The 110,513-nt window shown below is 48.5% G+C and overlaps 4 protein-coding genes and 1 long non-coding RNA gene across 6 annotated transcripts; 1 reads left to right on the forward strand and 4 right to left on the reverse strand.

Moving 5' to 3' along the window:
• Positions 1-11,899: 11,899 nt before the first annotated feature.
• LOC108639984 lies at positions 11,900-16,128 on the reverse strand. Its single transcript, XR_001920864.2, has 4 exons — positions 16,029-16,128; positions 15,626-15,727; positions 15,296-15,446; positions 11,900-12,368 (listed from the first exon to the last, which is right to left on the reverse strand). It is a non-coding gene; the product is annotated as an uncharacterized LOC108639984 (long non-coding RNA).
• Positions 16,129-17,260: 1,132 nt separating this feature from the next.
• PLPP7 (phospholipid phosphatase 7 (inactive)) lies at positions 17,261-30,294 on the reverse strand. Its single transcript, XM_008919384.3, has 2 exons — positions 29,658-30,294; positions 17,261-18,121 (listed from the first exon to the last, which is right to left on the reverse strand). Exons 1-2 carry the CDS (start codon positions 30,106-30,108, stop codon positions 17,757-17,759), a joined length of 816 nt encoding a protein of 271 aa, XP_008917632.3. The 5' UTR covers positions 30,109-30,294; the 3' UTR covers positions 17,261-17,756.
• Positions 30,295-36,323: 6,029 nt separating this feature from the next.
• FAM78A (family with sequence similarity 78 member A) lies at positions 36,324-48,462 on the forward strand. The gene is made up of 2 exons (XM_008919386.3): positions 36,324-37,305; positions 44,717-48,462. Exons 1-2 carry the CDS (start codon positions 37,043-37,045, stop codon positions 45,243-45,245), a joined length of 792 nt encoding a protein of 263 aa, XP_008917634.2. The 5' UTR covers positions 36,324-37,042; the 3' UTR covers positions 45,246-48,462.
• Positions 48,463-55,485: 7,023 nt separating this feature from the next.
• Positions 55,486-96,777, reverse strand: NUP214 (nucleoporin 214). 2 transcript variants are annotated; one of them, XM_018074191.3, is made up of 36 exons: positions 96,673-96,777; positions 94,931-95,126; positions 94,115-94,266; positions 93,644-93,848; positions 93,089-93,159; positions 92,675-92,738; positions 91,896-91,999; positions 91,487-91,593; positions 90,807-90,873; positions 90,170-90,293; positions 88,179-88,340; positions 86,656-87,100; positions 85,104-85,279; positions 84,316-84,407; positions 83,906-83,995; positions 83,401-83,550; positions 82,995-83,153; positions 80,720-80,823; positions 79,994-80,173; positions 79,436-79,521; positions 79,248-79,331; positions 78,695-78,931; positions 77,828-77,992; positions 76,774-76,882; positions 73,532-73,607; positions 72,739-72,847; positions 71,653-71,755; positions 70,003-70,076; positions 66,453-68,207; positions 64,979-65,049; positions 64,313-64,466; positions 62,878-63,027; positions 60,862-61,033; positions 57,336-57,478; positions 56,393-56,417; positions 55,486-55,715 (listed from the first exon to the last, which is right to left on the reverse strand). In XM_018074191.3, the coding sequence occupies exons 1-36, from the start codon at positions 96,712-96,714 to the stop codon at positions 55,682-55,684; spliced, it is 6,237 nt and encodes a 2,078-aa protein (XP_017929680.1). In that variant the 5' UTR covers positions 96,715-96,777; the 3' UTR covers positions 55,486-55,681. The 2 variants fall into 2 exon arrangements, with proteins under 2 accessions (XP_017929680.1, XP_017929679.1); XM_018074190.3 differs by having other exon boundaries at positions 64,313-64,469.
• Positions 96,778-98,623: 1,846 nt separating this feature from the next.
• Positions 98,624-106,156, reverse strand: AIF1L (allograft inflammatory factor 1 like). The gene is made up of 4 exons (XM_008919387.2): positions 106,094-106,156; positions 103,056-103,097; positions 101,743-101,905; positions 98,624-100,103 (listed from the first exon to the last, which is right to left on the reverse strand). Exons 2-4 carry the CDS (start codon positions 103,087-103,089, stop codon positions 100,016-100,018), a joined length of 285 nt encoding a protein of 94 aa, XP_008917635.1. The 5' UTR covers positions 103,090-103,097; positions 106,094-106,156; the 3' UTR covers positions 98,624-100,015.
• Positions 106,157-110,513: the final 4,357 nt, after the last annotated feature.

Genomic DNA, 110,513 nt, shown 5'->3' on the forward strand with positions numbered 1-110,513 from the left:
CTGGAGCATCTCTCTGAGGGAGCTGGCCTGGCTAGTCTGGAGAAGACTCATTAGTGCATATAAGTATCTCAAAAAAGGGTGTCAGAGGATAGTGCTGGACTCTTTCCAGCAGTACCCGGTGTCAGGATGAGGAGCGATGGCCATAAACTAAAACACAGGGATACGGGGTTTTTTCACTTTCACTTCAATACCAGAAAGAACTTCTTTATGTTGAGGGTGGCAGAGCACTGGAACAGGCTGCCCAGGGAGGGCGTGGAGTCTCCTTCTCCGGAGACATTCAAAACCCACCTGGACGTGTTCCTGTGTCACCTGCTGCAGGTGACCCTGCGTGGGCAGGGAGGTTGGACCAGATGATCTCCAGAGGTCCCTTCCAACATTAATGACTCTGTGATTCTGTGAGCTCCTGTCAGAGACAGAGAGCTCCTGGAGCGGGGCCAGTGGAGGACATCGAGGATGACTGCGGGACTGGAGCATCTCTCATATGAGGAAAGGCTGAGGGAGCTGGGGCTGTTCAGCCTCAAGAAAAGACCACATTAATGTGTATAAACATCTCAATGGGGGTGCCAAGAAGATGGAGCCAGGCTCTGCTTTGTGATGCCAACCACACGGCCACGAGGCAATGGGCAGAAACATATGCCTAGGAAGCTCCACCTGAACATAAGGAAGAACTTCTTGACTGTGCAGTGACTGTGCTCAGGAACAGGTTGCCCAGAGAGGGTGTGTAATCTCCTCAATGGAGATATTCCACCCAACAGCCACCTTGCTCAGGCTCCACAGTGCTGGAGGAGACCCTGAGATCACTGTCAGGGTTTCCATAATGACATATAAGCCTATAGTTTTATAGGTGTCATATATATAGTTATATGTAGTCCCTACAACCACCCCAGCTTGAGGCACCTGGGGCTGTCTCCAGAGGGGTATCAGAGCCTTTTCCCTCATGTTTTGGTGACCCCAGTGAGAGTCATGGGGTGATGTCAGGGACATTGGGTGACAACAGGCCTGTGGGGATTTCTGTCCAGCCTGAGTGGGACCAGAAAACTCCAGCAAAGGCTGCCTGGTGTTCTCCCCTGCTTTCATGGGCAGCAGGTTCAAAGGAAGAGCTGCCCCTTGGAAGGACTTCAGTCCAGAAATATCTTTTAATTTGTTCTGTCATTAAAGATGATGGAAATTAATGTAGTAGAGCAAGGCAATCACTCCTCTTCCGAGACACTCTACAGAGCCATAAAATACCAGTAGCCTCACAGGCAAATACAATCCCTGCTCCAGATGAAAAGAGCTTCAGGTCAACACAATGGGAGCAGCAGTACTGGCAAGAAATTGGCACTAAAGATAGTGTTGTAAAAGTTGCTGCAAAGTGCAGTTCCTCTGCCCAGGGAATCTTTTATAGCTTGGAAGATGTGGTCTCCTTGGACACAAGGACAGAGCAGCCTCCCTTTAATTCTCCTTCCCTGTCCTGTAACACACACACACAGGTGTCTGTCAGTGTGACATTTGGTGACAAAAGGCCAGACAAAATGCAGGCACACACGCATTTCTTTCTTAGGGACTGTTCAACAGTTCACAAAAATGGTGCACACACACATATATATTTATATATGTGAGTGTGTGTATAATATATGAGACAAGCACCTGGGCAACTGCTGGCCTCATGTAAATGCACTCATTACCTTATTCATGGGTCACCAGTCATGTGCTGTCACCCCATGTCCTTGCCCACGAAGGGAAGGTGGCTTTAGAGGGATTTTGCAGCACATTTCCCTGGTGTAGGAAATGCTGCAGGTAGAAAAATTCCCACCTCTCTCCAGGTTACAAGAACAGTGTAAGGCCGGGCACCTGGATCACTGCTCATGAGAAATGTGTCTAATCTCAAACAGTCATCAAGAGTAAGGCAGAGGGACGAAATGCATGAACAGCTTTTTGGACCATATGTGGTGTTCCTACAGTTGATCTGCTCTGCTATTGAAGTTGCCAGGCACTGAGCTACCAAGAGATGCACCAGCGCTGCTGAAAACCATCATCTGGTTGTCAGATCCTCTCCCTTTCTAGATATCAAAGCATTACACTACTCCTGCCCCTTTGGTGTCTCATCTCATCTTTCCAGCAGTGTCTTTTTCTTGATTAGGGACAGGAGGCCAGTGCCCTCCACTTCTTTCCTTATAGGAGCCCACCCTCCTTCCTGACGTTACCAAACTCCCGCTCTCCCAGCTCACTGGGCACTCATTAGTCTGGTGCGTTTAGTTTTTCTTCCTTCATCAGTCAGACAAGTACACACAAATAGCTCTTCTACACTTGCTTCCTGCCCATACAAACCTCATTATCCTCCATGAGAGAAGTTAGAGGTCAGCCACTCTTCTGAAGGGTGCCTTTGGTTTGGACTCCTGCTTTTCTCCTCGCTCTGCAGGACCATGTGGGTAGAAGGGGAGAGCGAACCATCTTGTTCTGTGCTTTCTGTTTAACATCAAGCACCCAAAGGCATTAACACTGCCCTTGGGGAGGTCAGGAATGTGGGATCCCCTCACTTTCAGTGACTCACACAGCCACCTACAACCCCGCCATCAGCGGGTGACTCACACAGGTTTGTCCAGGTCAGCATTGTGCACACCTGCTGCTGTAATAAGCAGTTCTCCAAAGGTCTCCTGTGCATCTCCAAGGCAACAATCCAGGGCCAAGGGAATAGACACGCCAATTAAAGAAAAAATTAATGCAACCTGTTGTGGAGATCAAAAGGCCGAAGTAAACAAATGGCAGATGATTGTACATTCATTACCAGGTGTGTACACTGCAGTCCCCACGAGATCCTGGCTTTTCCACCTGTGCCCAGCAGTGCACCAGGGGCAAATCTATGGAGCTCTGCAAGTCTCCTGGCTCAGGACAGAATTGAGGCTTCCTTGCCTCTCCCTGTTTAAAGCTGGGCATGACCTGAATAGTGAGAGGACATAGGCGAGAGTGTGGCTCCTCTACATCCTGGTCCACTGCATTTTGGTCCGTGGGGACACTATCAGATCTTGGAATAAGGTGAGGAATTTCTGTGCTGCTCTTCAAAAGACCTGCACTGTCTTTCACCTCCCTGTTTATAAACCAAAATCACTGGTGTAAGATGAAAGCTGGTAGGATTAGACCCACAACAGAGTGCAAAGGAAGAGTGTCAACAGCAAGGAGAGATTTGTGCAGAGACTAAAGAACAGTTTTCAGCTGGATGAAGTTCAGTGCACAGCTCTATGCAGGATCTATTTTGGAAGGACTGCTCACCCATTCTGATTTTTTACCTGCTCCAGAGATCTTGGAAAATTATCCCTGGACAAGAGAGTCAAACTAAGGAAGAGTCCTGCTTTCTCTTCCCAGGACTAATTACAAGTGAGAGCAGAAATCCTGCTGTGCTCCTTCCACTAGTGAAAAATCCTATGAAATAGAAAATACCCATTGCAGAGGGCTTACAGCATCTACAGAAATGTCTTGTGGTATAAGGTCTCCTAGAAATAATAGAATTTCTATTACATGCTACAGCTTCTACAAAAATTTGCTCTGAATCCATTGGTCCCTGCCCATGCCTTGCATGACACAGGGTGATTTACAGCCTAAATGCTCCGGTGCCATTTTGCTATCACTCTGCTCAGCTGAAAAAGGCAGCCTGCACCACAGGACAGGGCCTTACTGCCCTCACAGTCGTTCACAAAACTCCACAAACCCTCTGGAGAAAGCAAAGTAATCCTGCTCTGTTCCCCATTTACCCGCACACATTTACCTTACCAGGTCAGGTCACAATCCTTCCAGCTTTCCATCTGCCTCAGACAACAACCAACATCAGCTGCTGCAGAAGAAACATGCAATGGCCAGTCGTGGAATAACCTGTTCACAGGAGAATATGTTTTCTAATCCCATGAGGTAGGAGCTGGTTTATGCCCTGAAGCATGAAAATCATTTCAAATTCAGTTGTGTCTAAATCAAGAATGCCTCATGCCTGCGCTGACTTCATTAGCTCATCTGAGCCAGCTACGGGGAAATTCAAGCCTCCAACTAAGTGAACAGGGCCTTAGGACCCAAAACCCAGTCAGCAAGAACATCAATCGAGTTGAGCTGTCATATCTGAGAGGTGAGAGAGAAGACATGAGTAGCTCTGGCAGTTCTCTGTAATCCCATGTATGAGGCTGTGTTATCCAAATATAAGGAAATGCTTTGAAAGCCAGACCTCCAACACAGTAAAGGGACATTGGGTCTGAAACATAAAAGACTTATTTTTCTCCTCTTATTTAAGATCTAATACCAATAAAGATGTTTCCATAAACTTGTTTCTTAAGAAGAATAGAAAGATATTGTGATGAGAGAAGAAGCTGGAGCCTCTCACCTCTCTAAGCTGAAAGAGAGTACAAAATACTGGGAATGGGAAAGGAGTTAGAAAACCCAGGAATCTTGTCCTTTACTCCAAACTGAGTTAATTGTGATCAGGGAAAGCAAAAACTGCAACCCTACACTCACTCTAACTCACACTAACTCATGGAATGGCCCCTCTGTGTATCTGTTTTAAGTATCTGGTGTGTTGTGACACAATTATGAGGGCTCTGCTTTCAGAGTCAGTTTGTAGAGTCTCATAGATTCCTCCCCCCAGCATCTCTTGAATAGCTGACCCATTCATAGGATATCCAGCCTATCTCTGGCCTAGAGATCGCTGAACCATTGTTTGCATGAAGATTTACCTTACAGGTGGGTGTGAAAACAAGTGCTTTTGTTCTGATGATCCCATTCTCACTCTAAACCAAATCTCACCATTCAGGCAGGACAAAGCCATTGACTCCAGTTCCTACTGTAGGAGACTGGGTACCCCCAGTTATGGTCCTATTTGCCATTTTTAACCCTTCCTGCCCAATTGCACAGGTGAGAGCAGATTCAAGTAGTTACTTATTGCTTCTTCTAGCTACTGGATCAGGTAGAGGCCGTTCCTTTTCCTTATTCCTTTGCAGCCCATGGGATTTGCAAGCTCTGTATGAAAACGAGATGCCACAGAAGTGTTTGTTTGCCAGGCTATTGTTTGTCCTTTTAAAGGCTGCAGACCCACTCCATTCTTCATGAGCAAATGCTGGCTGCCTGAACAACAAACCAAAATGCCTATTTAAGGCACTAAAAAAAGAAATCATTTAAACCAGAGCTGATTAAAAGGAAGAAACTATTCTTCCAGTGAGAAGTGAATTGCTTTCAGCTGGCTTGAGCACTGAGCTTTGCTTGCAACAAGAACCAAATACCAGTTGTCTGATATTGCAAGTATTTTGGAGGCACTTCATCAGCCATGACTTCAGTTTTTCCTTGTGCATAACTGCAAAACAAGTCTACTGCTTCGGCTCATCCTATGATTTTTCCTTTGGCTGTGCTGTTCAGAAACTAGCAGGGTTGTTCTTTGGGCAGCTTTTAAAGCCCAGCCTTTCTTACTACCTCCACTTGGAAGCCCTCACACAGCCTTAGTGCTTAAATAGCAAAAGGTTCAAGCAAAAAGTCAAGAAACACCACACATCTTTCTCACAATGTGCCACCTTGTGTTCTTCAAAAGACTCCAAAGACTGTTGGTGACATGCTGAGTTTTCAACACATTGAAAAAATAGGGAAAACAGGAAGATGGAGGTGCAAGTACTAAAGTTTTGCTGGGCAAAGACCTGTTTTTTTCAACGCAACACTCATTTCCAGAACACACAGAACAGCACTTCTAGAAGCACCTGCTTTTTTCAGTTAGCACCTCTTTTTGCTCTGTCAAAGCCCACATTTTTCAAAGAGTTTGGGAAAAACCCCCTAGACAAAAAAGGCATCCAGTTATTTGGTGTAGGGTCCTAGAAGGTGTATCTCAAAACCCAAGGAATATTTCTGAGAAAGGCAAAACATTCCTGTGTCAAGTCAACCTGTCTGACTCTTATGACAATTCATAGGCAGATCACTGGATTATACAAATATATCAAGCTTCTTTCACTCTAAATCTGAAGATCAGCAATTATCCCAAACAACATTAGAGACAAACCTCTGCAGAGCTGATCTGGATATTTTAGCAACAAACCCCACTTTCTCTTTAAAATGCCATTTCATTCCCTCTAGTACATTCATGAAAACTGCAGTAAACTTTGGGGACAAGCTCAGTCAAATATTTGAGGCTGCAGTTAGTCACAAGACCTGCACTGACAAAGGGGGATCCTCCCCAAAAATGGAAAACAAGGATAAGCAAATTCACACTTCTCCCAAATTTATTGAAGGTACCTTAAAGTAAGTGATTTTGCAATGCTGAAAATTCAGTCCAGATTTAAACTAACACATAATTTTGTTTCCTATCTTGAAGCCCTCATAACGACCATAGTTGTGGGCGGAATGTGAGTTCACAGACACGTTTGGGTTCACAGTTCCAACCTTTGACCACAACCATCCAATTCCTTCCTTCCCTGTGTTGTGAGACAGCTGTTGTTTCACAGTTCAAAAATATCTTGCTTCACCCTGCTAAAGAGAACTATCAGCTGCTTCTGAGTGCAGTGAAGCTGACGAGAAGAAGTGATTTTGGTAGAACTGCAACCCCTGCTGTAAGCAAGCCAGCTCTCCCTGTCCCTGCAGAGTGTGGCTCTGATCAGGGATGGGATGATCACAGCTCAGCCAGTGTGTGAATCCTGCACACTGCAGAGCAGGAATGGCAACTGCAATTAACAGGGGCTGCAGGATTCACTTCCAGAGCCCCCACACTAAGGCTGTTGTTTGGAACATCTCCAGAGCTGCCATATTCCCTTTTTTTGGGGGGGAACTAATGAAATAATGCTACTCTTTAGTGAGTGTTTTTTCCTCATAACTAGATTTGTCCCTTCCGTCTCACGAGATCACACCAAGTTCCTTTTGAGTTCAGTCTCCTCTTTAATTATTAACACAATCCCTAAATATTTCAGTGGGTGCTAACTACCTCTGCTCAGGAAAACACAGCGTTTGCTCCAGTGCTCCATCCACCTCGGGCCCCTCCATCCCTGTGTCCTGCCGGGGGCCCTTCGGGAACAGCCAGATGGAGCTTCTCAGGGGATGAGGGCACAGGGCACAGCTCCCGGGACACGCGGGGGTCGCAGGACCCGGGGCATCTCCATCCCGGGGGCTGCTCCGGGCCGCCCCCCCGGGGCCGCGATCCCGGGCGGCGGCGACATCCCGCCGCGTCCCACTAGATGGAGCGACAGACCCAGCCTGGAGCCGCCGCCGGGCGAGCCCCGCTCCCCCCCAGCCTCCCAGGTCCCAGCTGCGGGGTCCCCCGGTGCCCGGGGGGCTGCGAGGTTCGCCCCCACCCCAGCAGGAGCCAGTCCCGTCCCCGCATCTTCCCCCGGGAGCAAAAGGGCTGTGCCGGGGGAACAGCCCAGGGTGGGCTCGCACCTACCGCGGGTGCTCAGAGAGGCAGCCAAGGCATCGAGTAGATGCTTCGCCACGTGGGAGTGGGTTTTGCCCAGTGTTGTGAGCTGAAACTCTTCACTTGGCGCAGGGGGAGGAGAAGAGGTGATGGGAGAGCCCTGGGAAGGAAATGAACGAAGGAGAAGGGGATGAAAGGGAAACAGGGAGGGAATGGAATGGGGCCACGCTGATGAAGTAAATCCATGTTGCAGAGAAGTTCCCTTTTCTATCCACATGGCCCCATGATGGAGCACAGCAGGATGGAAACAACTGCCCTGTTTCAGGACGCAAAATGGAGCCAAGGTGCCACGGTAGCCCAGGGTACCAGTGGGGAGGTTAGAGCTGTCCCCTTCCCTGGCTCGACAGGAGACCAAGAGAGAAGGGCCAAGGATGAGGGAAAGGAAGGAGACTGGGAAGGGAAGAAACCATGGATGGAGCTGTCAGGGCTCTGGGAGATTCTCCAGGGCTCCAGCTCTACCTGTGAGCTGCAGGGCTGGAGAGGACACAGCCTACTTGGGAAGAAATGAGGAGGTCAGAGGATTTTGAGGCACTACTCCTAGTGCCAGAAAAGGAAGAATCAGAGCAGGAAGGAGGGAGGAAAGAAGAGGAAGAACTCAGTGCTCTATCTGCAGCCAGGACTGCCCCAGACCTGTAAGGCAGCTCCACTTTGCTATTTAAAACCTGTCCAGGGAGTGCTAATGAACCTGGCTAATGAGCACCAGCCTGGCTCACCCTCACCCCAAATCACCTTGCAGCTATGCAGAGCCCCTGGGGAAGGGGTTGTTTGTGTGATGTGGAGGGGATGTGGGTGTGCTACAGCCCACCTTGAGCAGGAGGAGACTTGGGCAGCTCTGGGGTGTACACCCCAGTGCCCAGGGACCCCCAGATGGCTGCTGCAGCCTGTGTGCTTCCCCTGGAGTAGCCCAATCCCAGATTGCATCATCACCACAGTTTTGCTGAATGTGCCATTCTTTCCCCTGCCCCAGCTTGTCTCCAAGGGACCTGAGCCTCCTCTGCTTCGCCCTTGCAATCCTGGGAAGAGGAGCATGGGCAAAGGCAAAGGCTGTGACCACAGAAGAGGTTCAGCAGAGACAGACGGAAACCTGGTGGCTGGCAGATCCCATCCTGTCCAAATAGACAGGGGGGCCAAGTGCCACCAGGGTCTGGACACACCTGATGTGTCCCAGCCCGGGGAGGGGCAGGTGGCAGTGATGATGCTACACTCCAGAAAGCCAAACTTCCCTGAGCTGCAGCCTGGACCAGGACTGATTTTAGGTACAAAAACCAGAGGATCTGGGACAAGGGTGTGATGTGTCTGACTTCAGCAGCACCAGCAGCCTCTCCTGTGCTGCAGGAGGTGCAGAGGCCTTGGGGTCTCTCCAGACTCCTCCACAACCCTCACAGCACTCCTGCCCAGCCCTGTGGGGTGTGGGGGCTGGCAGGAAGGAGCCCCTGTCCTTGCCCAGGGTGTGCATCTCACCTCACCACAGAGGAGAGCCAGGCAGTGCCAGGGCTGGCAGGCGCTGCAGTGGGAGCACAGCCAGGGGGTTATTAATAACCTGCTGAGTCAGGGGGGGCTCTTGGGTTTCAGGATCACAAGACACAGACGCCGAGCGGCTCAGATGGATCTCCCTCATTCCTACTTTTTACATTGACAGGAACAACTGCTAACCCAGCCTTGCTCTATCTGCAGGGCAGCCTGGCCCCATCCTGAAAGTCACTGCAAAGATACAGGATGAGGACTGGAGCTGCTACATCCCCAAAATACAAGAGCTGCCCTAAAGGAATTAAACAGAGGGCAGGGCTGAGACACACAGCGTTGATCAGCTGTGTTAGGAGATAGCAGCCATACCAGCCCTGTTCCCACCAGTATAAACAAACCACATCAGGGAGAGAAAAATGAGTACCACAGGCTTCCCATCCTGCTTCCCTGCAGAGTCCTCTCTGTAACCCCCAAAAATGCTGGGCCGGGCATGCTGCTCCTACCCAAAGGGATGGAGGCAAGGAGGTTGTGAGATGCAAAGAGAATTCGGAGAATCTTGCAGACACACACATTGTACTGTCTAATTCCAAGAGTTTTGCAGGAGGTGAAAAGCCTCAGGGCAGCTCTAGCAAGGGTGAGACAGGATCAGCTCTCCCAGCATTGTCCCATCCTGGCTGCCACAGGTCACCTGGGTTCCTCTTCAAGCTCTTGACATCATCATACAGACAGGCTGAGGTCTGCTCTGGGATGGCAACACCTTATGCACCACTATGGAAAAGTAGCCTGTGATGTGGAACAGATTAACTTTCAGATGCAGCAGCCCGTGGTAGCAGCGTGCATTGCAACCGAGCAGTTTCTGCAGCAAATACTGTGCAAGAGCAGCTGGAGTGGCAAAAGCCATCCCCAGGTCTGAGCCTGCCCCTCGGGGGTGCTGTCAGAGCAGTGGGGGGGCAGGGACCCCTCGCATGCACGTGAGCTCCCATCGCTCGCTGCTCTGTGTGCTGGGATCCAACTTCCCAGAGCTCTTTAGGGCCCTACAACACACAGGTGTGGGGTTGCTGCCCTGTGGTTTTGCCTGGCCCCACTCCCCTTTCCCCATCCTACCCATGGGAGTGCTGGAACACCCACTGGAAGGGAGAGCACCCCTGCTTTTGCTGGCAGTGTGCTCCAGGCTGGCAACATCTCCACCAGCTATTTTTTCACCCAGGACAGGACCAAAATTAGTCTGTCCCACCCCTCCCCAGCAGCTGTTACAGACATCACCCCGGCCACGCTGGTGTTCCCTGGCCCCTCTGCTGTCACAGTGCTCAAACCCCGGCGCCTGCAATTGCTGTTGCTGTAGCTGCCACTTGCAGTGGCTGAAATAAGTGAAGTGCTGAAGCTCTGCTGTGTCCCCAGAGAGGTCTCATTTGGTTGTATCAGGCTGTCTGAGCTGCTGAGCCCCGTTCATTTCAATTAGCCCGATAGCTCTCCAATCCTATTTACCTTTATGAATGTGTGAGCATCTCGCTGCTTCCCACAGCAGTGCAGATTAAAGGGTGAGTGAGGAATACATGCCATGTGATATCAGACAATACACCCATTTCGAGGCCGACCCACAGCAGTGTATTTCCTGCAGTGAGTAAACTGAGACACAGATAAAGCCGTATGGAAGGGACACCGAGCTGGGAGCAGCCTGCAGGGCTAACCCACAGATTAGCCACCAACCCAGTCTATGCCTTTTGGTTTTAAACAAAGCATTTTACCCTTCAGGCGATGCATCTTTTGGCAGATAAAAGATGCACTTCTTGGCAGAAAAGCCTGGAAAGGCTGTAGTCCCACAAGACTCCTTTTTGACTAGGTGCTCCCTCCCAGCAGGACCTGTCCTTAGGTCCATGTTCCTCACTTGGATTTTAACAATCATTTACCATCTCAACACATTCCAACACTTAAATAGGCTCCTTGAGAGGGAGAGATAAGGTATCAGCTTTCCTGTTCATCTTGCCAGTCTGTCTGCAGCAGATAAGCATGTTGGGCAGCAGGAAAAAGGTTATCTAGAAAGGAAGCTGAGCAACGGTTGCTGTTGTTGCAGGAGGCTTTGAAAAAAAGTCACCCCACCAGGAATCCCACAAGCCATACAAGCCCTTCCCGGCGGGACATGATTGATGGTTGGAGTCCAGCTGTGCCTTCCTCCCGGGGTGGGAGGCATCTTCCCATCCGGTGAGGGCAGAGCTGCCGAGGTCGTGCTCTCCCAGGGAAGGTCACACCAGAGGCAGGTGCCCAAAAACCTGTTGCTTTCCCTCTCTCCTGCCCTGCCCCTGCTCCGAGGAGCAGCAACTGCAGGGGTTTGGGTTGGTGTTCCTGCTGCCCCTTCAGCACATTTTGAATGCTTCTGGGCTGAGGAATCTGCAAGAGGGAACTTTTCTGCCCAAAGCTGAGGAACTGCTGTTCTGAGTTGTGCATGGGATCCCTGGAAATCAGCACTGATCTCTCACCCATCAGCAAGGAGCAACAATAGGAAAGAGTTTCTGAGAATTCCCAGCCTTTCTTAACCCAAGTATCACTTTGCTTTTGGGGATGGGAGAGGAGAAACAAGCCAATTTACCACCTAGTGAAAGATGTGCCTTTGTGATTTCATCTTCCCACCTGTACTTTGTTTGCTTGTTTGCAGATGTAGAAATTATCTCTGTCAGCTAGAAAAAACCCCAAACCAAACCACACCAAACAAACAAACAAACAAAACAAACAAAAAAACCCCAAAACAAAACAAAAAACCAACAAAACAAAACAAAACAAAAAAGAGAACAAAGAATAGAAAAAACAGCCATTTACAGTCAAATTCCCAGACCCTGCTTTCTTGTTATCACCCAGGGACAAAAGACCCCGGGTTACAGACCTGCTGGTTCAGGAAATGTTCTGAATCAGGGACTGCAGAACGATAACTGGAGCAAATCCTGCCAGGAAGTGCTCTGAATCCACTCAGCCACCTTCTCTTCCCTCTGGACGTGCCGCCTCCCTCCTGCCTTCCCACCCAAGACATCCTCACCGCATCCCTCCCCATGCTCCTCTATTTTGCTGATTCCCATTAATCTGTGTTTTATATAACCCCTGGCTTGTGCTGGACACAAAAGTGATGCATTACCATGCTATTAATACACAACCTAAGGTTTAGGATTTAGAGAACATAAAACTCCCTTTGCAGCCAGGGGATGCAATCCATGACAAACCAGCGCTGGCAGCTCCAAGGTGCAAATCCCAGTGGAGAGAGGGCATCAGCTCTGGGTGCAGTGGACCCACACCCAGATATCAGAGGCTGATTCCCTAATCACAACTGCTTTGAGTGTGTTTAAGTACTGCACAGCTCCTTGGCTGGAAGCAAACATCACCGAATGTCCAGGGCATTCTGGGCAAGTGTTTCGTGAACATCCATCACTGTAGCTCTCAGCTTCTGTTCCCACTGCTCTTATTTTAATTAATTTCTGCAGGTCCAACTTTCCAGCACTGATGGTCTTGCACAAGGCTGCTGGTCCTGGGAGAAGAGAGGAAGTGAGAGAGGGTCCCCTGGGCGAGGTTGTACTGAGGGGATGGGAACTCAGGGCGGGTTCTGGTGAGTGGAATCCAGCTGCACCTGTTTGAAATGCATTAGAAAAACCGGAGATATCCCTGTGCAAAGCCCACCCCATCCTTGGGAGAGGCTCAGAGGAACCACAGTGGAAAGGGAAGAGCACTGGCATTTCCAATGGCCCTGAGCCCACATGCTGGCCAGCAGCATTTGCCGCAGGGCTCCTACACGTGACCCCACTCACCCACTTGCTCTGGAGCCGCCTGGGTGCTCGAACCAATTTGTCCCAACACTGCAATTAGCAGTTCATCACGGCCAGGCTGTGAACAAAGCACTGTAATACCACCCAGCCTGCTAAGAACCAGGTATTTTCCAGGGGAAGCCCTGCTTTTGGGGGGGCTGGGGACCCCCCGGCCATTCAGCATCTTCTCCCTGCAGAGGGGCTTGCTTGGGCTCAGCTCAGCCTCGCTCAGGCTGCGAGAGGTTAATGGATTTCAAGCGACTCCTGTGATTAACTTTTCCTAAATCTCCAATTTTTTCGTGCTTTCTATTTTTATAAAAAAAAAAAAAAGGGAGGGAGGCGGTATTTACAAGGGATTTCACTCAAATAATGAAATAAATGTGATCAGCCGAGGGACCTTTAATCCGCTTTGACTCTTGCGTCCTGGGGAACGAAAGAGCACGAAGACCTTTGCTGCTCCGAGTCCCAGCGAGGCAGGGAGTGAAACAACCCCATCCCTGCCTGTCTGGAGGACAGAGCCCCAGCAACACCTTAAATCAAGCACTATATGCAGATATAGGCACATCAGCCAGGGACTCTGGGGTCAACACGAGAGAAAAACATTTGCAGCCAACGTGTCCATCCTGGGGTGAACTACAGCCACACCTGTGCTACCACAGGGAGACCTTGTGTAACAGCCTTCCTAATTCCCCCTGAATCCTCAAATCTGCCAACCTGCCCTCCCAGTCCATCCAACCCACACTGCCCCCCACATCAGCTGCCTCATCCTGGGAAGGACACGGATCCCAGGGACAGCACAGAGGACCCTCCATGACAGAGAGGGCAGCACAGCCCTGATGTGTGAAGGGGTTTGTCCCACCTTCCTTTCAGCACAACCCCAGCCACAAATGTACAAAACAGCTTGTTGGAAAAAAAACCCACCAGCTTAGGTTGAGGAGGGGAGAACTAAACCCCCCAGCCGTGATTCCCACATATGCCTGAAGATATAATCCAGATTTGCTACTTGCCCTGACCCTGGCACCCTTTTTTTTTTTTTTTATTTAATAAATTAAAATCTCTTTTTGCTGCTGAGCATAATCAGCATTAGGGTGAGGGGAGGAGGGGCCTTTCACTGTCTGCCAAAGAATCACAAACCAAATCACTGTCACCACAGCCTGGGACTCTCCCTGTGGCACTTTGGGAGTGCTGATGGCAGCAGCCCCCAACCCGTGGGGGTTGAGATCCCTTGGCTGATCACATTTATTTAATTATTGCCTCCTCTAAGGCACTTTCTTAATTAATCTGCTAGATGAACTGAAAGGCAGAAGATGCCATGGTCAGGGTTTGTTTGTTCCTCCTGGTTGGAAAGGTCTTGGCTTGGAAGGATCACTCCTCCCAGTCCTCATGCTGAGCCCTGCATAGCTGAATTTGGGGATCTAAAGGTTCAGGGAAAACACTCACATTCCTGGGCAATCCTGAGGGATTGCCAGTGTCCAGTGTCCTGCCCTGGCTCACCCAGGACAGATGGGGCCAAACCTCTGCGTGAGCATCAGCAGGAGCTCCAGGAGAGTGCAGAGCGAGGCATAAACATGCCTCAGCCACTGGCTTACATGTAACACATGCCTGCAAAACCCACTGGTGTTTTCTCAGAGCCACTGCTAAATCCAAGGTCAGTGGAGAGCAGAGCCAGGTGATGCTCCAGCACATTACACAGAAGGCCACATTCTGACAGTGCTGCTGGGGCTGAGACCCAGCCCTATCCCTCTGACACCTTCTGAGGGGGGAGAAAACCCTCCTCAGACCACAGAGCTTTATGGACAGGCAAGCTGCACCCATGCTCCTCCTCACAAGCAGCAACCAAGGGCTGAAAGGCAGATGGCATCCGCACAGTTCTAGAGCCCAAAGACCGGAGTGACTGTCCTTTCCCTCACACTGCTGTGCCCTTCTTGCCTCTGATCTGGCCCTGGATATCTGTGAGTGCAGCACTGGGCATGGAATCCCTCCCCACGCTGCCTCCTGGCTCCCCCAGCACAGCCCAAGGTCATGTCACTGGGACTGAAAGCTGAGGACAGTCACCGCAGGTTGTACCTTGTCAGTGGCAGAGCCGAGTTGTTCCATCACTGCTCCCCACATGCCCCTGCCCACACAGTTGTGTCCCAGAGGGGCTGGGCTGGGGGACTCCTGCCTCCCTCCTGGAGGTGATATGTAGCCCAGCCACAGCCTGTCCTGCTTATTGGGTGACAGGGACTGGCAGGGACAGGGGACACGGTGCCTGCCATCCCTCGCTGTTGCTATAGAGACAGAAGCTGCTTTTCTCCACAGAAACACTGGTTGTTTCTGAGTGGTACCTTCGGCATGGCAGCAGCTGGAGAGAGGGACATGGGATGGCTTGCCTTGCTGGGAGGGCAGCCATGGCCAAGGCAAGGCTCTGCCAGGTCTTTCCCAGTGCCTCTGTGCCCAGATCTACACTCACCTTGTGGGATCTCTCCCCAGACCCTCCCTGCAGCAAGAACGGAGCACTGGGATCCCCCACTCTGGGCACTGAAGTGCTGGGGGAGAAAAGGGACACAGGCTACAGGAAGGCTGAGGAGGAAAACTCCCCAGAGAAACTCTGTGTGGGAGAAAGTCTCATACTGTGAATCCCAACTTACCCCCCTGGATCACTGCAACTCACCTCTCTCTGCTCTCCTGCCTTGCTTTGCAACCACGTGCTGGGGTGAGACCAGCTCAGCTGATCTAACCCACCATGGCAGTTTCTCCAGGCCACGCTCTCCTGATTACACCAGCAAGGACCAGGATAACTCCTCCAAAGCCATGCTGCCATCCTGGATATACCAGGAGAAGATAACATAAGTGCAAGAAAACCCTAACCCAGCAACATGCCTGTAGATTCATCCAGCCTATTTGCAAAGGCTCAGTAAATCCTGGAAATACAAAGTCAGAGCTTCCCACAAAGCCATCAGGGCAAAGTCCTCCCCTGTTCCCTATCCCTTCAGGAACCCACCATCTCCAGCTACACATAGGTGCGTCACACACCATCAGAGCCCAGTGACGTGCCTCCATCCTTCCTGGGGGTGAGGATAAACTCTGCCAAGTGCAACAATGCCTGGAGGGAAGAAAAATCACCACAGCTCACTTCTTCACATAAATCTTCGCAGGAGAAGGATATTGGCAAGGAAAAGCCCTGAGGGAGGGAGGCACATCTCTGCTCCCACCCGCGGCAGCAGGAGGGGAGCTGGGCAGCACCCACCACCCCCTGCTGCTGCACCAACCTCCAGGGAGAGCCACTGAGACCCTGAGCTCTCCCCTTTCCTGAAAAAAACGCAGTGACAGCCCTTCCCAAGGGACAGCCCATCCGTGAGCTCCGTGGGAGGCTCGTCTTCAAAGGACATGGTCGCCTTCCTTACCACGCTTCTGCTCCAGCCTCGGAGCCGGCAGCGCGGGAAGTCGGCAGCTCCCAGGGCTCTGTGCTGACATCCCAGCTGGAGACGCATGCCAGGGATAGATTATCTGGTTTGCTTCTTTTCATATTAATCATCAAAGAGTAACAAATGTCAGCAGCTTGCAGCAGTCATTATCTGAATGTCTTCTTCTCACCAGCTCCTGTAGGAAGCTCCTCAACATGCAGGGAGAAATGACAGCGCCAGATCCAGCTGGTTGCTCCCTGGCCTTCCAAGCCAGGTGCATTTTGCTCACTTGGGATAGACAGGAGGGCAGGGATGACAGGATCCCTCCATTCTGCAGGATTTGTCCCATCAAGGAAGGTGCTGAGTCTGGTGGTTTCCATCACCTGCCAAACATCAAACTCTCTTCTAAAGACAGAGAAACCACAGAAAACTGGCACATTCTGTTCAAAACATGGGATTTTCTTATGACAGGCATGAGGCTGGATCCATTTCAGAGACACCCCGTTGAGCATGGCCATCACCTGGGTAAGGATCCACCAGGTTTCAAGGCAGACACTTGTCAATAATGGGAAGGAGCAGCACCATGCCTGGGCATCAAACTCTATAAGTGATCTCTGGTTCACAAACAACAATTAGCTCAGGTTTGCAATCAAGGAAGGTCAGGAGTGCTCTCCTCATTTCATACAGGGTAAGACACAGAAATGTTCAGAATTAACCCCAGTAGGAGGGTTACAGCCAAGCGAGCAGAGGCAGGCACGAGGGCAGCCCTGCCTCCCTGCCCTCAGCTCACTGACACTGCTGAGTGTACCAGAAACCAGAAACAGGCACTGCTGTACCAGGCTTACCTTGGAAATTCCCATCTACCACAGCATTTGGCATAATGATAAAATCATGGCTGTGAAGAGAAAGAAAAAGACCTTTTTCTGCACATCAAGACCTGCTTTGTAAAATGACCACGACAGCACAATGTCTATTCATCCATACCAGGATGAAAGTGGGCAACTTGCCTGTGTCCCTTACCAGACCAAAAACTCCCCCAGACCCTCACAGAGCAGATTTTCCTTTAGTGAGCACCCATCCAGGTCCACTCTACCCAGTGCAAACCCTGTGAGCCATCACTTGCACCCCCTCAGTCAGCAAGACTGTAGGACCTGCTCCTCACTGAGTGTGTATCTCAGAGCCACAGCAGGGTGGGTTTGTCCCTTCCCTCACGATAAGAACCAAACAGGGCAGGATTTTTATGATTATTTATTATCTGTAAAGGGCCAGCATTGCCTGTCCTGACTCTGTAGAAGACACAACTGCTGGGCTTACAAAAAGAAAAAAGCACAGTGGCCAAAATCATTTAGCCTCAAAAAAAGTTAATGAATGTGTTCTCAGGAAGCTCTCAGGCACTGCCCATCCTGAGGACATACCAAGGTGCCAGTGTGAACCACCTAAAGTAGGCAGACATGGAGCTCATTTCTCTCACCCGCAAAGCTTAATTAGCTTGCTGTCCAAACACAGCTTGAGAATATGGCCAAAACACAGGTATGGCCCTCGATTGCTAAAACCCAATCCATTGCAAGAAACTTTTTTTTTTTTTTAAAGTGGGGAAGCAACATTAAAAAACACCACTACTCATGGAAGTTACAACTACTTCCAACAAACAACATGTAGAAAATACTGGGAGGGAGACTCTCAAAGTATCTGCTAGTTTCCAGTGGAAAGGCGTCAAGTCCCCCACGTTCACCAGATGGATATCAACATCTGACACGTGTTGGAAGACATCCATATCAACTCCACCAGCCTGAACTGCAAGTAGCCAAAAACAAAGCCGGAGAGGACATCTGTGATGTGGTGCCGTCCGATCATGACACGGGAAAACCCCACACAGAAGGCCCAGAGGACCAGCAGGATGCGGAGGGGGATGGCCAAGACCAGGTGGTTGAGGAAGAACTTGGAGAGCATGGCCACTCTGCTGGCGTGCCCGGCTGGGAAGGCGTAGGTGTCCATGGTCAGGTAGTCCAACAAGCCAGGGTTGATGTCGTACGGGCCCCTCCGCTTGGCCAGCTTCTGCAAACCAGCCACAATCATGATGTCCAGCAGCAGGGCTACAGAATGAGAGAATAAGAGGGAATGGTCAGAGACAGAAGAAATCCAGGGCTATTTTCAAGGCAGAACCTCCAAGGTTCTGTTGTCTTTAAAGAAAAGGTTTGGGTTCGGTTCCGACCAGATGTCCACAGTTCAGCTGCACACAACCTCCCCCATCCTCAGTTACCACCCAGATGTTGGTTAACCCTCCCAGTTCACTCACAGAAAAGGCAATTACCAGTATCATCATCTGACAGAGGAGAAACCCAAACCGCAGAGCAAGCAATCCGCCTGGGGAGGAAGGGAGCAACTGGCAAAGCTAAAATTAAAACTCTTTTGGCCTTCAAACCACCACTCAGGGTGTTCCTCTTGCTGTCCTCCACCCCATGCTACAGGAACCTCATGTAGCAAGGCCCCTGCCTGGGGGCCTCTGTGCCAGGGTGACCAGGCTGCTGGAGGAAAAGTGCCCCACAGCACTTTCTGGCGTTGTCCCTTGTCCTCTCCCAAGCCCACCACATCCCCCTGCCCTGAGCCAGCCAGCAGAATGACACCACACTCACAGATTTCACTAAGAGCATTAGGAGCCAGTGAGCCAAGGGGAAAGCCATGCAATAAAGAAAAAAGGGCTCCTGCATTAGAAACAGCACCACTGCAAGTTGAAGCAGAGGGTGGGCAACGTCCTCCTGGATGTCCCCCACCCATCCCTTTCCCTTTGCTGAAGTGCCGAACACCCACTTCTTGTTTCAACTTGTCTTTTGCTCCCTGTGGCTTTCTCCCTGCAAGTCACCCCACACACTCCCTTCCCTGCACAAACGTGGTGGGGGAAACACCTCCCAGCCCCAGCAAACCCAAGCTTGTAGTGGCACAGGGACCATCCCTCCAGCTGCAGCTCTCAACACTAAAACACCTCTCTTCCCTAACAGCTTTGGGAGTGAAACCCATCAGCACTCGTCTCCATCCTCCTCCTCTTCATCCCACCTCCTTCTTCCCAGCCGACAGGTACTGTCATTTCTATTTCCTAGCATCAATTTTATTTTTCTTTAATCCCCTCATCTGCTTTTCCCCAACCCTCCTAATTAGTCAGAGTGCTGGTTTCAGCTCCTCGCAGCAGTGACAAGGACATACATGCCATCACAAGCACAGCCTGCTCCCCTGGCAGGAGCGTGAGGGGCCAGTTGCCTGATCCCCAGGCTGTGACAAAGACCATTCCTTGAGAGCTGACAAGGTTTCAGGAGGATGGATGGGAGTGCGGCGGCGGTGGGGATGGGAAATGAGACAGCACAGGGGAGGAAGGCAGCTCCTCCTGCCTGCTCAGCACCTGGCAGGAGCTGGGAAGTGAGGAGCTGTCACGATGGCTCTGCTCACCCACCTCCCACAACATCCCACCCCTGCGCACCAGCCCCTGGCACTGCTTTGGGAAGGGGCTGGTATTTATCCTGGCCAAACTCTCGCCTCATGGGAGACTACTTTTCTTCCTTGTCTGCAGGGCACCTTGCTTGGGGAAGTGGGACAGCAGGACCTCCCGCCCACCAGGTCATGCCCTGGGCTCTCAGAGCTGTGGAGGGCAGATGGAGCAGAGGAAGAGGTCTGGACACCAGCTCCTTGCTGGCACAGGCAGCAGTGGGAATCCAAGCTAAACACAACAAGAAGCAGGAGGCTGAAAGTTTCATAGGTGGCACCTGAAACAAGGTGGGGAGGCTGCAGGTGGCAAGGGGCTGCAAGGTCACACCTCCAAGCCCTGTATTGGTAGGGATGGGCTTAGGAGGACAAGGACAACAAGGGGCTGCTCAGATCCCACCAGGCATGACCAGCAGGAAGGGAGAGAGCAGGGGTAGGCCTGCAGCCCGTGGGGACCCCAGCACTCAGCAGAGCAGTTCTCTGCATTTTGCTGATTTTTTTTTTAAGGGCACCCTGAAGGATCCCAGTGTCTCCTCCATGGTGTTCAATACACCCACTACAGACCATTCCCCTCCAAACCCACCCGTGGATCAGCAGCACAGATGCTGTGTCCTTTAGCAACGTGTGGTGTTCACCATTGTCTGTCTGTATTTTGCACTGACAATATTTTTTTTACGGTCAAAGGTGATGTCAGGGCAACTCGAGGGATGCAGGCATGTGTGCACGGAGGTGTTCAGGGCATGGAGAACAAGCCAAAGAGCTGTTTTAATAATCCTTTCATTCAGAAGATGAATAAAATGGGCCTTCAGTACTGCTAGGTTTGATTTTCGTCAAATGATGCACAGAAAGCAAAAAGCCTCGTTTGCCCACATTTCAAGATCTGAAGGCACGACAGCACTAAAACCGGGGGTTAATTTGCCGTTAAAAGAAAAAAAACACAGCAAAGATCCCTCTGCCTGGTGCTTTTTCTGTCACTTCCCCCTGCACTTTCTGTTCCTTTCATGAAGCAACTTCTTTATGAAACAGCCCCAGCAGCCTGCCCTGCCCCAGCCCCTGCGGGTCCCACTGCCCTCACCCGGAGCTGGGTCCCCACGGTGCCCCTGCCCTCTCCTGCTCCTGCTGCTGCTGCTGGGCAAGAGCTGGCAGGGTGAATCAGCAGGCAGCACTGCTGCTGACGGTGCTGCCAAGGGCCCATCCTTCAGAAACAGATAAAGATGATACCATTGCCCAGCAGCCCCGGCCCTACTCCCTTGCAATCCCATGACCTACATACCCGCTTGGACCTCGTCTCGCTTGCTTTGTCCCCTTAATGCACATCAAATCCTCCCTCCTCAGGTGGGCACATCCGTGCCAGTGATAGGCAGGTAAGGGGTTAATTGATTACAGGTTCCCTCCACGACTCCAGCTGCAGATGGGTGTCTCTGCACAGGGGAAGGTGCCTGATGGCTACCAAAGCTTTGAACCCAAAGCCCCTGAGCCCACCTGCAAACCGGCACCGTCACCTTCAGCCTGCCCTTCCCTGGTCCCTCACACAGAGCTGTGCAAATCCTTCAGGCTGACCTGACTGAAGGCTGGAGGAAATACAGCCCCGGGAGAGCCCTGGGAAGGGAGCCTGCAGCTGATGTACCAGCCTGCACTTGCACAAGGCTGCTCTCTGGGGACCCACGGGGCTGCCAGAGGCGCAGCAGGGATGGCAGAGTGCCACCGGACCGAGGGCGAGATGAGAGGAGCAAGAAATTTTAATTTTAAGCATTTTTTTCCATCATGCCCTTTCTCCAGATCCAGGTAGCATTGGATTTAAACCAGAGGCATCACTGGATGTAAAATCCAGATAGGGCTGGATTTAAGAGCAAAGGAAGGATTAGCTCTTGCCCATCGTTCCTTTCACATTTTTCTGCAAAAGATCACGAATTTTCCCTTTGACCTGCTGTTAAGGGAAACAACCCTTCAGATTTCTACTGCAAAACCATGCAATCCCAAAATCCTCTATTAACATCTAAAACTTCCTTAAAGCCCAAAACCAAAGAGCAAGTCTTGTCTTGCCTGTGACAATTTGAGCATCAGAGATCACCTCGGTATTGAAAAAAAACCCGACATCTGGCATTGGATGCACAGTAAATGAGCTGAAAGTGAGCCCCCTGGGCAGGCATTTTATATCTATTAATAAGAAAAGGAAAACAGACATCTGCCTTGCTCCTACCACCAAATTTTAGGAGCACATTAGGAGCAGAGAGGTGAGTGGAGAGGAGCTCTGGGCAGGCAGGGCATGAGGACGAACCTGAACCATCACCAGCAGAACCAAACCAAACCCCAAAGCTTGTATGTAAGAGAAATCAAAACAGTTGGACATCTCCTGTCACCATAAGGTGCTTTCTGTCCCTGAGGTGCCACCTCTGCTGCTGTTCCTTATGGCTGAAAGAGGCTGAGGATGGTGTGAGCACCTTGGGGGCATTGCCTGCTCCAGGTCGGAGCCAGGCAGCGTCTCCAGGGACAGAGGCAGATTCCAGCTGAGGTGTTTATATAAACATGTTATCTAAACCACAGCTGAAAAACAACCTGGGTGCAGTGCTGGGGTCAGCGGGGGGAGGAAAAGAGGAGAAAGCCAAAAAAGCCCTTGGCCTTGTCTCCTGAAGCCGTGATTCACATGACTTCACACACATGGGGCTGCTCTCCAGGGTCCCAGCCTGTGAGGTTGGGATCAGCGACAGTCACAGGCTGGACTCGGCCTCCCAGGACTGTGGGTGAGCATGTGGGGAGAGGAAAATGGGGAGGTAAATGCCCAGGAATGAAGAGGGAGCCCATCCCGAGAGCTCAAGAGGCTCCCAGCATGGGAGCAGATGTGCATTAGGCAACCCCTCTGCCCAGCCCAGCACTGCCTTAAAGAAGAACCAAGCTGGTGATAACCCATTGCCTGCACCCCACCGTGCTGGAGGTGGCCACTACAGCTGCCAAGACCACATGTAGGGCAAAAACTGGCTTTGAAGGTCCTGTATTTCCCAGACTAGCCAACCTCACTCAGGAGTGAACTCTGGATAAATGTCACCATTCCCAGGAAGCAGTTTCTTTTGCTCCATAATTAGAATTCACAATTATTTATTTCGTTTTTCTTTTTACTTACATGCCCCCTCCCACTCCTTCTGAACTTCCCAAATCACCCGCAGGCATCAGGCTCCCTGACCTGGAAAATGAGCTGTTTGCAGCCTTGACTAGTTGACATTAATGAAAGATGTAGGTTTCAAAAGGATCTTCACCCTCTCTCCAGTGGAGTCAGTGGAGGAGGGTTGGAAGAGGTCCACTCCTCTGGAAGTGAACTCCTCTACTCCATTTTCTTCCCCAAACGTGGTCCTATGGTGTGTAAGAGCTGACAAAAGGCACAGATGGCACAACACATTGAAGAGCCAATGAATCAGGCACTGTGGTGTTTTGGGGGGGGTATTTTTTGGCTGAACAAGCAGCAGCGTGGGGTAAGTGGTCACAGGGAGGTGAAAAAATGGTGGAAAGCAGAATTGTGTAATTAATTAAAATAAAAACCCACAACAACTAAAAATAGACTCGCTATATTCTGGATGATTAGAAACAGCCCCGAGTGCAAACACAGGCTGCCTGGAGTTCTCCCCTTGGAAACACTGTGCCCTGGGAGCTGGGAAATTTGTACTCAGCATCAAATACCAAGCGGGGCCACCTCACTGGGGGTCTGCATGGGCTTGGATGAGATGCAGGTAAGAGGGGGACTGCAATGAAAAGGGCTCGTGCTGCTGGGGAAAAGGAGCTGAGCAGCCCCCAGGATGGCTCAGCTGCCTCCCAGAGGGGCTCTGACAGCTTGAAATGCCCCTGTACCCAACAGCAGCAGCACAGGTACCATCAGCACGTCACAGAGGTGCCACATGCACCAGCACAGCATGGGATGAACTGGGGAAAGAAAAGTGCTGATGACCAGCAGCATGACCCAGACCACAAAGGCTGGGCTCCTCCCTCGGACTCAGTGCTTCCTGGGCTTGTATTTACACCTCACTGCCTTCAATGAAGCAAATTGGCAAAAAAAAGAAAGGGGGCTCACCCTGTGGGGCTCAGAGGGTCTCCAACCATCAAACCTAACAGGGCATTGGACCTGGATCAGGTACATCTGCCAACATTCCTATATAGATGGAAACGGAGAGCAAGACCAGAACTCTGTTCCAGGTTAAGACATGGAGATTTCTTCACAAGGGGAGTAAAAGAGACAGTTCATCCGATTACCCCTCACCTACCCCATCCTCCACCACTCCTGGCCCAGAGCAGGAGACCCAATGGGCTCTCCCTGCCTGCTGCTCCTCCCAGCAACTCACCTCACTCCCCCACCTTCCTCTTCCCAGCCACTGCTCCTGTCAAGGCGTGTTAGAGGCAAACACACTCACCCATTTCCCGGGATCTCCCTTCGGGCCAGAGCCTGGCTCAGCTTCCCTGTCAGGGCTGGCTCTGCCTGCGTGAAACAGTTACTGTCCTCTCTGAGCTCCAGGCAGGGGCAATGGGAAGCTGTTCCCAGAGTGACAGACATAAGGATGACTCATTTCCCATGTTTATTCCCCCTCTTCCCATTCAACAACCCTCGCACTTCTCCTTCGCTCTGCATTCAGGCTCTGGAACGTTTCGCTGCTCGCTCTGCGTGAGGGTTTCATTCCAGCTCGCTGCAGATTCCCCAGGGGCTGCACACTGATGGCTGCAGGGCTCCAGCAGCCTGCCAGGACCTGAGCTCGTCGGTGCTGCCTGGTACCAAGGGGATGATCAGACCGTGGATCTGATGGAGACCCTGTGCAGGTCACTGGAAATTCCCCCCTGCCTGCTCCAGCCACAGTCAGATGGGTCCCAGCCTGTCACTGACTGTCCTTTATCCGAAGGGACACTGCAGCCTGCCCTGCAGCGAGCAGGATACGTTTCTGTAGAGGAAGCAGGGAGGGAGGGGGGCAGGGAAAGCTGGGAGAGCTGGGCATTGCTGCCTGTTCAGAGATGCCTGAGCTCATCAGCTGTGAGGGGATGAAGGCTGAGCACGGCACCTACCAAAGGACCAGGGACTTCAACAGCTGTATCCGGGCAGAACATCTAGAGGCAGATTAGCAGCCTGATGTGATGAAGAGGAATGTTTAATGCCAGGCTGGACCTGGATTAGGTGCTGGATGCAGAGAGTGGGTATCTGTGTCATTCTCTCTGCCTGGCACCCTCCATGGGTCAGTTGTGTTGGGTTACTTGGCATTTAAATGTTTCCACCTCTCTGGGCAGATGTGCTGCTGGCTTGCTGAGGTCTTCGTGGGCAGCAGAACAGAGGCTGAACCTCCTCCATGTGCCAGGTTGTACACGGAGGGACGTTTCCACAGGGCACCGGCTCCCGAGCTCCTCTCCCCTTCCCTGACAGAGCATCATCTGCCCTGCCCGGCTCAGAAAATCCCTGCTCTTACAGCAGAAAAAAGGAAAGGGGGAAAAAATAGACACATCTGGCCCCAAACCATCTCTGGGGCTCTCGGCTTTAGCAAGCTCTGCTGCATATGGACTGATCCATCTGCTGTGCAGCTCCCTGGCCCCGTCTGGGGCTGGGCTGCCCTGAGGCTCGACAGGATGAGCTTGTCTGTACTGCCTGAGCATTTCATCTGCCCAGTGACCTTTACCAGTAACGGGCTGTACTGTCTGGATTTCCATCACACAGCCTCCAAAGAGAAGCATGACAATACCTGAGATACGTCTGTATTGTTAGAGCAGGGTCAGTGAGCTCCCGAGGGGTTTGGTGAAGGCATTTCTTGCCTTCTTTCCTTCCTAATCCACCACTTTCCTGCCAATCTGGTCTGGCTTGGAAGCTGCTGCGGTGAGACCACAGAGTCCTGACCATATATATGTATTTATAAATATATATATATATTTTAAAGAAATATAGATATGGCTTGGGATAAAGTCACAGGTTTGCAGGGGACTGTGCCTTAGAATATCACAGCTTGGTTCCCAGTTGGAATGAAGTTCAGTCAGTATTCAGGGAGAAGGCTGGATAGAGCAAGAACTTCCTTCTTGCTGACCTCCAGGAATGGAGAAGTGGCCCTGGGCTCCCTCTCTCCCTCCTCCTATGGCATCCACCCATCCCCATTCTGACACACTGATACATCCACGCCCCGCGGCACTGCTTCACTTGATGGGATAAATGCTTAGTGACAGCACCAAAGAGCCATCCCGCCCCTTGGAAGCAGGATGCAGAGCCAGCTGGAGATGGCTGAGGACTGGCACCAATGTCACAGAGACAGCAGGTGAAGAGAAGACCAGGGCTTTCTCTTCTCCCAGTTTGGATACCTATTTCAGAGAGCCACGACCACAGCAGAACCAGTTACTGGCTGGTACTTCAAACTGAGCACAAACACGAATTTTACATGCAAGGGTTACCCAAGCAGACACCTCCCAACAGCAAAGGCACATGGCTGGACTGCAGATAACAGAACACAGTGGTGATCTGGCTCTAAACACAACAGCTTTGGGCAGGTGACCATGTTCCATCCCCACCGCAGTGAGAAGGTGCCTGGATCTGCAAAGACCATCAGTTTAACGAGATCAATCTGTTTAGCTTAATAAATAGGAGGTGAAGAAATGACTTGAGCACTATCCAAAATATTGAAAGGCGGAAAAGATGTTGGCTAAAAGAGCTGTTGAGCTGGAGAGACAAGGGTATGCAGTCGCAATGAAGGGAAGAGTCCAACTAAAAGTGCTTGTGAGAAGCCCTGCCACTGCAGTAATACAGAAATGGCTCTGACAAGTTCACCCTCGCTTGTAACTGTACATCAGATTGAGTGTTTGGGTTTTTTCCCTTAACAAATTGAACAGGAATAAATTAAGGGATGTGCTACAGCCTGTATTTTGCCGTGGGTTAGATCGATGATCCAAATGTTCTTTGCTGGTTTTGCAGTCAATGAATCACTAAATTTGGATCCACATCCTCACTGGATGGATCAGAACCAGAAACCGAGGTACTGCTGCCCCCAGGGTTTAATGGAGTTTATGTTTGGTCCTGAAGCAGACCTGGGATTTTTACTGAAAGTTTTATATCTGCTTTCCCCCTCAAAGGCCAATTGCAAGGTTCAAATAACTTTGTAAGCATCTCAGTTTTCATTAAATCCTTGTGACTTTTCAAAGTAAAGCTTGAATGGTTCTAAAAGTTTCAACACTGGCAGATAAATAAAATGAACCTTAAAACTGAGGGGTTTCCTGAATAATGATTTTCTCCATTTGGCCAGGGGGTGTGGACTTTCTCCCTGACTCTTGCACAGCCAGGGCTGGTGATGCTGAGACAGACTTCCTGAAAGCATATTCTGGCAGAGGGATTTTTACAATGGGCACAGATACCTGGCTTCTTCTATCTTTTCAGTAACAGGCTCTGAGTGTGTTTCTGTGGCTGTTTGGCATTTGCTGGAAAGGATTACGACGAGAAGGGGAAATCAATAAATTCCATCACAGATGACAAACACGGAGGGAAAACATTGCTCGGGGTTGCTAATCAACATCTGCAGTGGGGATGGATGGAGCATCCCAGGGTCAGACCCCCTCACCCGAAATGCTCCCACATGTGTTGGCAAAGCTCCTGCTGAGAGCTCCTCCTCCATCTGCAGTGGTGCTTTGCCAGGTTCCAGGTCCCACTTCAGCAGTCTCCTGTCTCCTCGCCTTGGAAGCCTGATTGCAAATCCTAAACAAGTGCTCTATGATGGGCTGGCTCCCTGCCCAGAGACTGCATCAGAAATTCTGCTTGATGTATCAAACCCTCAGCAAGCAGAGGGGAGGGAGGAGAGCCAGAGGGGGCAAGGAAGGGGTATCACAGACAACCCCGACTTCCCTCCTTCCCTCTTCTCAGGAGAGCAGGGAAGCACCAGGAGGTTCCCTTCCCTTTGACCTGTCCCTCTCCAGGAGGGCTTTTCACCACATCCTGATGGATTTGAACCACAGGAAACCAGCAGTGAGAGGGAGCAAGGAGATGCCAGATGCAGCAGTCATGCCATGCCCTTCCTGTGTACACAAGACCCCACTTCTCCTGGGACCTGTCGAGGTTCACCAGCCCCACACTTCCCAGCCAGGCTCTTTCCTCCACCAGCAGGGCAGGTATTACAGCAGCAGCTACTCAGATACTTGGAGCTTCTGACTGCAGTCTTAAATATCAGCCCAAAGCCACTCTCACAGCAGAGATCTGCTCTGTGGGGTGACACAAGTCCTGCTGTGCAAGCTCTGACAAGAGAAGATGAGGGCACCTTGGCCAGTCCCACTTGTCTGTGCCATCTATTCAGAGGAAGCAGTGGAGCTCTTTGGAGGCTGTCAGATCTATGGAACTAGTTCTTCACGCCATTTGACCATTTAATTTCACGGCAGGAAGAGAAGAGGGGTGGGTGTAGTGCATCTAGGGAAGGAAGCAAGACTTCAGAAACCCACTAAATTGTTCCCAGACACCACATTTGAGCTCAGGAGACCTGGAGATGCAGGCAGTGGTGCAGGGCTCTGCCAGCCACCACTCAATACTCAAAGTTCCAGCACAACCCCAAGGTGGCTTTGCATTTGGCCTCCTCATGTGGCAACAGAAGGGTGAGAAAACCTTCCTTGTTTTTAAGCCAAAGAGGGCATCAGCTCTTTATAAGGATCTCAGATATTCTGGAGTCAAAGAGGTCAGTATTCAGGCTCCAACACCATCAAAGGCTCTTGGGTCAAGAGACATCTGGAAACTGTGGTGGTGGTTGTTAGTCACCTACTATTTCATCCTCGTGCCCTTTTAAATGGATCTTCTCTCAGCGAGGGGTTGACCCCGCGCTCCGAGGAGCCCCTGGAAGAACTGCTGACGCTGGCGGGCTCCGCATCACGCTGGTGCTATTCTGGCTCCTTCCCTGCCATGGCCTCCCCCCATTAGATGTCACAGCACGAGGACAGTCTCCTCCAAAGGCAGAGGGGAGAAAAGGCAGCTACCACTGTGCTTTTCAAGGCAGTTCCGTGCAATCTTCACCCTCTCAGGAGGATGAACTTGTGAAAAGAAAAACAACCTGAGGCCACGTTGCAGAGCCTGTATCATGTCTCAGTCAGCTCCTGTGGACAGGACGTCCCTTTCCTGTGGTGCCTGTGAAATAAAGTGTCCCTACGTCGCCTCAAAACGCTCCCTGAGAAGAAGTGGTCTAAATATAATGTTTTTAGTTTCTCTTACCAAACAAAAGAGGGATTGTTGGGTTTTTTTGGGGAGGGTGGATCACAGCCAGATGAGAGGGTAATTAGTCACAAGGAAGAATAGGATAACTGGGCCCTGTGCCAAAGGCAGAAGAGCAAGAAGAGCAAGGTCCTCAGGTAGACATGGCCAGGGCAGGTTGGGGCTAGGATCCAAGGCAAGTCATGCCTAGAGCTCAGCCTGGTCACTGGTGGGACATCAGTCCACACGGATGGGTGGGATGGGCCCTGCTCAGAGAGAAGCCAAACCCTTTAACACATCCCAACCTTTAGAAACAGGGACACCGACCACCGCGCAAGGAAGAACTAGCGGGAGGGCCAGAGGGATCCCAGCCTGCCTACACGGCCTCTGGGTCAAATTAGCACATGGAAACGGGGACAGCAGCCAGAGAGGTACTCAGGGGAAGGAGGATGAAAGAACAAACTGCAGCAGGGAAGGAAACAGGACTCCATTACACAGCAGCTGAGACGTGGAGCCAAGGTCTGGTCAAGAAAGTGGTAAGGGGATGGAAGTCTTTTTTTTTCCCTCAAGAATATCCTCAGGAATTGATCCAAATATCAAAGACTAAAATCTGCATCTTTTCCTCACATACCAAACCACCAACGCAGATGACCACAGACTAAATAAAATACATCATTGCTGGTATCCACCTGCCCATCACAGACACTCCCCCTCGATCTGACTGGACAACCCTGCCCCACACAGGATCAGGGACCTGCCTCTACTCCATGGGTGTCACCAGCTACCAGGATTACTCCATCCCTCTTAGACAACTTCTTGCTACATCCATCACCTACAGTACCTGGGAATGAGATGGCCAAAACGTGCAGCATTAACCCTAAAGGTCAGTCCTTGCTGCCTGACCACATCGGATTCTGGGAGCAGCCAGAGGAGGAGTCCCAGTGCCACTGTCCCTTGTGACTAGGGCTGGGCTTTCCCAGCAGGGAGGGAGGTTTGCTACTCACCTAGCAGCAGGTTCATGAGGACCTCCTGGCCCGCCAGCGTGCTGCTCTTCACCAGGCAGATGAGTGTACCCGCAATCCAGGGGATCCCGTGCCCCGTTATCCCCAGAAGGTTGATCATGGAGCGGGCACCACCCCAGGAGGAGGCTCTGTTGGCACACACTCCCAGCCTCTTGGACATGCAGATATCGATGGCCAGCAGCGAGTTGAAGGCGATTCCCTTGAAGGAGGGGTTGAGCTGCATGCAATCCTCCTCGGGAAGCTGCTGCGACTGCCTCCGCTCCTTGGGGTTGGTGTTCTGGGCACCGGCTGCCCCGGCCTGGCCGCTCTGCTTTCTTCCCGAGCTCCTGCTCTCCTGGTTCCCCTTCAAGGGCTGATTCAGGGAGAGGAACTCAGCCCTGTTGAGGACATTGTTCCTGTCCCTTGCCCTGGACCGTGGCTGGGATGATGGCATTGCAGTCTCTCTTTAACGCAACCTGCTTTGCGAACAGCGGGAAGGAGAGAAATCCCTCTTCTCCCTGCAGAAAGCTTCCCCCACTCCCACCCTCACAAGCTGTGAATTTGGGAAGCTACAAAGGTTCCCCTCTGTTGCAGTTGCCCCCAGCACAGACTGCAGCTGTTAAATATAGAGTAAGGAATGCACATGGCTGTTTACTTCATGGGCCTAGCAAGCTTGGAAGGAAAATTAATGCCAGGCTTGGCAGCCACTCCAGTGCCAGGGAAAAAGGTTAAACAGCCAATAGATTGGAAGAAGAGGAGGGAAAAACGTTGTGCCAAAGGTTGGTTGCTTCTGGCCTGGTCTATTTAAATCTTCCAATTGCTTATTCTCCTGGGCTGCAAGGGAAACTGGGAAATGTAGTTTTTTGTGCTGCAATTCACATTTCAATAGCAGAGTCAGAGCTGGAGGAGATGACAGCATCCCCCTCCCCACAGCAGCCGGTGTTGCTCCCACGGGGGGCTGTGCTGCCTGGCTTTGCAACACCAAGGCTGAGTATTGCCTGGGGGCTTCCCCCCAAGGAGCTGTCCCCAGAATCTTCTTGATTAGTCTGTTCTGAACATCTCCCCCCCCCCCAGGCCTAGGGCACCCCAAACACCACCCTCCTCCCCCTAGCCCAGATACCTTTCAAGCCCCACTAGCCCCATCCTCCCTCCCCGCTCGGGGTGAGTCCCTGCAGCGACTTCATCACTCACCCTGTTCCCGGGCGAAGGAGAAGCATCACCTGCCTCCTGATTACAGGAGACACAGCGCCGCTAATGAATTCCCATCCTCCTGCCCCCGGCGCTGCGCGTGGCCTCGTTACCGCACGTGTCCCTGCCGTGTCACCCAGCACGCAGCCTGTGCCCAGAGCAGGTGACAGGCAGTGCCCGTGTCCCTGAGCTGCAGGTGTGATCAGCAGCACAGGTACCAGCCCCAGCAGCACGGGCAGCGCGGGACAGGGAGGAGGAAAGCTCATACCGGGCCCTGGGGAGTCCTCCAGCAGAGGACAGGGAATACCTGCTGTCCCTCCTGCCATGGCACGTTGTGCTCCATCACACTGCATGGCTGCTGTCAGCCTCCTGACTCCCCACCTCAGCTGGGGAGAACCCCTCTGAGACATCAAGGGATGGTCCTTGTGGGTGCCTTCCAACTCAGAATGTTCTGTGATTCTGTGATCTCCCACCTGCCGATCCCAGCACTGATCAGCCCCTGGGAACATCCCATCGGTGCTTGCAGCTCCAGTTTACAGATCTGAATGATCTTTCTACAGCCCCTGAACTGCAGTTGCACGGATCTAAGCTGGGAGAAGCCACCCAAAGGATGACAGCCCATGGCAGCAACCACTTGAGCCAGGACCACCGTGGCATCAACCCAGTTACCTTCCCTGGGCAATGGGCTGTCACAGCTCCACACCACTCACATGCTCCTTGAACAGGATTATTCCTATGCAAATAGGCTGGAAGTCCCCTGTGGATAGAGAATTGGAGAATATGAATATTACATTGAGGAGTAGAACAGCCACGTCTCGTGGTGCCTGCTACATTTGATTACACAAAAGTCCAGTTACAGAGGTCAGTGTTTGTACAGGTAATCCTGGGAACTGGACACTCAGGTATCTCAAAGTCTAGTCCAAAATGCACTTGAGAGCTTAAGTGCTAAAGGAAAGGTGGTTCTTGGCATCTGAAAAATAAGAAAAATTTTGCATTTTCTTCACACTTTTTACCCACAGTTCTCAAAATCCTATCAGTGAATTGTGCACCCAGGCTGTGCCCATCTGACCAACCGACTGACCAGAGGCAACAGCAATGTTTGGACAAGAAAGTGCTTAAGGTCCTGAGGAGCCCTCACTTCCAGGTTTTGTTCATATTTTCCTCCCTCAAAGGAAAATATTATACATACATCAATTTATTTCTGAATCATACCCTCCAGCAACCTACCCCTAGTCAAGGGAGGTGATGCTGCCCCTCTACTCCACCCTGGTGAGACCTTACCTGGAGCACTGTGTCCAGCTCTGGGGTCTCCAGCATAGGAAAGACACAGACCTGTTGGAATGAGTCCATGAAAGGCCATGGAAATGCTCTGAGGGCTGGAGCCCCTCTGCTATGGAGAGCTTAGCCCAAACCCTTCTGTGATTCTATGATCCCAGCTGGAGGAAGAACTCATCCCCTCCTCAGGCACCCCCACCCAGCCCATAAAACACAACCCTGCTCAGCTCAGGTACCACATGGGGCTGTGGCAGCCCTGGAGCTTGCACAGAAGGTGTCACATCACCAACACCCCCCAGCTCCCGTCTGATCACCGGCTGTGCAGCCGCATTCTCACGCTATCGGGGCAGTCAGCACCCTGTCCCTATCTGCCTGCCCTCATCCCACTGCCCAGCTCTCAGGCATGTGGAAAATCTCAGTCCACCTGACACCAGCAGAGGAGATAAATGTCATCATCACTGCTTTCACTTGCCTGTAGCCATCACCTCCCTGGATGGCCTCCCAGATTCTCCTGCTCCTTGCAGGGCTGCTGCAGTGTGGGGCTCTTTGCAAACATCAGTGGGCAGAGGATTAAAGGTGCTGGCAGCCAGGAGGCTGCAGAAATAGGGAGACTCCTGCCCAGTCTGGTGCTGGGGATGCTGAGCTACCACCAAGCATGTTCCTTGGGAGCTGTCATGGGTTAAAAAATACCTTGAAAGCTTTGAGAGTGAATTTAATCTGGTGCCTGTCTCTTCTGCTGACACTGATATGAGGGGGTTCCTCTGCCCGAGCCGCCCTGTGAGACTCCAACCCCACAGCCCAGCACGAGTCCCTGGCAGGAAAGGCACAGGGGAGGAAGGGCAGTGCGTGATGGACCCAGTGCCAGCAAATCCCTGTCAAAAGTAGAGTGGGAAAGGAAAGCTGTTTGGTCTCTCCTGCAGCCAGGTGGGCTGTCACAGCCTGTCCCAGCCAAAGAAAATGAGCTTGGGAAGGAAATGTCCCTGACCCTGCTGGGGCCACAACAAGCCCCGTCCTGCTGCGCTGCTCGCAAAACAGCCACAAACCCAGGGGTTTATAAATATCCCTGCTAAACCTGTAGACAGGATCCCTGCTCTGGTGGGGCTATTCCAGGCCTGACACATGATCCACGGGGGTCATCAAGCACCTGGGAGAATGCCCAGACAGACAAATCCGGCATGCTCCCTTCACCCATGCCCTGGCTGTGCTCCTCGCCATCCTGCCCACCCTCCCTGGCCCAGGGGCTGGGGGCTGCTGGCCACAATGCCCTGCACAGCTGTGGCCACACACAGTGTCAGTGGCCAGCAGGGCCATGCAAACCACGCTGGAATGTGGGTGGGGCAAGAGTGACAGCTCCAACCCCTTTCTCTGCAGTCCACTGGCAGCATTGGTGAATCTCAGCCACTGGCAGCAACTGGCCAAGAAGCAGCACTTGCAACCAAAGTGCTTCCAGCAAAACCGGTGTTCCTGGGTGGGATATTCTTCTAGGGACAAAAAGAAAAGCTTGGCCAAAATAAAATATAATACCCTGCAGTACTTACTGCACATGCAGTGGTGTGTCAGCAGTGCCAGAATGGTCTCTGGTGGGCGGCTTTTATTGCCATTACTCAGACAGTGCAGGGAGACCCTGTCCTTTAATAAACCCAGAAAACATGCTGGAAGGACGTGGAGACACTGTGCAGGCCATGATGCTGGGGGGAACCCCCACAGGAACGGAGCATGGCTGTGCTACAGTGAGACATGGACGGGTGCATCAAATGGGCAGCAAAAGGAAACACAACTCACAGCATCACCAGACACTCCTAATTTTTACTTACCACAGCTTGGCCTCGCATCTCCAGCAATCCCATCAGGGAGCACCACGTGCTCGGGCACAGGAACCCTTCTGCCCATGGCTTAATGCAGCCACTCTGGGGGGGGTGTGCTAATGCCTTAATCACTCACAGCAGCCTGATGGAGACAGGCAAGACCAAAACCCAACGAAAACTTCCAGCTGAAGATGAAAAGCTGATTTAATTAGAATGAGATAATGCAATTTCCTAGTTGACCAGAACACCAGAGACAGCCAAGTTGAAGCAAGACCTGGCTGAAGCTTGAGTGAAACTAAAGTCGCAGAATATGCAGTTTCACCAGATCCATTGATGCTCTGAGAAACTGTGACAAGCTTGTTTGAAAAGTGTGAAAGAGTCTTGGAGATGTCAAAGGATTTCAGCACCTTCTGGAGGCTGCTGGATATTTCATTCGGAAGATGCTAATTTCATTCTTTCTTGTACTACACAGTAGTAAGTTGCTCGTAGCTTGAGCAGGTTCTTAGTGTTTCTCTCTGTCACAGGGCTAGTGACTGTAATTGTGCCCTTCACAGAGACTGTGAAGTTTAAAATAAATACTTCCCCAGTGCTTTGAGAAGCGCATGCAGAAGAAAAACATAACAATATACTGTGTTTTTTTCCACCTGCTGTGGGTGGAAAGGAGCAAATTTGCCTCCCCTCATTCCGTGACATTCACTCGTCAGGATCACCCAGTAGCTCCAGTCTCTCCTGCCTGCCGAGGGCTAATCCAGCTGCTGAGTCTGCGGGGTGGGAAGAGCTAAAAGACATTAACTCGTGTCTGTGCTGCTGTACTGCACCACAAGCAGCACCAGCAAAGCAATTTTTACCTCTCTGTTCCCCAAGTTTCCTCTTTAGAAACAAGTGACAGAGGACACTCTCACCCAGCATTCAACTCAACCAGTTATTACCAAAACAGGAGAGCTGTATTCCATGAAAAGCTGGATGCATGCACCTCACCTGGTGTTCAGATCCTCAGATGGCCAGCAGGACCAGCCAGCAGTGGTGCTCCCAAAACCATCTGTAATAGAAGTTTACAACTTTCCACAGGCCGCTGCTGCCTCAGATTCTTCTTACTCCCTGTTCCAGCTACTCCTTAGTCCCGCTGCTGCTATGGAGAGCTTTGCATTTCTCACTGCTGGAACCACAGCCCATCCAGCCTAGGGCTACAGGTTCTGCAAATAAGGAGACCATTGCCTTTGGTGCCCTTGGGTTGGTACCAAACTTACCTGCAAATCTTCAGCCAGAAGAGGAACATATTGATCTGAAAACCCAAGAGAAAATATACTCTGTGTCCAAATTAGAACAAAATAATAATAAAGGGGGGCGGGGGGAGGAAGGGAAAGGCGTTTCTAAAAGAAAACAAAAAAACTACATTACCCACAATTCACGGACATGTGGGAGGAAATGCTGCCTTTTTTTTTTTTTTTGCAAAGGAGGTTTAGCCTTCAACAGCTGCAGTTTAAAAGCGAAATACAGGGGGAGGGATGGCACTGGGCGAAGGAGGGCGACAGGGGGGCGGGTCGGGGGGGCCCGCGGGGGGGGCCCCCCGCCCTTTGGGCCGCGGAGCCCAGGTGCGGCGGACCCTCCCGGCAGCGGGGCGGCATCTTCGGGGCACGCCCGGGGCACCGAGGGGCTGCGAGCGAGTTCCTGCAAAGTTTGACCCCGTCGCCTCCCTGATGCTTGCGGCGGCGAGCGGAGCGGGAGCCCCCCCGCAACCCCCGCGCTCCGCCGGCGAGGCTGAGACCCGCGGCCGGCGCTCCCCGGGTGCGCGAATGTATTGCGGGAGGAAGCCTGCGGCAGCCGGGAGGTGGAGGCACCGATCCTGCTCCGCTCACCTCCCCGGGCAGCTAAAAGCAAAAGAGGCGAAGGGGAGTAAAAAAAAAAAACCAAAAAACCAACCAAAACCAACCGCTCAGCGAAAGAGAAGGAGCTCCCCCCCCCCACCACCCCTCCCGCCCCCGCCGCCGCTCGCCCCCGCGCGCAGGGAGCCGGGGCTCGGCGGCGCGGCCGGGGCTCGGCGCTGCTCCCCGGGATGCTGTGACCCCTGCGGGCCCACGCGTGTCGGGGGCCCCGCCGCCCGCCCATAAGCCCCGCCGGCTGAGCCACCGCCGCGCGCCCGGGAGCAGCGCGGGAGGAGGAGGAGGAGGAGGAAGGTCGGACACCCCTGCGGAGAGCCGCTCGCGAGGAGGAGCAGGAGGAGGTAGGAGGAGGAGGAAGGGGAGCGGCGGGGCCGGCGCCCCTGGGCCGGTGCGTGTCGGGGGATGTCACGGCGGCGTTCCGCGGCGCTGAGCGGCGCGGAGCGGCGCGGCCCCGGCGGGCGCGGGGGAGGCTCCTCGCCGCCTGCCCCGCAGCGCTCCCGGAGCCGCCGGCCCCACCGGCACCGCGCTGCTGCCCTGCCCGCACGGCTATTTCTAAGAGAGAGAGAGAGAGAAAAAAAATTAATCCCCAAAGCCCTGACATCGCTGGCGGAGGAGCCTCCAAATTGGGAGATTTGGCGACTTTTCGCGTTTTTCCAGCCGTCGTTTCTTTTCTGTTATTATTGTAATTCTGTGCGAAAGGAAGTTATGAACAACTGCAAGTCAGGAAGTGGAAATCCACACCGGTTGTGACAAGCTGGGGCTAAAAACTATTTCATTATTTATATAGATGTGTCTATCAACATAATGCTTTTCATCCAAAGAATAAAGGGAAATACCGGCTAGTCCTATGTTTGACGGTGAATGACAGACCGCATCTGAGGAAAGGAAGGACTAAATATATCAGCTAAGAACACCACCGTTATTTATTGAACTCAAGAGACTTTTTTTAACCCAAAGACTGAGCAAGAGAATTAATGGGTCATTAAAAGGGGAAAAAAATTTTAAAGGCCCTTTTGCTTCTGAAGCGCAGCTAACCTCAAAAATAGGAGTAGTACTGGTAAGACAGATACTCAAATTAAGGCTTTACATGATGAATTTTCTATCCTATGGATATCAGTTTTGAGACTACAAACCCAGAAGATCTGTAATTGATCTAGCACCAGATAATTTCAATGCCTAATATTCCCAAGGATTGCTGGAGTACCCTAGGAGCCGCGTCGGACTGTACTCGGGGTATGCCATGGGCTGTATTCAGAGTATTAGCTGCAAATCCAAAGTTTTCCGGGAAAGTATTTCAGTGATTGAAGTCAAAGCCTCCATCGATCCCATTCCCACCAGCATTGACGAGTCCTCCAGCGTGGTCCTGCGCTACCGGACCCCTCACTTCCGAGCCTCAGCGCAAGTGTTGGTGCCCCCTCTTCCCAAGAAGGAGACCTGGATTGTGGGCTGGATCCAGGCTTGCAGCCACATGGAATTTTACAATCACTACGGAGAACAGGGGATGTAAGTATTTCCAAGAGCGCGTGCGGGTGCGTGTGCCTTGCGGGAAGGAAGAGCGGGAGGGCCATGGCCTGGATGGGGAGTAGTGGATTATACCCAAAAATTATAATCCAGATTTTAAAACCCAGCTCCTCTGAAATTTAACAGGACTTTCTTGTATGTTTAAAGTACAGGAGAGCTTGTCCCTGCCCTATTAAAGGAGTGGGTGTTCTTCTCTTCGAATGGGAATGTGCCTGCCCAAGCCCCAATCAAACCCTACTTGTTCTGGTAGGAACCCAAAAGCAACACTATTTCACAACAGCTTTTGGGTAGCAGTGGAGATCCTGAAACCCCAGGGCAGCCCTACCACGGCAGGCACTCCTGTTTTGATAGGTGTTTGACACGAGTGGTTCTCCCGACCACCAGCCCCTCTCACCTGCATCCCTCCCCATCCCAACACTGCGCATTGAGAAGCCCCAGGGAAAGCCGAGGGCTGACACTTGTGGCACAGAGCCGTCCCTGGCGTGCTGTGCTGCTGCTGCTGCAGAGAGCTGTGGCTGGGAGCTCAGTAGCCCACCACCTTTGGGAGCACATTTAACGTCACAGGAGGAATCCTGCTTGCTTTGCCCACGGTAGCAGGCAGCCCACGGGGAAAGCACACATTTAACCCATTGATAATTAAACCCTCTGCATCACCTTGGAGCAGGGTGAAAATTTCACGTTACCCTCTCCTTATGGGTAATGTGCAAATGGGAATATATAGGTGTATATGTGAGGTAGGGGGAATATAGGGGCTGTTTGCACACCAGAAAAAATCCCCGTGTTACTGGTCAGACAGTCATAGTGAGACAGGAATGAGTCAAATTAGAATGTCACCTCCCTGCTGAGAAAAGTCGTCTCTCCCCAGTCCCCCACCAGCTTGTTCTCCAAACATTGTTGCAGGCTTTGGCCCGCAATTAAGCCAGCCCCAGCACCTGAGCCCTAAATGCCCGCACAGAGCAGCAATTCTGCAACTCACGGTGCCGGGCAGCACGAGGTGCAGCCTCCTGGTGCAGCAGAAATCTGTCCGTCCAGGCGCGGGCACAGAACCCGAGCGCAGAGCTGGCAGATGGGGCAGTGGCTGCGGGCGCTGATGCTGCCCGGCCTCTGGGGGAAAGGGAGGAAGGACGAGAAGGTCAGGTCCGAGCAACCCGCCCGCCTGCTCATCCCGAGTGCCCTGAGTCAGGGGGATGCCGGCTCAGCCCCTGCAGGGTCAGTCCGGGTGGCTTAAACATCACCGAATGAGGAGGGCCGAGGGAGGAGGGGAGCACGGAGGGCTGCAGAGCAGGGCAATCTCGGACTTAAGGCAGCGCCTTCCCGATGGCCTGAACATCTGCACGCACACCCCGGCCCTCCTTCCCTCCCTGCTGCCTGTAAGCCCCGCCGAGGACACGGGTTCAGCATCTCAGCATCACGCGAATCAGGCGCTGTAAGATGTGGACCAGAGGGAAGGGCACGCCGAGGAGCAGCCGGAGGCGACAGGCTGCCCCCCTTCTGTCCCCACGTCCCCTCTCAGCTCAAGCAGAAAGTGCCTGGAGAAGCGAACTGGCACCTGGCAAACACCAGCAGTGCAGACCGGCTTATCTTGATTTTAAAAGTACTTACAGCAGGCCCGAAATCTGTAGGCTTTTTGGCTCCAACACCCTCTTTAGCAAGGACAATTTGTTGCTCAGATGTTCCCAATTCCAGGCCTTTGGGATTTGCATGTGTAATTCTCAGGCTCATTTAGAAATCCTGTCTTTACTGACCAGCTGCAAAGGAAAACAGAGAAGTCCACTGTATATAAATACAGCTCAGATGCACCAAAATAAAAAAGATTGGGCAGTGATGTGCCAGTGCTGCTGTGGGCTGCAAACCTCAGCCTGGCCTTTTATTTCCCTGCACCTGAGTTTCTCTGTGTTTAAAATGAGGCTTTGGTACGGTCTGCCCTTGCTGGAATGCTTTGGGACAAAAAAAAAAAGGGAGTATCTACCAGCTAAGTGCTGTAAACAGGTAGAATTAAAAACTGCAGCTATGTAGGAGAGCTATTAGCCAGAAAATCATGGAAACAAAGATTTTTCCCTAGGAGGTTCCTTGACATTTAACTGATACTAAAAAAGTTACCTGAACATAAGCAGGAATTGGTCTGCTCCTCCACTCTCCCTCTATAGACCCGTTGCCATCTGAAAGCTATAAATAAAGGCATTTGGGAGGAAAGGCCTCTTCCAATGCCATCAGAACATGCTCTTGGAAGACCTTTATAGAGAGAGAGACAGGACACAAACCTATGGGAAAGGATGGGCCAAGCCTTTAGCTGGTGTAACTCGATGTAATCCCACTGACCTCCACAGAGCTGCATCGATTTATGCCAACAGAGTATTTGTCCCAACTTTCCATGATGGAGAGAGGCTACTGCCACATGCATATTTTTAATCACTGTCGTGGCAGGCAAAGAGAAAACTCCAAATAATCAAAAATCAATTGGTCAAACAGAGCACCAATACTTACAGCAGGCTTTGGATTAATTTTTCACTTCTCTGCTGGGAAGTTGGTAGCTGTGCATAAGCTGGCCATTATACTGAGGATGGAAACAGCTGAGAAATACTGGAGCAGATGGAGCTGTGCATAATGCTGCTATAGGGATGGGAGCTACAGAGGGGATAATTTAGACACATGCGTTTAAAGTGGCACTGACAATTTTGGGGCTAAATGCAGCGTTTTTAGATGTAAAGGAAAAGAATTAAAGCTCAGATAACACATAAATGCTGGCATTGTTTTACTCAGTGTGACTCAGTAGATGCTGCTGGGTACATGAAAACCACCAGCATGAGGATGTGGATGTGCTCTCTCACCCTGCTCTCTGCAGAACTGGGACGAACTCCTGTTCACCCCATGGCTGCTGTTGCTGCTCCCCCCATGCAGGGTTTTACCCTGATCCTTAGGGAAGGTGCTGCTGTGCAGAGGGAAGGCATCAGGATCAGGCCAGAGCTCTGACCTGCAGCTCTGACCAGGTCCCTGCTGGCATCTCCTGGGGTGGGTGCTGGTTTCTGCACCTGGTGGGACCTGTGGCAGGGGCTGGGCCACGCTGGAATGGCATTATCAGCCCTGTTTCTCCATCTCCATGGAGATGTGCAAGAAGCGGTGCAGATGGGAGATATGCAAAAGAGAGAGAGAAATAAATTGGGGTTGGAATAATACGATCAGCCAAGAATCTGGAGAAGTTTCAGGGGGATGTTTCTCCCCTGGAGGACCGGATGGGGCACTTGCATCATTACATCATCACTTTGCCTTACCGGGCTTCTCTCTGGTGAGATTAAATCTTCCCTGCCCTGCAGCAGGGACACAATGAACTGGAGAAATCAACTTGTCAAGAGAATAAAACCCCAGTCCTCGGGAGGGAGGACACAGTCAAATTTCAGCAAAGGGAAAAAAGGGTATTCTTTCCATGGGAAGTGAAGGGAGGTCAGTTCACTGTGGGAATTCACCCCTCCAGGGGTTTAGAGGAAAAGGCTTTGCTGCCCTTGCGTGGCCCGACTCTCTCACCTGTGCTGTGAGCACCCACCTTAGCTTAAATAGCTTGTCCAGTCAGACTTGAGTCTTAGTCTGCTCAGCTAAACCAGCAGAAACTGATCCTTTTTTCCTAATGCCAGTTTTCTGCTAGTTTTACTCCCTGAACCAGCCATGCATCAGACATCGCTGCCAATTCAAGACACGAGGCAGGAACATGCAGCTGGAGGGTGGGGGGAAGAGGGACCACAGCAGCACAGCTTTGTCAGCCAGGGAACAACATCTGAAATTTCCTTCCTGTTCTTCACTCTGACTCTGCCTTGACTTGCCTGACGTGCTGCAGTAGCTGAGAGAGGCACTGTAAAGCACAATTTAAAATTAAGCACCTCTGGCTGTCAGGTTTTCTTTCTTTTATGAGTCCCCAGCGCAGGCCAGCGGTGGAGGGAGGCAGGTGGGAGCAGGGATGTGAAATACCTGAGACAGCGTTTCACTGCACCCACACGTGGCCCTGGTACCTGCAGGAGCAGGGGCTGCATCCCAGCGGGGCTGCTCTTGTTTGAGGAGCTGCTGGAGAGGAAAGAAAGTACCGGAGAACACAAGGTTATGCAAGTCCATCTGGCCTGTGACTAGTTAGGAGCTGGCTTTAAGGAACTGGAGCTGAGGATGCAATAGTGCCTGTCTGAAAAAGTTAACTGGATGTATCCACACTGCTGGATGCTCAGGGCTGGAGGCTGCTGTGCTGGGTTTGCTGTCACTGCCCAGGCCACTGCAGTGATTGCCCTGGTGGGTGGGTGCTGTGAGACAGATATCTGGGGGCTTGAGATGAGCTGGGGGCTTCATTCTGTGTGACAGAATAGGAAGAAAAGTGTCTGAAAGAGGACTAGGAGGCTTAAACCTACATAAAGCTGCTTGGCTGTCAGCAGCAGGGCTCCGGTTCTGACACAAGAAATAGCTCAAAGTTCCTTCTGGTAGCAAGAAGACATTTGTTAAGAGAGGATTCTTGGCAGCTCCAGTCACTGATGATGCCCAAACTGACTCTGAAGGTTTCAGAAAAGGTTTAAAGCTTTTTTCAGAAGCTAGCTTGTCAGTAGTACAAGCCAGAATCTACTGATGTTGGAGCTGATCAGCTATAGTGAACCCATGAAACCAGATAGCTTGGTTTCTTTTCATTCCTCTTCCCTGCTATTGTCAGCAAAGTGTTTACTGGGCACTTTCTGGTCTCTCCTTGGCTCGACACTACCAAAGAAAGATGCTGATGCAGCCAAAGATCATTCCACAGCATTCTTTCCAAAATCATCCAGTTGTTGGCATATTATTTAACATGGACACGCTCTGCAAGCAAAGGCTGCCAAGCCTGGCTGGCACACAGGCTCTGCTGTAGCACCAGGCAAGGGGCAACCACCGCCAGCAGCAACCACCGTGCAGCCTCTGCTCAGCTCCAGTCATGGGACCATCAGGAGGCCTCGTTTTTCTCCCCATTCCAAGCTGTGCAGATAAAGCGTGATGGTTTTGAAACCCTGGGGTTAACCACACACCAGAATTAGGCACAGTGTGCTCTGTGAAGAAACACAGTTTCTCCTTCCCCATTCCTGCCCCCGCCTTTCCCTAAGCTGGGTGCCCACCTGGGCCACCCCAGCCAAGCCCTGCCACGCTGCTCACTTGGCTTTGTGCTGGGGTTCTGCAGGCTCTGCCTCCAGCATCCTGCCAAGGCCCTGACACAGCTCCACCTTTTTACTCTTGTGTAAACACCAGGCAAATCCTAAGAAGGTCCTGCAATTCTGTACTGAGGTACTGGGAATGAAGATGGGGAGAAGCAGGTATTAGTGGACCAGCATTTTCTGAGCACCTTCTACCTGATTTTCCCACCATTCACCCACCAACCTCTGACCCAAGTAGGCTGGAGCAGCCCAGGAGGGTTATCAGCCTCTTGTAGCATCTCAGGTCCTGGTTTGGCACCTCTGTACCTGCAGACATGCTGTGGTTGCACCTTAGCACTGTGCCTGTCACAGAGTCAACCTCCAGGACACTGTCACATCCTCATCCCTGGGTGACAGCCAAGCTGAGTACCAGCCACTGTCTGAATGGAAAGTAATCCTAAACCAGCTGCTGAAAGGGAGAGAAAGAGCCCCCAGATGGGGTTTCGGAGCCGGGCTGTGCAGTGGGGAGGAGGTGGGGGCAGAGCACGACCTCCACTCATCTGCCTGCGAGGGCCGGGTCACAGAGCGTCCCCAGAGCCTTCCCCTGCTCAGCCCTGCCTGCAGAGCGTGGGGGTGGTGAGCCAGGACGGCTCTGCTTTGGAGAGCAGAGCATATCAACATCTCTGCAGTGGACAGGGGTCCTGGCAGGACTGCTCAGGGATCTCCTTTTGGCTGCCTTCACTAAAAATTTTCTTCCAGGGAAAGGACTCCCTCTGCCTGCTGGCGATGGGCTCTGGAGGAGAGGATTGCTGCAGCTGCGGTGCTGTAGCTGACAGCAGCCTGTAAATCTGTGCAGGGAGATGTCGTGCTTGCATAACCCCTGGTCCTGCGGCTCAGAGCAGCCCTGCAACCCCCAGTCCTGCTGCTCGGAGCATCCCTGCATCCCCCGGAGCACCCCACATCCTGCCTCGCACTTCCATCTCCCGGGTTCCTACCAGGCATCCGCCTGCGTGGCACAGGGGAGGTGTTTGCTAGGACCCCCCGCTCGCATGGAAAAAAGATAAACGAGATCTTTAAATCCCCCACGGTATCCTCTAGCCAGAGCCAGACACAGCTCACTGCTGAACGATCCAGCAGCTGCAAACATGGAGGCAATTCACGGTCATTAACTAATTAACAATCAGAACAGCCTTGTGAGACGGTCACATCAGCCCTGCCCAGAGCAGCTCATCCCAAAGCTGTGCAAGAGCCGGCCAGGCTGACACGTACCCCCCACCCACAACCCCCACTGCAACCAAAGGGCTATTTTAAGCTGCAGCACCAGATTTATGAAAGGCTTGGACAGTCACCCTGACCCTGACGAGCCTCAGCGTGTCCCCTCTGTCTCTTCCCGGGATAAATCATGTCCCAGCCCGCAGCAGGGACCCGCAGGACCCGGGGGGCTGGAGCACAGCCCAGAGTCCCACCCCAGAGCAGGGTCAGGTGCAAACACCACTTCTGCAGCCACCCAGCCCCTTCTGCCACCTCGGTGGCTGGGACACCACCCCTGGGTGGTGGGGAGGGCTCATTTGTGAGAAAGAGGGAGAAAGTACCTTAGAACCACCTCTGCCAGCCTGTTTTTGAAAAGAGTGTCCTTAAAACACCTGGTGTGCACTGAGCATGTGATCTGTGGTCGTGCTGTCTTAGTGCAAACGTCTGACCCTTCTTCTGAGACATTTACAGCAGTTTGCGCTTCTATTGGCAAATCTAATCTTAAAATTCAAATTGGAAGTTAATAAAAAACCCCACTCCAATTTGTGCATCAGCAGTTCAAGGTGACAGGGGACCATTTTCACTGACTTTCTTGTTAGAAAGACTGACCTTTCTGTTCCTCTCACCGATGACCAGCACAGGCAGTTTTACAAGCTGCTCGACCTCGGGGTCTCTGATTACTGTAACACCATCCCCAGCTGGGAGCCTGGTGTGCAGCCCTTGAGCTGGGTCCTTCCAAGGGCTGGAGAAGGATGGGTTACACTTCCAGCGCCAGGCAGACAGCAGGGAGGGACAGTGGCTCATCCAGAATGAAATTTAGGGAAGGAACGGATCAAGAGCAGCCCTGCTGAGAAGGATGGTTTTAATAGCAGGGATGAGCTCCTGCAGCAGGATGGCACGAAGGGCACAGATTCCAGTAAAAGCTAAAAAGGGAATGCATCCACAACTTCTTCCTAAAGTCCAGCATGCTTCTAAAGTAATTAATTAATGCACTATCCATAATTTGTTGTTGATTACGGCAGGTCGAGTTGGGAGCTTCCCGATCTACTGGACGGTAAAATCCAGGCCATCAGTGACTCAGACGGGGTGAACTATCCCTGGTACGGAAACACGACAGAAACCTGCACCATCGTGGGTCCCACCAAGAAGGAGTCCAAGTTCAACATCAGCATGAACGACAACTTCTACCCGAGCGTGACGTGGGCCGTGCCCGTCAGCGAGAGCAACGTGGCCAAGCTCACGAGCATCCACCGGGATCAGAGCTTCACCACCTGGCTGGTGGCCACCAACACGGCCACCAACGAGATGGTGACCCTGCAGACTATCAAATGGCGCATGAGGCTGGGCATCGAGGTCAACCCCAGCAGGCCCCTGGGGCAGCGTGCCAAGCTGCAGGAGCCCTCTGCCCAAGAGCAGCCCCAGGTCCTTAGCAAGAATGAGCCAATACCACCCAGTGCCCTTGTCAAACCCAATGCCAATGATGCTCAGGTACTCATGTGGAGGCCAAAGGATGGACCACCGCTCGTGGTGATACCTCCCAAACATCGGTAATACACACCTGGCGTCCCCGGCACCAAAAAAGGGAGAACACAAGAACCTGAAGCAAAACAATCACTTAGGTATTAGGATACACATGTATAATCTGAGCAAAATCAAAATGCACTTTTTATTCATTCAACAAATGCAACCATTCTACCTTCTCCCATTGGGACGGATTTCACTGTGCTAAAGCTAAAGAGGAGACCTTTGGACTGGGTCTGTCTCATCACTGGATTTCTAAGGGAAGAAACTAACACTGATGTCTACCCTATAGCTTTTTTTTTTTCCTTCCCTACTTCAGTTCCTGTTTGAATTTCAGTCTCATTAGCTTGTCCAGACTGCCCAGAACAATAAGAACATTTTATTTGGGATTTTAAGAAATTATTTTTTTTTCCTTTTTGGTTGAGAACGAAACAAGTTCCTGGAGCAAAAAGTTGACTATTTAAGATAAGGGATTTTTTTTTTTTTTTTAAAAGCAGTAAGGTTCTGAGTTGCAAATCCAAGTCATGCGGCCTTATGTAGACTTTGCTTTGCATTGCCAAACTTTTGCCTTAAAGCTATGTTTGAAAAAAAAAAACAAAACAAACAACAAAAACACCACCAGGCAGAATGTCCTTTCTACAGAATTTTGGAGAGAAAATTTTGAAGCCAGGAATAGGTTGTCAGTGTGGCACGGGTGATGGATGAAAAGGGCATGAAATTGGAAGAAGCGAGATAAAAAGAAAACCTTCCTGGTTTTAAAACCTGGAACAAGGAAGCATGGAAATAATCTCAGTTTCAAAGCAATGCAAATAACAAACCTGCTGTCAGCTGGCTCTGGAATGGGAGCTACCAGGCCATCTCCCTACTTTGCAGGAGGGGTAGGAAGCAGCTCATGCTGCTCACCCGTGGTGATCTCAGCCTCCCGTTAACATTTCAATATGGGATAACCTCACAGCTGGAATTGTGGCCCTGGGAGTCAGTATCAGTCAAGGGGTGGATGTCCCACTGTGTTTGTCTTCAGGACACACAGATGTTTGCCCAACTAGTCTACTTTCTCATAGATAAGAGCCAAGGGCTTGTGCACTGGCTGTTGTTGGGTGAAGCTCTGTCGCCCCGTTTTCCCATGAAATTCCAATGACGGTGCTGTACAAAGAGCAGGATATAAAAAGCATCCTTCTGAAGTCATTGGAGACTCATGGGTGTCAGCGAGGGCAGATCCTATCTACCAAGCCTACCCAGCAATATCCATAATTCAGGAACAGCCACATCTGAAAACTAAAGGCACCCATTCCCAGCAAACCCAGCAGAGACAGCTGTGGAAAACTCTTCCTCCTGTGATAACAAACCACATTGGGGTTAGTAGATAATTTTCTTCCCAGTGACCTCCCGACCTACCTGACTGTCAGGAATGGGGTACAGACAGGACCATGACACCATCCCTGTCTGGTCATGGCACAAACATCCACTGTAGCAAAGGGTGATGCACGAGAAGGTGCAGGCAGGGCAAGACCTGAGCCTTGGGTGTGGATCCTCAGTGAGGAAGGAGCATTTGGAGGAGGAGGTGGAACCTGTAGGGTTCAATGAGGACCAGATGGCTTCTGAGATAATCAGATGCACTTCTGCAGAGGAGGGTGGCACGGAGGAGCTGTTTGAATGGGAGGGACGTGGTTTGCAGGCAGAGGAAGTTCTGTGGTAAAGGTGGCATCTGGAAGCTGGGGCACAGGATGGGGAGCAGAGGATCTGCTCTGCTCCAGCACATGGCCCGAGGCAGACCACTTCCCTCTGCAGCTCCTTCCCCTAGAAAACATTTCTTCCTCATATTAACAACTTGCCTCAAGAGCTGAGACTGAGGAGAGCTCCGTGTGCCAGGTACAAGCCTGGCCCTGCTGAGCTGGTCTGAACAGGTCTCACAACCCCACACGCTGCTCAAAAGGCTCTCCCCTCGGAGGGGCACCAGTTAGCTGCTATTCCCATCTTTATCTTCCACACAGGACATTACCAGCAAGAAATTCTCCTTCCTCACTTCTCCACAGCCACACCACTGACTTTGGCAGCAGGTTCAACGTCACCCCCTGCCCAGGGAACACGCACCCAGATGTGTCCCCCACCAAGACAGCCTCCAACCAGCAAACAAGGATCCTGGGGCCCTGCAGCCATCCCCTCATCTCCAGGGGAGCCCACCCTCCTCCATCCACTGGCTTTCAGAGATGTTCAGCCACGGAGCTGCTCCCTTCCACAGGCAGATCTCCGAGGTGGGAAGTCCAGCATTACAAGCAGCTTGCAAATGACTGGACTGGATCAACCCCAAATCCATGAGCCAAAGGGTGCCTAGATCTAGGCTTTGGGACTATACAGGACGAAGCTAGAGAGACTTGGACTTGCACAGTCACTCTCTGTATTAAACTCCGTTCTTACCTGGATTCAGATCCAACTACATCTCTACTGGCACAGCCCTTTGGGACTTGTCTGTATTTTCTCCGAGGCAATACATGCAGAAGAGGACAAACTGTGAGCTGTGGGTGAATAGCTGATCACACTCACACGCACCTCAGCTGCCACTGAGGTGCTCTCCTGGGCAGTCCTGTGGGTGGGAGCAGAAGGGGGATTTGTGTTTGTCTCCAGGTGCTGAGTACTTACAGTTCTCACTGATGTCAGCATGGGTCAAAGGAATCGGGCCCAGTTGTCTTAATTAGCTGCATGAAGGAATTCCAAGGAAAGATTTCTTCTCAGTCACCAAAAACCACATTCAGGGAACACCTCTGTCCTTTTCCACTTAGCTTTGTGTTGGACTTTAGTCTCCCAGTGCATTAAGTAAATCTGGTTCCTCCTATTCCCTCTACCTGGTGGACTGGATGCATCCATGCAATTTGGTAGTAACCTCTTGGCTAATTTGTCCTGTTGCACTGAACGGACCCAGCTAAGCAGTAAACACAAAATTCAAATTTCACGTTGGGGTCGGCTTTGCATGGACTCCTCCCTTCCCAAAGAATGCCTTTATCCCGTGCCTAGGTCAAAACGTGCCCCTCCACCTCCATTTGCATCACCAGACATGGCACAGAAAGTGATGCTGCCTCTTGAGATTTCATGCGTTGTGATTCAAAGTGATGTTTTCCCAATGCTGCTTCGTTACAGAACTGATAGGGACAGATTGTCTATAAAAGGAAGGATGGCTGGAAGTAACAGGGCTCTAGACACCACTGTTGCTCCAGCTGGTTAATGGCCATGTGGTTAGAACAGGGATTGGCAGGGTCCCAGTGGGGACTTAAATATCTGGGGACCTGGGGCATCCTGCACTGAGCAAGGTGGTAAATGAGCAGAGGTAAATCAAGCTCCTTCTCTGGCAGCTTTTTGCAGAACAAGGAATACACAAAGGATACGCTGGGAAGGTGATGAGGCACCGACATGGGATACGGGTGTGTCTCTGCCTCACCCCTCCCATCAACGATGCTCAGCTCTTTACAGCCCCAAACCCCCACAGGAGCTGAGTGTGCAGCCTGACCATCCCTGTCAAAGCCCTGTCGTGGTGCAGGGTGGGAAGCAGGAGGGCTGAGACCCTCCCCTGCACCCACTGCCCAGCCAGGGACAGGCAGGGGCTGCCAAGCCTGGCCAAGGTGTCGAGCAGCATCACAGACCTCGTGGTTCTCCTTTCCTACCCTAGACACCGAGATGAGCATGGGAAGAGAGGGGCAGCCCCTCTGACAGTCAGTCAAGACCCTCAGCAGCCTTGGGGAGGGGTAGAGACCTGCAGAGCAAGTGTGGCAGAGAGCAAGGCTGGGCCCAGCAGTGGGGGGAAGGCGAGGGCTGCCCAAGCCCCGGCACCGCCGTCCCTCCTGCCCTGGCTCCTGGCGCAGCAATAAGAATCGTCCTTGGTCTTGCAGAGATACTGTGAAAACAAAACCAAGATGTACCGAGTCTGGACACTTAACAGAGATGTAAAAAAAAAAAAAAAAACAAACCCAAACCCCTGCTTTTATAACAGACGGAGAAATAAAGTGAAATTTTCAAACGCGTCTGCCTGGAGTCGTTTGGGCGGTGGTTGTTTTTAAACAAATGGCTCTGTGCTCACGTTTCAAGGCAGAGATAAACACCCTATTTACCAGGAGTGCCTTCTCTCTCCATATCAACTCTTAGGCCACAGCAGACAAAGCTTTCTGGTGAAAAACACCGACATCCTGCATTTTGCATTACCAGGCTGTTGCACATCTTGGGGCTGGTTGGTGCAGGCAGTGGCTGAACTTCTGCACAGTTCAGTTTCCTGACCCTGTTTGCTTATTTAGCAAAAGCCAGGTCAGATGTTCACTGTAAATACCACATCTGGAGAGAGCACAGCCCTGGGCAAAGGAGAGAGTAAAAGCTGCTGCAGCCCACGATTGGTTTTCAAAGACCACCTGTATTCATTCCATTATTCATTGCTTCCCTCAAAATTATCACGTTTAGCTTTTCTTTGCTTTCCAGCCATGAATTCTGGAGAGCAGGGGTTGCCTGGTCAAGCAGCCAGCACAGCTCCACTGCTGATCCCTTAAATCCACCCTGGCACCTTCCAGCTTTGTCCTCCAGCCCCTCCTACCACAGCCTGATCCCACTGCGGGTTCCTGTCCCACCATCTGTGCCCAGGGAAGGGACACAGTTTCTCCTTTTTACATTTTACCCAGGGGCTGGACCCTCACCTGTGGGGACCCCCCAGCAAGGTGCAGCTCACACGGGTGTCCCCCTTTGCTGCACCTCCCTGGGGTGAGTGAGAGCCTGTCCAGGCCTGTTACACCCCTCAAAGGTTCCAGCCAACCCTACCAGAGCCAGGCAGCAGTGAGATGTGGCACCACCACCCAAACCCACCGAGGTGTGTGCCCACATAATCCATGGAGAGCCACAGAGTCCATTTGGGAAGCTCCACCAGCACGTGGCAGTGACACAAACCCAAGTGCAGGAAGGGAAGGGAAGGAAGGAAACGTACTGGAGGAAAGGAATGTGCATGGATGGAGCCTGAGCAGGGGAGAGGACGGGCTCTGAGTGGGATTCCTTTCCAGAGTGGAAACTGTCCAGCCTCATCTGTTGATAGCAGGTTAAATTTAGATGTTCCACTTTTGGAGGGAGGGAGAGGTGGGGAGGGGACACCAGCCAAGTCACAGCTGCTTTGGAAGACACCCTGAAAAAGCCAAAAGCACCCGGTCACTCACTGTCTGCTCAGAGACTTGGGAACCTCCCCACACCAGGGATGAGGAGGATGGAGGGAAGCACATGGGCTGGTGAGCCCAGCACAGCCTGGGGGGTGCTGGAGCCCTGTTCTGGTGCTTCAGGTGACACCAACACCAATCCTTGACTGCAGCACATCTGTGAATGCTGAGGCTACAAATTAAAGGTTTTGTCCCTTGGCTTTGTGATTTTCTAACCTCAGTTTTAAGCAGACTGAGGCAGCGGTTACTTCGTTTGAAGAAATACCCTCTGACCCCCACAGTTCCTGCTTGAAACTTTGCAGGGAAGTCCCTTTGCTGATGCAAATCAGGTTTTGTTTCCTATTTCTCCTCTCTCACATCTTAAGCTGCTCATGTGCAGCAGCTGCAAATGCTCATTTTACTCCTTCATGTTTTAAAGCAAAAATATTTTTAGCAATGCCCTGAAGAGCTTGAAGCATCTATTAAAAATAAAATAAAAATACAGTGTCATGAGTTGACACATGATTATAACAGAGCTCCTCAAACAACCTGCACTGAGATTCCCAGGGCTGCCTTTAGTAACCTTTGTAAATTGGCCCCTGAAAAGCTGTCTGTTGGGCACAGTCCTGGCAAAAAGGATTTTGTTAAGAGGGTGGTAAGGGACTGGCACAGGTTGCCCAGAGAAGCTGTGATGCCACATCCCTGGAAGTGCCCAAGGTCAGGGTGGACAGGGCTTGGAGCAACCGGGGCTAGTGGAAGGTGTCTCTGCCCGTGGCAAGGGAGTGGAACTGGATGAGCTTTAAGGTCCCTTCCAACCTAAACCAGTCCCTGAATCTGTGAAGAAACACAAACATGGCAGAGCAGCACTGGAGAGCCAGGTCTGACTCTACCACGATTCATTACTTTGGGGCTGTCCCACCTTTCCCCAAGCTCTGCACCTGCAGCCTGAACCAGGAGCAGCTCCAGTACCCTTCTCCAGGAGAGGGTGGTGTAAGGGGGGGTCACAGGTCCCTTCCAGCACTGGGGTGGGTCTGTGAGGAGGCAGAGCTGCAACCCCAGGCCAGAGCAGCACCACAGTCCCAGGAGTGGAGCCACAGCACTTGAGCTTATCTCGGGCACAGGGACCGGTCGGAGTCCCAGTCCAGGCACTGGCAGCACAGAGTGTGCCTGCATGAGATAAGGGCAGGCAGGGGGAAGTCCTGGCTCTGCAGCAAGGGACAGACACATGTTTTAGAGAAGGAGCTTTGTGACCTTCTAGGAGTTGCAGAAAAAGGAGGGACGGGGGGATGGTGCAAGACAGGGAACGTGCTGAGCACAACCACAGGGCCCTTGGAGGGGGTGGATCCCACAGACACACATAGGTGTGCAGAGCTGAAAAAAGTGTGGACACATCCAAACTCAGTGATTCTATGACTCTTCCTCACCCAGGGCTAAGTTGGAAAAGACCTCGAAGATCATTGAGTCCAACCTTTGGCCAAACACCCCCCTGTGAACTAAACCAGAGCACTGAGTGCCTGTTCCCCGTGGCTGCAGGACCCCAGAGCCTCGTTGCTGCAAGAGGAAGGACAGGGATGGACTCACTGCTGACCCAGAGCTGCTCACCCCTGTGAGCCACAGCCGCCTCTTCCCAGCCCCTGGGGCTCCACACGACATTTATCTAGGAACAGAAACTCCCCTGGCACTCCCAGACACGCTCATGCCAAAGCCTCATGCAGGATTAGTTTTCCTTGTAAGCAATGCTGGAAGCAAAGCACAGGGGACACATGAAAACTAAGAAGGGATAAATAAAATGTGACTTCAGCCTCCGAGCCTGCAGTGTAGGGACACGTCCATGGCTGACAGGGAGAAGGGAGGCAATTCCACACCAAACTGCTGGAAAGGACAGAGACCAGTGTCCCTGGTTCCTGGGCAAAGGGGTGGCAGGAGAGGCAGAGCCACAACCTGCCTTCACCTTTCCATGGCCTCTGGAGCAAGGGGCTGAGATGTCCTGCAGCACTTTTCCAACCTCCCTGGTCTGTCACAGGGATCTTACTCATCCCTGACACTCACCCCACCTGTGAACACGCCACAGCAGCCACTGTTGAGGCTGAGAAGCCCATCCTGAGCAGGGTGATCATGTCAGGAACACATCTGGTTTCTCCCATGGAACTCACCAGGATTTTGGTCAGAGACACACCAGCTCTGCCCCCAGCACTGCTCAGGCAGGAAGGTGGTTGTGAGGGACAAGGCAAGCCCAGGGATACAGCCCAGCAGCACAGGATGAACTTCAGCCCTGTGATCCCTTCTCAGTCTGACAGCAGTGGGATGCCACTGGCATTTGTCCTCCAGTCTCCTCTGCATCACAGCACTGTGGCACAGAAGGGCCAAAGGAACGATGTCCTTCCCTTCCCAGGAGACAGAGCCAGATACAGCCAGGACCACTGGTACTCTGCAAGACACCCACATTCTGGAACACCAAGCATTATACAGTAAAAACCTTTAAGACATGAGATTAAATATTTTTCTCCTACCTCTCTGTGACAAAGGTACGCTTTCTTTGCTCCTTTTCCAGGAAAAGGCTCTTTTCTTTGTTGCTCTTTTAACCTTGGAGGAAGCAGAAATCCCTGGTCTGGTCTCCCCATGGGTTTGGGGAATCCTCTCTGCCCACCAGTGTGACACTATCCCTGGTGCTCTGCCATAGCAGCATCACCAGCACTCGGCTCTCCGCTGCCTCAAGGCCACAGTGTGGTCTCAGGGGAGGGGAAAATAAGTGTGTTCTTTCCTTAGAAATAATTAAGACTCCACCTTTGATAAAAGCCCAGGAAGATTTCTGCTCATACTGAAGTGGCAGGAAAAGAGGGGCACAACCACCTTAGCACAGACAAAGGGATAAGCTCCTTCAGAGCAGTGGTGGAGCAAGTGCTGTTAGTTACCAGAGGATTAACCAACATGGACAAACTACTGGAACCAAACTCTAAGCCTGGTTAGTCCTTGACTTCTTCTCCAAGACTGCCAAGACTGGGGCTTTCTACCTTAGCAGCTTTGCTCTTTGGTGGACATCTGTCCCAAAAGAGGGGGGGACAGAGGCCCCATGACCACAGGCCACTCAGCACAGATGTGACACAGCCCGTGACAGCTTCTGGCAACCACCAAACGAGCACCACGAGCACTTGCCAAGTCCTTGAGTCATCTAATGAAAATGCAGATTTTTCAAAGTCGACTTTGCTGGGGTTTGTGCATATTCCTGTAGGCTTGTGGTCACGATCAGCCTCTGCACTGCTCAGCTCCTCCAGCAGCTACTATGGAAACCGGGAGCAGCACCCGAATCTCAAGGGCAGATAGTTCAGAGGGTTGGGTTGTTTCAACCATTATTTGGGAAGCATTGCAAGAAAATGGGTCTGGAGTAATTCTAAAGGCACTTCACTTGCCAGGAGTTAAAACAGGTACCAAGCAGCAGAGCAGGGACAACCCCCAACTGCTCCCATCATTCCAAAAAAGAAACTTTAAATGGCTCAGCATGCCAACATCACATTCTTACCAAGCCAATCTTCTCCATAGCAAGAGGTTTCTGAGCTATCTGGGGGAGCACAGCTGATATGGCCTGGAGAGGAGGTGTCACATGCCACAGCCAGGGGAGATTAATGCAAAGAATTTAAGGTCAATGGTTTGGGCCAGCTGCTATTTATAAAGAGGAAGGAAAGCAGAACAACAGTTTCACCTCTAGGCCTTAAGAAATGTTGTCTAGTCAAGGAGAACACACCGGGAGGGGCACACTTCAATCCACCTTCAGCTTTTCTTCACCTACAACCAGCAAAGTTTGGAGCATTCTCTCCTCTGTTCCAGGGCTGTGGTCCCTGGATCACCAGCACTGACCCTCTCCCATCACCTGGGCTGGAAGGTCACACACAAATCCCAATAGTGCTGACTCTAACATGACCCACAGCACACCTGGGTCCATAAATCCAGGGCATATGGAAAAGCCTTGGGAGCCTATGGCCTTGCAAAGCCTCTCCACAGCTAAAAACAAGCCCTCTTTGTTCACTGAATTTCCCACATTTCTTCCTTCTTAAAGGGAACCTACCTAAGGTTGTTCCCAGGTGCAGAGATAGGAAAGTCACCTGCCACAGGTAGGACAGGAGTTAGGACAGACACTGACTTTTTAGGCTGACTTGAAAGAAGCGATTTCTTCAGGAACTGTTGACAAAAGTAGTTTGTAATGCTGGACATGAAAACAAAAAATTATCATCTATTTACAATTCCCAAAAGTGACCACAGGCCCACCAAACCAGAAAATGCCACCTGTTTCTGCTGAAAATAGAAGAAGCAGAGGTACCCCAAAACATCCTAACAGGACCAACAAGATAAACCCATCCAATCTGCAGGAACTCAGCTAACACATGAGATATTATTTCAAATACCTCATTCCAAAGAGCCACAGAACCTGATTACATCATTTGGAGGTTTCACGGAGGTCAAATGCATCAAACAGGGCATTCTTTAAAACATTTGCTCAGTACGTTCAAGTATAATAAACACAGGAGAATTTCACAAACAGTAGTGACTAAAGCCAAAAGCTACAGGGAAAAAGCACAAACTTATCCATGTTAGAAAAAAAAAAAATGTACCCAACAGTAGAATCCACGAGCCAAAGCCATGAGCTGCAAAATCACTGATGCCTCTGGATGGAGGTCAGGTGTGCACTTCCAGGGCCAGAAGTTTTCCCTATAACCCAAGTTCCATTTTTTTTGAGTTCTGTAAAATTTACAGAAAGGTAAAAATAGGAGAGCTTTTACTTCCCACCTCTTTGCTGAATGTTACTGCCATGGGAACGTGCTCTGCACGCTGCCAGCTTCTTCTCAGATAATTTCCTATTCCTCCACTAAGCCTCTGGCTCACACATGACTCAGTTTTAGCACTTCACTGAGATAAGCATGTGCCCCATCCTAGACTTAAAATTAGCAGGGTAAACCTCAGCCCCTTCTTAAGAGCCTGGGATAATCAGGCATTCTCTTAATGAAAAATGTGCTGGTTTATGTCAGGAACCAACTGGAGCTACTCCCTTGTGTAAGGCAAGGGATGAACAAGAGAAAAGCTGGAAACCCCAGAACACAGGGAGATAAACCCTTCCAACACAAATAACACCAAGGCAGATAAAATAGTTTAATATAGAGCGAGAACAAGTATTGCATAAAAATAAGCAAAATCTTTTCTTCTTTAAAAAAAAAAGGAAAAAAAAAAAAGAAGTCTGAGAACTCGTATTTAAAAGAAAAGCTGGTTGGATATTGATCACGTTGGTGACTCAAGAATGCAGGTTCTACAGGAGAGGTCAGCATGTTCCTAGCTTCTCCATCCACTAAATCCAGAGGAAGATCTGTGGAGCAAGGAAATGAAAAAAAGAAAACCAGGGCAATGAGTGCTAGAGCCTCCCTCAGGCAGCATTAATTCAGCAGATCTCTCAATCAAACCTCCAGTCTCCCTGGTACCAGAAGCTTTTTATGAGAACACACGAGTATTTCCAGCATCTTTTACCTGAGCCTGCAGCAACACACCCTAAGTAGATATAATTGTGCTTATTCTAGAGCCTGTCATCTGCAGAGATCCATGATCTCTCTGCTTGACAGGGAAACAAAGTTTAAGAAACTTGCTGGAAGGGATCCAGCCAGGCAGAGTGGATGACAGAGTTAACCTTTAGCTGTAAATCATCATCTCACTTCAGCCACAAAAGTACCAATTTATTTCATTCCTTGTTTCAATCTGATAAATGGAAGAGATTTTCAGATTCACACACACAGTCTGAGCACACACATAATGTCCCTGAGAGGTGGAGAAAGAACATGATCCAACTAGAAATTCTCTCTTATGAAACAGAAGAACCTCACTGGAAAGCACAGAGCCTGGACTTCAAGCTCTCTGCAGTGCCACCAAAATGGAAATCAGCACCAGTATTTCACTGTTATTTTCAGAGCTTGCTCTTGTAAACCATTAAACTTTTTCTTCTGATTCTATTTGTATTTTTATTGAAAAATTAGATACAAAAATGGTACTTACGTGTTAGGTGAACCAAAACCAAACCCTGAAAAATTAGAAAAATAGTTGTTAAAAGGGAAAAATGAACACATAAGATTTGTAGTAAATGCCCCCTCCCACACACAGACTGAAAAATATTTCTTTCCTGCCTTAGGCCAGGAAAAAAAAAAGATGGGCAAACAATAAAGTCAAATCTCCATCTAGAAGAGAAGTGACTTGTTTGGCTCCTAAGAGGGCTTGGCTTTCACTGCTCATCAGCCAGGCCATTCATTAGCAGCACTGCAGACAATGTGCCTGGTTTATTCAGCTCTCTGAGAGCAGCTTTCTGGAGATGGTGTGTGCTTAATGCACGTCCTTGGTGACAGGCAGCCACCAGTGAACGTGGCCTTCCACAGGCTCTGCTCTCAGCCCTGGGTAAATCACTGTGGCTTCACTGAATTGCAGCAGAAAAACACTTGGCTATTGGTGCTCCAGCTCAGTTTTGCAGTAGTACTTACACACAGATACCCATGTGCATGGTACTGAGGAGATATTAATTATTTCTCAATATTTTCCTTTGAGGAGAAAGAGTAACTCCGCAAAAAGGGATGAAAAGTAACAATCTGATAAGGTGTGCAGAAGAGGGAGGTATTGACATGCCACACAGCACATCAGTGATGGAATTAGGGGTTAAGGGCTAAGAAGGTGCTATACCCCACCCTGCAGCTCAGTTTTCCAGGACATGGTGCCTTATCTATAGCAGAGCCAGGATCAGGCAGATTTTTGGCAGGGAACTGATGAGTCACACCCAATTTCCAGGGATAACCAGAGACGTGGTGGTTGCTTAGGGTCATTATATTTTCACAGAATCACACAATGTGCTGAATTGGAAAGGACCCACAAGGGTCATAGAGTCCAACCCTTACCCTGCACAGGACCATGTGCCTGAGAGTATCACCCAAATGCTAATTTTAGCCTCTCCTACCTCCTCCACCTGTCCCAAAAGCTGAGAATCCACTGCTCTGTGTGCCAAAGCCGGTGCCCTGTTGTGACAGGGATCCAAACGTGGGGGTATTTTGGTTTGCCAGGGTGCCAAACGATGCTGTGTTGTTACTGGTACCACCAAACCTGCAGTTTTTAAAGAGAAAAGCTGTGTTTGCAAACACCTGCTCACTTACACTGGAAGTCTGTCCCCACACCAATGGTAACAGTGCACTCCTTAAGTGAGGATACATCAAAAGGTGAGACCAGTTGATATGAATAATTGGAAAAGGTCATTTTGGAAAGAGAGTTTCTGGTTTGGGAAAGATTACTGTACATAGAAATGTCTGTTCAGCTCCCATTCTTAACATACACCAGGCAGAAAGGCAAATATGTTCATGCTTACCCAGGGTATGTTTTTCAAGTGCTTGGGAAAGCCAACTCCAGCCATGAAATGGAATATTTTAATTCAACTCTGTGTGTAGTTTTCACCAAAAGTAGTGCATCATTTCGTTTCACAAACAGGGCAGCAAACACAGAATTAATATGAGCTGCTCATGTCTGGAGTACAAAGCAGAGCACAGATACAGAACCCACGCTCCAAATTTCAGGGTGTACCTTACTCACTGCCCATGAGACTATCTGCACATTTCTCAATTCCTTTTTTTTCCCCAGCCCATTTAGAACCACAAAGAGTTCCAGTGCTTCTCTGAAGATCTGCATCTACCTGGCACTTCTCCCCATCACCTCTGGATCACTTCCCTAACTGCCTTTGGGAACTGAGATAAAAAACAATTTTATATATGGAAATTTGTCTCCTTTCTCCACCCACACTGTCCAAGCAGGCAGTGCAGAGCTCCCAGCACGACACACTAATGAGACCACGATATGCATTATGGTTCTCTGCCCCCTCTACACTCCTCCTAATTCTGAATGTAAGAAATGCACTCAAAGAACGACCTTCAAGTTTAACTTAAACTGGGCAAAATGCAGACACAAGATTTCCAAATGCCATGCTCTGGTAAAGCTCTGCAAGTGCACAGCTCTACCAGCACTAACCCAGCACAGCCTCCCCTGAGCAGAGCTGGACCAGTCACAGTGTGCCAGCTTTGCAGAGCTGTGCCTCACACAAGCTCCTGTCATTTCTGACTTAAAATATGACCTGACAGCACGTTAACCCACCTCTCCATCCATCCACATCTAGTAGACTTAAAAAAACCCCAAAACACAAACCCACATCAAAAGCTATCTCTGCAGATAAAAGACAGCCCTTGCAGCAGTGTGACAAGCAAGTCACCTGGTAAAGGACATCACCTCTCCTCTCCCAGACACTGCCAAGTGCACACACTGCTCCCACAGACAGCATTAGATACCAGGGCAGTTCAGTGACTCTGCATCTCTGGCCCTGCTACCCATCCCCTGTGCCTCTGCTTTGGCTCTTGACCCCTGTACCTTGCAGGCAGCTTCAGCTTAGAGCCACAAATGTGGCTTTGAACAGAACAGGTTTTTTTAGGTCTTTTAAAAGAGAAGCAAGATAGGGTGATACTTCTAGAACAAGAGGCTTTGCAGTGCTCCATCTTCTCAGGACTATACCACAACTCACAAATCACATCTATCTGGTATAAGGCAGTGGAGGTGAAAACAGTGACAAGGAAAACTTGTGGTTCAAACTGCTCCTTTCAGCTGCAACTGAAACATGCCTGTTGGAAAGTATGATCAGGAAACAGCTTAAGCTACAGGCAGATTTTTTTTCCAAACATATAAAAGACACGAGATGCAGCCACTGCCTGGTAACAATTTAATCCAACCTATCTTGCCCAGGTCTTTTGTAAAGCTGATGTGCAAAACACAATTGAGAGGCACTTGAGGTTAGTTTATGAAAGCAAAACATTATTTGCTCACAAACAGTCAGAACTGCAGACTCTGAAGAAGTGTAGTGGTTTCTATTTTTGACACCCCAGTCATCTATTGAGTGATGGAGATTTTTCAGAATTGAAGCAGTATGAATCACATGTATTTCAGTCAGCAGGGTGTTCTCAGGAACTTGGAGCTAATACGGCACAATGTACTGGCAAGTAACTTCCTTGGAATTGGGATTTTTAAAGTTTCACTTCAGGAAAAAGGCAGAAAGGAAATCCTACACAGATGCTACATTATACTGCAGAATTAAACTATTGCTCAACATTTTGTGGTGAGATTTGGATTTTTGTAAAGCTGCCTGGGAATTCTGCACACTCTTCAAAAGTTTTAAAAATCAAAATCACATTCCTCAGGCAACTCTGAAAATATCAGACCGAGTCTGCACCTTTCTAGTAGAGAAAAAAATTGTCAAAACTTCCCACAAGTTCAGTCACTGAATTATCTTTCTTGAGTCTGCAGACTGCTTATGCAAGACCTCTGTTTCATCAACACGCTGCTTGTTCTGAATCCCATTTTATCTTTTAAGCTTCCAACGTTGTCAGGGAGCACATCCAGTTTCAGTACAAAATCCTGCAGCACAATGGCTGGATGTCAGAACTGAACAAGCCATCAGCTAAGTTAAGCTAAGTCATCCCTACAAGTGCATCTTCTTTGTGGAGATTTAATCCCACCCTTTCCAAAGGGACTCTCCAATTTGCTGCACGGGAGCTCTGGGCAGCAGAACCCACAGCTGGAGCCTCCCACAGCTCAGGGGTACCTGCCCTAAACCTCTCAGGGAATTAGCAAGTTACACTTTGGGGTGTTCTAATGTGTCTTACATAAAAGGCAGTTCCTCCTGAAACCAGACAGAGACAAACACTTGTGAAATATGTAAACACCAGCACTGGGAAGACATCCGGTTTCCTCTCCTCACTGGAAGTTTTTCCTCTTTTTAATTGGCTCTGTTCAGTCTGAGTTTAACTGCAGGGCGTGAGGGAGCACTGCTGGCTGGTAGCACAGTGTTCAAGAAGTGCACTTACTGGCAGTTGCAGAAGCTGCTCTGCAAGGTTTGAAATTCTGTATTTGCTGAACAAAGCCAGGAATAATGTACTGCCTGCTCTGGTGCCAAGCACAGGCTTAAGGGGTGCAGAACAGGTAAAAACAATCAGTGTGGGATAAACATAAAGCACTCTGGGAGCACAGGCTGTTACAAGTGCCTCATCCCAAAGGTGAGGGAGCAGCCTGAATTCTCATTAGTAGCTCTAGCCCAAATCTAACCAGTGGATAAGGTGGCTGGACAGAGTCACAGATAACAACATTTGTTATTTTCTTTGCTAGGCCTGGATTTGCACTCGTTAAGTGAAATACTCCTGCATTCCCTTAGACAATTGCAAGATGACATCTCTAAAGCTAAAGATTCAACACAGTAGCATCAGCATTAAAATGAGATCACACACATTATTTCCTTTGGGGTTAAAGCCTTATCTTTATGCCTTAATTGTTGTTTTAAAACAAACCAAGGACATTTTGAGCTGGCCAAACAATCACCGAATGTTTTCTTCCCGTTAATGCGGAGGTAACTGAGCATAATCTTGTCATGCAGGAATGTTGTTTTCCCCTGGTTGCCTTACCCAAATCCTCCAGCGCTGGCTGCTGCAGTACCCTCGCCGAACACTTTGCCTCCCGTTGAGCCCAGAGGGCTTGAAAAGGTTGGGGCTGAACCGAATGCTGGCACCCCTCCGAACCCAGGGGATCCCCCGAAAGTGGGAGGGCTGCCAAACACTGGAGCAGCACCGAAGCCACCTGAGCAAAACAGAGGCAAAAAAAAAAAGGAAAAAAAAAAAGGGGACAAGAACATCACATAAACAATAACACAGAAAGAGAAAGGAAAAACTAGGTTTCCAAGTAGATAATGGGGTTTTTCATCTTATTGTATGAACATCACATTATTTATAAAACTAACTGCAGGGTGTTTTGTTGCAAAAGAAACAGGTGAGAAGTGCCTGAATGCATGCAAGAAACTGCAACCAAATTAAATGAGCATCCACAAGAAAACCACATTCTGTGTCTCTTGTGCTACAGCTCAATCCTAGAGCTGCACAAGAAGGTGGTAATATATTGCACATGCTTGCACACTGTGAAGGAATCTCTACTTGCTTTATACAGAATAACTCCCAGTATCTTAACTGTGAGAGAGCAAGTGTGCAGAATAACCATGGTCCAGTACAAATACATACAAAAGGTCTTAGACTGATGCTTTTACTATTATTATTATTAAAAAAAAAAAAACGATATCCATTCTTCATCATACAACTCTTTACCATGGGAAAAAAAAATCTCATCTTATTTAGTTTTAAAGCTCTGCTCCTCAGCATTTAAACAGATGACTATCCAGAGGACTGCAAGTAGCAATGGGGAATGAGAAGTCTCCTGCAAGTAGCAATGGGGAATGAGAAGTCTCCTGCCAAGGTCAGGTGTATGAACACTTGCTGCTGTGATTTTATGCAGGGTTTTACCCCGGATCCTAATCTAAAACTCTGGAAGGACACACAAGTGTCCTGCAGACAGAACTTTTCTTGCAGGTGAGTGCTTAAGATGGAATAACTCCCCAGTGCAGTGAGCAAGTCTGCCCCATCTCTTAGGATGAGAGAGTAGATGCAAGCTTGGTTTTTAGGTGCTCCAGTGATGCAAAGATTCAGGAGGCAGGGTATTATCTAATCCCAGTTTAAGTGGTGGAAACTAAAATGCAAGGATTAAATGCCAGGTCAGTGGAACTGCACAATTCCCACAGAACTGTGCTCTGCTCTTGGCAATTTCTCTTCAGGGTTTAGCTGCCTTCTGCAGTCCTCAATGGGCTTGTACCCAGATTATTTTATTCTCTGTTCATCTGCTGATATGATTGGCCTGTTTCTAATTGACACTGTGGAACGTGAAGGACACCTGCTCTTTTGTCTGGTTAGGGATGAGGATGGGATACCACTGCACATTTTAATACCCAGGGTGAAATTCCAGTCCATGTCAAGGTAATGGATACTGTTTGGCTGTAAACACAAAAGGTCTGGAAAAAAAATAAATGCTAGGCCTGAATTATTTAAACACAGATCAGATATCTTGTTACCTCTGTCTCTAGGAAGTTATAGCACTTATCCCAGGGGCTGAAGCTTTGCTCAACATACACTCTCTTTTGCAATGCATTTAACATGTTTCTCTTTCTTTTTGCCACTATTTGTAAGTAGTGAAATGGGGATAAAAAGGGTTACAAAACCCAGAGTGAAGTTTGTAAGATAACATTCCAAGGAATTATCTAAAATAGCAAAAATTCTTTCAGTTCCATATTCTGTACTCTTCATTGTACAGAATATAGGATCAGAACTAAGTCACACAGTTCTCTGCTCTTAAATGGCAAAGGCAATTTTTGGAATTAACATTTGAGGATATAGTTTACTGGGGGCTTTCTTGCACAAGAGTGTAAATTTTTGCCTTGAACCCACCACTTACAGTTCCTTTCATAAGCCATTAGTTATTTTTATTTATTGTTCAGAGACAATGCTTGTATGTGCCCATGAGTCCAGTCTTTAGAGAGCCAAGTGGTAGAATTTTAAATATTTCCCAGACAAACTGTCACAGTGGGTGGATTCCCAAAGTACCTGCTTTGTTTGGACTGGAGAACCCGAAGCCTTGAGAGGCCACACTTCCACCACCGGAGCTGAAGGTGCCCGTGGGCTTCTGCTCTCCAAAAGATGAGCTGCCAAATCCAAAAGTCTTTGCTCCACTGTTTCCAAATAAGCTCGAAGAATCTGGGGAGATGAAGAACACTTGTCAACAGCCAATACTCATAACAGTCAATATTCTACACTGCACCTCATTAACTGAAGCAGCAGAAAGGAAAATGCCTTTTCCTTCCCCAACCCCCAAGCACACAATGAACATCACACAGAAAACAATGAAAATCACACTGAAAACAATGCAGAGAGAAGCCAAATTTTCCCCAGTTACAGGGCTTTGTAGTTCCACCAAGATCCATTCTGGATCTGATGGACCACTAACAACCCTTTATTGCTGCAATCTAGTAAATCACCACAATGGATGATTTGTTTAGATGCATCCTGTGCCCCAGTCAGTAAAAGACAATCCCTCAAGTGAGAAATCCCAGCAGCTACAGTCAGTCTCTCCAGGCAACACAAATATCAGCAAACCACAAATTAAAGATTCTCGGCTGTCTTGGCAATGGCCAGTATTTCTACACATTACTATCTGACAGGACCTTAAAGTAGGAGAAATAACTCATGTTTTCATCTTTCACAAGGCTAAATGCTAAATGCAAAACTGAGTTTTTGCATTTAGAGTCAGGACACAGAACAACCAAAGCCTTTCTCTGGTGAATCATCTGTTTTATTTCATCTCAAAACCCAGCACTGCAATAAATTATTAAATTGGCAAGGTTAGAAAACTGACCTCAATCATTAATCCCAATGGATCATTAAAGATGTAATAAAATAAATGAATTTACTCTCTCATGAGTTGAAGTGCTACTTTTAGCCACTTGCAGCTAAACCTACAGCTACCTGCTTAACCATAGGTCATAGCAAAGTTGGATAAAGTTATCTTGTATGTGCTGCACAAAGATGTTCATTTTTAGGGCAAGGTCGACAAAACTTCTATCCCTCACATATTTAACTTGGTTTCTCTTGATTCTTTAACAATTTTTACAGTCTTAGGGCAGATGAGAGATAATTAAAGCTTTCTAACTTCCAACTAAGTTGGAAACAGAAATTCAGTGATATTGATTTAGAGTATTCCATTTTAAGGAAGGATTTGGCCGAGAACTCCCTACAGAATATGGGTATTCTTCACACTTCCTGCATCTGCTTGTTTGTTTCAATGGCTTCTCTACTTGTTTTCCATAAACCTAAAAGAAAAATTCTGGATTACACATCACACATACTCTCAGTTACCCCCTCAAAGCCTTTTTTAAATTAACACAGAATTTACTCAAACACAACCAGCAGCAGAAAAGCAGATGGGATCACAAAAGCAGATGGAAATCACAGCACATTTTGTATTCTTGTTTTGCTCACTTACTCTGGGAAGCTGCAGATCCAAATCCTCCACTGGAGGAACCGAAGGGATTCTTATTGGCTGCATCCTGACTTGGCTTTCCTCCCAGACCACTGAAGAAGCCTCCACCTCTCCCACCACTGCCAGTTCCAAACAAGCCTCCACTGGAAGAAGATGGCTGCTAGAGAACAAAAAGGACAAAAAAGGGATTTAAGTGAAGTCAAAGCAGCACATGTTCCCAAGGCTGCTCTTTCTGTCTGGCTCTGGCCTATTCTGGATTTATGAAGGGGTTGACAAACCAGCAAGCAATCACCTTCCAACACGGAATGCCATGAAATTTTATTTAAGTTTGCCTTAAACTTCATCCATGGCATAGAATAACACCTTTGAGACTTGCCCTACATTGTTCACTTTCCACTTAGCATGGAATAAAGGCAGGTGACTTACTGCATCTGTGTCTTATCTTGCCTGTGATAAAATGTTTGTGCCTCCAAACCCCTCAGAAAACATTCATGCAGATGCTAGTTTGGTGCTCACTACAACAGCAAATGTCTTCACTACAGACTGGGACATGTTTTATTGAACACATCAAATTGTATTTTTTTTTAAATATATCAGTAATAGGGAACCCTGATCAAGTCCCCTACATGTAACAGTCCCTTGTTTCTACAAAAATCCATAAATACTTGCCTGGCCAAAGACAGTGCCTCCAGAATTAGCTGCTTGCCCAAACACAGAACCTGTGGTACTAGAACCAAAACCTAAGAAAAGAAAGAAAAACAAACCACCAGAACTATTAGTAGGGTATAAGACATTCAGGGAGGTGACACTAGTCCAGGACAGGGAAAAGACAGGTCTTCCATACCAAAATACAGGGATACAAATGATGCTACCAAACATATCCAGGCTGCACAAATACAAAGCATGTTCCAACACACAAATAATAAAATGCACTGAAAGTTTATTTGCAAGTCCTTCTCCTCCTCTTGTTGTCCAGCTTAAAAACAAACAGAAAATAAGAGGCCTTTTCACTTGTGGGAGTGTTGCTACCACCAAGAGAACTGGATTTCTGTGAACCTGGCTACAGTAGTGCTGCAAGTCCTGCACAAGCTCTGCAGCTTTCTGATTGCCCTTGTGTAAGGAGGATCTGAGCTTTGTTACCTGATGACTCCTGTTAAAGATAATGAAATGTTTTGAATAAAAAAAGAACTCCCCTTTCCATTTCCCAGTTCACTTAAATGTGCCTTTTGTAATAAAACTTGCATTTCTATAATTAGGAACACCTTTCTCGAGCAGAGTTCACTTCCCCCAATTTAACTATTCTCTGTTACTGTACTTAAAATGAACAAGCAGTTGCCTCCAGTGCCATAATTTTTAATTAAATGAGCCTAATTAGTTTTTCTTCCTTGCAAATACATGCTCTCTATTATGACTATGTACTTTTCACTTTTCCCTGGGAGGTCTCTGAAGATTGTACAGATGAACTTCTGTAAAAAAAACAACAATAAGCAGTGAGGAGAACAAAAGGACACTGAGGTTTGGTCTGTGTAGGTATTTGATTTAACTGTGTGGACAGGATGGTCGTGCTACTGTTATATTTAATTTTGAGATGTTTCCAAATGCAAAAGCAGATTTAGCGGATTATTCCTCACTAACTCATCACTTTGAGGGTTTAAAATTTTTTTGCCACCCCAGAAGACAACATGGTATTATACCTGTTTGTACATCCACTGTTGCATGTCCTCAGCAGCCCACTGAAGGAAGGGCTGCATCTGTATTCATTGCCTTGGTTATGGTCTCAGAGCTGCCTTTGCCTCTTCCACGTAACAATTTACAACACTTATATTTATTGTGCAAGAGGCAGGACAAGACGTCGTTCCAAATTAAATCAAGGTAAACTTGTAAGTATAAAATGAAGGCAGGATTGGATTGACAAGGCTGCACTCAAGAGAGGCCTGCTGATGAACAGTGAAGCAGAGCAAAAGCTTCTTTGGTCTCCAACATTAGTCTCCCCCTCACACACACATTGAAGCTTCTGTTCTTACTAACTGAAAAAAAACCAAACCAAAACAGAACAAAGAAGGAGAAAACCCACCAAAAAAATGAAAACCATCAGGTGCCACAGGGGAAAAAACCCACGTCACATCTCCCAGTTTGCTCTTACCTGAAGCCTGGCAGAAGCTGAATGCAGCAGACGACGTGGTGGTGGTGACAGCAGCGGTGCTCCCGAAGACAGATCCCCCCTGCCCAAAGCCAGTGCTCTGCCCAAACACAGGGGGGGTGCTTTGCCCAAAGAGCCCCCCTCCAGTGCTGGCAGATGGCTGTCCAAAGAAGGAGCTGGAGCTGTTGGTGCTAACCGGTACTCCAAAAACATTCACGGTGCTCGAGGCTGCCGTGGAAGCCGCCGGCTGGCCAAAGGCTGGCATTGTCCCAAACCCAGACTGGCTAAAGGTAAAGACACTTGCAGAACTGCTTGCAGGCTGCCCAAAGATGGGTGCTTGCCCAAAGGCTGGCTGACCAAAGCCCCCTGTCGTGGTGGTGCCAAAAGCAGAAGTACCAAAGCCCGAGCTGGCAGCCGGTGTGGTGGCGGTGGCAGTGGACAGGGTGCTGGTGGTGAGCTGCCCAAACGGAGAGGATGCTGTGGTACCTGCTGGGAGCTGTCCAAAAACCGGTGGTGTGGAAGGGGTGGCAGCTGTATCACCAGCAGCAGGCTGGCTAAATGCTGAGCCAGAAGAGCTGGAACTTGGAGGCTGAGAGAACACCGAGGAGCCTGCAGAAGTGGGGGCAAACACAGGGGCACCGACAGCCGGACTCTGCACAGCTGTAGTGACGTCAGAGGGAGCAGCCAGCACAGCCGTGGCTTCTGCAGGAGAGGCAACGTTTGCTGCAGAGGTGGGTGCTGAGACACTCTGATCTGGTGGGGCGGCTGCAGAGATGGCAGGAGGCACCGGTGCCTTCAAATCACTGGTGGAGGCAGGAGCAGCCACGGCTTCGGGGGGAGGCGGTGCCGCCGCGGTGCCGGAGCCCTCCAGGATGGTGTCCCCAGCTGTGGCCTGGGGTAAGGTGGGTTCTTTCACCGGCTCTGAGAGCTGTGCCTGTGGGGACTGTGCCACTGGAGGTGAAGACACAGCTGCTACAGCTTCGTTTTCAGATGTTTTTTCTGACACAGGTGGTAGTTTGGCATCCCCTGCAGACTTACTAGAAGCTGCAGCAGGGACGGCAGTTTGTGATGAACTGGAGAAACTTCCAAACGAGAGGGACGTTGAAGCAGAGAGAGTAGAAGGGGTAGAGGTGGATGTGGTCACACTGTTTGTTTGCTGAATACCAAATGAAAAGGTGGGTTTGTTGCCACTAGAGCCTCCAAGATTAAACACCCCAGAAGCCCCTGTGTGGGTTAACTGGACATTGCCAAAGAGATTGCCTGTGGCACTCGTGCTGATGGACACGGATGCCGTGCCAGCTGACGTGACTGACGTTGAAGCAGCTTCTCCAGCTTTTCCTAATGTCAGGGGAGCAGCAAAATTAAACCCAGAAGGTATTGTAGATACTTTAGTTGACTGAGTTCCTGCAACACTGGTAGATGGTGCTTTAGTGGTAGTCTTGGCATTATCATCTACTTGACCAACCCGTAGTCCTGAGAAGCTCCCCAGAGTTTCCCCAGCCAGATTACTCTGAAACAAGTGATCTCCTGGTTTAGATGGAGCAACATCCAACTTGCCAGAGGCTGTGGGGGGAGCAGAAGATGTTGTTGCAGCAGGTTTGTTTGACTGGGTGCCATCTGCTGAGGAGCTACTTCCCACTACGCCTCCAGGAGTACTTGCTGACTTGTGAGACCCAAAAGCAAAGGAGCCCTCGGGAACTGGGGCGAGTTTGGAACTCCCAGCAAACAAAAATGGCTGGGTAGAATCTTTAGCAGGGGCTGTTGGAGAGAGAGAAGAGGTTACAAATAGAGTTAGGGTATGCAAAGCTCATTTATCAGTCTTACAATACTAGTCCTCTTCAGCACTTCACAGATTGACAGTGCTCTTGCCTCAAAACTATAAAGCCTCTGACCATCAGGTAGCTGCCACTTTCATATGCAATCAGGAGACAACAGTAACATCTGAAGACTTTATAGCCAGGGTGGCAGTGAAAAACACTTTTACTGTCATGTCATAGCCTCCACTTAACCATCCCTGTCTTTGAGTACAGACAACTCCAGCCTTTGGCTCCTATTTGTTTTTCTACTGTTTGATAAAAATATAGAAGACCTGATTACTACAAACCATTTGCTATTGACATCACTTTCACCCTTTCTTACTTGGTTCAGCTAAACAATTCTTGACATTCAATACAGAACTGTTTAAACAGAGTTTAGGTCATAAAAATACTTTCTGAACACTTAAAGAGTCTTCTACAAATTCAGTTCTTTACAAATTCAGCTATTTAGAGACCACCAACCAGTTTCTACACAGTCTGTTTTCAGTTTTGAAAAACTAGAGAAAAGCTCTCAAATATAATTACCAAAGCAGCTCCACTTGTAACATACCCTGCTGTCCAACAGTGTGAAACTGCTGAAGTTTTAAGGGAGACTGGGTTAGTTTTATTTAATGTACTGTCATTTCATTTCTGAGCACCAAACACACAATTTCTGACTTGAAAACATTGCATTGGTACTTAGACCTTGGGCCAATTTGGACAAAGTATAGGAAATCTGCATGGAGATCAAATAACAAAGAGCAAAAGCTTCTTAGCTGAGCTGTTATTATCCTTCTGCTTTCCCCTATAAGTATATTAAGTATATTTAAGTAACTGACGCTCAATAACATCTCCTTTTTTCCTCCTGAGGCACTGAAATTCCTTCTGTTGTTGTTCCATCACCAGCTAATAGAGACAAAGGTGCTCCTACCATTTCACAGAGCAGTGTGAAGCATCTGCCCTCACACAACACTGTGGTTTGCAAGTCTGTCTCCTGCACCTCCCTCTCCTCCTTTATCTGTGTTATTTACCTAAGGTTTTATGTTAACTAAACCTTCACATTTTAAGCCCAGTTCGTTCTCTCTGCTTAACATCAACAGAGTATCAGTAGCACTACTGTGACTGTGATAGTCTGAGGACAGAAACAAGCCAAGATTTGTAAGAAAAGGTGATATCTCTTATCAGAGCAACCAGTAACATTGGGAGCAAGTTTTTGACCATATGACCTCTTTTGCAAGACCAGAATTAAGAGGCAGAAAACTTCAAGAATATTATAAAGCAGATATATTGGTCCCCTTTGTCTAGGTTGGGCAAATATGATCTACCTATGAAGTGGAAAGGCAGCCTATGTATTGTCACTTCAATTTTAGAAGCAACACAAAGCCATTCCAAGCATTTCCCTCTGATTACTAAGTGCTCATTTCACTGGATGACAGTTTTCTCTGTCAGTCCACCTCAGCAACTTTAAACCTACAGATTAGAGACAGCAGAGGAAATGACTACAGATGTCACCCTTTTTATAAACTAGTACCTCCTAAAAGTTCTTGGCAACAAATATTTTGCTTACTCTTAACTGAAAGGCAGGTGGCCCAGATCCCTGTGTCACGGGACAGAGCCCTGTATGTAGCCTGTGCATGTACTGTTACTGCAATTTTAGTACTACAACTGCAATGTAGAACAAGAACCACATGAATTAAGGAGAGTAAATATTCTCTTAGTAAGGAAGAGATGCTGTTGGCACACTCTCCCAAACTAACCTTGCGAGGAAGCGAGGCTGAGCGGCGTCGGTGAGGAAGCAGCTGATGTGACACCACTAAAATTAAACACAGGCCTAGGAGGAAAGAGGAGGAAGGCAAAGAATGACACTTAGCTCAAAGTGTTGAAACTCCCAACCATATGATTAAGACAACTCTGAGACTCAGATTTCCAGTACACACTTGCACGAGGCACACAGCAACAGTTTCTCCAACAACTCAACTGGAAGAGAGAAGCATGCACACAGACTGTGCTCCATTTGTTTCCTCTCTGACAAGCCTTCTAGAGGGTTAAAGCAAGTCAGAATTCAAAGTTCTTTTGACCACCCCTCACCCTCCCACGTTCCTTCCTCTCTGCTGTATATTTTTCCCCATGCAGCTTGGCCACTGAACACCATGCCCCAAAACTTATAGCTTTGGGGAGACTGGCAAGAGAGGAAACCACAGTGGCAACTAGAGTTTGAAACAGCTAAAAAGGGAAGAGTCAGTGCATGTACAAAAGGGAATAACACCCATCAAAAAGGAGATCACTCATAGCGAGACAGAAATGAAAAGTTACTGTTAACTATTTCACATTAAAAACATTCTGTCTTGCAAAAATACTGTGATCTTTCATAATGAGCACTGGGGTCTTACAGAGATCTTCATTCCCTGAGGCTTTTAAAGCTTTCTCTGATTCTCAAAGACCAGCTGCTGATATAGAAGTAAGGCTGTGGAACTAAGACATCACTGACAACAGCACTGTACTTAGCATATGGTTTACACACTGAGGCACTGCACATGGGACAAAGGCAGGGTTGTTTGCTTTTTGAATCTGAATTTCCATCACTCAAAAGGACTCTTTTAGCCCTCTGAAGAGCACAGCAAGGCACTTGGGTAACATCCTCTTGACAAACGTGCAGAGAAATGGGTAAGACTGCAAGAAACCAGCCATTTGAAAGTACGTGTGTTCTGAAATACTTAACGTTGCCCACTTCATAAAGAGAAATTCCCTTGAGTGTTAGACTGGTAAACATGCAGAATTTCAAACAATCATGTCTAAGGAGTTGTCCCTCTCCCCTAAACACAGATTATGTTTAGATGTGATCAAAGAAGTATTTCTGCCATCCCTGAAAAAACACTCCCTAAGAGAGATTTCAGAGTAACTGTATGTTCATAACATGTGCCTTGCTTTGTGCTATTGTTATGTAACAGCCATCACCAGATGGCAGGGGGCCTCTCTAGTCACCTTCAGGAACTGACTTTTTTTCCAAGCCAAAACATGAAATTTGCTCTGCTGTACTAGAATAAATAACTCATTCAGCAAGCCTGACCATCAGGACAGATGTCAAGCCCTAACTGGGAACTTGTTCAATACTCCACTGTAGATAAACCCCCAAAGCAAGCCAGTCATCCTTTACTCTTGATTAGTTACACACTGAAAAATCTCAAAGCAACACGATACTGCACCCAAGTCTCAGAGACCTTCAGACCTCGCTCAGGCTTCCACAAACAAAGTCTTCCAAGAACTCTGGTACAAAACTCCTGCCCTCCCAGTCTAACACCTGCAGGTGCCATTTTATAGCATTACACATCTTGCAGGCAACACCTGCTGTAACAGCCCATACTCATATTTAAAGTCAACCACAAAGAACTCTTAAGGTTCATACAGACCCCGCAGAAGAGAAAGAGAACGCTTTGTTAAGCTGTGAAGTTGTTGCTTGTACTGATGTCACAGTAGAAGAAACAGCTGTAACTGTTTTTACTGTCCCTTGTCCTGTAAGTTACAAGAAAAACAAATAAATATAAGGATAAAACATCTTTACAAACAAAAAACCAAAAGCACGTTGTCGTCCAACTATCAGAAAAGGAATGAATAGCTTGCACATGCAGTCTGCAATTTAATAAACTTCAAATAAAAAGGAAATACTACCAAATTCAGGGGCTGACATTTTCAATAAACCAAAATTTAAGAAGCATTTGCCAAGTCAAATATGATTCCTAGCTATTTTTACTGCTTTTTACCCCTGGCTAAGACGCAACCTACATCCACGGATTAAAGGCAAAAGACCAACAGAGATGGATTTCAGACATTTATGCAAGAGGCTTATAAAACCATGTCCAATGCAAGCATTATTATCTAATACACATTAAAAATCAATTCCTTCCTTCCCTGTCTCCTCTTCCACCATTTGCATGAGTGATTTTAACTGAGCATTCCTTTCCTAAGAAACTTCCAAACTGTGTGAGACTGATCACAGTATCTGAACTGGCTCTGAAGCTGGTCTTAGAGCTCAGTGCTCAACACACCCAGCACCAAATTAGTTCACTTCAAGCTTGTTCAGGTACTCCTATAATGCTGTGTGTTTAAAAATCAAACCAGCATGTTTAAAATGTTTAAAACCAGCATGATTTTCATGTTTTGAAAACAAAACAGCTGCTTTTGATTTGCTGTCAAACCGCAGCAGCCTTTGGAAGACGTGCTTTTGTGTCTACTGATAAGAATTACATGTCCCGAGTCCACTCTGAACAAGGAATTCTATCACTGAATTCTAGATGCAGGAACAGAGACAAAACACAGGGCAAGACAGAAAACCACCCTCCTGTGCTTCTGTAACTTGGTTTCTCAAATTCTCTCCCTCAAGACTGGCACAGCAACCTCTCAGGGGAGGCAAGTCTTTTCTCCTCTGTCTTCATTCACCCTGAGAGGTGGCAAGAGACATCCAGGCCTTATTTCCACCCCCACTCACGACAACTTACCTGAGATCTTGTTGACAGATGATGTTGGACCAGCTGTGGATGCCACAGTACAGGGTGCACACACAGAGGAAGGTGGAGTCTGTCCCTTAATGGAGCTTGTTAGAGGTGTCTAAAAACACAACACCAGGTCAGTGCAGTCCATCCATTGACAAAGGTCCTTGGACATTGGTTTGGTATTGTTAGTCAAGCAATGACTTAAGAATAAAATAGAGGAAGGTGGTTGAAGCTCTCAGAATTGCCCTTCAATCTTGGGCCCATTATGTCCTGACACTTAAATACAGAGTCAATACTGAACTTTTTCAACAGGTCAGTAAGCCTCCATGGGCAGCAGCTCAATGATTCCAGGGGACAAAAACTGCTGTGTTGGGTTTTTTTTGGATGTGTAGATATAAAACCCCCTAGCCTGACAACCAGTAAGAATTGTTTTCAGTAGGATAACAGGATAAGTAAACTACTCTGTCCCTTGATTGCCTATCACTTTTTTTTTTTTGGTGTATCTACCTAACACAGTTTCCTTTGCTGTTTTTTTGCTGCAACCCCTCCTGCAGAAAGGTTGTGGCCATTAGAAAGCTGCAAGTCTTCAAAAGTGAGAAAAGGCAAGACATAACAAAGATATGTCTCTGGCATCACACTGTTGAGGTCACAGATAGATAAATGGTTTGTCAAGAACGCAGGGCGAGCTGTGAAAAGTGATTTTTAGATGATTTGTTCATCAACAACAACTAAACCCCCAAACTGGGCTGAGCATGCCCAGGTACAGCATTCCCTAGGGAAAGGGTTCTGTATCAGGTACCTGTTTAGCTTGATTTGTAGCAACAGTAGCCAAAACTTGATGAACTGCCTGGGCTGCAGAGTGAGGCACGGATGATCTTAAAAAGAAAAATTAAATAATTATATGAATAACTAGTCTGAAAGAGGATTTCCTCTCCTCTCAGAAAGCACAGCTTCCAGAAGCCTCGAACGACCACCGCCATTAAAGATTCCACACACAACTCCAAACGAACAAATCTGATTAGAGAATAAACCTCTTAAGTGAATCAGCCACATTTAACAAAGGAAGTCTGCAAGTGTGTTTAAACCTCTAGACTTAAATGATCAAGTCTTCTTCACATACTGAAGGGAGTCAGGGCTTTCTATTTTACAGGGAGTTGATGAAATATCAGCAGGTAAGGAGATTACAATTTTATGCTTCGTGGATAACAAATCTAAGCAGCTTCCTTTATAGTGTGGAGCCCAGACAAATAAATGCAATGCTCAGAAATGCTGAGCAAGGAGACAGAGTTGGGAGGGGGTGGAGAGAGCATTTCCTGTCTTTGAAGTGTTGCACAAACATTAACGAGGTCATGGCAAGAACTGTGATAAAATTAACCTGCATTCTACACTACAGGTTTGGGAATTCGACCATGAAATAAATTATACATGAGAACCCACAGAAAATTGCTGCAGAAAGGCAGTTTCTTATGGGGTGCAGCATCCAACCTCTGCACTGTGGGCTATTAATACACCAAATCACCATAACTTGGGAACAGCCATCCAGTTTTAACACCTCCTCAAGGTATGTGGCCCACCAGGTTCACAAGTTTCAATGGCCAATACCAGAAGATTCCAGAAGCTTAAATTCAACACTGTTTGCATTTTTTTTTGTGGCAAAGGCCAGCTTTCTTACCCTAGCAGGCTCTCTCCATTTCGACTCAGGCCAGATGTTTCCTAAGGCAATAACCAATCTCTGTACTATAAAAAGGGCTGAGGCTGAAGTGAATCTGGGCATCTTAAGTTGTCTATCTTGTAAAGCATGTAACTTCCCAAACTGCAGTTACTGTCTGGTCAGCTACAGGCCAACTGACAGGAATTTTCTACCATATTCCAAAGGAAGTGGACACATGCATGAAACATTCTGCATGGCCATTTGGTCTTGGATATGGTTTTGTGCCTTAAACAGCTTTGCATTACTAGTAAGTCCTTTCTCCCCTCCAGCAATGCATGCTGTCTCTCCACACTGCATGGTCTGGATTTGCCCTCTGCCCAAAGCAAAACTAAAGCAAACAAGGAAAACTTCAAGATTAACACTGGAAGGAGTCGGTGTTGGGATGGTGCAGCTGTAAACTCAAGTTTGAAGTGAACAAAGAAGAAAACAACAGGAGGTCTGTGAAATTCATGACAGGGTGGGACCTTTCCCCCAGAAGAGTCTCAAGACCATTTGACCCACAGGTTCTCTGACAAGGCTGTGGAAGTGCTGGGTTCCACTTCAGTTGTGGAAACTGGATTTTTTTTTTTTCCCCACTGGAAACTATGTATCTGTAACTGGACTGGGACCACCAACAAACCCAGTCACAGGCCACTGAACAACTGATAACAACTGAAAAATCGTTCCTGCTTAACAACCCGAAGAGTGTGCTGTGGCAGCAAAAGGGAGCCAGGATGTCTGAAGTAGCAAAAACTGATGAATTAACTTTGCTGGGTGAATGCTCTTCATTTTAGTGCTGAATCTGACTGGCAAGCACGGTTCATTTGGGTAGAATTTTTAGAAAGTACATTTTTATGAGGTCAGTTATAAAATAAGACTATAGAGAAAGCCTTCAAGATATCAAGCTAGCTGGAGATCTATAAATTAGAGAGATCAATCAATACTGCCAGTCTAAAACTACTTGAAAGTAAGACAGGTCTTTAACTACAGCTCAAGTGAAAACCAATCTCATTTATGTATTGCTTGCTCACGTCCTTCTCTATGCACAGCCAGTACTTTCTACTTTTTTCATCACAGTTCTGATGAAAAAGAGAGTGGAAAAGTCTTCCTGGTCACAATACTGCTAAAATGCTCCCAGACTGTTTCACAATTAAAATGCAGAAGAAACCATGAAGTCAATGTCAAGGTCAGCACCTGAGCACCACCACTGTAAGACTGTTCTCTGTCTGAAAAGCTGCATCAAAGGAACTTCACCTTTTTTCTTTGACAGTGAAGAGTATAAAAAAATGTATGAAAACCAGAAGTGATGCAACAACAGCACTTGTTCCAGGAGCTGCATGTACAGCTCACAGTTATATGGATAAAGGATCTGCAACTCTGAGATATGTGGTGAGTTTATCCCACTTTATGCAGTAAGCCCAACTTTGCTCTTACTTCTCAGCAGCACCCTTGCCTTCCCAGCCCAGAATATGGTGGCCATGCACTATCCTGGTCTTAAGCAGCAGTAGCAACTTCAAACAAAGACAGTTTCAAGGTCATTACAATGACAGGGAAAAGGACTAGTTCTGTGGCTGGTGACAGAGCCTGGTGATAAGACAGAAATCTTTGGAATGAGCTGAGCTGGCTGTTGTCTGTACGAGGCAGAGCAGGGAGGCCAAGTGTTACAGCTAACTCACAAGAAATCATAACAACTTCAAGGTTAAATAACAGAAGTCAACACTCATAATTTACTCAGGAGGACAACCTGGCAGCTCTGTACTTCCCTAAAGTGATCAGCCCCCAGTGACACACAACCCTTCAGTCAAAATTCTGATTTCAAAAAATTTGAGACAAGTTTCCAGAAAAGCCAGAGCACAGTTCTGCCTCCCTCAGGGGGTGAATCTGGGAACAGACAGAAGAGGCATAACTCCAGAGGTTTTCTCTGTAATGGATGACAAAGTAGAAGGAAAACATCTGGACAGCCTAAAGTCAGACCACACTCAGCAACAGAGGGTTGCACGTCCCTCACTGAAAGAGGCAGAACAGAGGTAGTGACTGGAGAGATACCAGGTCCAAAGTACATATTAACAGTAAAACCATTGGATCCCAAAAGGAGAGGATGCCCTAAAATGCATTTCACAGAGTAATGGAGAAGGAGGTTAATACTGGTCTCATCATTTGTTCAGGACAAACCATGAGCAAATCCTTGAATGACCCGGAAAGAAGATCTATCTTTCTTTCTTTCATTCCACAAACCTAACACTCTTCTCTAAAACCCCTTTAGGCTTTCCACAGCCAGGCTATGTAAAACACTGCTACTGCTCCCCACTGGCAGATGTGCTCTACTGCAAGTGTTACTGAAGGCCACTCACCCTATTACTGCAGAGACAGCTGGAGTCAATGCACCAGGCTTGAGTTCTCGCACATTCACCACCTGAGGAACGTTTTTCAGAGTTGATTCAGTCAAGGAGGTGCTTACAGCTTTAAGGAACAAAAAAAGAGAGGAGGAAAAAAAAAAAGATGTAAAGATGATCTCCATATTAAGCATTTCATTCAAGATGGTGCCTGAGTAACTCCAAAAAAATCCATCTCAGTTTCTACAACATATGTAGCATATCTGGCCAAAAACATTTGGTATCTCAGCCCTCAATAAAGACACCAGAGAAGTGGACAATGATCTATATAGTTGGTACAATTTTTGTGGCTTGTTGACCAATTATTCTTATGAATTTTCCCTTACACACACTGTAACATCTTCAGTTAACAGTGTAGTTACTCCCCAGCCTCTGCCAGAATTCATGTCACTAGTTAACCTTCTGCACTTAGGCACTCCTCAGGCAAGGAGAATAAACTAATCCAATTCCTCTACCAGTAACTGAGTTGTGTGTCTTTTCTGCACTGGCACTGCAGTGCTGGAGAAGCACCAAGAAATGTCTAAAGCTAAACAGGAAAAGCTTAGATTGGGGAACCCTTCTCCTGTCAACTCAAAACCTTACAAGCAAATCCAAGACCTAACAGTTCACCTTCAAATTTAAATTTCAATATTAATTTGTTTTTACAATTCAGATCTTTAATTGCATAGCTAATAATGAATAGTTATTACTACAGGCCAGTGACATCCTTTCTCTGCTCTCCAAGAGTTTCCTGCACACAGATCAATGGTTGTGCCAGGACCTCATCAACATTTCTGCCACTGCACAGATAAGAAAGGCAGAATAAGTTTGAGGTGGGAGTTCCTCAGGCATTTTGTACTAGTAGCTTCCAGGAAGAAGGAAGACAAAGATGCACTGGATAGCTCAGAGATGCAACAACTACAGATCTGTGTCACATTTTGTCTGATGATCTTCTCCTCTGAGAGAAATAAATTCCTGTGAAAGCCACATGCAGCTGCTCAGAGGTCACTTGGGCAATTAGCCATCCTTTTACCTGGGGACTGGTTAGCAGCCATCTGCCTCTGCAGAGCTGCAGCAGCTGCTGCTTGTGGTGCTGGAACAGTGACAGTGGGAGCAGGGGCCCCGTGTTTCACAGTCTTTGTTGCAAGCATTGTGCTGTCTGCCCCTTGTGGTATTATTCTGTTTGAAGACGTAGGCACTAAAAAACAAAATGCACAAAAACATTACAGTCCACTGTATCTCTACAAATCAGGCAAGTCTTTGAAAGCCTTTGCTGAACTGCAGTTCCTCTAAAGTGCACAGTTTCCTTCTGACAAGACTGATGTGCAGACCTTTCAAAACAATCAACACAATCTGTCCCTAGCAGTTTTGGTGTATCCCAAGGAATTCAGCAAGTAAGTCTCAATAGATGTCATTTCAGTGCATTAGAGGACTTTAAGTTTGCTGTTACAGACACTTCTGGTGACACTTTATTTTTCTCTCTGGTTTCAAAGATTAAAAAACCTCTCCCACACAAGGAAAACTGAGTGTATGCAAATACAGTTCTTAGTGAGACTTGCTGGGCTCAGAACTCCTAACCTTGGCCACATCAGTCAAATGCAGCAGTACTTCAGTTTCCTAGTCTTTAGGGCAGTATTTTAGGTCACTACAATCTGAAAGAACCAGGTTATCATGAAAACACAGTCAATGAGTCAAGGTCTTTTAGTACTTTTAGCTCAAGTTCATGAGTTAACAATGCCACTCTGCTATTGCTCCGGGGAACTTGGCAGCATAAATCTGCCTCCTGCAATCTCACTTCTCCAGGGCCTGAAGCACTGGCAATGGATACAGTGGTTAAAGATACCCACAAGAACATACACAGAATTGAAGAGGCACTGCAAACACAACTAATGCAAAGTACCCAGGGAGAGGTGCTGCTTCCCAAAGGACGGAGACTGAGCCATCAAACCAGGCTGGATAGAGGGAGTTCGGACCACAGGAGCATGACGAGGGATCTGGACTGGAGCAGCCTCTTCTTCCTGGTCCACTGCTTGGGAATCATCATTCTCCAGTGACTGGGAAACTGAGGATGTTGAGCTGACTTCATCCAAATCTTCATAATATCTTGTGGACAGGAAGGCAGATCGGGACAAACTTGCTGCAATATCAGAAACAAAATCATGTGTGTATTAAGTTGAGGGAACCATTCAGCCCAACAGCCACAACAGGTGCACCCTATTTTAGGATGCTCTTCTATTGGCTTGTTTTAATCCTGCATTGTTAGGATTTGACTTCTTAGCTGCCAGGAAAGGCAGCCTTCAACCAGACAGTAACTAGAGAAAATTCTTACTGATAGCAGATGGGGGAACAGGAAAGGGTTGAGAAGCCAAAAGCTAACTTCAGGACTGAGTCCTACAGCAAGTACTCACCCTCCTAGAAATTACTTCAGACTTCTACATTAACTAAAGGTTTACCTGGAGCTGTAGACCTAATTGGTGGAGTTTTCCTCTTGGCTAGGAAATTCCTCAACTGTGCCTGCTTCACTGGGGACAACTTAGCTGAAAAATGGAAGACAGTTATTAGTCTGTAATCGAACTGCAAGTCAAAAAAAAAAAGTAATTCACATTTATGGTCTGAATGCCAGGAAGAAAGAATAAATTACCAGGTGCTTTAGGCAGAGGTTTGGCTTGTGATTTCAAGGTAGTTTTCATCAAAGCATTGCGCAGGCTTTCAAGGTCGCTGTCAAAACTGGGACAAAACAGAGCAGTGAAAAAACATCAGCAGCAGAAAGCAGTCAAACAAATCAGGAACAGAAGTGGGCCAAAAGAGCCACTAGAACCACTGGAAGAACAATCCGCTCCTCTAGACACTGTGTGATTTAAACAACTATTTTGGAAACTTCAAGAGTCATTCGCTTCTTCCCCTGAACTCAGACAAACAACCAGCAGTATCTCAGCCTGGAGGCTCTATTATCCCATTTACTATAAAACCCCTTAACTTCTAGGGGAAATTTCTGACACAGCATCGAACAGTGTGTCACAGAATATAACCAATGAGCTTCTATATCACCCGGGCACAGTTCACTGTAATTTTTAGGGACATCCTGTCCTCCCATACCATGCCCACAAAACATCATTCTTTGGAGGATGCACCTTTGCACACTGCTAGGGGCAAGAGAGGAGGAGTGCCAGCACCACTCAGAAACTCATGTTAGACATACCTCTGAGCACTGCTGAGAGATGTATCGCTGGGAACACTCCACTGAGATGTCTGATTGTACAGGCGGAGCTGCTGCAGGCTGTTCACCAGGTGATTCAGCCTCTTCCTCTGCTGGTTGATTATTTCCCGGTTATTAGCCAGGGTGTTAAACAAAGTCTCTCGCTCAGGAACGATCAGACGCCTGAAGGGATCAGATCAAGAGATAAGGACCATTCTGTCTATCTGGCCACAGGCAGGCAAGCAAACACCAAGGGTTTAGGGGTTCTGGCTACTTAAAACTCAGTGAGGTTTGGTGGTTCTGGCGACTTAAACTCAATGAGGTCAAACATGGTTTGGTTTGAACAACGAAGAAGTTCAGTTCATCTCCAATGCATATTTCTCCTTTAGATATGCTGCCCCTTTATCCATTTAGCTCATTTTCTTCATGATGTTTTATCTATTAGTAAGGTTTCATTAGCTACCATCAATGGATTTCTACAAGCCTTACAAGGTTCTTTCTATAAGCACTATTTTCACTTACACAGAGACATAGCAATGTATGTAACACGTATGAAGCCAGAGAGTCTAAACCTGCAGCTCCCAGTAGGTGTCTTAGCCAAGCTTCACTCCCAGACCCCTTGAAAAAGATCATACTGTTAAAAGGCTTCTGTCTGTTGATTAGAAACTAATTCCCAATTCACTGATGTGTTCTTTATAGTAGTTCTGTACTCCAATTTCAATGACTTACTTCTGCTTTCTCTTCTGTTCCAGATGCCGATCCCACTCCAAATCCAGAACATCATTCACATCCTGAACAGCAAACTTCACGTACTGGTGCAAGCGCCGGATTTCCTACCATGCAAGATAAAGTCAGTTTTTAATTCAATTCAGAAATCTCAGTTTCAGAAGCTGAAGACTCTTTGGGTTCATTCAGTCCAAGCCATGCAGCACTTCCCCATATTTCTGCCTGGAAAGTTTTACCAGCACAACAGAACCAAACATAGAGAAAATTTACTTATCAGTCAATGGGGTACACACAGGGTTTAGCTTGGGCATTTTACCCCAGCTCTCATTTCTCTCTCTAGAAATAATACTTTCCATAATATTTGCAAAACATTGCCAGATCTTTAAAGAGAGGGTTTTACAAACACCAGGCATTGTACAAAACAATCCTTATTTCAAATGTCATTTCACAGAACATGAGTCATTTGCTCCCATTTTATAACGCTGAAACTTCTAACAATTGTAAGTGATCAAAGCTTTGCAGGCAATTCGCGAGGCTCTGGGAGACCAGCGTTCACAGACCATGATTCATGAAAGCATTCACAAATGCTCACAACTCCCACATTAAGGCAAGGAATTAATTTGATTTTTTATAGGTAGGAAAGAAAAAAAAATAAATAAAAAGCAAGCACGGAGAGTAAAGTGACTTATCCATGACCACACAGTTGCACAACTGCCACGGCTAAGCCAGAGACCTCTGGCCTCAAGCCCTGCTCCTTAAACAAACCCAGCACTCAGTCTCATTACTGTCATCCCTCCAGCCTGCCATGGCACGGCCATGGCTTGAACTCTGACCTTGTAAATTGGAAATGGCAACTGCAGTTGGTTTCAGCTCATCCCAACAGAATGCTCACTTGAAATACAATGATGAAGCAGCCAAGGAACATGGCTTGGGAAAGATTCCACTGCAAGTGTTTTCAAGACACAGCATGAAATTCTAGTCTGACATCCCCAACCTGAAACCAAACCTAGTTCTGCTGTGGGCTTAGTGTTACACACTGCCAAGGCCAAGTTTTCTCCCTCCAGCAACTATATAGCAGCAGCTCTCTGGATACCAAATCAATATGGCTGGACATCAGAAAATTTTCAGGATCTTTAAAACTTCATTGAAAACTAAGACACAAAGCTGACTAAGGGAGCTTTTCTCACCCAGGAGAATGGGGATCATGCAGACTGAGCAAAATTTAAGAGTCAGAGCAGAGCTTTCTCACAAACTTTCAGGTCAACTTTCTGAAAGTTCTCTCCTTACATTCCAGTCCACTTCCACTTCTCTCTCAGTGTGTTAGCCTTTCCTCATGATCCTCTCTCTATAACAGGGAAACATGCATTTCAAGATTATCTCTGAAGTCACAAGCATATGCTTGAACTGTTACAGAGACATACTGGACATCAAAGCAAGGGGTGCAATTAAGACTGTGAATCAATCTACAGAACCCAGGTGAAGATCAGAGATCAGACCTGAAAGAAATGACTTTGTGTCAGCTCATTTCTAATAACTACATGCCTACTCCTGATAACTCCTGCCACAAAGATGACATTCAATTATGCCTTCAGCCTGCCAGTCAAACTTCTTGAGAGGAACTTATCAGTGTATAAAAGACCAAGTATCATTTGTAGGGCACATTCACTCTATTTTGCTTAGGGTTAAATAGCCCTCATCACCAGAGCTGTAACAAAGAGTGCTTCACCCCTATTTTCTTTCATGTCTTTGAAAGCCTCTTTATGTACTGCTGGTTATTTTCCTTTGTGCCCCAGCTTTTAGAATATCATTAAGCTTTATGTTCCACCATCCATGAAATTAACCACACAATTCTGTAAGTCATAATAAATCATCAAATTGTTCCATAAGGCACTTGCTGAAGATAAAAATAATTCCAAGAACTCTTCTATAAAGTGTAGGAAAAAAACCCCAACACTCTTTTATCTGAAATCCCTGAGCAAATATTACAGGCTGAGAAGGAACAGGATGTCAAGAGTCACATTCTAAGCTTAGAATAGACTTAGATCTCAGGTGAACTACTTCCCTTCAGCAGGAGTTTTGAATCACTGCAAACGGCAACAACAGAGAGGAGCATTAGGAGAAGATTTTCAGAGTGTCTTTAAACTCATGGAAAACAAAGCTCACTGCACTTTTGCTAGACTATGTTGAAACAGCAAATACCTAGGGCAGAACAACAATGCTGGGCACTTGCACATGCAAACCTCAGTTATATTTTATTTAAAACTCTCTATTTTCATACCTGAAGCTGTGCTTCACTTTTGGGATCCAAAGGTTTCTTATAGAGCAAGTGTAAATACCCCGAACTACGGTTCTGTTCGTTCTGTTCTTTAGCCTCTTCTACCCCTGCAAATCCCTCCAGCAAGGTTGTCTTCAGAATACTAATATCTCCATGAAGTGACTGCAATTAGAAATAGAACAGATGGGACAAGGTTCAAAGTAGGTTCTCATTGCCATCTCCAGCACAAGGGCTTTTGCAAGCATCTGCCTGAAAGCACAAATGCAAATGTCACCCCCACAGTAACACGGCAGAGTCAGATGTTCCATCTACATCAGTTCAGCTTTGGCAGGTTAAGCAGGAACATCAGGTGAGGAACAGTCACTGCTGAGGAGCTAAATGGTTTACAGCTTGAAGATACCCTGCTCACCTCTGTTGTCTCTTTAATTTCCAAGAGGAAGGTGTGAAGATCATCTGACTCGGTTCGCAACATCTTCATTTCCTCTGGAGTTCCAACTTGGAAACAGGCTTTGGAAGTCCGGGCCTTCAGCTCCTCCATCTCCTTTTGAAAATGTGCAATCTGCAAAGTCAAGAGGAAGAAAGTGCAGCCAATGAAACACAGCAGGGTCTGGAACAAATGTCACAGCTCCTGGATCATGCTTCAACTGCACCATGAACACCTGTCACTTTGCAGCCAAAGCGGGAAATTTCTCTTGAACGTTTATCAGGAAAGAACAGTCCATCTTTTTAGCACAGTGAGTGAAGATGACTGAAGAGGACACACAGGCAGCAACTACAAACCAGGCTGATTATCTTGGGAAAAATTTCCATTCTGATTCCTAAGCTACTTACAGGCACCATCAGAACACGGCTGAACTGAAGTGTCTGTGGTCTTAACAGTTTCTAAAATGTAGAAAACTGCTTCAAAGTCTCACCTCCTCTCTGATTCCTGCTATGACAGGGTCTGAATCCTTCCACTGGTGGGTCTGTTTTTCTAAAGCTGCATTGGGGAGTGCTGATTTGCCCTGGGGAAAAAGAAAACCAAAACCAATATTAAAGGATATATCCATTGCAACAGGGAGCTTAGAATACCAACAAAGGCCTCATGTTAGAAACTACATTCAGACACCAGATAACTCTGATTATAACAACACAGACCAAAACACAACTCTCTAAAGACATGCAGAGAACATTGTTTTAGAACCACAGATTTACTGTTATTTAAATGTCAAAAGCTAGCTAATTCTTGGACCTAAGAATACTAATTCTGTCCAAGGAATTCTAAGCAATTGATGGGCCATGCAAAATATTCACCCTCTGAAGAACCCAGTCCAGTCCCTGTTACCTGAGCAGAGCTTGGCTTTGGTGCAGACGGGGTGATTTTGGGTGTCTTCTGTACTAAGGAAGCTGAAGGAACATTTTGAGCAGGACGTGCCACTGGAATTTAAGAAGAGGAACAGTAATTTATGAACTTATACAAAGGCTGAGAAAACAGGTTGCGATCAGACACATAATCACAGCTGTCAAATCCAACAGCAGCAGTGCTATGGGCCCTAGCCAAAGAACACCTTCCTCAGGTGCCTTTTCACTCCCATCCAGTGAAAACTGGCTAACAGTAAAAACTGCCACTTTGCAGTAAACCCAGTAAAAACTGCTAACAGTAAAAACTGCTACTCTGCAGTGGCTGGCTGTACCACTCCTGAGGACCTCGAGACCCCCAGTCACACAACCATTTGAGAGATGGAATATCATTCTGCTAAGAAGTGAGTGCCATCTGATTTGAACTCTAGTCAATTCAGATGCAAAGAAAGGCATCAATTTGTGTGACTGCCCAGAAACATGCATAATCAGAGCTGCATTACAGAGCCCTGAAAATGCCAGAACTTGGGGATGAATGTAAGCAGCTGAATATAATTGTTTCACATATGTCTCTCTGAGGGATGAAGAGCACAAATGGAAAAACTGCTCAGTTTCAAGACTAAATGCATCACACCATTACAGTGTGCCAATCAGGAGGGCCATTAAAGCAAGAAAACCAAGAAAGAAAGAAGCCAAATAAAGCTCTCTATGTCCTAAAACTTTTAGAACATTGTTTATAATGCACTATTCCCAACAACAGGATCAGTCTCCTACCTGTGGGAGGCACAGGGGATGAAGTCTTCAGTGGTGTGGCAGGAGAGGCTGGGACAGGTGTGGACTGGCTCAGAGAACCTCCAGAAGCAGGTTTTGAAGTGGTTGAAAAAGAAAACATTGTGGAAGTGCATTGGCCACTGCTGCTCGTGGGAGAAGAGGTGTCTACAGCAGTGAACCTGCAACAAAAAGCAGAACATCTCTCAGCTCTGAACTGATCCTGCTGCCTCCCTCCCTCCCTCCAAAATGAAGCATTCAGTTCCCATGAATTAGCATCCAGTGGAATCAGTAACAACTCAAGCTCCAGCTATAACACCAGGAGGGTAGCTTCTGGAGATGGTGGGGAGGAGCCACTCAGGATAATTTCTGAATACATGGAACCACAAAGACCTCTACCACAGACCCACCCAGTGAGCAAAAGCCAAATGCCAGCAAAAGGTACTACACTGCTTCAAAATGCACCTCGTCATTTCACACCAACTATAGCAAATCTGAGTTGCCCTTCAGTGTCATCCTCACAGCAGGGCCCAAGCAGAAATTCTGCAAGAAAAGATGAATTTCTATTCATCTGCAAACTCATCTCCTCAAGGCAGCCAGTTTAAATATTCAGCCAATTCACTGGTGTATCATTTGCTTTATACACAAAATATAAAAAGCCCTAAGAGCTCCCATCAGATCCTGGTGTAGTAAAGATTTTCCCAATTAAAAAAAAAATAAATCATTTGAACCATTGGAAATTTCTTGTGATACATTTACATAAAAGTTGCTTTCTATAAAAAGCAGCTTCAATTAACATAGCTCTGTGTTTTAAACCATTTTTTCTAAAAACAGAGAGCAAGTCTCAGGAGTTGGAGGGAAGAGTGGGTACATGAAATCTGAGAACATTCACTCAAACCCATTTTGCATAGTTTCTAATCAATATTATTTTTTTTAGTTGGTGTGAACAAGCTTAAAAGATTCCAGATCCTGTGTTCAGTGACCAAGCATCCATTTAGGAACAAAACCAAAAGGTCTGGTACCTTCTCTGTCGAACACAGGAGTGGCAAAGCCATCCATCAACTGTGGATACAGCTTCCCCTCAGCTCTCCAAGTTACTCTTCAGGTTGGGGGAAGGAACCTCCAACAAACACTCTTGTGCTATCACCACCTCAATAAATCAGTCCCAGACAGAAGGGATTTCAAATCCCGGAGTTTTTAACCATAATTTGCATCAAACCAAGGCATGGAATTGCCATTTGATGCCTATGAAGAAAACACATAAAAAAACCCTCCTAGGTCTCAGGCAGTTTGGCAAATTATCAGTCTAATTTTTGGCATTGTCCCTTCACTTATATCCTACCCATGAACATAACCTCTGGCATGGGAAGCACTGAGGGTTTTCACAGCTGAGACAGCTACATCTTAAAGACAGGCTTCCTCAGTGCTTTCTTGGGAGCATGGGGAACAGCTGTCAAGGCAAAAAGCCAGACACCATCTTCAGAACTACCATACAATATCCATGCCTAGAGCAATTTAAGAAGTAACCAGCCCCTGCATTCACTATTTATCTATTTACTTCTCATTGAGGTTCACTTTGACTGAAGAAGCTGAAGGTGCAAAAGATGACTTCTGAGCAGCAGGAGCTGTGGAGAGCGGTGGCCCAGGTGAGCTGTCTGCAGCTGGCTTAAAGTTCATGGATCCAAAAGGAAAGGAGGTGGCAGGAGCTGTAGTGGTGCCCACAGGAGGAGTCATGGATGCCTTAGGAGCAGCAGAGGAGAATGTTGCTGCTCCAGTCAGAGCAGGAGTCTGGGCTTGCTTGGAGGCATCAGTGGCAAAGGGGTACAGTGGAGGATCACTGCCCGAGGAGCCAGGTGTCTTCACAGCTGAAGGCATGAAGGAAAAAGCAGCTGTTCCACCCCCTGTGGGAGGCTGACTTGAGGCAGGAGCAGCAGGAGCAACACCCGGTACTGTGTCAGGCTTCAGAGAAGTTGGAGGAGTGGTTGGAGTTGGGGCAGTGATTCCTGCAAAAAGACAAATTGGAAAGGAGGAGACTCATCTGGCTGCACTGACTAATGGCAGAAGGTATTGCAAGGCCAAATGTTGTTTGATGGGGACAGCTCAGCACTGCCTCACTCACTGGACAGACAGCACAGTGAGGAAGAGAGATGGCAGAGCTGGGCCTGCAGTCCCCAAACTCAGCAAGTGATACAGAAAGTGCACACAGTCCAAGTCACGATCAATACTACAATCTGTCTAGATTAATGTTGTCTGCAGTTTCCTGTGAAAAGGTTTCACCTCTCTCCATTGATTTTGATGAGGTTCCTGCCATCTCAAGTAAAACAGGCAATCAGCACACAAGCCAGCCAGTGCTGCAGAGGGGCAGGCTGCCAAACAGCAGCATTGGGGTTGGGGAAGGAGAAGCAAATTTGGGTTTAGAGACAAAAATGATGCTTTTGCAGTTATTACTCCTGCACTCAGACAAGCAAAACAATCAGCTTATCTGCCTACCCCCGCACAGAGAACTGCCTATGTCACACTACACAGGGCAACACATCTATAATCCAAAACAAAACTACTATTCTTCACCTGCTGACACAATTTTCACAGAGCTGCAGAAAGCTATCGTTTAAGTAAGGTTTGCTGCAGCCAAACACCTTAGTTTGCATCATGACCTCCTGTGGCAAAAGTATGGAGGAAAACCATCACCTCTCTGAAGTGTGCAGACCACGCTCTGGGTCTGCAAAGTGCTTGATCCTTGTCCCCAAGCAGAGCCTGCAGCCCCTGCTGCAGTTAGAATCGTGCACCCCAAAGCTGGACAAAGGGCCTCCTAAAACTGCTTTGGCTCTGTTCTCCAAAGGTTGAGTCTAAGAGCACAGCCTGCAAAGTGCTTGAGATCCTACAACAGACAGGACTAGATGATTTCACACTGATGCACAAAGGACACAGAACAGTCCTGGGAGCACAAAGCACCCATCATTACACAGAAAAAAAATAAAAATGTTTTCTGTGCTCACATAAATGTCTGACTACCAAACTGACAGACGAAGACGACACAGATCCACAAATGTAAGTGTTCCCCTACCCCACTAGAGCACTTACCTGCTGACTTTGGAACTCTCTCTCCTGCCAGCTGCAGCGGCTCTGGGGTCACAATAAGTGACCTGACCCCCGGGTTTTGGTTGATCATGTAAAACGGGCAGAGCACACCGTCCGTAGAGAGCAAGATCAGAACTGGAGCTGGGGCAAGGATCTTGTCATCACCTGCCAGAGATCACATATGTAAGTCCTTGTTCTGTTCCTACTGGCATTGCCACCTTACTGTGACTTGATGAGTACAATATTTCCTACATTTCTCCCTTCATGATTTATTTGCATTTTTGTTCCCTTGCTTCTCTACGGAATGCCCAGTTTTTTCCTTTTCCTTTTGTTGTCCTTTCTGTTCCTGACTTCATGTTTCATAAATTCATAGATGAAGAGTTATTTTGGCACTCAGATGTCACCTCCTGAATGACAAAGTCCAAATTCCACCCATGAATTCCTGTGCCAAGCTTTTTCATATTTTGAAGCAGTCCTTTTTCCTCACTGATATGCTGCTCCCTCCTTCAATCCTCTGTCCCTTTCAGCAGTCCCCATATTCCAGTGGGTCCTGTCACCTCATTAACATTCATATCCATAAAGTACCAAAGAGAATTGCTACATAGGAAGCTTCTTAACTTTAAAGAAAGCCAACATCAAACAAATATCCTTGTGATCTGAACCTCTGATATAAAATGCTTGTGTTATTTGCAGCTGCTCTGTGAGTCTGCTTCAGTTAAAAAATTCTCAACACAGTTAAAACGTTCCCTATATTTCTAAATAAAAAAGTCAATAATGGTTTAACCGCCTTTAATTAAACAAAAAAACTCATATAATCTAGAATGCAGGAAAAATCTGCTATAATCATGGTGCCTTGTTTGTCAGGCAGTGCAGTGGATGGCCATGCTTCTTTACCTATTGATTCTTCAAGAAAAGCATGCTAGGGAAGGGCAGTTTCCACATGGGAACAAGCTACAGGACAAAAGAGGTTTGTTTGCAACCTAAACTTGCTGTGAACTGCAAAGGCAATTGGTTGCACTCTGTGAGAATACAGAGAATGTGTTAGTAAAAAGCTTCTCCAAAAGCCTTTCTAAAAACCCTACAGGTTTTAAAAATCTGTCCTGACAGATTCCTTAATCCAGCAACTGTATAGATTAACAGAGAAAAGGCTTCAAATTCAATTTGGCATTCAAGTACAAAGTTTGACCTCAATTCCCTACTGTAGGTTTTCATTCAGGTAAAGTTCTCAGTTAACTGGCACCCTCCTGTGCTCTTCAGGAACTCCTGACTGCAGTACCTTCCACTCTGCCTGAAGGCATCTCTATTTCAATCTGTCTCTGGGTTTCAAGGGAGAGTTCTCAGAATTCACTAAGATACAACACAGTAGCTCAGATGTAGCTTCAGACTCTGACAAGGTGCTCAGAAGAGCCTTCAGGCAGCACAGAAGGTACAGCAATAGTGCAGCTGCCTAGATGTAGAGCACAGCAGGGTTTAGGCAGTACAGACCCTGTGCTTTAATGCAGAATTAAAACCTACACATTCACCTCAACAATCTTTGCTGTTTCTGGCTTTGAAACCAACCCATTTTTGCTTTAGATCAGTGCAAATGTACTTCACACAAAACAGTTCAGCAAAAGGACATAAGTGACAAGAATAAAGAACACCTTGCAGGCAGCCTGAAATCCCCAGTGTTAGAACATGACTCATTTAAACTCACTATTATCGCAGTTCTGTGAAACACAGGTGTAGCTCAGGAGCTTTGTTTCCCAAGTCTGTTACTGTAGTATCTCAGGCTCCTGAAAGCTCCAAGGAAGAACTGTGTTTAACACTTTGCCATTTGAATCCTTACACAAAAGTAAGGCCACGTGTTGTTGGTTTGGTACAAAAGGTAGGAGGTGTGTCAGTCTGCCTTTCAGAACCATCTCCCAGAACCCTGAGCACCAGCCTGCCCCTCAAAAATATCTCCTACCTTGAGATTTTTGGACTACTCCACCAGAGAGACTAACAAGACTTACTGATCATGATGGGCATGTTACTGGTGTAGTCCACAGCAACACCAACGGGCAGAGTGTCATCACTTTTATCTGTCACAGGAAGTTCTGCCCTGCTGGAGTCCTCCAAAAGCCACAATTCCCAGTTCTGCAAAAAGCGAGAATATTAATTTGACTACTGCTTTCCTGTGATCAGCTCTCTTCAGAACTCCAGCCTGAAGGACTAGCTAGAGAGGATCTACTTAAATTTTTCACATTAACAAATGCCAGAAGTATCAGGGCCCTTCACAGATCTGCGTGTGACTTCTCACACATCACTGCATGTCACCTCACATGAATCACTTCATTAAAGAGAGCTTGACCAAATTTTGAGACTGCTAAATGAATTATGAAAAACAGACTTCTGGTATTTGGTTCACAACCCACTGTTTCTGTTTGTGCTTTCTCTCTGTGTCACACAAATCTCTTGTTCATCTAAGAATTACCTTAAGATTCTGTACAATTTAGAAGCTTGTTTAGTTTTGAGGTGCTTTTAAAAATTCATCCTCTCTCATTGTATTCCAGGTTTTATACAGGTTATACTTAGATTTCTGGGAAAGAGGAGGTACACATGCACAAATACAACACAAAATATATTCCCCAAGTGGAACAAAAACATTACCTGATCCCCTTGCTTGGCAAGAATGCTGACTTCTGTGGAAGCTGCTGAAGCTGCCAGAACCAGATCCCTGCAAGCATGGACACAAACAGCTTAAAACTAACAAGACAGTCCACTGCAAGGTCCCCAGCTCCACAATTCATTATTATCTATATAAATTTGCAACTAGGAATCAACTAAGAATACAGTTGTGCAATACAAAAATGACTTTCCCTGCCAAGATGAGGGGAACATGTCTGGGACATCACTACAGAGCTTTTTCTTTCTTTCAAAGCAATGATTTGACAGACCCTGTATCATCATAAATAACAATGGTCCAAGTCAGGTAGCTGAAAAGTTAGAACAGCTTCTTCACACAGACACATAACTGAGACAAAAGTCATGCTTGACCCACCCAGTAACTTAAAATCTCAAGGGAGATAGTTATGACAGATTTTAAACAGTCTTATGTACCTACATGAAATCATACAAATTCTCACCAAATGAGTATGTTGGCACGGAGATAAAGCATGCAGGAGAAATAAGCTGTACTTTCACACAGCATTTTCAAAATAGTAATTTAATTTCTCTCAAACTCAGGTATTATATAGTTTACAAAAAGAAGGAACACAATATAAGGAAAGGAATGACCACTCAGACACAAACACCAAGGGAAAGACCTTGCCATGATTCCTGCCACTCACCACTCCTCAACAAAGCTGAGGAAGTAATGATGCTGTCTCTCTGTGCAGCTCCCATAGCACGGCTCCATGAAATTCACAAACTTCTCTGGTCGCTTCTCTTCCTTTTTCTGTAAAATCAACATTCCTAATTTATCTTCCAATGCAGAAACTGAGTAATCTCCTGTAAATCTGCATCAGGGTACACCAATAATGTCCTAATTTTACCTCAGCAGAGAACAGGTTGAACTGATTGATTTTCAAGTGGATTTTACTTCCTCCACTGAATCCCTCCAACCTCAAAACCATGATTTACCACAGCACCAAACCTGAGTTCTATATGATGCCAACAATAAAAGCAACTTGCCACTGTAATAAACAAGTCAAGAACAAGCAACAAACACTTGTGTAGCTGTGACTTGCTGGCACTTACAGGCAATATGGCTATGACCACTTCTGGGGCTGTTTCCAGAGTCCCATCAGCTGCTGCATACACGATAGTAAAGACATATGTGCCAATCCACAGTACATCCAAAACTGAAAGGGAAAGCAAATACCTCAGCCAGAAACACTTCAGAATGATACTTCCTTGGTTATCTTGATTTTAACTGTGCACAGCACACAGAAGGAAATGACAAAAAAATAGCAACTAACTCCTTAACTACCAAGTTTCAATGATTTGTCTGCAGAACATCAAAATTATTAGGGGGGGAAGTTCTTTGATCCCAGAAATTTCAAATACAAGCTAAAAGAATATATTTGGGTTGCTTGATGATATCACAGATGAGACAATGCCAGTGTTTCCACATATAAGTGGTGGTGTGGCATATCCAAATGAAGCATTCCTGCTTTTCTAAACTCTCTATTTTGACATTGTATTGAAGAGGCAAAATGATGAGGTGAAACTCATGTGGAACATGAGAATTGGATTTATATTCAGAAATTTTCATGCTAAAGGGAAATACTTGTGACAGTACTGTCTTATCATATCAGTGAACAAAAAATAGCTTTCAAAGTGCATATTGAAAACATTCTAGAAATAGAGCAGGACTCTGACCAACTGGTAATTTTTCTATGCAATTCAGAGATATAGCATTTTCCCAAATATGTGAATTAAATCACACTGTAATTACATAACCAGTGCAGTATACAGCTGCTACAACTAAAGACAACAGGAGAGAAAACAAGTTAAAAAGAAATAAAAAGATGTACCTTTAACAGGATTGTCCGAGTCATAAAAAGGAGGACAAGGGATTACTTTCTTCTCCTGTAGATTCTGCAAATAAAACAACTCTTAAATACAAAGAAAAGACAACGAACAAAGCCAACTGCAAGTTTTGCAGAAAGCCCACAGAATTGTTTTAAAGCAACTCACTCTTTAACACTCATCATGTGCCACTCTGAAATTGTGACTTTTTAGTGACCCTTGCAAAACCTTAAACTAAACCCAATATTGGCCTAAGACACTTGAATATTACTGAAGCACTTGGGCAGCATTACATGGCTCACACTGTGTGCCACCTGACCAAATGTTGTAGCTTCTGATGAAAAAAAAAAAAGAGATTAAAAAAATCATATTGCAAAAGTATTGAGCAGATATAAGGCCTTACCATCAACAATACTTACAGGCAGATATTGCACCACAGTGCCATTTTGCCTCCCTACAGCCAGTTGTTTTCCCTTTGGGCTCCAACACACTAAGCAAAAAAAAAAGAATTTCATTAGCACCAAGGAACCAAACAGTTACAAGGCCCCACAAAAACAGGACCAGTAAATTAAAACTGCTATATTTTTTCCCCCTGCAAAAAATCATGAATCTGAATTAAACATGGAATCATCCAGACACAGAGAAAGCACGTCTGAAGAGATCAAAAACCAACAGCTGATGATGCTTATTTGCCTGTTTTTCTGAAAATGAGAGTCAAGCCTGAGACAGCAAAAGCCACAGGTGAGCCCATTTGATAACTCACAAGACTCAGCTGCTCCAATCAACTGGGAAAGAGCAATTCCATTGCAACACGCTCTGAGTCTCAAGTTTAAATCTTTCCTTTTTGCAAAGGTTTTTTTTTTAATGTTAAGAAACCTCCTCCCGAGACAAACAGCCTGTGTTTTCACACCTTTCGACATGTGCCCACCCTTCAGCGCCCAACACCCCGTGTGCCACCTGAGGATGCCACTCACCAGATGTCACAGCCACGGAGGACGGGAGGGTGGCATAGACCTTCACGGAGTCTGTGACCTGCAGGACAGAGATGCTGCCATCGGACAGACAGATGGCCACCATGGTGGGACTGGCGGGGTTCCACTTCAGGTCATTGACTGTGGCCGTGCTCCCCGAGTCCTTGGCCAGTTTGTGGTAAGCAAATGCCTGTTTCTGCTGCTTTGCCTTTTAGGAAACACAAATACATGAGACAACGCTGATCACAGAATTCTCCCAAAGTTATAGCTCAAAGTGGTTTTGACCTTTCTATAAATTAATGATTGACAAAAAGACGCAGATTTATGAGCTTACTGAGCAATTCCTTTACAAGACATCCTCAAAGAGAGACACAGAAAATCCCACCCCAGCTATGCCTCTCCTCTGCTGTATTCTGAAAAAAAAACCAAACCAAAACCCAAACCAAAACCAAACCCACTTTGCACACACTGTACCTGATTCAGGAATGTGCGGACATCGAAAAAGCTGATGAAGGAACCGATCTCACTGGACGTCATACACACAGAGAGGGTGAGATTGTCACAGCTCAGAGCCAGGTGCTGCACAGGAAACTTCATGGGGACCAAGGTACTCTGAACATTCTCCACTGAAAACACAAAAGGAAAAGAAGACAGAATGAAGGGGACAAATTTAAATAGCAAGAACTGTTCTTGTAAAAAAATACAATTAGAAGGAGTTTATGCAAAAATCCACAGTCTTATTAACAGCAGCTGTCAAAGATAGCATGAAAAACTGAGGAAAACAGAAAAACTGAGGGAAAGGGGTACATTTGTGTGTAGGAAAAATCAGCCCCACTGCATGGCACCAAACACAGGTGACCCTGAACAGGAGCACAGAGCTCCTGGTGACATGTTCCCAACAGCAATTAAGGTTCTTCCCCCAGAGGGTGGTTGGGCACTGAACAGGCTCCCCAGGGCAGTGGTCACAGCCCCAAGGCTGCCAGAGCTCAAGGAGCATTTGGACAAGGCTCTCAAGGATATGGTGGGGTTATTGGAGTGTCCTGTGCAGGGTCAGGAGTTGGACTGATGATCCTTGTGGATCCTTTCCAACTCAGGATATTCTATGATTCTATGAACTGTACTTCATTTCGGCTACAGGTACAGCAAATATTGTTGCTGCCTTCCCACACAAGAACCTGTGGCAATTCAAACCCATGACAGAGCATGACAAGGTCTGCATCATGTATCAGAAGCCAAGAGCTCCACATAAACCTGTCCCTGCAAAGACCACGGAATGTCAGTGCATCTTACCAATTTTATTGGGATCTTCTCCCAGCTGGTTCTGCATGAGAAGATCTCTGGTGTGGAAGATCTGCAGGCTGGTCCCCCCACCAGCAAAGACCAGCCCATATTTGTTGGACACTGCGAGGAGGCTGGAGCGCTCTTTGGGAAGGTCCTCGGGAGCATCAAAGATACGGACCTTCTTCAGGGCTCTGAACTGAAAATCCTGTTGGGAGAGAGTTGGGAAGGAGCTGTTCATGTGCAGGGCAAGAGGAAGGGTTTACTTCAGCTTTTCTAAGGCAGTAAGTGAAAGAGCCTCTCCACAAGAGCTGCAAACTCGTGCCAAGGCAGAGCCCACATTGTTTCTGGCCATCCCAACAAATTTTATGCCTCATCCAGGAAAGACTGAGATCACACCACGTTTTTTCTACTGGCTGAACTTCCCTTCCACCCAGTGCCTGTGCTCATAAAACCTGCAGGAGCTGAATCTGTTTGGGACATCTGACCTTCTCAGGAACACACCAAAAGCAGACAAGGGATACAGAGGAAAAGAGAAGGGAATAAAAGCAAATACAGAACAGGACTGAACAAAACCTGCTGCTACAAATCACACACTTTCTTACATGGATCTTTGGTTGCCATTGTAACATATGACACACAGAACAGACACAGGTTTTCCTCTCACCCACCCCCAGAAATTACTTCGTACACTCAGATATTTTTTTTTTGCATTCATTTCTCTCATAATTCACATTGTCCTTTTGGAAACAGGAGGGAGAGAAAAGCAGAGTGAGAGATAAAAGCCTCCAAACCCACAAAGTGAATTAAGAAACAGCAGTTGCACTGTTACCAAGCAAAACCTGAGGTTCCCTTTAGGAATGACCCTCCCTTCCCAAGTAGAGAAGGGAGATCTAACACTGGATCTGATGCCAGTAACTCCAATCAAGCATCTGAGTTTTATTTCCAAATTATTTCCAAAGCATTCCATAAGTGCATTCCTGCAACCTGAGGAACTGCAGGAACTCAGAAACTTCTGCAACACAAAAAGCCCAATTTCCCTGTTTCTGAGGGCAGAAAGCAGCTGCACAAAGACCCACACGTGCTCCAGGAACCTGTTCCCCCGTGTCTCTGCTTACACAGCCCCACGGGAATATTGGGAGACACAGCCAGGGGCCAGGCTGGCACCACACAGCAAGGCTCCAGTTTACACTGCCCCACAGCCCCACGTGCTGCTCCCAAACCCGGGAGATTCCCAGCACAAGGCATGCTCACAGGAGGGCTTAGGAACGCCTCACTCTTGTCCCAGAACAAGGCTCGTCCAACTCTCCTTCATCCCTGGAAGTGTCCAAGGCCAGGCTGGACGGGGCTTGGAGCAACCTGGTCTGGTGGAACGTGTCCCTGCCCACGGCAGGGGGTGGAACGGGATGATCTTTACGGTCCTTTCCAACCATTCTGTGGTTCCTTCCCCAGGAGTTACCAAGACCCCCCTCCATCAAGGCCACGCCAGACTCTCCCTTCCACCCCCTTGTAGGAGACTCCTCTGAGAGTCCTCAAGTGCTTCACAGACCCTGCAAGGATGCCCCGAGCCGACCCCGGTTTGTGAGTCCCCAAAGCCCCCTCAGAGCCCATCACCCCCTGCAGCCCAGACCGAGCCCCCCCCAAGCCCTGCCCCTCCGGCCCTAAGCCAAGGCCCCTGGGCCGAGTCAAACCGCCTGTCGAACTCCCCTTTCCCCCGGCCGGCAGTCCGCCACCTCACACCCTCCGCCCCTCACCTTCATCTCCCGCTCGGGGATCACGTCCATATCGTCCCCCATGGCGGCCCCGGGGCCGCAGTCCCGCCGCCCGCGCCCCGCCGGGACAGTCACCACACACTTCCGCTTCCGCCGGGGCCGCTCTGGCCGCCGCTCTCGCTGCTCCGGGTCCTCCCGGCGGCACCTGTGGTTAATAAACCCCCTTTCCCCCCCGCCCCGCTCAGTCAATTAGGTTGGAAAATACCTCAGAGGTCATCGAGTCCGCCTGTGACCGAACACCACCAAGTCAACTAGTCCGTGGCACTCAGTGCCACGTCCAGTCTTTCCTTGCGCACCGCCAGGACGGTGACTCCCCGCTACCGGCAGCCCCTTGCTGCTGATCGCCCTTTCTGGGGGGAATTCTTCCTGATGTCGACCTAAAATCAAGATTATGTCCTCTCATCCCGATTTTTTCCACATGTTCTGAGGCAGGGCCAGACCCGGTGGGAGCTGCAGGACCCCCATCCCAGCTCTACCCTAAGGAGGTCCAGCCCTGCTCCATCCATAGGGGACGTAGGTCGGCTCCATCCTAAGGGGATCCAGCCCGGAGGGGACAGACCCCACTGCCACCAGGGATGGGGTCTGGCTGTCCCTGCCAGGCAGGCGCTGCTCCACCCCAGCCATCATCAAAGCAAGGGGCTCTGATGACTCTTCTGTATCAGAGATCCAGTGCTCTGAGCTAATCACGTCCATATCATCCCACGAGGATCAAGTCCAGCTCCTGGCCCTGCCCAGGACACCCCAACACTCCCACCCAGTCCCTGAGAGCATTGTCCAAACGCTCCTGGAGCTCTGGTAGCCTTGGGGCCGTCACCACTGCCCCGGGGAGCCTGTTCAGTGCCCAACCACCCTCTGGGGGAAGAACCTTTTTCTAATGCCTGACCTAACCCTCCCCTGACACACCTTTATGCCATTCCCTCAGGTAAAATCCTGTTCCCTTGGTATGGACTGCAGTGGGAGCATAGGGATGCTCTGGGTCAGTCCCTGTACACCTCCAGTTAGGGGTGGCTGAGCTGGAAACACAGAAGCTCTGTGAGCTGGAATAGCTTTATTGTGCTCCAGGGAAACACAAAAGCAGCATGTGGGTTTTTGATCACAACAGGACCTCGATTTCTTTACTTGCTCCTCAAGTTTTGGGGCTTCAGCCCCCACTCAGACAGAACACCAGCACCAGGCATCACCTTACACTCAGCCCTATGGGGACATGTTGAGAAGAGCTGTGTTCATCTTTAGTAGGTTGTGCTACTCTTTTCCAGGACCAAAAAGGACAAGGATTTCCATAGAGGCAGAAGCAGTGATGGCCTTGGGTAGTGACCCAAACTGTGGCAAACCACATCCAAATTTCCCTTGTGTAATAAGCTTCCTTTATTTTCTATCTGAACAAAGGTTTTACACACATAGCCCAGAAAAGCAGGTGCATTCCCAGAGGCTACCAAGCAGCAGAAAGCAGAAACAGGGCTCTGATCTCAGGAAAATCCTGTCCTTTTGAGAAACACATGGAAACAGTGCACCCAGTTATTCCCCAGGAAACCTGGTCTAACCCTTTTGATAATTCACATTAGACAAGAACCTCAGGCAACTGCTTCAAGAGCAGAGAGGATGAAAAAAACCCACCACACTCTTTCAAGAGAAGCATTGCAAGTGTCTGCTCTTGTTTATTCCTTAAAACAAGCACTGCCACCTGCTCTCTTTCAGTAAATCAGGAAAAAAAAAAAAAAGACAGCTTTCAGGAGGTGGCCTCTGTATTTCATCACACAAACTCCATGGCATTCGGTCAGTTACTACAGACAAAGATCAGATCAAGACAGTCCAAACCTATCTCCAGGATCTGCTTAAGGGTTTATATTAACAGTCTTGGACACCAGCTCCCTTAATCCGCAACCAATCATATGGACCAAGCTTCAGAGGAGATAATACAGTCTGACACACAGTGTAGGTTCAGGAGATTTATTTTCAGTCCTTGAAGTAGACTGGTGCTGCTTTTGCTCATAATTTTTCTCTCCATTACAGTTTTGGTTTTCACACAAACAGTAGTGAGAATTTTTTTTTTTATTTTTTATTTAAAAGTGCAGCCTTTGGCAGGAACAATCAGCCTAGTAGAGTTAATCATCTGTATTTCCTTTAAAAAATGTACTTATTAAACCATGATTTTAAAAAAGTTAAAAGCTGTCAAGAACATTTAAGAAAAGAGTGGGAAAAGGGCAAAGAGCAAACACCTGGGTTCCAGAAACTGTGTGTGGAACAAGAATCACCACAGTAACCAGAGCATGGATAGCACAGTCCCAGTTCACACTGCATACTTACAGCCATTCTGATTTTGCAGACTTGAGGGCTTATCTATGAGGGAAATGTACCCCATAGGCCCAGGGGACCCAGATGAAACACATACAGGGAGGTCTGCAAAAACCAGAGGGACAGAGCAGCTGACTGAGGACAGATCCTCGTCTGCAACTGGTCTGGCAGGACTCAGTTTGGTCACCCAGCTTCCTTTCACCTGAAGGTTTGACTTCCCCCAGGCACCCTGTGGGGCTGCAAAGGCATCACAGCTTGTTTCTGCACTCCATGGATGGGACAGACAAACAACCCGTTCAGAGGTTATGCTCCTGGTCAGATCCAAGTTGAGATTTATCAGGAAGGGGGTCCCTAAGGTGACTTTAACCATCCTCACTCACAGTGGGTGGTGTTGGACCCCTGGGATCTGCCTGCAGGATGAGCCCCCGGAGCAGACAGAAGCTGTCCCTGCAGGCAACCGTGCCCACCCCAAGCCAAAAGGCCCTGCAGGCAGATCTCTGTGTCCAAGCACATCCCCACATCCACCTAGAACATGATCAGACAGAGCCTGATTTGCACTTTGAGGAGATCAGGAGGGGAAGAACTAGTCCAAAGTCAGGAAGTATAGGATGGAGTAGAGAAGGCACTTATTTCTTTTCACCCATTAAGCTGCTCCCAGGGGCTTTGCCAGAGAAATGCTCCATGTCTGGCAGCAAGGCCCTTTAGGTACCTGTTATGACAAGCACAGCTCCGAATCCATATGCTGGGAAGAAAGCAGCTCCTTGTCTGAGAAATGCAGGAAGGGCAGAGGAAAGAGTAAGATCACAGGGTATTTTTTTTTTTGGTCTCACATTACACTTGGTGCTACAGCTTCTGTCTAAGAGATCAAGCAGCAGAAAGACATGAGCTGGGGGTCTCCAGCTTCCCTTGCTGTTCCTCTAAGGCAGGTTAGTTGAAAACTAGGACTGTCCACAGTAAAAAGAGTAACAAAGCACAGGTAACCTCTGTTACAGACCAGCAAAGCAAACAGTGCCCATTTTTCAGCCTGTCCTCTTCAAGGGAGGCTGGCTATGTCTCTCTCTGGAGGAGGACCAGAAGGTTTTGGGTTGCTTTCATTGGCTTTTCCTTCAAACATCATGACCCTGCAAAACACAACAGATATTACCAATTAAAAAAAAAAAAAAAAGGCAAATGCATCTTTGCCCATCGTTAGGCATTATTTGCTGAACAAGAGCATCTGGCTCCTCTGCAAAGGGCACCCGATAATTAACAGAGGAGGGAAAGCCAACAGAGGGCAGTGCTGCCAGCCTGGCTTTCCCAGCAGCTTCCAGGAGTGTGTTCCAAAAGTCTCTGCCGGTTTTCCTCTCAGAGCCCAGAGGATTAGCACATTTTGTTTAGACAGCCACTTCCGAAATCCCCTGGGCACACACGGCATGCCAAGCGCTCCTGGTGTGTAAAAGCAAAAACCACCCCTGGCCCACCTTGCACGTAACCACACAGCACAACATTCAGAAGCCAACACCAAGCAAGCAACAGCAACTACATTCCAGGGAGAGGGGCAGGGACAAGGAGCAAGGCACTGGCTATAAGAATCCCAAGCATTTTGCAGCCACTAGCACTGTCTTCCTCCCTAAGGACTGCAGCTACGCTGGGAATGCCAGCTGCCTCGATGGATCAAAGGACTGCACTGCTCTTAGGACAGAGTTTTACATTTCTGCTCCTGCTCTAGAGAGTCCAACAGACAATGGGGTTTCTGTTAGCAAGAGAAGGGACCTGTTTGTGAAAGCTGCTGCAGCTGGGAGGAGGGATGGAAGATATGGGACAGGCTGCAGGCTCAGTCTGGTTCTGTGGAGAAAGAAAGGAGGAGCAGGGATGTCAGAAGTCTGCGTGTGCTTGGAAGACAAGCATCCCAACACACAGAAACAGGGCACGCAGTGGGGAGACTCACTGCCAGCAAGAACGTACCAGCTTAGAGGAACCTTCCTCCCAACCTGCCCTGAAAGCTGGCTGTGTTTCTAAAGCTGCCTTCGAAAAGGGGGTAAGGAGGATGGAGAGGAGCTGCTCCTATTCATGGTGGTTACAGACACAAAAGCAGGGCCAGCCTCTGTGGCTGTGAAAGGAAACACCAGGCTTCAATGGGATGGAGATGGAGCCAAGCAAGTGTTTGGAAGCCATTTGTTACAGCAGCACTTTCAGAGCCCTGTTGAGAGGGCAGAGGGGGCCGTGGGAGGCTAGTGCTGGCAGCCTGTACCACAGAAAACCTCTCCCAGCATGAGCCAGCTGTTTCAAGTATGTGCCCCATCTCCTACCGCCTCCAAAAAATCAGGCGGGGACAGACCATCCTGTGGGAAACAGGAGCCAGCACTGCTGGTGTTGGCAGGACCATCATTAACCACTCAAGTCCTGCCACCATCCACAGGGGAAGCCTCTGCCCCAAAGCCAGCAGGAGCCTCAGGGAAGAGGCAGGAAGAAGTCCTGCAGTGTGGAATGCCTGCACACCCTCGGGAAAGGAGGAGATCACTCCCACTGAGCACGTGGGAGGAAGCCTGTGCTAACACACAGCAGGCAGCTCTGCTGGGAGCACTTGCCACTGCTCAGCCTGGACATGGGCTTATACACCCTCTCATGTCACTCTGCAGACTCCCCCTTCACAAGGGTCCTGTCTCCCTCCACAGTCACTGAGCATGCACAGCTCCACCTCTACCAGACAGAGCAGCTTGTGGCTTCCCAGCTCCCCAGCTCAGGTCCTGTGTCTTCCCTGCTCCACCCCGGGACACTCACAGTTTAAGCACAGCAGAGCGTTTTCCAAGCATCACGTTGACAAAGTCCTGGTACGAGATGGTGTCGCTGACCCCTCCAGTCACCTCAGAGATCATCTTCTTCAGTTCTAGGTGGGTCTTCGGAGCCCCCAGCTTCTCCATCATCCTTTTGACAGACATCAAGTCTACAGGAATAAGGAAATGTGACCACACTGAGCATAGACTAACCCTAGGGACAGAGCCATGAGTTCCCACCTCAGCTGTGGACTCCACGACTGACAGCATTAAGCTGTTGCCAAAAGCCACGAGAAGCCTTCCAGTACAGTTTACTGCTGTACTGCCCAGTACAGAGCATCACTGCCCAGTTATGCAGCTCAGGATAAAAGCACCACACACACACAGAAGAGGGACAACTCTCCTAGTGCTCCAGAGACACGTGGGGACACTGCTCTCCAGCTCGGAGTGCGGTGCCAAGAATCACAAGGATGGGGAGGAGGGAAGCAAGACCGGGGTTAAAGCTGGAGACAAACAAGCTGTGGGGAGCAGGCGCCCCTGCCCAGCGCCACAGGCCATTTCCTTCCACTGCACTGCTGCCTGCTGAGACCTGTGGGCCCCTTCCCTCCCGGAAACCCTGAGTCAGGCCTCTTCCAGCTCCCCACAGGCTTCACTTCAGCTGGAGGACTGGTGGAGGAGGGGAAGGAGGCAGCAGCCTCCTGGAAGGGCACAGGTCACAAGTGGTTACACTTCTATGTCAGCTCCAGGCCCGCAGAAGGCTGGGTCTTTATGTAACTGGTGCTTTCTGGACCCAAAGCAGGGTTGCTCAGCTGAGCCAGACTCACACCCAAGTCCTTTGCTTCCCTCTGCTCCCCTCCCTGCAAAGCAAAGAGCTGCTCTGCACCAGAAGTGCTCATGGATTTATACAGCTTCTGCTTCAAGCCAGGCAAACCCCAGGATTGTCCAAGCCCTGCGGCTTCCTAGCTCTGGATTCCCAGCTTTCCAGCAGAGGATTGAGAAGAAAGCCTCAGCAAAGAAAAAAGGAAAAGAAAAAAAGCATTTAGAGCAGAAAGAAGTGGAGGAGCTAAACAGAACTCCAGGAGAACAGGACTGAGAAGAGCTTAGATCCTGAAGTAGGCAAGGAGAGACTAAGGAAGCTGAGAGGCAAGACCTAGAAATCCAAGGAAGCTCCTGGCTGAAAAAATCAAGATTCAAGCAAGGCTGGGCACAGAAAAGCCCACAAGTTTTCCTCCTCAGCACCACAAAGCAGTAGATACAGCAGCAGACATCACCTCAGCAGACTGTTGTTCTTCCAGCCCAGCATCCCTCAGAGTCACTCACCAATCTCCCCTTGGTTGTTCAGGTCAAACTCCATGTATTTCTCTGGAAGAGACACAGAAGCAAGTTAGCAGGACACTAGAGCAGGGGATGTGCAGGGCTTTAGAGCACTGCCTGCTTGGGGCAATGAAATAAAAGATATGGAGATAACATTGATATACTGCCGAATGCAAACTTCAGAGGGGGAAACCATCTCAAGGCCTCATTTTAGTACCCTTATCTCAGTTCTAGGGCTCTAGAATTAAGTACTCTGTAATTGTGGCTGCTTTTCACTTAAGCTGAAGGAAAACACTGGCATGAGAACAAGGTATCGGCTAGCCATGAGCAGCGTTAAAAGGTTTCCAGCCAGAAAAACAAAGCTCTGAACAGCCTCCCAGAAGGAGTAGCAAGGAAAACAAACCCCTGAGCACTCCCAAGATGAAGCTTGATCGGCTTAGGAGGGGGATTAAATGACGCAGTTGCCTGCAATAACGAGGGAGAGACTCCACAGTCCTCCCAGCACTGTGCTCGCTCCCAGAGCAGCTCCTGCCAGGAGAGATGCTCAAGGACCACATCAAGAGGGCCAAGCCAAGAACATGCCTGGGAGCAGTGATGCTGGAGCAGGTTTTTTTGCCCTTCCAGCCTGCTGTCAAACACTGCTGACTCGAGCAACTCCAGCATTCTCAGAGAAAGGCAGAACCTGCTCCAGAAGGTCTGATTAGCTCTGCAGGACAAAAACTCTCACGCTGTAACAGGCAGAGCACTGATTTCAGTTAGAAAATTCAGGAATTCCATCCCATGCAGTTTCTGCCCTTTGGAGTGGTACACCTGGGCTTCCTACAACTCCCCCCCTCCCTTGCTGTTCCCCATTTAGATTTTAAGCTCTTCAGGCAAGGATTTGTCTGTCTTACAGACCGTACAGCTCCCAGCGCCTCAGGGGGCCCCCCATCATCTCAGCTGTGCTAAATGAAAAGAGCAAGATGCAAGATGCCTGCTGCCACCATCCATCAGTGCTGAGCTGGAGAAATCACCACTTGCCCTGCAGTTAGCACTCGCTCCCCACAACAGCCCCCGAGGACTCAAATTAACTGAGTCCTTCCAGGCCGCTCCTTTCCCCCAGGAAGGAAAATGGAAAAGACCTTTTGCCTCTCCTCCAGGGACACCAGCAAGCAGACGAGCGTGAACAGAGAAGTGGCAGGCTAATTTAAGGAGTCAAAGGGAAGAGTGGTTATTGCACAGAGCAGAGCCTTCCCAGGACCTGTGCTTCCAAAGAAAATTGCTGGGTTAAGTGGACTGATGGGCAGCTAAGGGCAGGAAGCAGAGGAATGGCTTGGATGTGTTCACCTGGGTCTCAGCCCATGGATTACTGCTGTCATGAGCTGACCAAGACAGACCTATGGGAGTATCACATACAAACCAAAGCTGCTCACGCTTCAGGCAGGAGTAAACGTCTCCCTTCAAGCATCCAGCAACTGATCAAAGATGAAATTGGGGTTGTAACACGTGCTTAGGGACCAAAGCAATGCTTAATTGCTGTCTCTCCCCACACTGCCCCACCATAACAACCTTGTGCAAATGAACTGCTGCCTCCCTGGCAGGGGTCAGACATCCCAGCATGTGCCTGGGGACACAAACCCTGCTCTGCCACATCCCTGCCCAGCACATGTTTTCTTTTCTTCTCATCTGACACTTTGCCAAAAGTGCAGAGAACAGAGGCAGCTTTACACCAGCCTCAGTTGCACACTGATCTCTTCCTCCCACCCCAGTGGCAGGGATTTAGTGGGGCAAAACCATGCGTGGTCCCTCCCTCACAAATACATTTACACCAACACTGCACAGGAGCTCCCCAGGCCCAGCTGGGAGGTGCAGCAGGAAGGGCAGCAGAGAAAAAACACTCCCCCCATCATCACACAATGAGCTGCTTGTTGGGGGAGCTGGAGGAGGCGTTGGAGAGTGGGACAGGCCACGGAGGCAAACTCACGAGGCAGCAGGAGGAGATGCCAAAGGCTCTCATTACAGGGAATTCTGTGCCTGTGACCTACAGTTGCAATGTTTGAAGAGCCCCAATTGTGACGGGAAAAAAATAATGCAGGGCTGCAGCCAAAAGCCAAAGTCACACAAAAGGCAACAGAAAGAGAACGGGGAGCACAGGAGGCTCCTCTGTGCCCGGCAGGGTAAGGGATCACAAAACCCCAGCCAGCTTCTTCCACGCTGGATTGCAAAGCCAAAATTCAAAGGGAAATAGCAGACAATGCCTGAAATGGAAGCAAGGTCAGGTTTTATTTGGTTAGAGCTAGGCTGAGGACAAGCCTTGAGGGCAGTGTGACGCACAGGCATGTTTTCTCAACTCCCTTCAGCCACTGCTTGGAAAGAAAGTAGAAGTACCCAGAACAGCCCTGCCAGATCTTGTCCTGTAACCAGTTTGGGGACAAGCTCCAGAGGACTCCAGGCTTTTGAGCTGTTTCTCTATTCCTTGTCCCAACAAATGGCCCAAACCTAAGCACTAGATCTGCTGACCCACTGGAGTTAGGCTTTGGCCAGGACTAGACACATTACTGCCATTGCCTCCAGGGTCAAGTGGCTGGGGAAGGACCAGATCAGACTGATGAAACTCTTGAGCAGAGGAAGTCCCCAACTTCTTCAGAAAGCAGCTCTGTGGGAAGAGGTCCTCCTACTCACTGGAAAAAAAAAGTCCAGCTATTGCATGGTCCATTATGCCAGTTAGCTTGTGTGGGTAACTAGACAGAAACCATCCTCCTTCACTGCTCCTCAGAGTTTTGCCCACGCAGCAGGTTTTGCAGTAATAGCAGCCACCAGGCAGGATGTCTGCAGGGTGACATGTCCCTGCCTTGCAAGTGGGAGAAGCACAAAGGCTCATGTGGAAAACACCCCTCCAGGGAGTTTCAACGAGTTCCATAAGCAAGGGGGAGGCATCCATCCCAGCTCAGTCACTTGTATTTGGCAGAGAATCTCAGGCTGGTAAGATCCAAGTGCTGAGGAAAATAATCTGGTTCAGGGCAAACAGTCAGGCTGAAAGGACAGGGAAACCCTCCAGTTCTCACCTTTGAATGCTGCCAACTTCTCCTCCAGGTCTTCTTCATCACTGAACTTTGGATCACAGAGAAATTCCTATGACAGAAAAAAATAACAGCCCCAAGGTTAAAGATGCAAAGGAAAACACCTTAGAGGGCATGTACAGAGGCAGCATTACCCAGAAGACCCACACAACTCCCAGAGAGCCACAGCTGAGCAACAGCACCAGGAGACTTGAAGATGGGCTGAATCCCTCCACACCTTGTCATTAGAATTCCAGTGCAAAGGGAATCCCTCCAGTATCTCAGATTTCCCAGCAGCAGCTTGAGGGAAGATGGGACCCCACATGCCTTTGGAATAACTGCATGAAACCCCATCTTCTTGCTTACCCAAGGTTTCAGCTCCCCACTGAAAGCTTAAGCACATATAGCACGTGGACTGGGCACCTATTCCCAGCAAGGGCTCCTAGTCCTTGCAAAAAGCACTCTTATCTCACACTTCAAACTCTTGGATAACTCTGAGGGCTTGCAAATAGAACAGGCAAAGTTTGCAGAATGTCATACACCCAGGAGGACGGGTGTGTGGGGCTAAGGGACAGGCTCTCACTCTCTCAGACCAGCTATCCATTTTCTCCCCGTACCCTGCTCACGCTGGAGGGGAAATCCCGGGTCACTTCTGGTCACTTGTGCCTAGCCCCACCTCAAAAACCTTCAGATACCCAAGAGAACAGACCACAACTTGCACAGCCAGCTCTGCTGCTTTGCCCTGCCAGCAACACCCCCCTGCAGCTGTGAGCAGCAGGGTCTTGCTCCTGTCCCTGCCCTCCCACACCGCCCAGCTCCAGCGAGCCCAGCACAGCTTAATGACTCGATCTGTGTTCAGCAACAACACCACATTCTTCAGTGTAGAAATCATTAACATCTGCACAGCTTATGCATGGCCTGTCCAGGACAAACCCCTCCAGGGGTTAGTGGATGGAGGGCTGAGGCTGTTCCCTACCCTGGGTATGTTCCTCACTGTTGTTCTCCATGCTCATGGGGAAGACAGGAGTGGGTCACTAAGAGATGAGGATTTCTGGCACTGGTAGTGCTGGGGCAGCATTGCTTGTGATTAATGAGACCATCTACCCAATGAAGCCCCACCTGCAGGCACTAAGACACCAGGACTGCACGAGGTCCACATGCCCAACAGTAAGCCAAATGCTCTCCAGCCTCCGGAGCACACTCATTCCTTCCAGAAGGAAGGCTGAATCCAACTATCCTCAGGTGTGATGAACTGTGGCAGTCCAGCTGCTGGGCAAGCTCCAGCAAAGACACAGCCCCAAACTCATGCCTGGTTCTGGCCACAGCCAGCCTTGTGTGCTGATCACTGTCAGTCACCCTGATCCTGCTCCTGTGCTCTGAGTCCCTCCAGCCCACACACCTGGAGCTGCTTCCTCCTTCCTCACTGGGGACAGGGGAGCTCAGACCTGCCCAGGGAGTCCTCAAACCTTCACTGCCAGTTAACCACTGCTATGGCAAGTCCTTTACCTGCAGCTGAACAAAGGTTTTGTAGGAAGCCCACTAGGACAGAAGTGACTGCCATCCTGTCCTCTCACCTCGTGAGCCACAGACAGAGACCATGGCCACTAAACCAGTGTGACACTGACTTCCCTCATCACCATGGTCACCAACTCAAATTGAGAGCTGTGGTGAAAAGTGGCATTCCCAGTTCCTTCTTTTGCTCTCCTTTGCCAACTCAGTTTCATTTATCTCAGTTATTTCTACCCAGGGGTATCATTTACCAGCCCAACACAAAGGCCCCAATTGAGCTCTGAGACTTGGGCCCAGGCAGCAGCAGAAGTCACCAGAGACTGGAGTAGTGTTACCTGCTGCCATTGCCACTGAAGAGCCTCTGGGGAAGGCAAACATCACTGAAAAACAACACAAGGTCAAAGCACCTCCTGACCACCAGGTCATAGCTTCACTCCTGCCCTGCAGGAGCAGCAAACAGCTTCCACCTACCAGCAGGACAGAGTGTGTGAAAGCAGAGCACAGCATCTCTCTGAGAGCAAGAAGCAGCACAGAAATGGTGAAGACCAAAGGGAATGTTACATCCATACGTGATGGCTGAGGGCCACGTGCCCAGGAGCCCACCAGCCCCTGGCAGCAAGGTACAAGAGCAGGACAAGTGACATTGCACACATCTGTGCAACCCCTTGAGTTTCAACCTGAGGAGGACTGGATAGACCACCAGCATCCCAGCTCTGCTCCAGGTGGAAGGAAGCAATAGGGGGGTGTATTTGAAAGGCATTCCACCCTCCACATTGTATGTGAGCTGGGCTGTGACTGCAATAAGGCAAACACTCACAATAGCACACAGGAATTCAGTCCCCAGGGCCTGTGACTCAGAGTGGCTGAAGTTCCTCCTAGAGCCCTTTGCTAAAGTTCCCATTTTAAGGGGCATGTTCTATTAATAAGAACTGCCTAATAAGCCTCTCCCCCGCTCCTGCCCTGAGCAGCCTTTCTTGAGCTGTTGAGAGACTTTTCTAAGCCAATAACCTCAGCCACACAAGTCCCAGCTACCTGCAAGGCAACCTGAGCAAAAACAGATTCTTCCTTGCTCCCCAAAAAGGTGACCCCACCTGGCAGGCCAAACTCTTACTGGGATATTTAAGTGCTCAATGCCAGCTGCCCTGCCTTCTGGTGCTGGGAAGGGGCTGAGGGATGCTCCTGCCTGCCTGGATGAAAGAAGTGGGCACCTGCTCTCTAAGAGGCTGAATTTCTTCCCCACAGCCCAGCGTATTAGTGGGTAAAACTAGGTTGAAACTAATCTGTGCTGGATTAGACTTGCCACCTTGATGCACGAGGCTGAACAATGTGATTGCGTTCCCCAGGAAGAGGGGAACAGGCAAGAGGGGAGCCCAGAGGAGCACTTCAAGCTGGAAGAGAGAAGTCAGTACTAAGACTCAGCTGTCCTTCAGCAGCACATGTGCACTCAGGATGCTGCCTGCCAGACCCTTATCCCAGTGAGAGCTGCAGGGAAGAAACCAGCCAGGAAAACAGGGCTGGGAGGGAGCTAATTGTTAGGATGAGACAATGAGATTAAACCTGACAGGAATTTGGCCTGATTGGTTTTATTAGGAGTACTTGACTGTTTTACAACCCTGGGGCTCTTCAGGTCTTGGGAAACCCCCTCTCTGGCTCCAGCCACAATATCAGCCCAAGTTTCTATCAGCTCTGTGATGGAGAGGTGTGCAAATGTTCACTGCACTCCCCCCACTGCCAGGCAGAGCTGGCAGAGAGACCAAAGCAGGGCAGCATGGGGGCTGCTGCCCTGAGCACGATGGCTTCTCAGGATCCATAGGCAGCTGCTACCCATGCTATCTGCAGCTTGGTTTTGAGCTGCTCAAACCCCCTCTCCCAGCACTGAGCCAACACACAGGGCAGCAAGGATGCAAACAAGCAGCTCCATCAGCAGGAAGTTATGTAGCTTGTTTTGGTTTTTGTCATACAAACCTCACCCAAAGGAAAAGCCAGAAGTGATGGCAGCTTAGGGGATTGATAGGAGCGTCAGTCCTCTGTGTGGGAGAAGGAACACAGCAGTGGCACCCAGCAGCATCCCAGGAAGCACAACTTCCCAGACTCAGTCCTACAGCTCCCACCAGCTGAAAGATCACATATCCATCCTGTGCCTGAGTGATGCTGGAGGGTGGTTCTGGAGCAGCAGAAACTGCAGCAGTAAGTACAACACAGTCCCTTCATCCTCAACCTAAGGGCCAACACCACCTTGGCTAGGGGAGATACCTATGCACCTTCCTGGAGCAGAGTGTGCCATGTCTGCCTTCCAAGGGCTCCTTTTTTAGCCAAGTGCTCTTATTCTACACCTTAATCCTGCAGCACCTCTTTTTCCACAGCACACCCTAGTTTCTAATTAATTGAATTATTTCTAATGACTTAATTCCCTCTCCAGTGACCTACATAAACTTCACCTCCACTGTCTCACTGCTGTCTGGTGGAACATATTGGCACTTTTCACAGCTCAGGCAGTGTGAGGGCAAGGTGAGCCACCATCTCTTCTGGGCTCTCATCTCATGCAGTGATTTGACTTCTCCACCTGTAACACTAAGGTGCCACTGGCTATAGGAGCAGGCAACCACCAAACCCACCTGGAAACTACGCTAAAAATCCCAGCGTTGATTGTTTCAAGGTTAAACCCTTCTTTTCTCCCTCAGGACCGCTCTTAGCCGGGAGGGATGCCAAGAGAACTGCCCCTGCCGCCATGCCAAGCAAGGGACAGGGCAAGCCTGACGCTCTGGGGAAAGGACCTTGCCTGACCCTGGCATGAAGGGCACGAAGCCCAGTGCACTTTGCACTAATCCAGGAGCTGCCATTCCCCCTGCCCAAGGCTTGGGGCACGTCCAGCCATCCTGGGCTACTTATTCATCACCCGCTGTAGTGAAAAGCTAGA

Source organism: Manacus vitellinus, unplaced genomic scaffold (genome assembly GCF_001715985.3).
Source record: "Manacus vitellinus isolate BGI_N305 unplaced genomic scaffold, ASM171598v3 scaffold_27_pilon, whole genome shotgun sequence".
Lineage (NCBI taxonomy): Eukaryota > Metazoa > Chordata > Aves > Passeriformes > Pipridae > Manacus > Manacus vitellinus.

Coding starts and splice junctions, on each gene's coding strand:
- FAM78A (XM_008919386.3), top strand. CDS start 37,043: ATGGGCTGTATTCAGAGTATTAGCTGCAAATCCAAAGTTTTCCGGGAA. Junction 37,306..44,716: donor CACTACGGAGAACAGGGGAT/GTAAGTATTTCC, acceptor TGATTACGGCAG/GTCGAGTTGGGAGCTTCCCG.
- AIF1L (XM_008919387.2), bottom strand. CDS start 103,089: ATGGAGTTTGACCTGAACAACCAAGGGGAGATTG. Junction 101,906..103,055: donor GAACAACCAAGGGGAGATTG/GTGAGTGACTCT, acceptor TTATTCCTGTAG/ACTTGATGTCTGTCAAAAGG. Junction 100,104..101,742: donor CGCTCTGCTGTGCTTAAACT/GTGAGTGTCCCG, acceptor TGTGTTTTGCAG/GGTCATGATGTTTGAAGGAA.
- PLPP7 (XM_008919384.3), bottom strand. CDS start 30,108: ATGCCATCATCCCAGCCACGGTCCAGGGCAAGGGACAGGAACAATGTC. Junction 18,122..29,657: donor CCTCATGAACCTGCTGCTAG/GTGAGTAGCAAA, acceptor CTCATTCTGTAG/CCCTGCTGCTGGACATCATG.
- NUP214 (XM_018074190.3), bottom strand. CDS start 96,714: ATGGGGGACGATATGGACGTGATCCCCGAGCGGGAGATGAAG. Junction 77,993..78,694: donor GAAGCAGCACCTCTCCCTGG/GTACTTTGCATT, acceptor TTTGTTTTTTAG/TGCCTACGTCTTCAAACAGA. Junction 73,608..76,773: donor GCTGTCTCTGCAGTAATAGG/GTGAGTGGCCTT, acceptor TTTCTTTTTAAG/ATCATCCGTGCCTCACTCTG.